The 128448-nt window shown below is 39.0% G+C and overlaps 1 protein-coding gene and 1 non-coding gene across 3 annotated transcripts; one reads left to right on the top strand and one right to left on the bottom strand.

Annotated features, from left to right (window-relative positions):
- Positions 1-10727: 10727 nt before the first annotated feature.
- On the top strand, positions 10728-114810 carry ELP3 (elongator acetyltransferase complex subunit 3). 2 transcript variants are annotated; one of them, XM_047717495.1, is made up of 15 exons: positions 10728-10829; positions 14148-14247; positions 17186-17324; positions 30268-30338; positions 31135-31198; positions 32573-32641; positions 35544-35698; positions 57506-57667; positions 60350-60476; positions 68702-68895; positions 80629-80719; positions 83545-83610; positions 85199-85426; positions 86561-86642; positions 113551-114810. In XM_047717495.1, the coding sequence occupies exons 1-15, from the start codon at positions 10811-10813 to the stop codon at positions 113625-113627; spliced, it is 1644 nt and encodes a 547-aa protein (XP_047573451.1). In that variant the 5' UTR covers positions 10728-10810; the 3' UTR covers positions 113628-114810. The 2 variants fall into 2 exon arrangements, with proteins under 2 accessions (XP_047573451.1, XP_047573452.1); XM_047717496.1 differs by lacking the exon at positions 10728-10829 and adding an exon at positions 13141-13255.
- On the bottom strand, positions 90111-90217 carry LOC125094512 (U6 spliceosomal RNA). Its single transcript, XR_007125539.1, has one exon. It is a non-coding gene; the product is annotated as a U6 spliceosomal RNA (small nuclear RNA).
- Positions 114811-128448: the final 13638 nt, after the last annotated feature.

The raw sequence follows: 128448 nt of genomic DNA, 5'->3' as shown, positions 1-128448 counted from the left end.
GTAGGAACAAAAGAACAAGTATACAAATGGAGCAGCATCAACCACGAAAAGTGTTGGGAATCCTGAACTCAATAAAGGGATGACATGGCAAAGGCAGAAGATATGGACAGGACTTCATAGTTGTCTCCAAATACATGACCTTAGAGTTGCTTATACAAGAGGGATGATACATGTTTTCTGTGATCCCAAGGGAGGACCATGAGGGCTTTTAGTTTCTGTGGAAGGCATATTTAGCTTAACATTCTCTAGTAGTAGAGCTGTCCAAAATACAAGGAGCTCCTTTAGAAAGTAATGAATTTTCTGCCACTAAAGGTATCTAAAGGTATGACCTCATAACAATGGCAGCAGACTAGATGTATTATAAGACCTCTTCAAATCCCAAGATTCTATGTTCTTACTTGAAATGTTCACCAGCAAAGCTAGTTGTAGAAGTCCTCTGAGAGGTCACAAGAATTCACGAGACACACAAGCAGCTTCTGGTTTGTAATGCTGAGTTGGAAGTGCTAAACTACATCAAAACCTAGCTAAGATAGGAAAACAAATGGGTAGATGAGCTCTAATGTGTGCAAGTACATGGCAGTGCCTATCAATGACCCATTTTTTAAAAAGTAGGCTCTATACCCAACATGGGGCTCGAACTCATGACCCAAAGATCAAGAATCATGCTCTACCGACTGAGCTGGCCAGAGGACTCCCCTCATCAATAACTTTAGATACAGAACTAAGAATTACCCTAAGAAAGAAACCGATCTGTTTTTTTCTGAAGACAGTTGCTCAATGAGCCACAGTCACATAAAATGCTAGGCACTGTATCATAGGGAGTGCTGGAAACAAAACAAAATATATGGTCCTAGCAATAGACAAATCCACTGTAGAACCTCTAGAATAACTTGTGTTCTGGTAGCCACAATCCAGGAAGAAATAAGGAAGTCAGATGAAGTCCAAAAAACTAACAATTTGGTAAGCGTTACCACCATACAAATGCTGAGATGAAGGCCCTTCAGTCTGAGAAAGGAGATTTAGAGGAGAAGCAGACATGTTCACCAAATCCTGGGCACTGGTTTTGACTTCCTTTAGGGTCCCAGCAACTTCAGTTCATCTAACTTCATTTATGAAATCAACAGTACACAATGGCCAGCAAGGGCTGTTATCATGTAACTATCTGTGTTTGGGCTGGGTTTAGCTGCTGCATGCAGCAGAGACACCAAACCATTGGTCTCCCAATGCCGGGGCATCTATGGTACCAGTACATGAGTAATTTGTGATCCCTAAATGAAATGTGGAGAAACTGGAAGTGATGTGCGTTATGGTGTGGCGAATCAGGCTTCCAATTCCTTCTGCCAGTGTTCAAAGACTGGCAGGAAGAGATCATTTGATCGGCAAACCAAGACACTGGAAAGTGGGAAGGGATCAGCAAGAAAAAGGCTGAGAAAGTAGAATGAAAGAAACACCGCGCACTTAAAAGGAAAGATTTAAACAAATATATCAATAGGGAGGGTAGTATGCAGCAGACAGTGAGGATCTAGTCACTGAGCTCAACTCCGTGATGGTAGGAAGGGCAGTAAGCTACCAAGCAGATGTGGAACGTACAGCTCTGGTTTTGCTACCAGTGAAAGGAGCTGGTAGCACTTCAGCCAAGTCATTTTATCACCCTGGGTCTTAGTTTCCCCGTCTATGAATTAGAGATTGAACTAGTCCTTCTCGGATTTAGTTGGATGCCAAAAGGATTAAAATTCTTAATATGAAATGTCACCTGCCGTGTAATTAGGGCTCCCGTGTAATCAAAAGTAGCACAACCGAGATTCCTGTAATTTCGGGATCATTTCACTTTCAGGAGCAAACAAGCCACGGGGGACACAGTCCTTCCTCAAACGATGTAGGCATCGACTTTACCCCCAAGAAGAGACAGTGGTGATAGTTGCATTTTGTGAAAGTTTGGCTGCTGCAGAGAAGCAACTGAAAAGAGTTCAAATTGATTGCTCATACAGGCAAGGTTTTCACGTGTGGTTTATTTCACCTGTATTGCAACTAGGCGGTTAGCACTGAAGTTTTGATTTTAGTACTTATTTACATTTATGTGCACTGAGCCTAAGAATAGCATCTTTTAAATGAGACTCTCTGCATATTTAGCTTGATATGGGAAAGCTGCACAGAACACATTTCCTGTTAAACAACTCTGACTTTTGACAGTTCTTGCTTCTCCCACTCTCCCTCTCTTATTTGTGTTTACCTGATGTCTTTTTTTGTTTTTTACATCAAATGCACAAATGCAATAGTTATTCCTTTACTAGAACATCTTCATATAGTGGAAGTAAGTAAAGAATGCTCCTGAGCTCCTTCTTCTGCAGATACGGGCAATGAGGCCCAGAGAGGGTAAGGAACTTGTCCAAGGTCAGAGCAACTCCGAGTTCACTGTTCTCTCCATTCCACCAAGCAGCCTCTCACGGGTACTATATAAATAAAGCCTCTGGAGCTTAAATGCAGGAGAAGAGAGGGAACAGCACTCCCTTCAAATACATGACAAAGGCATTTTGCGAATGAAGGCTATTGTGTAGGACTAAGACAAGCTACTCAATAAAATTGTACTTGGGGCTCAAACTGAAGCTTTTGATTGAACATTCATTCTTCAGTGCCCTCAGAAGTAAAACAAGCCAGTGTGTGTGTGTGTGTGTGTGTGTGTGTGTGTGTGAGAGAGAGAGAGAGAGAGAGAGAGAGAGAGAGAGAGGTGGGCACGAGAGATTGAGTAGAATACTTAAATTGCATTCCGTGTCTGATGCAGAATTGAATGTGTATAAGAATTGCAAAATCCTGTCCTTGTCCCCCTAGCTCTTCTCCTTCAGCCAGAATCTCAGCTCACCCCTCCTTGCTTCACAGCGTTAAACCTTCCTGACATGATTCTTGTTATCCTTGCATTTCTGTCTCCTACCCCCACTCCCACCCCCAAGGAAGCACTAATAGGAAAACATCAAAATGCCTAACTTAATAAACTTCCTTTACAGGGCATTTTGATCATTAACTGGTTTACTTTCTACTTTTGTTGACTGTAGGAAGGGCTTGGTCCATAGTAAGCACTGAATAAATATTTGTTGGAGGAATGAGGTATTATCTTTTAAGTGTGTCTTAGATGGTAAGATTAATAATGGCAGGAATTACATTCATTCATTCCTATAATCAAATATTTGTTGCATGTCCATTACGTGCTAGGCACTGTTCCTAGGTGCTGGGGCTACATTGGGGTAAAAAGGGGGAAGGTGTCTATATACACAGGGCTTACATGCCAAAATGTGAATGGTGTAGTGGAAATTGCTCAGGATTTGGCGTCAGAACGTCTGGATGTGGGGATCATGTTCCAGGACTCCAACATAACACTGAACAAATCACCTGACCTCTGTAAGCCTCAGTTTATCTACATATAAATATGTATCTCAGGTACAAAGAGACCTATTTCAGTTCATCGTGATGAGTAAATGTGATATTGCATGCACGGTTGGTCTGTAGGCACTTAAGCATCTGTAAAAATGTTATTTATTTTTAGAATATTTGATGAAGACAGTTAAATTAGAAATCAGTACAAGGATTCACCAGGGTCAAGTCTATTTAGTTTTGAGAGTACATATGCCACTTTCACTGATAATCTGACTCCATTCTTGTCCACATCGATCAGTCAATCACCTCGAGAGTTCTATCTCATTTTCCTTCAAGAGTCCTTCATGAAATCTTAACCTCCTCCCGCAGAGAGTATGAAGGAGAGTCTTAATAAACTGATGGAATATTGGTGACATTTAGGATTTATTTCCTTTCTTCTTAAGTTTTAAGTACCTTTGGTATTGGCAACATGTCCTAACCACTTTATTAGACGTTGCACTGCTCTTCCAAGCTAGCTATGTGCCAAAAAAGCCATTTAAACACATGAGCTCTGAAGCAAAAGTGAAACAAAGGCCTTTGAATCCCCAAAGGTTAAGAACTACATTTTTAGCATTAACACACAAGCTAGTACTGTAACCTGAGAAGGGAAGCCCACAGAAGTACATACAGAAAAGGAGCTATTAGAATAATGTGATTTAAAAAAAAAAAAAAAAGAATAACGTGATTTTCTCCCCACTTCCCACTCCCACCATGAAGAGGTAAGTAAAATAAGCAGATATTTTCATAACGTGCATTATTAGAGTCTAACAAAATGAATTCCAATCCTCTCACACGGCTCCCCCAAGCTTACCAAAGCTAATGAGGCATAAGATGACATTAATAGGGGCGCCTGGGTGGCTCAGTCGGTTAAGCGGCCGCCTTTGGCTCAGGTTATGATCTCAGGGTCCTGGGATCAAGCCCCGTGTCAGGCTCCCTGCTCAGTGGGAAGTCTGCTTCTTCTGCTCCCTCTGACCCCAACCCCACGTTCATGCTCTCTCTCTCTCAAGTGAATAAATAAATGTGACATTAATACTACCCCTAATGATGACTGAAATTGCTGTGTTTTTTTAGAAGGGAGGAATGATTAGTAACTTGCCTAAAATCACATTCTTATGTAAAATTCAAGCAAAAACCTGATCCTCTGAATTCTAGTTTATTGGTCTTTGGATAACCTTATGATTCAGAAAGTGATACCCACTTTCCTTCATGAAAAAACTACTTTAAGATGATTAAGAGAGGGAGAAGAAACAAGTTTTCCATATAGAAAAATTCCAAATATTTTATGTAGATACTCTACCCTCAAGAAGAGGGAGCATAACCATCTACTCCTTAAGTGTGGGCTTTGCAGAGGGACTCCCTTCCAAAGAGGGCAATACAAAAAGGAGGCAAGAAGAGTAACATTACAGTAAAGAGACCTGGACACACATTGCATCAGCCAGGTGATGAAGGTCAACATGAACATTCATAGATCAAATCATCTGTATGTACCCTTGTCCTGATGTGATGAGAGCAGCCCTTTAACTCTGTGATCTCCCTCCCCTAAACCCATCACTTCAATCTAATCATGAGAAAAACAGTTACATCTCAATAGGGGTTAAGCCTACAGAATATCTGACCAGCACTCCTCAAAACTGTCAAGGTCATTAAAAACAAATTCTGAGAAACTGTCACAGCCAAGAGGAGCCTAAGGAGACAGAACAATTAAATGTAATATGGTGTCTTGGATGGGATCCTACAACACAAAAAGGACAGTAGAAAAAAACAAAACAAAACAAAACAAAACTAAGACAACCTTAATAACTATTAGCTCTTAGTTAACAATAATGCTATAAATATGGGTTTATTTATTGCAGCAAATGTACCATTCTGATGTAAGACAGGAGAGAAACTTGGGTGTGGGTTATATGGGGACCCTTATCTTCTCAATGTTTCTGTAAATCTGAATTGTATATCTTTAAACCAAGCACACATTACAACAAAAATTACACAAGAGAAATGACTTACCAGATGTCACTTTTTCTGCTTTGGCTCTAGGAGTCCACAGAGGGGATGGTGGCAGTTTCTCCACCTTGGTAGAGATATGTGGAACCAGCTGGGGTATATAGCCCTTTGTGGCCACAGTCACAAGCCACATTCACACAAGCAGAAGTGAAACTGACTTGCCATCCGAGGGCTATTTATGATGATCTCCCCCTTCAGAAATTGATTCGTGCTATTTCCCCCTTCTCATTTAAACTTAAATTTTGTGTTAATTGGGGATCTTACATCCTTTTCGGCCTCATTCCTACAAGCAGGCAGGTATTAGTCATTCTTAGTCATTCTTTTCTTTCCAAATAAATTATAGCATCCATTCTGCAGCATCCTTTCTTTGAGGGGGAATTTTACTCTGATGAATCTTCATTTTAAGACTCGTTTTATTTATTTATTTGAGAGAAAAAGAGAGATCACAAGCAAGGGGAAAGGATAGAGGGAAAAGCAGATTCCCCACTGACCAGGAAGCCTGACTCAGACCTCAATCCCAGGACCCTGAGATCATGACCTGAGTGGAAGGCGGATGCTTAACCAACTGAACCACCCAAGTGCCCTATTCTGATGGATCTAACTTACTTGAGCAGATAGGAAAAATACCCCAGTCTGAAGAGAAACAATGCATTTATTCCTGCACCATACCCCAAATACAAGATCACTGCCCAAGATAGACGTAGATGATAAAGATAAACTGACTCTTGGTAACGAAGCCTTGAAACTCACCAAAAAACAAACAGCACTGGATTGTTTGTAGAAATGAGGGTCATAGAGTTTTAAAGATCTCTTTGGAATTTAAATTTTACATCCATATTAAAAAAAACAACAACAACAACAAAAAAAAAAACAGAAAAAGAGAGGTGCCTGAGTGGCTCAGCTGGTTAGACATCCTACTCTTGATTTCAGCTCAGGTCATGAACTCAGGGTCGTGAGATCAAGCCCCAGGTCAGGCTCCATGCTCAGCGGAGTCTGCTTGAGATTGTCTCCCTTCCTCTCCCTCTGCCCCTCCCCCCCATACTTGCCTGCACGCCCTCTCTCTCTCTCTCTCTGCAAAAATCAATCAATCAATCTATCTTTTTTTAAAATCAGAAAAACAAATAGTTTTAGAATGCTGTCCAATGGAGAAGAAGGAGAATCTACTCTACTTTGCTATGTTTGGCCACCTAAATAATCACATCATGTACAGGGAAAAAACGAACTTTTAACCTTCAGCTTCAGGTAGCATTTGACCTTCAAAGGCAGAGTCAATCATTACCAGGATTACTGTCAGTACCTGTAGGTATTTTTTAGTCCAAAGGGGGGATTCAGAAAGCAAAGAGGTTAAAAAGAATTAAAGATAAATATTTAGACTGTGATCTTAAAAGTTGCTTTGAAGCCTTAGCAAGATGGTATGCCTCGTCCATAAGAAAACCATAGAAATGACAGTATAAAGTTCAAAGCAAAGAACATCAACATGAATACCATCGTCAGTGTTGGATCTTCTGTTTCTGGGCAAAATCACACCTTAGTCTTATGTTCACGTCACATATGCTTAGGTCTCCCCCTACCGGCTGTCTCTTTGCTCCAACAGTTAACCGTATTCTAAATCAGAGGTACTACTAAAGTACCTAATAACTAAAATTAATTTTGATCATTTTTAAAGCTGCCTGGGTTATTTATGGTGGTCCTTCGTTCCTGCTATCAGACACTTGAATGCTAGGTCTGTTAAAAGTTTGGGAAATCTACCAGGCTGCATTTTCATTGAATTCAGTGGAAACACTGAAGCAATTGAAATAAAACTTGCTCAGAGTCCCATTACCACACCAACCATCTATCAGAATCTGCACCCATGTGCTCTGCCTTCCAGCCTGTTACTAGAAGAACTATCCATGCACCCATCAAAAGCAAATCCCTTCTCCTGTGCTCCTCTCTCCAAATTCAGGCTAGGAAGAGTAGCTTTCTCTTACAATTCATCAGACTTTCACTCTCCATTGGATTATTCCCATTGGCATAAAAACTGGCTATTATTTATTATTATGTTTTATTTTATTTTGAAAGATTTATTTATTTATTTATTTATTTATTTGAGAGAGAGAGAGAGAGAGAGCATGAGTTGGGAGGAGAGGCAGGGGGAGAGGGACAAGCAGACTCCATGCTGAGCACAGAGCCCAGTGTGGGGCTCTATCCCAGGACTCTGAAGTCATGACCTGAACCAAAGTTAGTAGCTTAACTGACTGACTCACCAAGTGTTTATTTTAATAAACACTTCTTTTGACACCATTTACCCTGGTGCCTACTATCCCAATTCTCTGTACTTCTTGAGGACAAAATCCCTCAATAGTTGTCTAAACTCACTGTCTCAAATTCCTCTCCTCTTGATCTGTCATAAACCTTCTCAAGACAAGCTTTCACATCTACGCTTTCATAAAACTCTTGTTGTCAAAGTCCCCAATGATCTTAGTTTTCAGCAGCAGCATTTGACCCAGTGCATCACTCCATCCTCCTTAACACACTTGCACTTGGCTCCCAGGTAACCACCACTCTCTTAGTTTTCTTCCCACATCCCTGGGGGTACCTCCTCAGCTTCCTTTGCTGATTATTCCTCATCTCCTCAACCTGCTAAGAATCGAATGTCCCCAAAGCTTGATCTTTAGTCCTCTCTTTCTTTTCCACTCTTACTCTGTTTTATAGCTTTAAATTTCACCTATGTACCTGTAACTCTCACTTGGTAGGTCCAGCCTGAACTTTTTCATGGCTTACTGCTCGCTAGGATCCCAAACATGACAAGTATGGATTGATGTCCTCACACACCCCTGCAAAACCCCACTCTGTCTACAAGCTTCTCCATTTCAGCCAATGGCAACTTCATGGTTTCAGTCCCTTTGTCCAAAAGCTTCAGTGTCAGTCTTGATGTTGAGGTCTTTCTTTCTCTTATATCTCACATCTGGTTGATCAGGAAAGCGTGTTGAAATATTCAAAATGATTTCAGGTTCTGAACACTTCTCATCACATCTACAGCCTATAACCCTGACTCAAATTATAATCATTTCTGGGCTCGTTTAGTAGTTCTCAAACTTTGCTTCCCATTGGAATCGCCCAGGGATCTTTAAAACCTGACTGGCTCCCACCCCTTGATATTTTTATTTAATTGGTATGAGATGTGATCCAGGTGATGGGATTTTTCACTGTTCTCTAGGTGATTCCAATGTGCAGCCAACTTTGGGAATCTGCAGCATAGGTAAGATAATAGCCACCTAACTGATCTCTCTGCTTCTGCCCATGCCCACCTCCAAGACTATTCCAAACACAGCAAATAGAGACAACGTTATTTTACTTTTTAAAAAATATTTTATGTATTTATTTGACAGAGAGAGCACAGCGAGAGAGGGAACACAAGCACGGGAATGGGAGAGGGAGAAGCAGGCCTCCTGCAGAGCAGTGAGCCCAGTGTGGGGCTCTATCCCAGGACCCTGGGAACATGACCTGAGCCGAAGGCAGGCACTTAACAACTGAGCAACCCAAGCCACCCAAGTGCCCCACGAGAGATAATTTTAATTTATAAATCAGATCACGTCTCTGCTAAAAAGTCTCCAACAGCTTCCCACATCATTTAGAGTAAAAGGCAAGGGCTTTTGGCCTACGGGGTCTTATATAAACTGCTCTGTCCCCGACCCCACCCCACCCCACCTCATCACCTCTCTATTACACATCCCTCACTCAGTGCTCCATTGATGCTGTTTTCCTTACTTTCCGTGAACATACAAGGCACCTCCTAACCCCAGGACCTTTGCACTAACTATTCCCTTTACCTGAAATATTCTTCCCCTTGATATCTGCATGTCAAACATTAGCTCAAATAGCATATTCTCAATAAGGCCTACCCTAACCATGTTTTAAAATTTACCACTGTACTTCTCACCTCACTTATTCTCTTGTGTGAAGCAAAAGAGTGATAAGGTGAATGACTGTGACTTCAGATAAGGAAGAGTGGGAAACAGGCAGATTTGGAATAAAAATAGAGTTCTGTTGTTTGAGATGCCCAAAATTAGATACCAAGATCTAACCAGAGGTCAAATGGGGAAGCTGGCCTATAAAAGTGGAAGCAGATAGATGGTATTTAAAGCTTTGATACTCTTGGGATCATTTTGGGAAGAGACAAGGATGAGAAGTGAAGACTGTGCTACACTAATATTTTGAGGTGAGGTAGGGGAGGAGTCCACCAAAGAGATGGGAAAAAATAGAAGAAAAACCAAGAGTGTGAAGGGTCCTATCATGAAAGACTTTCAAGGAAGCTAACATGTTCATTGGTACCAGGATGACAATAAGGACAAATACTACTGAATTTGGTTTGATGGGAAGTCACAAAACGGCCAAGACTGTTTCAGCGTCACGGTGGGATCAAAGACCTGGGGTTACCTCAGTTCTAGTGGGAAGAAAGGGACTGGAAGCAGCACCTGTTCCTGTCTTTATGTTAATGAAAGAGTTCTATATTTCTGGCCCATGAACAAAGATCACGGATAGGTTTCAGGAAAGCGTTTTCCCAAGTCCTGTCTCCAAACTCTGCAAAACTTCGTGCGTGTGCTAGTTTTTCTGGAGATATCTTCATTGCTTTCATGATGTTTATCGATAATTTGTGCCATTCATCTGACTAAGGTGATTAACTGGTGTCAAAGCCTGCCCCTCAGACTGATACTCGATTCCTGTATGGTCTCTTCCAGGCTCTGATTTAGTTTCCAACACACTAGGTGGTTACCCTCAGACGATCGATCTCACACTCGCCTTTCAGCCCCGCCTCCTTGGACATGGCGCGCCCAGGGCTCCCTCTTTAGAGACCACCCACATCCACACTCCCATCTAACGCAGCTCCTATTCATAAGCATTGTCCGGCCGCTCTGTTATTCAAGATTTTTTTTTTTTTTTTTTAAATTTGACAGATCACAAGTAGGCAGAGAGGCAGGCAGAGAGAGACAGGAGGAGGAGGCAGGCTCCCCGCTGAGCAGAGAGCCCAATGTGGGGCTTGATCCCAGGACCCTGAGATCATGACCTGAGCCGAAGGCAGAGGCTTTAACCACTGAGCCACCCAGGCACCCCCGCTCCGTTATTCAGGTCGAGCTTTCCAACGCCCAAGCCCCAGCTGTGCTTTACCTTCAGCCCATCCCCTGTACCGCCCTTAAACCCCATCAGAAACCTCCTAGGCGGGCACATTTTCCCCGCCTCCTGCAACTTCGCGAGCCGCCGCTGAGGGGCGGGGCGGGCCTTTGCCGTCTTTGGGAAACAGCTTTACGATACGTTGACCGTCCTTTTACGACAGGCTGGGGTTGCTTTGTGGCTGTCAACTTTCCCCGAGGTCGGAGTTGGTAGCTACCCAGCGTGTGACGGCAAGTACTGCCGCGGCGGAGAAATGAAGCAGAAGCGGAAAGGTACGGAAGGGAGGGAAAGGAAGTGGAGGCAAGCAGGGTGATAGGAAAGGGGCGAACACCTAGGCGGTCAGGTGCTGAACGCTATTTTTCCTGCGGAAATCGTTCGCCTGAGCCAGTCGCCCTGCCTCCCTAGGGTCAGTTCCTGTGTCAGCTCCAGCCCCTTGCCTTCTCGTTTTACCTGTTGCGCCTTTTAAACCAGCCTACCCTTACCCTCTTCCTTTTTGGTAGTCACTTGGTATCTTTTGCACAGGTGGCAGGAAAAGCGCTATTCCAAGGTGTGTCCTCCAAGGAGTTAACGTGGTCGGTGGATTTAACGTGCTCTCGGGTCTCTTAATTTGCTAAAATTTGTTTTACGATACATTTCATGTATTTTTTTTCAGGTTTCTTTTCTTTTTAAAGATCTGGGTTTGAAAAAAAGGAAGAGTCTGAGTTCTTGGTTTATTTTGTGGGACAGCTATGTAGTTTTTTTTTCGTTTATACTACCTCCTCAGTTACCCTGGAGCAGTTCCATCTTTCGTTTTCAACAGGGTGGAGTCAAATTTTCAAGTATTTTCTCACAAGTTCTAAACTTATCTCTGTACACTCATCTGAGCAGTCGGTCTGATCATGATTGGTGGCTGTGATAACAATAGCTACTAGTTATTGAGCCTTTGCTAATAATTTTTGAAGTTGATATCATTTCCACTGTGATGGAAAGTAGAATCTTTCCCGCGGGAGATTCGAAGAGTTAAGTAACTTTCCCATCCCATCCCATCTACATCCCATAGGAAATAGAACTGATGGTCAGGCTGTGTGTGCACACCCAGAAAACCACATTTTTTTCTTTTAAATCTGTCTTTGATCACTATGCCTCTGGGCATCCACTACCATTTCTTGGAACAACAGCTCCAATTGCCCAGGTTACTTTCAATTGTCTTATGGCATCAAATTACATCCCCCCCAGTTAGTCATCTTCTTCCTCTGCCCTGCTCTTCCTCACACTGTCAGGCCAGACAGCTTCACACTCTTCCCTTCATCTATCACTAAGCCCTGCCTCTTGACACAGTTTATTATTCATCATTTCGGCCACCATCCTCCTAAACCACCTTCATCAATAACTAATATTTGAACGTACTTTGGCTTTCCTATGTGTTATTTCATTTGGTTGTTGCAATAGTCTTGTCAAGTGTGTATGTTTTATCCCAATTTGGCAGGCAGGGAAATGGGCGTCCAGAAGTCTTTGATCTTCCCATTATCACACAGCCAGTAGGGGTTGGTTGGGATCTAGGGATGAGAGCCTAATGTCCAAGTTTTTTACTTAAAATCTTGTGGGGTTTTTTTTTACATTGTTGCCTTTCAAGGGCCTTTTATTTAGTATCAAATTATATGTATTCTCTTCACCTTCTGAATTATTTTTATATCATTTTCTTTATTTTATATACTTTTTAAAAACACTACTTTCATCTTTTTACTCCCAAACCTGAGAATATATAATTCTCCACTCCATTTAAATGCCTTTTCCCAGTAGTCAGTGTACCCTGTAATCTGTTTTTTATTGAACCTTATCAGAAAGCCTATATTCTTGTCAAGCAACACTTCTTCACACAAAGATAGGTAATTCCTATACCTGACATTGTTCCTTCTGAATTCCCCTCTGTTTTGCTTGTCCCCTCCTTTCCTTTCTTTAAAGACCCTATGCCATTTCCTCCATGAAGCCTTTTCTTACTAATTTGCTTCTCTAGTTCATTTTTTATATACTCAAGAGCTATACATTGTGGTTTTCAAATCTTTATTTTTATCACCTGAATCCTCTTTTCCTCACTTCAGTATATTAAAGATGCAAAAGCTGAGCTGCTTTGGTTTAATGAAGAAAGAGACCCTCCTTTTTTGTCCTTTCCTCCCTTTCCCTCTTCCGGCACCACCACCAATCCTCTCTCTATTATATTGTTCTTGAAGCGCCTTTTTGGAACTCTGGAGTGCTGAATTACATGGTTTTGAAAGCATTTAGCCTCTGATTATAGATGGACTTTTTTTTCTCTCAACATTGTATGTGTTAACTTTGTTTCATTAAGTAAGAAGCAGCCTAGTATAGTGATAAAAGGGTGGAAGTTGTGGAGAAGAACCTGGATTTGAGTCTTAACTATGCCATTTAAAATGGCATCTTAATTTACTTTAATTTTTAACATCTGTAAAAGGGGATAACAACATCTACCTTACAGTGTTGTGAGGTTTCGAATGAGATAAAGTAAATGAAGGGGCTTCATAACTGCCAGGGCTTTCTCGTCTATACTTCTCTGATGATTCCATCGTCTCTGCGCACTAGCTTTCTCTACAGGCTGGCATTATGTTTGGTGGCAGTTCCCAAGCCATAGTCTCATGGCTTTTATCAATGGTGGGAAACTGGCATTTTTTGTCTTGAGGAAAGAGCTCCGCTTGGCCTGACTTGGGTAGGTGCCCATCCTTGAACCAATCTACTGTAATTGGAATGGGGTCATTTAAGAACATGTCGGCTTCTGCTTGTCACGTCAGCCTCAGTTGCCAGAAGGTCATGATGGTGAATAGACTATATTTTAGAGATGCATTAAGATCCTTAAGCAAGTACAGAACCAACATCCTTTGTATTACAAAGTAGCATTGCATTGCTTTGTAATATTACTTCTGTGGATACCTGGATTTGAGTTTCAGCTTTACCGCTTGGTGGCATTCTTTTTTTTTTTTTTTTTTTTTCCAAGATTTTATTTATTTATTTGACAGACAGAGATCACAAGTAGGCAGAGAGGAAGACAGAGAGAGAGGGGGAGGCAGGCTCCCTGCTGAGCAGAGAGCCCAATGCGGCGCTCTATCCCAGGACCCCCGGATCGTGATGAAGGCAGAGGCATAACCCACTGAGCCACCCAGGCGCCCCCCGCTTGGTGGCATTTTTAATGGAAAAGCAAATATTCCTGTTCTATCTACTGCATTCTGAGAGTTAGGTGAAAGAATGCTCCTAAATGTCATTATAATTCTGGAGATAAAGGGAAGCTATTTTAACCACTTTGGTGCTTTCTTGTGCAATTAGGTTCTTTCTCCTCATGTTTGTCTCTATTCTTCCTATATTTATCATTCTTACAATGTCTGTGCTTCTAAAGTGAGTTCTTCCCATATACAGGCGAAGCATGTTTGTTTTAATTAAAGATACAAAAGATGTGATCAAACTGTAAAGAGTGGAAGTTTGGTGTTTTTTTGTAAACTTGAGCTGTTCATCTGGGATGGTTGGAATTATTTTGGGAGGAAAAAATAAATACAAAAAACTTTACTGGGTAAAATGAATTTTTACATTGTTCAATATTATTTTTCTAGGAGATCTCAGCCCTGCTGAGCTGATGATGCTGACTATAGGAGATGTTATTAAACAACTAATTGAAGCCCACGAACAGGGGAAAGACATCGATCTGAATAAGTAAGTTGATTTATAAAACAAAGAAGGCGATCCTGTTCTTAGGTGGTAGATATTTTTATTGAAATTATAAATACTACTTGTTTTCTTTCTCACGTTTTAAATTTAAATAAGAACTTAGCTTTCTGCTCTGCCCTGTCTCTCATTTATGGCAAAATTCTCTCATAGCCTAATAATACTAATAGCTTCTAATATTTATTGGGCGCTTACTATGTCCCAATCACTGTTAGTAGTTCATTATATTAGTTCAGTTGGTCCTCTAAAAAACTGTGGGTGTTAGGTCCTTATGTCACCATCATTTGACAGTTGGATAATCTGAGACAGAGGAAGATTAAATAATTTGTCTAAGAGTAAAGAACTAGTAATTGGCAGAACTGGGATTTGGAATTAGATCGTCTGTTCTGTCTCAGAGCCCATGTTATCTTCTGTGCTACATCACTTCACATCCTTGTTCCCTTCCTACTATCTCAGAAGAAGCATTAACTCTCTCAGGAAGACCCTGCCTTTGGGATATCCTTGATCTAATACAACCCTTTCCTACTTTATAGCCTCTATGACCTGTTCATCTGTAGTTTTGACTTTGCTACATTCTCAGTTAAGAGTAGTCTTTCATCTCTACATCTTTTGTTTTCATTAGATATTCACTATGTAGATTTGCTATAATGAAAGGGTTTTCTCTCCACTCCCAGGTAGGTCATCAGTGATCTAATCACCACAGCATGGCCTTTTTAAGACTGTTTCCTGTTGTGTGAGATACTGCAGTGTTTTGTCACTTTCTTGGAATATTGCACTTAATAAATTTTTGCTAAAAGAATAAATAAGTTACTTAACTGTCTTTTCTTTTTTTTTTTTTAAAGATTTTATTTATTTATTTGACAGAGAGAGAGACAGCAAGAGGAGGAATACAAGCAGGGGGAGTGGGAGAGGGAGAAGCAGGCTTCCTGCCAAGCAGGGAGCCTGATGCGGGGTTTAGTAGGGTCCTGGGATCCTGACCTGAGCCAAAGGCAGATGCTTAACCCACTGAGCCACCCAGGTGCTTAACTATCCTTTCTTGACTGTGGAGTTAATATTTTACTGATTTTTCTATCCTGTCCTTAGAAGTTGCTTTTCTCTCATTGTTGGCTATACCCCTAATTATACAAAAGTCTTTTATTTCTAGAGAACATTTCTACCTCTTGTATATTTTTGTCAGTCTCTTTAATTTAGCATATCTGTAGTTTATGTTAACATCTTCCTGAAAACCAGCCTCTCTGCAGATGTCCTCTTTGCTTAATTGTGTTAACCTTTACCCAGGCTTGAAACTCTAGTGTCCTCTTCAAATTGTTTTTGTTAGATCCAATTAGTATTTACATTTTGCTTACTCTCTTCTTCTTTATGACTCTCACTTTCATTCCCACTACTAATAATCCATCCCATTTTGAACTTAATTCTGGACTACTGCAGTGGCTTATGCTTTCATCCTCTATCTCTTGCTGGGTTAATTCTTGTCTTTTAACTTTTAACTGTACAGCAGTTTTCAGTATGTCCCCAACATTTATGAAATTAAATGCAAATTCCTCAGCCTATTATGTAAGCCTTCTTGGTCTGGCTTCAACTTACCCTACTTTTTAAACTTCTGTAGCTTTACATTGAAAATGTCCTGCTTTCTATCAAGTCTACCATATATCTTAAAATATGTGCATTCCTGTTTTTGTGTCTTCACATAAACCAGCTTGTTTGCTCTCAGTGGCATCTCCATGTCTTCACTGCCTGTCTAAAGCCAGTTCTTCACCTGTTTTCCATGACTGTCTCCCCAGCACACACTGAGTTCCTCTCTTGAACTCTGGACACATTTATTATTGTATGTGTGTTTTATCACATATATTTTTATCACTTACACATTTAGTTTTGTGAATGCCCATCTGAAAACATGCAAACATACAAACATAGAGCATGAAACAACTATGTCTTATACCTTTTGGCATACCAAGTACTTAGGTACTTTTTACGAATCAGGTACTAAATTAACATCGTTTGAAAATGATGCAAATACTTCACAATATTTTTAGATGGATTAAAATGAGAAATTAGGGTTTGCTGTTAGGGTTTGCTAGCAGCCAAGAAACAAGAAACCAATAAAATAATAGAGAAAAGCAAGGAATTATTGGCTGGGCTGAAGGTTATTTCTAGGAATTAGGGATAAAGTTATAATCAGGAAAAGGTATAGTCTTCTGAAGTGCTGATCATATTCTGTTCCTTGGAGTGTAGTAACACAAGTGTTTGCTTCATAAATGTTAAAGTATGTTTATATGTTTTATGTTCTTTTTAATGTATATATTACTTTATATTAGAAAAAATTCTAAAACACTAAGAATATATATACTTTATTTACTATTCAGTTCTGCTCACCTTTCCTTTAAATTATTTTTTGTTTGTTTGTCTGGTCTAAGACCATGGCTCATAACCAGGCATGATACCCACCCTCCCACCCACCCAGGAGACATTTCACAATGTCAGGAGACATTTTTAGTTGTTAACAATGGAAAGTAGGGTGCTGGTGGATAGAGGCCGATGAAGCTGCTAAACATCCTACAGTGTAATAAACAGTCCCTTACAACAGAATTAATCCCAGATGCTGTAGTGTTGAGGTTGAGGAAAGGATGGAATCCTTGAAAGCCAGAGCACTTTGTTGAATGAGACCTACCTTGTGTCACTGTCCTGCGACCCTTCCCTTTAGTCATCTTGTTTTCTTTCTGGTACTCCAGGCTAAGAGAAGAAGTCGTTGATATGATTTCCTGATTTTCTTCTATTTTTCTGATACTCACAAATGTTAAAGCCACTGTTGTCCATCGCCTAGGGTGACAGGAGTTGATGATGTTATCTGTAGGTCATTCTTTTGGTAGTTTCAAGTTTATGCCTTGAAATATTATGATCTTGATAATGCTAGGTGCTTTACTTCCAGGGTGAAAACCAGGACAGCTGCCAAATATGGCCTTTCAGCACAGCCTCGCCTGGTGGATATCATCGCTGCGGTCCCACCTCAGTATCGAAAGGTCTTAGTCCCCAAATTAAAGGCAAAACCCATCAGAACTGCCAGTGGGGTGAGTAGTTTGGTTCATGAAATATTGATTGCGTATCTCTTCTGCCAGAAATCCTTGCCTCCATGTAACATCCTAGATTCAGTTTAATAAAATCCATGTATTATGATTTGTGCTGCAATAGAGACACGTGCAGAATGTTATGAGATCATGGTGAGGAAAAACACTCATTGTGCTTCAAGGAGTAGATGATATTCTGATGGCCGTAAAGGTATAAATTGAGGCTTGGTGACAATCTCAATATGATAAATATTGTCAGCCATTTTAAGCTCATGGCTTTCGATACAATTGATACTTATAAAAGGTACTTTTATTTTTAAACGATTTTGTTTGTTTAAGAGAGACAGAGAGAGAGCACGTGAGCAAGAGATGAGGTAGAGGGAGAAGGAGAGAATCAGGCAGACTCTGTGCTGCGTGCAGAGCCCGATACTGGGCCCAATCTCACAATCACGACCTGAGCTGAAATCACGAGTAGGACTCTCAACAGACTCAGCCACCCAGTCACCCCTTGTACTTTTGAAAGGTAATTAATGGTACAAAGGCATTTTGTATATGGTATTTGTGAAGTGACTGACATCATGGGAAGCATTATGGAAGTCCAGAGGACAAAGATGTCCCTGAAGTAAAAGAGACTAGGGAAAGCCCAAGAGAAAGCATGGCACTCACTTGACATACAAATGATGCCCATATAAGCAGAGAAGAGTAGGCTTGAAAAATAATGGGACCAAAGGCACAAGGAACTAAGGCATAGAGGTAGAGGTGTTATAAGAGTATGATGTGTGCAGGGAACAGTGAGTATCTCAGACTGACTGGGGTTGATAATTGATTTGAGAAAGCAGTAGAACATTAGGTTAAAGAGTTAGTTTGGGAATGAGCTTGTAAAAGATCTTAAATGTCCTGTAAAGAAGCTGGGTAATAGGAAACTGTTAAAGATATTTGAGGAGAGTGATAAGAACAAAATAGACTTCCAGGAAATTAATTTGGATTCAAGATGTGGAGTAGCTTGCTGCCAAAAAGACCAGTTAGGATACTCTTGGCTTGATCAAGGTGTAAGGTTAAGAGCTAGAATTAGGGTAGGGGCTTTAGGATAAAAAAGATGAGTGTGAAAGATAGGATTTGGACCCTCTTAAAACATGATATCCTGAATTAAATTGTGTGTTTGTGGTATGATCATAGAAATTCAATCTGTTATTTGGATGGGAGTATTATACTTGGTAATAACAGTTTATGTTGACTTGTTTGGTGGTCTTATCTCCTGGATCATATTGCATTTGTAGTTAATTGAACCCTAAAACTTTTATATACAATGTATCACCAATCCTGGTCTCTTCTCCCTGTACGTAAGTGTTTTTGTTTTATTTATTTGTACCTAGTGTAAAGGGTTCTTTAAGAGAAATTAATACCGTTGAACAACATGGGTTTGAACTGCATGGGTCCACTTACAGGCAGATTTTTTTTCCCCATAGGTACAGTACTACAGATGTATTTTCTTTTTTCTTTCTTTCTTTTTTTTTAAAGATTTTATTTATTTGACAGAGAAAGAGATCACAAGTAGGCAGAGAGAGGAAGGGAAGTAGGCTCCCCACTGAGCAGAGAGCCCAATGTGGGGCTCAATCTCAGGACCCTGAGACCATGACCTGAGCCGAAGGCAGAGGCTTATTAACCCACTGAGCCACCCAGGCACCCCTACAGATGTATTTTCTTTATGATTTTTCTGAAACTTCCTTTTTGCATAGCTTACTTTATTGTAAGAATACAGTGTATAATACTATAGCATGCAAAATATGTATTAATTGATGGTTTCCGTTACCAGTAAAGCTTCTGATCAACAGTAAGCTATGAAAGTAATTAAGTTTCTGGGTAGTCAAAATTTACATGTAGATACTCAACTGAGTTGAGTGGTTGTCGTCCCTTAACTCCTGCTTGTTCAAAGGTCAGCTGTATTTTCAAATCCCTTACCTCCCATTTTTCCCCTCAGGGCAAGCACTTTTAACTCTTAGCTGATTTCTTGGCGTCTGCTTCCATATCCCCAAATAACACACTCTGTAGATAAGTCTTGACGTTTCACATTTCAGCATTATGTATGAGCTTGCCACTATGGAAGACAAAAATTTATCAACTTTTCAACCTAATAAGCCTGGCTTCCATGACACCACTCTCTCTCTCCTTTTCCTCCTACCCCTGATTACTTTGCTTTCTTTGAGGTCTATTCTTGTTCTGCTTGCTTCTAAAAATTGTTGTTTTCTGTGGTCCTGGGTCCACTGTTCTTAGTACCATACATGCCTTCTTTGGTGATCTTATCCATTGACATTTCTAAGTATTGTTATATGCTGACTTCCAGCTCTGACCACTCCTCAAGCTTCAGGCATTTGTCGAAGTGCTTATTAAACATCTCTCCTTTGACTGCCTATATACCCTTAAGTATAACATAACCAAAACTAACCTCAAACTTGCTCATGCATCTTTTGTCTCCATCCTAGTCCATGGTGCCTCTATCCACTCAGTTTCCAAAAGATGTGAAATGCATTGTCCATTCCTACCACCAATGGTAGGAATATTTTGGCCTTCATTATTTCTTGTTTAGATTATTTTGGTCTTTTCCTAACTAGTCTACTTTTTTTACCTGCACCAAATCCATCTTTGACAGTGTCACCAGAGTGAATTATTAAAAATATCAGAAGTACAGGGAGAGGTTGGAAGATGGCAGAGTAGGAGGAACCTAGGCTCACCTCATCCCACAAATACAACTAGGTCACTATCAAATCATCCTAAATACTCCAGAAATTGACCTGAAGAATTGCAGAACAAACTACACATCTAAAGGTAGAGAAGAGGCCACATTGAAGAAGGTGGTAAGTGTAGAGATACAGTTTGGGAGAGAAAGAGATCATGCCACTGTGGTTGAGAGTGAGCCACAGTGGCAGAGGAGGGTGAGAGACAGACTAACACTGTCATACCAAGGAGACACAGGGAAAATGAATCCCCATAGCAATTGGCTTGGCAAGTGAGAGGGGCTGAATTTTGGGAGTTCTTGCAACCAGTGGACATAAAGACTGGAATTTTAAAGGTCAGTGGGCTTGGCTAGGATAGAGCCCAGAGGGCATTGCACTGCTTTTATAAGTTAGGCAAACAACCCATGACATATAGTGTATAAACAGTAATCTGAAGAGCACCTGGAACACACAGTGCAGAGGTTATTTGCTCATCTCAAGATCATATCCCAGAGAAGTAGAGTTCAAGGAGAGACCTTTCCACGAACAAGGAACTAACGGGCACCATTTCCCTCCTGCATCCCTCATTATAAGCACATGGCCACCTGTGGGAATCAGTGTAGTGCCCACATTTGCTACCTAACTTGCTTATACCAACCCCACTTCAAGTGCCTTTACTCCTGTGGAACCGCCTTTCTCTGTCGTGCTTGCCTCAGTCCCAACTTGGCCAGTCCCCTCCCCAGAAGACAGACCCAAAGTCCTGCTTACACTGTGTCTCCTGACTCAGAAGTTTTGTGGAGCTCCTGTTCAGATAGCAGTGGTGACAGGTTTCATTCACAAGCTGACCATAGCACACCTAGTTAAAATGTACTACATTCAGGTCTGGGGCCAAGCACTGCTCACAAAAGGCAAAGAGAGCCTTTGAAGATGACTTGCCTAAAGGGTAGAACAGCTGGGATAAAACAGCAAGCATGTGCACCACACATTGGTGACATTCCCAGAAGCACCAGGCCCTGAAGAACTGGGTACAGTACACAGCAGTGCAGTACAGGACTTTTTCATAAGGCCATACCCTCAACAGGAGATATAGCTGACTTTCCTAACACACACAAACAGGCACAGAGACTTAGAAAGAATAGGACAGAAGAGAAAAGAAAAAGATAAGGCCACAGCCAGAGATCTAAGTGAAGCAGATATAAGTAACATGTGTGATGGGGTACTTAAAGCAGTGATCAAAAGGATACTCACTGGACTTGAGAAAAGAGTAGAAGACATGAGTGAAGTACTTAAGACAGAGATAAGGAATAACATAGCAGAGATAAAGAGCTCAATAAATTAAATGAGAAACACACTTGATGGACAGAATACCAGGATGGAAGAAGCAGAGGAGTGAATTAATGACCTATAAGACAAAGTAATGGAAAATAATCAAGCTGAACAAAAGAGAGAAAAAAGAATTATGCAAAATTTGAGTAGAGTTAGGGAACTCAGTGGCTCCATCAAATATAATAACCTTCATATTATATGTGTCCCAGAAGAGGAGGAGAGATCAAGGGGGGGGTGGCAGAGAATTTATTTGAGGAAATAATAGCTGAAAACTTATCTAATTTGAGGAAGGAAACAGATATCCACATCCAGGAGCAATGTGAACACCCAATAAAAGCAACAAAAGCAGATCCACCCCAAGACATAATGTAATTAAAATGGCAAAAAGTAGTGATTAAAAAAAAAACTATATCTTAAAAGGAGCAGAAGATAAGAAGACAGTTCATAAAAGGGGAAACTCCCCATAAGGCTATCAGCGGATTTTTCTGCAGAAGACTTGCCAGGCAGAAGAGAGTGGCATGATATATCTAAAGTGCTGAATGGAAAAAATCTTCAGTCAAGAATACTCTATCCAGCAAGGCTGTCATTCAAAATAAAAGAGGAGATAAAGAGTTTCAAAGATAGGGGTGCCCAGGTGGCTCAGTTGGTTAAGACTGCCTTCGACTCAGGTCATGATCCTGGAGTCTGAGGATCGAGTCCTGCATTGGGCTCCCTGCTCAGCCGGGAGTCTGCTTCTCCCTCCGACCCTTTCTCATACTCTCTCTTACTCTTTCTCAAGTAAATAAAATCTTAGCCAAAAAAAAAAAAAAAAAAAAAAAGAGGACTCTTGGAGTGGAAAGGAAGATCAAAAGTGACAATATGAAGGTAGGAAACACAAAAGCGGTAAAAGTGAATATTTATGTAAAAAATCAGTTAAGGAACTCTCAAAAGGATATAAAATATAACACCATATAGCTAAAAGATAGGGAGGAGAGGAGTAAAGAATGGGTTCAAACTCAGCCATCAACTTAATATAGATGGCTATATGCATATGTTATATACAAACCTAATGGTATCCACAAATCAAAAAATAATAGGTATGCAAAGAATAAAAAGAAAGGAATCCATATATATCACTAAAGAAAACTAGCAAACCATGAAAGAGAAAAAGAGAAGGACCAGGGGCGCCTGGGTGGCTCAGTGGGTTGGGCCGCTGCCTTCGGCTCAGGTCATGATCCCAGGTCCTGGGTTCGAGCCCCGCATCGGGCTTTCTGCTCGGCGGGGAGCCTGCTTCCTCCTCTCTCTCTGCCTGCCTCTCTGCCTACTTGTGATTTCTCTCTGTCAAATAAATAAATAAAATCTTAAAAAAAAAAAAAAAAAGAGAAGGACCAGAAAAAACATCAGAAACAACCACAAAACAAGGAATAAAGTGGCAATAAATATGTATCTATCAATAATGACTTTGAATGTAAATGGACTAAATTCTCCAAAAGACACAGGGTGACAAAATGAGTTAAAAAACAAGACCCACCTATATGCTGCTTACAGGAAACACATTCTAGACCAGTTGACACCTGCAGACTGAAAGTGAGGGGATGGAGGAACATCTCTCATGCAAATGTGTATCAAAAGAAATCCGGAGTAGTGATACTTATATTGGACAAAATAGACTTTAAGGGCGCCTGGGTGGCTCAGTGGGTTAAGCCTCTGCCTTCGGCTCAGGTCATGATCTCAGGGTCCTGGGATCAAGTCCCGAGTCAGGCTCTCTGCTCAGCAGAGAGCCTGCTTCCTCCTCTTTCTCTCTGCCTGCCTCTCTGCCTACTTGTGATCTCTCTGTCAAATAAATAAATAAAATCCTTTAAAAAAAATAGACTTTAAAACAAAGACAGTAATAAGAGACAAAGAAGGACACTATATAATAATAAAGGGGACAATCCAACAGAAGATAAAATAATTGTAAATATTTATACACCCAACATGGGAGCACCCAGATATATTAAACAGTTGATAACAAACATAAATGACAAACCATAGTAATGCAATAATAACACAGGGCTTTTCCAGCCCCCTTAAATTGATGGGCATATCATCCAACTAGAAACAAGGAAATAGTAGCTTTGAATGACACATTGGACTAGATGGGTTTAACAGATACATTCAGAACATTCCATCCTAAAATAGCAGAATACACATTTTCCGAAAAGATGACATATTAGGCTACCAAAAAGCCTCAGCAAATTCAAGAATATCATACCATGCATCTTTCCTGACCATAACACTATGAACCTAGAAGTCAACCACAAGAAAAGATCTGGAAAGGCTACAAATACATGGAGGCTAAATAACATGCTATTGAACAATGAATGGATTAATTAGGAAATAAAAAATTAAAAAATACATGGAGATAAATAAAAATGAAAACACAATATTCCAAAACCTTGGGATGGACCAAAAGCAGTTCTAATGGGGAAGTTTGTAACAATACAGACCTACCTCAGGAAGCAAGAAAAATCTCAAATTAACAACCTACTCTTACTCCCAGAGGAGCTAGAAAAAGAACAAATGAAACCTAAAAGTAGTAGAAGGAAGGAAATAACAAAGATTAGAGCAGAAATAAATGATACAGAAATTAAGCAAATAATAGAACAGATCAATGAAACCAGGAGCTGGTTCTTTGAAAAAAAATCAATAAAATTGATAAGCCTTTAACAAGACTTATCAAGAAGAAAACAAGAGAAAAGACTCAAAATCACAAATCAGAGAGGAGAAATAACAACCAACATCATAGAAATACAAGAAAGTATTATGAAAAACTACATGCCAACAGATTAGACAGCTTACAAGAAATAAATTCCTAGAAACATGTAAACTACCAAAACTGAAACAGGAAGAAATGAAAAATCTGAAGAGACTGATCACCAGCGAAGAAATTGAATCAGTAAACAAAAAAAACTCCCAACAAACAAAAGCCCAGGACTGGATGGCTTCACAGGCAAATTCTACCCAATTTTTTTTTTTAAAGATTTAATTTATTATTTGACAGAGAGAGACACAGTGAGATAGGGAACACAAGCAGGGAGGGTGGGTTAGGGAGAAGCAGACTTCCCGCTGAGCAGGGAGCCTAATCCAGGACTCGGCTCGACCCCAGAATCCTGGGATCACGACCTGAGCCGAAGACAGACGCTTAACCGACTGAGCCACCCAGGTGCTCTGTCTCTGTTGCACTTTTATACACCAATAATGAAACATCAGAAAGCAAAATTAAGGGGTGCCGAGGTGGCTTTCAGTTAAGCATCTGACTCTTGATTTCAGCTCAGGTCATGATCTCAGAGTCATGAAATCAAGCCCCATGTCGGGCTCCATGCTCGGCATGGAATCTGCTTGAGATTTTCTTTCTCCCTCTGTCCCTCCCATACCCTCCCCCTGGCTCCTGTTCACGCTCTCTCTCTCTCTCTAAAAGAAATAAAATCTAAGGAAAATGAAATTAAGAAAATAGTCCCATCTATAATGACACCAAAAATAATAAGATACCTAAGAATAAACCTAACCAAATGGGTGAAAAACCTGAACTGTGAAAACTGTAAAACACTAAAGCAAGAAATTAAAGAGGACACAAAGAAATGTGAAGACATGCCATGCTCATTGATTAGAAGAACAAATATTGTTAAAATCTCCATCCTATCCAAAATCTACACATAATGCAATCCCTATCAAAATGTCAATAGCATTTTTCTTAGTACTGGAACAAACAATCCTAAAATTCATATGGAATCACTAAAGACTCCAAATAGCCAAAACAACCTTGGTTGGGGAGTGGGGAGCAAAGCTGGAGGGATCACCATTCCAGACTTCAAGTTCTATTACAAAGCTGTAGTAATCGAAACAGCATGATACTGGCACAAAAATAGACACAAAGATCAGTGAAACATAATGGAAAGCCCAGAAATAAACTTCCAGCTGTATGGTCAATTAGTGTTTGACAAAGCAGAAAAGAATATCCACTGGGGAAAAGATAGTCTCTTCAACAAACCAGGTATTGGAAAACTGGGTGGCAACAGGCAGCTGAAAGAAAACTGGACCACTTTTTTCCACCATACACAAAAATAAATTCAAAATGAATTAAAAGACCTAAATGTGAGACCTGAAACCATAAAAATCCCAGAAGAAAACACAGGCTGTAACTTCTTTGACATCAGCCATAGCAACTTCTTTCTAGATATATCTTCTATTATGGGGATATTGTGGCTACATCAGAATAAAAAGCTTCTGCACATCAAAGGAAACAAGAAGCTACTGAATGGGAGAAGATATTTGCAAACAACATATAAAGAACTTATACAACTCAATATCCATCCAATTAAAATGGAATAAAAATGGGCAGAAAATGGATAAAAAATGGGCAGAAAACATAAGCAGACATTTCTTCAAAGAAGATATCTAGATGGCCAAAAGACATGAAAAGATGCTCATAATGACTTACCATCAGAGATAGGCAAATCAAAACCACGATGATTTATCTCCTCACATTTGTCAGAATGGCTAAAAGCGGCAACACAAGTTATAGCAGGTGTTGACAAGGATGTGGAGAAAAAGGAACCCTCTTGTACTGCTGGTTGGAATGCAAACTGGTGTAGCCACTGTGGAAAATAGTATGGAGGTTCCTCAAAAATTTAAAAGTAGAACTACGCTACAAACCAGTAATCACACTACCAAATATTTACCCAAAGAATACAAAAACAGTAACTGAGAGGGGAACATGCACCCCTATATTCATTGTGGAATTATTTACAATGGCCAAATTATGGAAGCAGTCCCAGGTATCCATCGATTCATGGATGGATAAAGGAGTTGTGAGATATATAGATATAGATATATGATGGAATATTATTCAGTCATTAAAAATAATGAAATCTTGCCGTTTGCAATGATATAGATGGAGTTGGAGATATGCTAAGTGAAATGAGGCAGTCAGAAGAAGACAAATACCATATGATTCCTCTCATGTGTGGAATTTGAGAAACAAAATAAATGAGCAAAGGGAAAAAAAGAGAAATTAGGAAACTGCCATTAAGTATATAGTACAAACTGAGGGTTACCAGAGGGGAGTGGTTTAGTGGGATGGGTTAAATAGGTAATGAGATTAAGGAATGCATTTGTTGTGATGAGCACCAGGTGATGTATGGAATTGTTCAATCACTGTATTGTACACCTGAAACGTGTAATACAATGCTGAAAGTTAACTAACTGGAATCAAAATAAAAACTTTAAAAAAATTAAAAATACAAAAATATCAGAAGTACATACACAGGTGATTGTTATTCCTTATCTGCTATGATCCTGATCTTCATGCCTTTTTTTTTTTTTTTTAAGATTTTGTTTATGTATTCATGAGAGACAGAGAGAAACAGAGGCAGTGGGAAAAGCAGGCTCCCTGTTGAGGGACTCAATTCGAGGACCTTGGGATCATGACCTGAGCCGAAGGCAGACGTTTAATCCACCAAGTCAGCCAGGCACCCCAGTCTTCGTGTTTTTATTTCTGCTGTTACCCTGGTGGTGCTTTGTTGTTATGTTTTTGTTTTTTTTCCTGTTTTTAACAGAGCAGTTTTAGGTTTACCTAAAAATTGAGCAGAAAGCACACAGGGTTCTGCTATACTTCCTTTCCTTCCTGCCCAGGTTGCCCTTGGCATTGGTTTGGCACATTTGTTAAAATTGATGAACCAATATTGCTACATTATTATTAAGTGAAGCTTATAGATTATATTGGGGTCACTCACAGTAGTGTGTATTGTGGGTTTTTTTTTTTTAAAGATTTTATTTATTTATTTGAGAGAGAGACAGTGAGAGAGAGCATGAGCTAGGAGAAGGTCAGAGGGAGAAGCAGACTCCCCATGGAGCTGGGAGCCCGATGTGGGACTCGATCCCGGGACTCCGGGATCATGACCTGAGCCGAAGGCAGTCGTCCAACCAACTGAGCCACCCAGGCGTCCCGTGGGTTTTTTTTTTTTTTAAGATTTTATTTATTTATTTGACAGAGATCACAAGTAGGCAGAGAGGCAGGCAGAGAGAGAGGAGGAAGCAGGCTCCCCACAGAGCAGAGAGCCCGATGTGGGGCTCAATCCCAGAACCCTGAGATCATGACCTGAGCCGAAGGCAGAGGCTTTAACCCACTGAGCCACCCAGGTGCCCCTGTATTGTGGGTTTTACCAATGCATAATGTCATGTGTCCACCATTTCAGGATCATGAGGATTAGTTTCCCTTCCCTAAAACTCCTCTATTCATCCTTTCCTTTGCTCCAAACTTCTAGCAAACTGATCTATTTACTGTCTCTGTAGTTTTAACCTTTTTCAGAAAGATGTACTTGGAATCAAATAGTATGTAGCCTTTTCAGATTGGCTTCTTTCACTTAGCAATATGCATTTAAGGTTCACCATGTCTTTTTAGTGGCTTGGTGCAGCTCATTTGTTTTTAGAACTGAATAATATTCCATTGTCTGAATGTACCACATAGGTGACTATTGAAGGGCATCTGGGTTGCTTCCAGTTTTTGGCAATTATGAACAGAGCTGCTATAAACATTGTTTGAAGGGTTTTACGTACACCTAAGTTTTCAACTCATTTCAACTCATTTTATGTACACATAAGTTTTCAACTCCTAGGGTAAATACCTAGGAGCATGATTGCTGGATTATATCATAATCCATAAAGCTAAACCTTTGTGAAATTGCCAAACTGTCATCCAGGCGGCTGTGCCATTTTGTATTCTTACCAAAAGTGAGAATTCCTGTTGCTCAACATGCTTGCTAGCATTTGGTATTGTCCATGTTCTGGGTTTTGGCCATTCGGATAGGTGTGTGGTAGTATTTCATTTTAGGTTGCTATTCTAACAGGTAATATCTCATGGTTTTAATGTGCATTTCCCTGATAATTATTGATATTGAACATCTTTTCATGTGTCTGCTGGTCATCTGTATGTCTTCGGGAAAATGTTCAAGTCCTCTGCTCATTATTTAATCATATGTAGTTTTGCTATTGAGCTGAGTTTGTAGTATAGTTTGGATATTAACCCCTTATTGAATATATGATTTACAAATATTTTCTTCCAGTCAGTAGGTTGCTTTTTCCTTTTGTTGATGGTTTACTTTGCTGTGCAGAACCTTTGTAGTTGGATGTAGTCCCACTTACTTGTTTTTGCTTTTGGAGTCCGTTCCAAAACTTCAGCACCCAGACCAATGTCAGGGAACTTCTGCCTGTGTTTTTTTTTCTAGGAGTTTTATGGTTTCAGGTCTTAACATTCAAGTCTTTAATCCATCTTGAGTTAATTTTTTGCGTATTATATAAGATAGTGGTCTAGTTTTGTTCTTTTGCATGTGGGTGTACCGTTTTCTCAGCACCATTTATTGAGAAGACTGTCCTTTCCCCCACTTGTATATTCTTGGTTCCTTTGTTGTAAATTAACTGATCATATATGAGGGGTTTATTTCTGGACTCTCTGTTCTGTTGATTTATTTGTTTTTATGCCAATATCATATTGCATAGTATAGTTTGAAATCAGGGAGCGTGATACCTTCATCTTTATTCTTCTTTCCAATATTGTTCATTTTGAGCAAGGTAGCATCTCCCAGGCTTCTCCTCTGTAAAGTTAATCTTTTCCATTTTGTAATTAAGAAGCTTTGTGCGGTGATGTACTTTGAATTCCTTATCACATTTTCAGTTTACTTATTCATTTATTTGTATGAATGGGTTAATGATTTCCAGTTTGATGGTTATAATCTGTTACTGTCATTATTTATTTTGACTACAGATGATCCTTGATTTGACCAGTGAGAGCCTTCAGGCTGGTTTCTGTTGTCTTTCTAAAATGTCCCCATCATTTTTCGAGCAGTTTCTAGCTTTCTGTCCTAATAAAATGGTCCAGGTTCATCTTGTCCTTTCTTTGCTCCATGTCTGGAATCAGCTGTTTCTCCACAGACCCCTGGTTTTTTTTCAGTGGAGAAGGGTATTTAGAAACCAAGATCTGAGTGCTAATATACTCATTGATATTAGGGTGTTGCTGCTCCTAGCCCATGTCAGTGAACCAAGCTAGGAAATATGTATGTATACATACATACGTATGTGGACACACATATACATAACACATTTACATTTATATTTATTTGTATATGAATATACTTATTGAAAACTGTGAGTTCACAGCAATACCTTCTGTCATATCCAAGTTCTCTCCCTTTTCATATTTATAACTTCCTTCTCCAATACTAAGAAACCTGGCTTGCATTCACCTTAGTCTATACCCTTATTTGGCCAATTCCCCACGTATGTAACCATACTTCTATCTCTGTCATCACCCCCTTTCTGAGGCACATACTGTTCTCAGATCAGGAAGGCTCTGACAGACTCCTCTGAGAATATTTTGCACACACTCTGAAGTATAGCTCCTAGTTTAATACTGTGCTCTAAATATTGTGGTCCAATAGTTCCGTGAGGAGGTTGAGTTAGAAAGATTAGGCCTAGATATAATTTTATATCTTTATTGCATAAAATAATTTTTTCTTGTAGGCTATTTTAGTAAAATAAAGAGAGTGAGAGAATGGGATCACTTTGACTTTGAAAAGTATTAATTCCTTATTTTTCACTTAATTTATAGGTAAAATATAATCCAAGCTAGTATATAAGTGCATTTGTGTATTTTAGAGATTTAAACACTGAAAAGAGGTCACCCTTACACCCACTGCTCAGCTTAAGAAATACAGCATTACAAATACACTGAAGCCCCTTTTGAGCCATTTTCTTTTTTTGTATTTTACCTTATGTACCATTTCCTGATTGCATTCATTTCCCTCCTTCTGTGAGATAACCACTCTCTAGGATTCTATATTCATTATTCCATGGTAGCTTTTTTTATTAATTTTTTTTTTTTTTTTTTTTTGTAGATTGCTGTTGTGGCTGTGATGTGCAAACCCCACAGATGCCCACACATCAGTTTTACAGGAAATATATGTGTGTAAGTGTGGATACTTTTCATAAGTTGTGTGCATGTGTACTTTAAATGAATTAGTTAATCCCCTAGAATCCTAATCAGTGTATGCTGGTTAATATTTGAAACTTTGGTTCAGTAGATTAATAAGTTAGTTCTTTGAAACAAGCAGCCATTGATAGGATGTTTCACTGCTTTAAAAATGAAACATACAAAGATTTTGATATATTGCAATAAACAAAAAATACATAAGTTCTAGAACTCAAGAGTGACATTCTATCAACTTAATAAATGAAACATGGAAATATGAGCCGCCTAAATTCTAAATGTCAGAAATTTAAAATGAGTTTGCATCAGAAAAGTATCATTACAAAGTTATCCCTATAAATAACCTTTAAACATCTTAATTTTAGATAATTGGAAAAATAGCAGAAGAATATGCGTGATTCTGGGTAGGAAGATTAAATGAGAGAAAAGTTTTCCTAAGTGTAGTTACCGAGAGCACTGTGAGTATCATTCCAAACCTAGGAAAACTTAAATCCTCTTACTTGTCCCTAAAAGCATAAACCTCTAAAATAACAGTGACTGCAACATTCTGAAAATGACTACAATAATGTAGACATATAATGTTCCTTATATGTTTCCTGTGTTTACTTGTTCATAGAAAATAAATTAATTGTAGATACTGCAAAGATAGACTCTTCTATTAGGATTTGAAAACAAAGCTTGTTTGCTCTCGGGATTTTATGGAGACTGCAGATACTTGATCTAGACTGTTGGACTGAGTTTTGTATCTGACATCCTTCTTTGGTTGTATTGGCAGATACTGCCCTGGTGGACCTGATTCAGATTTTGAATATTCAACCCAGTCTTATACTGGATATGAGGTAAAGTGATGTGAAGTCGTCCTGAGGAAGTGTAACATTGTACTTTGACCTATAGTATGCTTGTAGAAGTACTGGCTTTCTTAGATTTTTAAATTTTTTTTTTTTCTCCTGAAGGTAGAAGTTGTTCATTCATCAAATATTTGCTGACTATCTACATATACTGCTCTAGTCACTAGAAAAATACTTATATAAGCACTTGTTATATATGTCAACTATTTCAAGTGCTTTACAACTTTAAACCATATAGCAGCATCTTGAAGGTAGATACTGTTACTATCCTGGTTTTATGATTGAGGAAATAGGCTTAGAAGTCCTAAACATCTGGCCCAGAGACACACTGCTATGTGTGACAGAGCCAGGGTTTGAATTCTTTGTTCCTCACCACCACGTTATACTGCCTCTACAGCAGTGAAAAATGGACAAGGTCCGTGATCTTACAGAATTTACATTCTAATGGAGATAGAGAAGAAAGAAGAAAATATCAGGTACTAGTAAATGCTAAGCCAAGAAGTAAAATAGAGTAGAGCTGTAGAAGCTGAGTAGGTACTTTAGCCTTGGTGGCTGGCAAGTGACTGTCTAAGGAGATGATATTTGGACTGAGTCCTGAATGACATGAAGGAGCCATGCAGGAATATCAGGAGAGAATGTTCCCAGTGGAGAGGATAGCTAGAACAAGGAGCTGTAGCAGGAATGACAGTGGGGTATACCAGGACTTATGGGTAAGGGGAAGAATGAGATTGGAAAGACAGATGACATAGGGAGTTTGTAAGCTGCTCATAGAGTTTGGATTTTATTATAGGTGTCAAGAGAAGCCATTGTGGTTGAAGGCAGAGGGATGGTCTGTTCCAGTGTAAGGTTTTAAAAAGATCATTTGATGCTGTGTGGGTAAGGTAGAGTAAGGACAGGGTGCAAGCAGGAGAACAGCAAGCAGGCTTTTGAAGCAGTGAGCCTCTGCAGAAGAGGTCAGCAGCCAGCAAACCACTGGACGTTTTCTTATATATGAGATTTCACTTTTTCCTTGTTTTCCATTGTTCAAATTGTTAAAAATACAAAAGGAATTATTCAGTGAAAAAGCTCCCTCTCATTTCTGTCCCCTAGCCACCCCTTTCTGCTCTAGCAGAAAGTGACCCTGGAGGTTTCATAAGTGTTTACACAAAGATAAATATGATTCAAGGAGATGCCCTGCTGGTCAGATACTTAAGACAGTGGGGTAGGAACTAGCCAGATGCTATTCAGAACATCATTTTGATCCCTAACAAGACTGAAAAAGGAAGGAGCACAAAAGAAGTTTATTTTTAATACAGTCCTTTTGAAACTACTTATTATTTTTATTGAATGTGGGCCCAGCAGGAGATTTTTCTCTTTTTTTCTTAGCCAACCTCCATGCGAGCTATCCGTGCTAGATATGACCCTTATCTACAGACAAGACACCGAATAGAACAGGTAAGTTTTTAAAAAGCATTTTTAAATTCGGTTTTTGTACACTGAAGGTATTATTGTTTGATTTGAGTTGAACCTGAAATAACTAAAAGAGTGTCTTTCCCCTTGGTAAGTTTAAGTATCCATCTGAAGGAGGGAGACTAGTTTGCAATACCCAGCAAAGTCAGAAACGCTACTTCCTTTCGTGACTCTATTATTGCTTTAAGGTTTTATATTCTCTAAATTTCTTTCAACTTGTACAAACTCATTTACCAGACGAAATATACAGATGTAGATGTGTGAAAGTCCTTAGACAGTAGGTGGATGGATTGAATATTTGCTTCCATATGCCACATAAAAAGTATCGTGCCTGGTTTGCCAGGGTGGGAATAGAGAATTGACTGCAGAAGGGTACGAGGAACTTCTGGGAGTTGTGTAATTGTTCTGTATAATGACTGTGGTGGTAATTACATAACTCTAAACACGTAACCAAACTCATGTGGTTGTACACTTAAAAAATAATTGATTTTATTGTATGTAAATTATACTCCAATATAACCAATTAAAAACAAGTCCTGTGTCAACAGCCTTGCTCTGTTTGGGAAATCTAAATGTTAATATAGTTTTTCTCTTTTATAATTCTATTTTGAACTTATCCAACTTAAAAAAGTATGACCATTAATTTTTACAGTGACGTCTGGTAGGGCAACTACAAAATCTCCAATGGAAAGTAGTACATCCATGTCCTTAAGTCATTTCTGTGTTTGTTTAACTAGTATTAGTGAATGCCAGCCAGTTTAGATTTTTCACTTCACTGTCACCCAAGCACGTGTTCATCACGATTGTCAGCTGTAGGAAAGGACCCCTGCCTGGGTGGAACCTACATAGTTTAGAAAAGCATCTTCTAAGATGACCGTTGCTTCAGTTTCTTTTTTAACCGTGGCATTTAATTCATTTAAAATGTTTCAATAGCATATGAAATTTTTATGCTTTCTGGAAAGGGAATGGGTTTTAAAAGATTTGGAAACTACTGTAGAACATAAACAATGAATTTTGGAATACTGGAAAAAAATAAAATTTAATTTAAAAAAAAGGAAAAGAAGCTACTGTAAGCAGTGATTCTTTTCTTAACTGTAAATACACTAGAATCACCTGAGTATCTTTTCCAAAACATATGCCAGCATTTCACCTCTAGAGTTCAGTTAAGTGTAGTTTATGGTTCTGGCAAGATATTTTGAAAAAGCTACCAGAATGATTTTGTCGTGTATCCCTTGTAAACAATCACAGATAGAAAGCTTTCTTTATGTGTGTGTGTGTACACAACTTACACACTCAAATACATATTTGCGTGTGCATGCGTATGTATATGTGAATGTTTACATACATATATTCATATGCATAAATTGTTACTTGCCATTTTCAGAAACAAACATTTTAGAAGGTGCCTTTTTGTCCATATTAAGTGTAGACATCCTTTACACAGTGCATTAATTTGACTTTATAATTTGGTAGTCCCCTTGACCCAGTTTTTCTCAAGCCTAAAATATGGCAAGAAATTTTTTTTTAATTGAAGTGTAGTTGACACACAATATTACATTAGTTTCAGGCATCCAGCCTAGTGGTTCAACATGTCTATTTGTTATGCTGTGCTCACCACAAGTGTAGCTACCATCACTCACCCTACAGTGCTGTTACGGTATCATTGACTATATTTCCTATGCTGTACTTTTTATCCCCATGACTTATTCATTCTGTAACTGGAAGCCTGTATCTCCTACTGCCTTTCAGCCATTTTTTCCATCCCTTCACCCACTTACTCTCTGGCAACCATCAGTGTGTTCTCTACATTTATGGCTCTTTCTGCTTTTTGTTTATCTGTTTTTGCTTTTCAGATTTCACATATAAATGAAATCATATGGCATTTGTTTTTCCTCTATCTGACTTATTCTCCTTAGCACAATACCCTCTAGTTCCCTCCATGTTTTTGTAAATGACAAGAGCTCATTCTTTTTTATGGCTGATTTATATTCCATTGTGTATATATATATACCACATCTTCTTCATCCCTTTGTCTATCAGTGGACTCTTGGATTGCTTTCATCTTGGCTATTGTAAATAATGCTGCAGTAAATAGAGGAGTGCATATATCTTTCCGAATTTGTGTTTTTGTTTTTCTTTGGGTACCAACCTAGTAGTGGGATTACTCATACTGATTTCCTATTTTTAATTTTTTGAGGAACCTAAGAAATTTAAATACCTGTTCTTAAAATTTAGAATCTTGGCTTGTTATGTTTGACAAAATGAAAAATCTGTACTATTCTCTCCACTAGAGAGAGATACTATTTCATATTTTATCAGACTTTTATTTTCCTTTTTTCCTCCAGAGAGCAGTGCCACCTGTGCTCATAATCTTCACAACTGATTTAAAACTTCAAAGTTTTGATTTAAAATTGCCTTCTTAATTTTTCTTTGTAATGTAGTGTTCTTTTTCTTCCATTGGCATCAAGTCTTGATTATGTTGCATATAGTCATCTTTTTTGTCCCCAAGGCTTACTGCAAATTCTGACATAAAAATACATAATCAATAAATATTTATTATATTGCACATTGTATTGTATTATTATATTTGCCCTTCCTGCTTTCTAGTTTATATTCTCCATGTTTTTAAATTCCCACATATGGATTGATGTTAAGCTTCTTTCTGATTCTTTATAATTCTCCCTTTCCCTCCATGAGCTATAATTTTTTTTTCCTTTCAGACTCCAGAGTCTATTTTTTTAATCCACAGAATTTGCTAAATATGTCTAATTGCTTTTCATTTTTAAACTATACTGATGAAGATGCTACAAAATAAAATTAGAAATTCGCAGTGCCTTCTTAGGGTAGTTGACTATGTCTAATGCTGATGAATTTATATGTTTTTCAGTTAAAACAACTTGGTCACAGTGTGGATAAAGTGGAGTTTATTGTGATGGGTGGAACATTTATGGCCCTTCCAGAAGAATACAGAGATTATTTTATTCGAAATTTACATGACGCCTTATCAGGACATACCTCCAACAATATTTACGAGGCAGTCAAGTAAGAAATCCTTATTTTACCATATTCTCCAGAGTGGTTATCAGCTTATCCTCCTAGCCGCAGCCTTTGAGAATTCCTTCTGCTCTACATCTATGTTCCTAGTTCTTTTTTGGTGGTGCGGGGGTGGGGTGGTAGATTTTGTTCATTTCATTTGCATATTTTTGATGGATTATATTTAAAATACATTTTTTCTAATTTATTGAGATATAATTGATGTACAGCATTGTAAAATTTATGGTGTACAGCATAAAGACTTACATATATCGTGAGATGGCCACCACAGTCAACTTAATTAGCATCCATCACCTTACACATTCCTAGTTCCCATAGTTATGTCTATTTGTGGGAAAGGACTCTTTTCATTGAAAAAATTAATTTTTTAAATAAGTGCATATGGTTCACTGACAGTAGTATCCTCTGAGAAAGAACGATCCATAAAATCACTGAAGGTTTTTCAACCATAGGCTGGTCTAAACTACTAAACTAAAACTAAACTAGTTGAGTCTTTAAACCACTCAAAAAGAGCACTAAGGGTACACTTTATGTAAAACATCTGGCTGCCATGAAATCAATGAAACAAGTGATTATTATTTAATAATTTATTAATGACTACTAAATAATTTCTGTTCATGAATGAGATGATTTATTCATTGTAGTTGATAAAGCAAAATAGAATTATACATTCTTTTGATATCTCATCTCAGTTTTTAAGCAAGAAGAATAATAAGTTTTATATATAGTTATTTAAAAAGTAGGTTTTAAAGTAGGTTTTATTTTCACAAGTTTCAGGAAAACCTAGTTAATTACTGTATGCTATTCCCTCTTATTTACTCAGTGTTTATGGAGGGCCCACTAGGTGTTGTGCACTGCTTTCGGCACTAGGAATAAGGATATCCTCACTCTTGAGGTGCTTATTTCTACTAGTTCAACAAATAAACAGGAAAGCTATGGTAGAAATAGACTACTACAATAAAGAACAAGATTATTCTCTGGACAACATGGTCGTATTTAAGCTGAGACCCAATGTATAAGGAATAATTAGGCCAAGAGCAGAAAAAATAAGACAAAAATCACTGAAATGGGGAAGATCTTGGGGTCTTCTAGGAACAGAGAGGAGGCCACTGTGACTAGACTCTAGTGAACAAAGGAGAGAATATCATGAGGTGAGCTTGCAGAGTTAAGTACGTACAGGCCAGAGAATATAATGCTTTGGAGGATCCAAAATTTTATTTGAAGCGCAGTAGAAAGTAGGTGGTTTTAAGCAGGAGAGTGACACATTCAGGTTGATGAGAAGGTCATTCTGTCTATTGTCTGGGTTATGGATTGGAGGATTACAAGAGTAAAAGTGAGAAGCCAGATAGAAGACTATTATGTCCATCATAGCTCACTCGAGGATGGTGGCAGTAATGATGGAGAAGAGAGGATGGATTAGAACTCTGTTTTATTGCTGCAAATGACAGGACTTTGGGTTGGTTTGGGGGTAAGAAAGGAAAGAATCAAGCATGATACCCAACTTTTGGTTATAGGAAATGGTTGATGGGTAGGGCCATATGCTGAGATGAAAAAGACAGAGAGAAGAGCAGGTATGTGGGAGAAAACCAAGAATTTTACTTTGGATATGTTAAGTTTGAAATATCTAAGGTACATTCAAGTGGAGATTTGGGTAGACTATACAAGAGACATCTAGGCTGGCAATGCAAAATTGGTGGTTATCAACCTATACATGGCATTTGTAGCCATGCAAACAGATAAGATCACCTAATATGGTAAAGTTATCAGTCTCTGAGGTATATATACTATGTGAAAAAGCAATTTTTAGAGCCAGTTCTTACAGTATGGATCCCATCAGTTTTGTGTACCTGCACATAAATGTAAATGCAGGGACATGTGTGTAAATGCTTAGAAAATGTAAATGCATGGAAGAGATAGTAGAGTGATGATTGATGGTTATTCCGGGCATTAGAGCTGAGGAGGAAGGGACATGGGAGATGGGGATAAAGGAGGACATATCATGTGCTGGGCATTGTGGTAAATACTCATTTTTTAAAAACTTACAGTAAACCTTTGAATTAAGTATTTATTTGTTTTTAAAGATTTTATTTACCTATTTGAGAGAGAGAGAGCACAAGCAGGGGGCAGGACAGAGGGAGTGGGAGAAGCAGGCTCCCCGCTGAGCAGGGAGCCAGATGCCAGGACCCATGGATCATGACCTGAGCTAAAGGCAGGCACTTACCAACTGAGCCACCCAGGCACCCTGAGTTAAGTATGTAAACTACCCCTGTCTTACAGGTAAGGAAACTAAGGTACAGAGATTAAGCAACTTGTCAAAATTACACAGGTAGTTGGTGGCCAAGTGGGGCTGTGAAACCAGGCAGCTTTGCTTTCAGAGCCTGAGCTTTGCTCTAATGCAAGAAACTGTGCTAGATACAAAAATGTATGAAAGTGTGTGTGTCTATGTGTATATGAGCACACATGTGTGTACATCATTAGAACTTCAAAATATTGGGACGCCTGGGTGGCTCAGTGGGTTAAGCCGCTGCCTTCGGCTCAGGTCATGATCCCAGGGTCCTGGGATCGAGTCCCGCATCGGGCTCCTTGCTCAGCGGGGAGCCTGCCTCTCTCTCCACCTCTGCCTGCCTCTCTGCCTGCTTGTGTGCTTTCTCCCTCTCTCTGACAAATAAATAAATAAAATCTTAAAAAAAAAAAAAAGAACTTCAAAATATTGGAAGAAATAGGATCTCTCTGGAGTTTTTTTAATACTCCTCTTCCTGTGTTCAGGCTTTTTTCTGGCTTCTCTTTTATATTGGGGAGGGAGGGTCACATAGGTAAGGACAAAGTTGTTCAAATAGTGCCCCTCTTAGAGAATTTTTTTGTAGATTAGTAAGTGCAGCCAAAGTTTGAATGAACCTAAGGGTATTATAAATAAAATGGTTCTTGGCACATAGTAGCCATAAGTAAATGTGTGAATACATTTTGAATGAATAATCAGTCTGTAGGTGAAATACTGACAGCTAACGACAGGTAGGGCAACCTCTTAGATTACGGACACTTTTTGTGTTCTTTCTACTTTCCCTGTCCCCTTAACTATCAAGGGTATCTCGAGAGATTTGTATAAAGAGTTCAGCAACTGGGAGAGTGTGTGAGGAACCGACTTTGATTGGTTCTAGAGAATGTGATGGGTTAATTCTATGTCCATGAATCTAGACTTTTAATAACAGCTGGGTGTGATCTCTTCCTCCTACAGGATCTTTAGTAGGAAGATGAGATGATGACCATATTTTTACTGCTTATTTTACTGCTTATTTGAAATCTTGATCATTCATAAATATAAGTCATGCTTAGTAAAACACTGAAATCTTTGAAACTTTAGAGGAATAATGTAGTCCAACCCATTCTTCTTAATACTGAAAATCAGGTGATAGCTTAGAATAAAATGTAATTTGAGAGGAAGCAACATTAATTTGTTCAAAGCCCCATGACATTGAAATGGCAACTGTACTTCAGAATTACTAAAATTCATTTAACTCTGAGAATTCTGTAACAGGATAATCTGTCAAGACCATTGAATTTTTCTACCCACACTTAGATATTACACACTCTTTTCTCAGTGCAGCTCTTCTCGTGTTGAAGACCTTATTTGCTAAGTGGAACTGAGTTGACTGTCTTGGACTTGCCCCACCCTCCTAACCTCCATAAAAGTTTGCCACAAAGCTTTTCATAGTCTATAGTTTGAGTCCCCTGGGTCATATGAGCTAAGCTGACTGAAGATCTGCATAATTAATTTTTAGGATGCAGCTAGTTTGACATTTTTATCAATTGAAACTTTAAAATTTTTGCTTTATTCTTAGTATGAAGTTTTAGCTTTATTTTTGCAGAGAGTTCTAGTGCCTTTCATAAGTTGTCTGTTATTCATGTAAAAATAGAGTATATATTATAACTATCCAGCTTCAGAGCATGATAGGTTTGTAGAAAAAGCCCTTTGGAGAAGGAAGCCTCTTTCTATAATGGACTAGGCCAAGCCAGTGTTGTTTTATTTCTGTTCTTGAATTTGCCTCAAGAGGGCAACAGACACTTTACTTTCAGATGAAAATTTATATATGATTTGAGTCTTCATTGCAACAAATCTCATGAACAGCTCTTGGGAAGTAATAAAAGTACAATCTGGGAGCCATAAAACCATCCATGAATGTTACACCGAATCATGGCAACCTACATTTGACATGTTTTGTTCTTTCTCTTGGTCTCTATACTTTTATGAGATAATCTGGAAAAAGCTGATTTGTGGTACCTTGTTTATTTTGTTGAGGTAAATTTTTTGCTACTACTACATTTTTGCTACCATACTTAAAGATGGCATTAGTTTTTCAGAAAATGTTATATAGTTTAAAGAAATAGCAGTCTGGATTGTGCTATAGAACTAGAGACCTAGAAGACCATTTTCAAATGTTAACATTTTGTGAAATAAAGAGCAGCCCAGAGATGATGTGTTTTGGACATAATGTGTTTTCTTCAAAAATTTTTGGATGAGCTCTTTACCTCTCCGTTTTCTATGTTCTCTTGCACTAAGGGTATTTATGAAGACTGGCTGGGTTACCCAGTGTGGCTGACCTTTCCCAGATGTTAAGTAATGAGTTTCATGTTTATTTTAATGTTTGTTGCTATTAGTTTATTATTGCTGAGTACAAATACGCAATACTGATTTTAATTAGCACAGCAGAGGTTTTAGTTTAAAAACTTAATTTCAAATTAAGTTAAAAATTACATAGTGACAGATGAATCCATAATAATGTTTAAGGTTAAAAGTCTTCATTCAAATTGCAGTTACCTCATGTTACCCTCCTTTGTTATCCAGTGTCTAACCTGATCAAAGTTTAAGCCATGTTTAAGCCTGATCAAAATTTTGTTTTTTACTTAAAAGATTAAAAGTTAAGGTAAGGAAAAGCCCCCCAGAGTGAACCTGGTTTCTATTTACAGCAAATTAGTAGCAAAAAGTATGTTCTATCCTTGCAATAGAAAAATTGGAAAGCTAAGTAAAAGAGTTCAAGGACAAAGCAGGTATGGTTTCTGTCAAGGTGCATTAAATCAAGCAAAGTGATTATCACTCATTTCTATCAGCTAGACTGAAACTCCAGTTGTCTCCAGAGAGCAAAACTCCTGGTGACTGTTGTCCTCTAAAAATCATAGCTTGGAGATGAAAAGGACCGGCAGTAGGATCTGAGTCACCCATTCACTGGAATGCAAATATTGCCAAATAACTCAGAATAACCTTTTAAAATAGTTTTATTCCTTTTTAATCAGTCCTGCCCAGCAGCAGTTTTACATTCAATCTTTAATGCTTTTTGGCTGTTTTTAAAAGATGCAATTTCAAAGGGTGGTTACCCATCAAGAAGTGGGTGAGTCATACCTTCTCCCAGTGGAATTTTTAATTCATTTCCGTTTCTTCCTCTTTTTGCCCCTCATCAATGACTTTAAATCCTCCAGCTGTGTCCTTATGTGTCTTGGAAAAGCTGGTGTGCTAGATAATGCTGGGTAGCAGGCCTAGAAGACAGTTTCGTAGATTTGCAGAAGTTAGGAAGAAAGCAAAAGCAACCTCAGAGGGCTTGAAAGTGATTATTTTCTTCCTTGCTGCCCTGGGCATTATTTCTGGCACACTTCAGACTTCTTGCATTTCTGAGCTTTGGCTTTAATATATTCCTCACCCCTCACTTTATATATTGACCTCTTTTGCTTCCTCCCTTGATCAACCAGATTTTCATGGGTGGTGACCAGGATCCTTAACTTTGGCAGTCCAACCTAAAATACGATCTCAGTCATATTAGCTGCTGTATTTCTTCCAAAATACAGAATTTTTCAGTGAGCACTGCATGCTTGTCACCTGGATTCTGCAGTACTTCCTTTATCACATACTTATCCAGCTATCCATTTTTCTACCCATCCATGGATCCCTCTTTTTTTTTTTATGTATTTCAAAACACGTTGCAGGCTTCAGTACACTTCTTTCCAAATATAGTCCACTGTGTTTTCTTTTGAAGTAAATTTACATACAATGAAGTGCAAAGATCTTAAGTGTATCTTTTGATGAGTTCTAATAAACATATATACCCGTGCATCAAAACGCTGTCATGATATAGAACGTAACCGTCATCCCAAAAAGCTTCCTCGTGCCCCTTCCCAGTAAATTCTCACCTGTATCTCCCAAAGGCAACCATTATTCCCCCTTTTTCCCCCTTCCATACAGCCATATACTGTTTTGTATAAGGCTTCTTTCACTGAGCTTAATATTTGGAGATTCATCAGTGTTGTTGGGTATTTCAGTGGTTGTGCTGAGCAGTATTCCATTGTATGCATGACCACAGCTTATCCATTCTATCAGTGGACACCTGGGCTATTTCCAGTTTGCAGTTATTACGATAAAACTTCAATGAACATACTCATACAAGTCTTACTGTGAATATTGCATTTATTTCTGTTGGGTAAGCCAGAAGTAGAATTGCTACATCTGTGTTTAATTTTTTAAGAAACTGCCAGACATTTTTCCAAAGTAGTTGTACCGTTTGTACTCTGACCGGTGATGTATGAGTATTTGGTTTTTCCACATCCTCACCAACATATGGTGGTGTCAGTCTTTTTAATTTTAGCCATTCTAGTAGGTGTGTAATGGTTTCTCATTGTGGCTTTAATTTGCATTTTCCTGATGACTAATGACAATGAGCACATTATCATGTGCTTATGCTTTCAGTGTATATTTCCTTCGTGAAGTGTCAAAATCTTTTGCCCATTTTTTATTGGACTGTTACAAATCCTGGATACCAGTCCTTTGCTAGATCTGTATTTTACAAATACGAAAACCCAGTCTGTGGCTTGAGTATTCATTATATTAAGATTAACTTTAAGCTGAAGTTTTAATTTTGATGAAGTCTAATTTAGCAGTTTTTTGCTTTAATAGTTACTGCTTTTGTATTGTCTCTTTTAAACCTGGGCTTACTCCCAAGACAAGAAGATACTCTCCTGTGTTTTCTTCTAGTTCTCGTTTTAGGTTTTTATATTTAGCTTGCCTGTTCAGGCTTGTGATCCATCTTGAATTAATTTTTATATGTAATGTGAAGTAAGTCAAAGTTTCTTTTTTCCCTTATAGATAGACATCTAATTGTTTCAACATTACTTCTTTAAAAAATCCCCATTTTTTGTTTCAACATTACTTTTTAAAAAAACTTCCCCATTTCTCCCATAAAAACTTTCCCATTTAGATTATATTGGTGGCTTTGTCAAAAATTGATGGACTATAAATGTGGAACTGGGCTCTGTTCTGTCCCATTGATCCATTTTTTAGTTCTTATGCCAGTAACATACTGTCTGATCATGGTAGCTTCATAGTATATCTTGAAGACAAGTAGTTTGAGTCATCTTTGTCATTGTTTTTCAAGATTGTCTTGCATATTCTAGTTCCTTTGAATTTTTATATAAAGTTTAGAATCAGCTTATCAATTTCTACTAAAAAGTGTATTGGGACTGGGATTGTGTTAAAACCATAAAACAATTTGGAGAAAATTGACAATAATATTGAGTCTTCTAATCAATGAACATAGTCTGTCTCTTCATTTACTTAGATCTTCTTTAATTCCTTGTAGAAGTCTCCAGTGTAGAGATCTTATTAGCCTTTTGTTAAATTTACTCCAAAATATTTTTGTGTCTGTTCATGCTACAGAAATTGAACTTCTTAAAAATTTCATTTTCAGATTGTTTACAGATAGTATATAGATATATCATTGATTTTTGTATATTAACCTAGTATCATATTACCTTAATAAATTCACTACTTAGTTCTAAAAGCTGTTTTTGTAAATTTGCTAAGATTTTCTTCATAAGCAATCACTTAATTTGCAAATACAGTAGGCTTTAATTTTTCTTTTTGGATTTGCATCCTTTATCTTGCTTTGTTGTAATGGCTAGGACATTAAGACAGTGTTAAATTTAAGTGGTGAAAGTGGACTTTGTTTTCTTATCCCCAGTAACCAGGGGAAACATTTAATATTTCAATATTAACTGCAATGTTACTTGAGGGGTTTTTTGTAGGCACTTTTATTAGAATGAAGAAGTTTGCTGAGAGGTTTTATCATTAATTCATTTGTCTGATGACTTCTCTATATCTGTTCAGATGATCACATATTTTTCCTACTTTATTTTTATCAGGTAGATTACTTTTTTTTTTTTTTTTAATTTTAAACTAACCTTGCATTCCTAGGATAAACCCTATTTGATCATAATGTGTTATCCTTTTTGTTATCCTTTTTGTTGATCATAATGTGTTATCATCTTGTTAATACTTTGGAAAGGATTTGTATATATGTTCATGAACAGTGGTGGTTTGTAATCTCCTTTTTTGTAATTTTTTTGTTAGGTTTTGGTGTTAGTGTTATTATGTTCGCCCCATTAAACATGTTAGGAAGTGTGTCCTCCTCTGTTTTCTGAAAGTTCATGTAAAATCAATGTTTTTTCTTCCATAAGTGTTTGTTAAAACTCACCAGTAGAATGATCCAAGGCTGAAGTTTTCCTTATGGAAGGGTTTTAGATGATTAAGTCAATTCCTCACTAAGGCTATTCAGATTTTCTGTTTTATCTGTATGCATTTTGGTAAGTTATGTTTTTCAAGGAATTTGTCTACTTCATCCAGGTTGTTGAACTTTTTTGGCATTAAGTTGTTCATAATATTCCCTTATGCTTTTAATATCTGTGGGATGTTAGTGATCACCCCTCTTTCAATCCTGATACTGATAATCTGTGTTCTCTCTCTTTTTTTTTTTCTTGATTAGTCTAGTTAGGGGTTTATCAATTTTGTTCTTGTCAAAGAACTGACTTTTGACTTTATGTCCTCTACTTCATTGATTTTTGTTTTACTTTTTTGTTGTTGTCTTCTCCTTTCTTTGGCATGCTTCATGGTTCTTTTTCTATGACTTAGTAAGGTATAGAGGCTTGGCCATTATTATAGACCTTTTTTCTTTTCTGATGTAAGTATTTAAACCTTTAAGTTTTCCTCTAAGCACTGCTTTGGCAGAATCCCATAAACTTTGATATGTTGTATTATAATTATTATTCTCTTAAAGTATTTTAAATCCTTTATATTTGGACCCATGGATTACATAGAAATGGGTTGTTTGATTTCCAGATTTCCAAAAACATGGAGTTTTTCTTGATATCTCATTGTTGTCAGTTTCTAATTTAATGCTATTTTGGTCAGAGAGAGACTATTTTGTATAGTTTCAGTTTTTGTTTTTTGGGGAGATTTTTAAAAAAAGATATTTATTTATTTATTTATTTATTTATTTAAGGGGGGGGGCATGGGAGGGGCTGAGGGAGAGGAGAGAGAGAATCTGAAGCAGACTCCACAGTGGATGAGGAGCCTCATGCGGGGCTCAGTCTCACGACCCTGAGATCATGACCTGAGCTGAAATCGGGACTTGGATACTTAACTGTCTGAGCCACCCAGGCGCCCCTTCCTAAATAGGAAATTAACCTTCTTAAGAGAAAAAGTCCCTTATATCTAGCATAATGTTTTACAGATAGAGAGTACTAAGTAAGTGTTATTAAATGAACCCAGTGGAAAGAACTGTGCATGAAGAATCAGAAGACTTAGTTTCCACACTTAATTCTGTGATCATCTTACATTATTACCTGATTTAAGCCAGTTATGTGTTCTGTGCTTTTGTTTACTCATCTATAAAAATGAAGTGGGACTAGATTATCTCTGAAATTACTACTTTCTCCGACATTCTGTAGTTTGAAGATTTCTATTGGAATGAGAATGTTTATCTAAAAGATGTATTTGGAAGTTACTTTTCATCTGGCAGTCACTTTCTGACAATGACTTTTCTATAATGCATTTATAGTCCTTATATGTAGTCCTTAAAGTAGAATGTGAATGCGGTGTTAAAAGAATATGTAATAACTCTTTTTTCTTTTCTATTAATAATGCATTGCTATTGGTTCTTCAGCTGTCTGATAGCATTCTTGTCAGCTGTTGAAAGAATCAAAAACCAAAATGTTATGGGTTGTTTTGTCTATATATATCCTACTGTCTTATACCTTGTCAACTAGCATGATAGGGAGCAAAGGTCCCTTATTAGTCTCTAAACTACAAGGTCACCAGGTTAGTTTTTCATTGGTTGTGCTCATTTAAAAATCAGAATTCTCTTTGTTTCTGTTTCCTTGGTTTGTGTTGGGCAGAACTTTGTTTTATAGACCTCATTGACATAACAACCAATGTCTAGGAAGCAAACTTGACCACTGTCTCAAAAGGGGAAAAGAATTGTTACTTTTAAATCATCAAACACCCAACTCAGTCACTTTTAAGTCTAGAATAATATCACCAGCACAGCATTGTACAGAGCATAAAATTTTATTGAGATATATTTTCCAGATATGACAATAGCAAAAAAAGAATTTGGTCTGTGGTGCTACTCCAGAGAAATTGCATCATTAACCTCAGATGTTATTTGGTGGTTCAAGCAAATTTTTGGCTTTCCAAGAATTTTATAAGTTCTAATTAGCCAATTTTGGTGTTGTAGATATGGAAGAAAGTTTCACATTATGACTAATGAAAATTAACATTTCTTCTGTGTACCATTTTTATTTACTTTGCCATTTGGTTTGAGCAGGTTGAGGTTCTGTAGGATTTTCAGGAATTTGGGCCTTGAGCTCTAGTAAGATTTCACACAGGAGTAGACTAAGACACATTGACTTTATTAATGACAGAGGTTTTAAAAGTTGTTTTTGTTTTTGTTTTTTAAGATTTTATTTATTTCTCAGAGAGAGATACAGCAAAAGAAGGAACATAAGTAGGGGAAGTGAGAGAGGGAGAAAGAGGCTTCCTGCTGAGCAGAGAGCCTGATGTGAGACTTGATCCCAGGACCCTGGGATTATGACCTGAGCTGAAGGTGGACACTTAATGACTGAGCCACCCAGGCATCATTGACAGAGGTTTTAAAAGAGGACTGCAAAAAACTGATAGCAATGAAAAGTGTTCTTTTTTTTTTTTAAGATTTTATTTGTTTATTTGACACAGAGAGAGAGATTACATACAATTAGGCAGAGAGGGAGGCAGAGAGAGAGAGGGAACAGGCTCCCTGCTGAGCAGATGTGGGGCTCGATCCCAGGACACTGAGATCATGACCTGAGCTAAAGGCAGAGGTTTAACCCACTGAGCCACCCGGGCGCCCCGAAAAGTGTTCTTTGATGCTATAATCTTCCTGGAGTGAATCATGTAAACAGTTACCAGAAGATAATAGACTTTAACGTTGGTTTGCTGTCTTCCTTCAGTGTCCCCTTTGTTGGGGCCCTTCAGGCAAGGAGTTAGTAATAATGGATAGCACTTTTATAGTTTACTTTTTTCCTCCTATAAATAGAACCAAGAAATAATATATGTTCATATCTCTGCCCCTTTTAGGTCTTTGTTCTTAACTGGTTCTTGATTTCATCTGTGTCTTTTTCTTGCAGCTAGATTGTTAACATCTCTGGGACAAGAACTAGTGTATTATTCCTTTCTATAGAATCCCTGGTCTAGTTTGAGGCATCCTCTAGGGTTGATTCTTTGCAAGAGGAAAGATAACCAGCAGAATTACCTAGAGGCTGCTGTGGGAAGGTAAAGAAAGACCTGTGTCTTTAGTTATGCTTGATTATTTATTCATTCTTTGTATTTGTATTTTTTTATTCTGAAGTAGAGTTTTGTTTTTTTTTTTTAAAGATTTTATTTATTTATTTGACAGAGAGAAATCACAAGTAAGCAGAGAGGCAGGCAGAGAGAGAGGAGGAAGCAGGCTCCCCGCCGAGCAGTAAGCCCAATGTGGGGCTCGAACCCAGGACCTGGGATCATGACCTGAGCCGAAGGCAGCGGCTTAACCCACTGAGCCACCCAGGCGCCCCTGAAGTAGAGTTTTTAATGCTGAAGACTTTAAGCAGTTACTGCTAAACATATTCGAGCCTACTGCCTTCAAGGTGCCTCCTGTCTAGATGCACAGGCAAACATCCACCAATAACAAGGCAAACCGTATTCATATTAAGGGCAAGGTGGCTCTGGGAATGGGAGCACAAAGTGATGAGAGGTTCTGGGAAGATGTTGTGGGAGGAGAAATATATTTGAGCTATGTTTTGAAGACCAGGTAACATATAGTTTTTGTGTACTTTCAAACTCTGAAGGTATTAAGGTATTGTCCCACCACACTTCCACCCGCCCAACCTTCTTAAAAAAAAAAAAAAACTCAGCGTAAGTTATTGGCTTAAGTTATATTTGGCTTTGCAGGGCATATTAGCTAGCATCTTTTGTAGTTGATGCCACTACTGTGGCATACAGAAACATGTAGGATTCAGTATAGCCCTGCACAGTAGGGTCCAGACTTATTTAAGATGACCCTGTAATAGCACGAAAAGAGCAGTGGAGTCGGAATTAGAAGACCTGGGTATGAGTCCTAACTTGGCCTTTAGAAGTTTATGATCAGGGTTGGAAAATGTGTAGCACATTTCCTGGGTGCCAAAGAACTTAAGAATTTTATGGCCCTCCAGAAGATATGGGAGTTGAACTGGGTACTAACAGAGAGGCATCCTATTGAATGGCTACCTAAAATGATATGAGGGTTATGGCAGGCCCTAAAAATTGCCCCGAAGTTGCTTAAACTAGTTGAAAGCCTTCATGCAAATATTTGCATATTAAAGAACAATCATTAATATCTTTACACTGCTGTTCAATGAAGAGGTAGGTTCCGTGACTGTAGGACTAAATGTAGCATTAACAAAAATCCCAATAAAAATACAGTTACCCTATAGGAAAGATGACCTTAAACTCTGTTCTTTTAGGAAAATACCCCATTAATTTGTCATTCAGATTAAGAGTTTCTGCTTAATTGCTTTCCAAATGAAAATACAATTCTGAAAAGAAGGTAGCGTTAAAAGCTTTTTGTAAATACAAAATGTTAGCTTTTAAAAACTTATTTTTTTTAATTTTTCCATTTCTTACCCTGCAAAAGGTAATGACATTTCCCTTAAGAGGAAAGACATTTTTGAAATGGAGTTAAATTATTGTTTGAGAATAAGGCTTGTCTCTCTCCTTATACTATATTCCAATTACTAAGAAAGAGATCTTACAGTCCTTGCAGCAGCTTCCTCCCTGTGTCTGCATGCCTTTTGTGATCTGGGCAATAGAAAGATTAGCTGGTGATTTTCTCTTTCCTGTGGACAGATTCCCACTTGCACAGTTGCCCGTCCTCTAGTTACTTCCCAGTGATCCAAGGTACTGTTGTGCTGCTGAGCTTTCTTTTAAGAAAAACTGGAGGCTTTGAAACAGTCAGTTAATAGGGAGATATATGGCACAATTTTAGAATGCCTGATTCTATTATGTTCTTCTTTACTTTCTTAAATACACTAATTTAGAGTTTCTTGCTTTCCTTTCTTTTTAAATCAATCTTCATGTGATTTTCTTTCTCCATAATATGAGTATTTTAATTTTTTAAATATGGTTTTCCCCAAACACAATAATTGATATTTAAAGAAAATTATATTTAACCATGGCATTATATACTTCTTTCTGTTAGTGCAGGTCTTAGTACCCACCTATTTGAGAGGCATGGGACTTTCTGATTTATTTCAAAGATGCATAATGATTTATATCCTGTCTTAGGCAAGATTTGAAAAATATCTGAGCACTTTATCTCTCTTATGATTCAGTTTTCAGTAACTTTGGACCACTTATTTACTTTTTAGTTCTGTTGCCTCTGGTAATCCCATATAAAACCTTATAGGTAATAAACAGTGCAAAAGAGTTGGAATATCAAGAATGAAAAATTTCAGAATCAGTGTTCCAGTTCAGTGATTAACTTTGTTAATAACTGTTATTAAAATTAAGTCAGCTTTTATTGACAGTTAATGAAGTGAACCTAAAGGAATAGTTTAAAAATTTTGGAAACTTGATGATTTTTATACTCGAAGAAAGGACTTTGAACTTCTTTGAAAGGAAGAAAATTAAACAGGGGGCGGGGGGGGAGAAAAAGAGGTTTCCCTTACCCTCCCAGGGAATTGAGAAAGTTGTAGAAGGGTGCACCAAAAAGAATCACTGGGTTCTAGGATGTTAGAGAAGTTGAAAAGAGAAATCTGATGTTCCTTGCTGAAATGTCTAAGCAGTGCTATAAAGTGAAATGAAGAATAAGAATTTTGAAGTCAGATGGACCCAATTTCAAATCCTGACTTGGATATTATGAGCTCTGTGTCCTTAGACAAGGTACTTCATCTCTTTGAACCTCAGTTTCTTCTGTGAAATGGAGATAAGAAGATATGCTTCATTGAGCTGATGGAGCATTCCATATATGTACAGAGTATCTAGCATAGCGCTTGGCGCAGTGGCCTCCGGAAATGTTAGGTCCTCTGCTCACATTAGCAGCCCCCTCAGTAGGTCCCTTTTACTTCCCTGGATTCTCAGCCAGCAGTAAAGCCATTAACTCAAGCAGCTTGAATCTAAAGTATTACTCACTACTTTGATACCTAGTGTTAGTGAAAGAGAAGAATGATGCCTAATTTTGTAAATTATTGCTAAGATTAATAGGCTTGGCAGAATGACTTGTGTGTGTATATAGAAGACATTTTATCTAAATTATTCCTATGGAGTCAAGATGGCGGAGAAGTAGCAGGCTGAGACTACTTCGGGTAGCAGGAGATCAGCTAAATAGCTTATCTAAAGATTGCAAACACCTACAAATCCAACGGGAGATTGAAGAGAAGAAGAACAGCAATTCCAGAAACAGAAAATCAACCACTTTCTGCAAGGTAGGACTGGCGGAGAAGTGAATCCAAAGCGACGGGAAGATAGACCGCGGGGGGAGGGGCCGGCTCCCGGCGAGCGGCAGAACAACGGAGCAAAATCAGGACTTTTAAAAGTCTGTTCCGCTGACGGACATCGCTCCAGAGGCTTAACTGGGGTGAAGCCCAGGTGGGGTAAGCGCGGCCTCAGGTCCCGCAGGGTCGCAGAAGGATCGGGGGTGTCTCAGTGTCGCAGAGCTTACCGGTATTAGAACGGGGAAGCCGGCTGCAGAGACAGAGCCGAGGAGTGACTCTCAGCTCAGGGTTGCCTTGAACCGGTCGCAGGCTCGGTCAGCTCGGAGCGCGGCCGGAGGCCAGGGTGATGGGAGTCATTCGGCGCTGTTCTCTGAGGGCGCACTGAGGAGTGGGGCCCCGGGCTCTCGGCTCCTCCGGGCCGGAGACCGGGAGGCCGCCATCTTTATTCCCGACCTCCGGACTCTACGGAAAGCGCTCAGGGAACAAAAGCTCCCGAAAGCGAACCCGAGCGGATGACTCAGCGCGGCCCCGGGTAAGGGCGGTGCAACTCCGCCTGGGGCAAAGACACTTGAGAATCACTACAACGGGCCCCTCCCCCAGAAGATCTACGGGAAACCCAGCCAGGACCAAGTTCACCTACCAAGGAGAACGGCGGAATTCCAGAGGAGAAGAAAGCAAAGCACGGAACTCATGGCTTTCTCCCCATGATTTTTTAGCCTTGAAGTTAATTTAATTTTTTTTTCTTTTTCAATTTTTTTTTTCTTTTTCTCTTCTTCTGCTAAATTTTTTTTAACTTTTACCGTTTTCTTTTTTTAACGTTTTTTAAATAGTTTATCTAATATATATATATTTTTTCCTCTTTTTATATTTTTTCTTTATCAGCTTTCTTTTTTTTAATAGTTTTTTTTTTTCTTTCTTTCTGAACCCCTTTTTATCCCCTTTCTCCCCCCTCACAATTCAGGATCTCTTCTGATTTGGCTAAAGCATATTTTCCTGGGGTTGTTGCCACCCTTTTAGTATTTACTTGCTCCTTCATAAACTCTTATCTGGACAAAATGACAAGGCGGAAAAATTCACAACAAAAAAAAGAACAAGAGGCAATACCAAAGGCTAGGGACCTAATCAATACAGACATTGGTAATATGTCAGATATAGAGTTCAGAATGATGATTCTCAAGGTTCTAGCCGGGCTTGAAAAAGGCATGGAAGATATTAAAGCAACTCTCTCGGGAGATATAAAAGCCCTTTCTGGAGAAATAAAAGAACTAAAATCTAACCAAGTTGAAATCAAAAAAGCTATTAATGAGGTGCAATCAAAAATGGAGGCTCTCACTGCTAGGATAAATGAGGCAGAAGAAAGAATTAGCGATATAGAAGACCAAATGACAGAGAATAAAGAAGCTGAGCAAAAGAGGGACAAACAGCTACTGGACCACGAGGGGAGAATTCGAGAGATAAGTGACACCATAAGACGAAACAACATTAGAATAAATGGGATTCCAGAAGAAGAGGAAACAGAGAGGGGAGCAGAAGGTATATTGGAGAGAATTATTGGAGAGAATTTCCCCAATACGGCAAAGGGAACAAGCATCAAAATCCAGGAGGTTCAGAGAACCCCCCTCAAAATCAATAAGAATAGGTCCACACCCCGTCACCTAATAGTAAAATTGACAAGTCTTAGTGACAAAGAAAAGATCCTGAAAGCAGCCCGGGAAAAGAAGTCTGTAACGTACAATGGTAAAAATATTAGATTGGCAGCAGACTTCTCCACAGAGACCTGGCAGGCCAGAAAGAGCTGGCATGATATATTCAGAGTACTAAATGAGAAAAACATGCAGCCAAGAATACTATATCCAGCTAGGCTATCATTGAAAATAGACGGAGAGATTAAAAGCTTCCAGGACAAACAAAAACTGAAAGAATTTGCAAATACCAAACCAGCTCTACAGGAAATATTGAAAGGGGTCCTCTAAGCAAAGAGAGACCCTCAAAGTAGTAGATCAGAAAGAAACAGAGACAATATACAATAACAGTCACCTTACAGGCAATACAATGGCACTAAATTCATATCTCTCAATACTTACCCTGAATGTTAATGGGCTAAATGCCCCAATCAAAAGACACAGGGTATCAGAATGGATAAAAAAACAAAAACCATCTATATGTTGCCTACAAGAAACTCATCTTACACCCGAAGACACCTCCAGGTTTAAAGTGAGGGGGTGGAAAAGAATTTACCATGCTAATGGACATCAGAAGAAAGCAGGAGTGGCAATCCTTATATCAGATCAATTAGATTTTAAGCCAAAGATTATAATAAGAGATGAGGAAGGACACTATATCATACTCAAAGGATCTGTCCAACAAGAAGATCTAACAATTTTAAATATCTATGCCCCTAACGTGGGAGCAGCCAATTATATAAACCAATTAATAACAAAATCAAAGAAACACATCGACAAGAATACAATAATAGTAGGGGATTTTAACACTCCCCTCACTGAAATGGACAGATCATCCAAGCAAAAGATCAACAAGGAAATCAAGGCCTTAAATGACACACTGGACCAGATGGACATCACAGATATATTCAGAACATTTCACCCCAAAGCAACAGAATACACATTCTTCTCTAGTGCACATGGAACATTCTCCAGAATAGATCACATCCTCGGTCCTAAATCAGGTCTCAACCGGTATCAAAAGATTGGGATCATTCCCTGCATATTTTCAGACCACAATGCTCTAAAGCTAGAACTCAATAACAAGAGGAAATTTGGAAAGAACCCAAATACATGGAGACTAAACAGCATCCTTCTAAAGAATGAATGGGTCAACCAGGAAATCAAAGAAGAATTGAAAAAATTATGGAAACAAATGATAATGAAAACACAACAGTTCAGAATCTGTGGGACACAACAAAGGCAGTCCTGAGAGGAAAATATATAGCGGTACAAGCCTTTCTCAAGAAACAAGAAAGGTCTCAGGTACACAACCTAACCCTACACCTAAAGGAGCTGGAGAAAGAACAAGAAAGAAACCCTAAACCCAGCAGGAGAAGAGAAATCATAAAGATCAGAGCAGAAATCAATGAAATAGAAACCAAAAAAACAATAGAACAAATCAACGAAACTAGGAGCTGGTTCTTTGAAAGAATTAATAAGATTGATAAACCCCTGGCCAGACTTATCAAAAAGAAAAGAGAGAGGACCCAAATTAATAAAATCATGAATGAAAGAGGAGAGATCACAACGAACACCAAAGAAATACAGACAATTATAAGAACATACTATGAGCAACTCTATGCCAACAAATTTGACAATCTGGAAGAAATGGATGCATTCCTAGAGACATATAAACTACCACAACTGAACCAGGAAGAAATAGAAAGCCTGAACAGACCCATAACCAGTAAGGAGATTGAAACAGTCATCAAAAATCTCCAAACAAACAAAAGCCCAGGGCCAGACGGCTTCCCGGGGGAATTCTACCAAACATTTAAAGAAGAACTAATTCCTATTCTCCTGAAACTGTTCCAAAAAATAGCAATAGAAGGAAAACTTCCAAACTCATTTTATGAGGCCAGCATCACCTTGATCCAAAACCAGACAAGGATCCCAACAAAAAAGAGAACTACAGACCAATATCCTTGATGAACACAGATGCAAAAATTCTCGCCAAAATACTAGCCAATAGGATTCAACAGTACGTTAAAAGGATTATTCACCACGACCAAGTGGGATTTATTCCAGGGCTGCAAGGCTGGTTCAACATCCGCAAATCAATCAATGTGATAGAACACATTAATAAAAGAAAGAACAAGAACCATATGATACTCTCCATAGATGCTGAAAAAGCATTTGACAAAGTACAGCATCCCTTCCTGATCAAAACTCTTCAAAGTGTAGGGATAGACGGCACATACCTCAATATTATCAAAGCCATCTATGAAAAACCCACCGCAAATATCATTCTCAATGGAGAAAAACTGAAAGCTTTTCCGCTAAGGTCAGGAACACGGCAGGGATGTCCGTTATCACCACTGCTATTCAACATAGTACTAGAAGTCCTAGCCACAGCAATCAGACAACAAAAGGAAATTAAAGGCATCCAAATCGGCAAAGAAGAAGTCAAACTATCACTCTTCGCAGATGATATGATACTCTATGTGGAAAACCCAAAAGACTCCACTCCAAAACTGCTAGAACTTGTACAGGAATTCAGTAAAGTGTCAGGATATAAAATCAATTCACAGAAATCAGTTGCATTTCTCTACACCACAACAAGACAGAAGAAAGAGAAATTAAGGAGTCCATCCCATTTACAATTGCACCCAAAACTATAAGATACCTAGGAATAAACCTAACCAAAGAGACTAAGAATCTATACTCAGAAAACTATAAAGTACTCATGAAAGAAATTGAGGAAGACACAAAGAAATGGAAAAATGTTCCATGCTCCTGGATTGGAAGAATAAATATTGTGAAAATGTCTATGCTACCTAAAGCAATCTACACATTTAATGCAATTCCTATCAAAGTACCATCCATTTTTTTCAAAGAATGGAACAAATAATCCTAAAATTTATATGGAACCAGAAAAGACCTCGAATAGCCAAAGGAATATTGAAAAAGAAAGCCAAAGTTGGTGGCATCACAATTCCGGACTTCAAGCTCTATTACAAAGCTGTCATCATCAAGACAGCATGGTACTGGCACAAAAACAGACACATAGATCAATGGAACAGAATAGAGAGCCCAGAAATGGACCCTCAACTCTATGGTCAACTCATCTTCGACAAAGCAGGAAAGAATGTCCAATGGAACAAAGACAGCCTCTTCAATAAATGGTGTTGGGAAAATTGGACAGCCACATGCAGAAAAATGAAATTGGATCATTTCCTTACACCACACACGAAAATAAACTCAAAATGGATGAAGGATCTCAATGTGAGAAAGGAATCCATCAAAATCCTCGAGGAGAACACAGGCAGCAACCTCTTTGACGTCAGCCGCAGCAACATCTTCCTAGGAACATCACCAAAGGCAAGGGAAGCAAGGGCAAAAATGAACTTTTGGGATTTTATCAAGATCAAAAGCTTCTGCACAGCAAAGGAAACAGTGAACAAAACCAAAAGACAACTGACAGAATGGGAGAAGATATTTGCAAATGACATATCAGATAAAGGGCTAGTGTCCAAAATCTATAAAGAACTTAGCAAACTCAACACCCAAAGAACAAATAATCCAATCAAGAAATGGGCAGAGGACATGAACAGACATTTCTGCAAAGAAGACATCCAGATGGCCAACAGACACATGAAAAAGTGCTCCATATCACTCGGCATCAGGGAAATACAAATCAAACCACAATGAGATATCACCTCACACCAGTCCGAATGGCTAAAATTAACAAGTCAGGAAATGACAGATGCTGGCGAGGATGCGGAGAAAGGGGAACCCTCCTACACTGTTGGTGGAATGCAAGCTGGTGCAACCACTCTGGAAAACAGCATGGAGGTTCCTCAAAATGTTGAAAATAGAACTACCCTATGACCCTGCAATTGCACTGCTGGGTATTTACCCTAAAGATACAAACATAGTTATCCGAAGGGGCACGTGCACCCGAATGTTTATAGCAGCAATGTCTACAATAGCCAAACTATGGAAAGAACCTAGATGTCCATCTACAGACGAATGGATAAAGAAGATGTGGTATATATACCAATGGAATACTATGCAGCCATCAAAAGAAATGAAATCTTGCCATTTGCGACGACGTGGATGGAACTAGAGGGTATCATGCTTAGCGAAATAAGTCAATCGGAGAAAGACAACTATCATATGATCTCCCTGATAGGAGGGAGAGGAGATGCAACATGGGGGGTCGAGGGGGTAGGAGAAGAGTAAATGGAACAAGATGGGATTGGAGGGAGACAAACCATAAGTGACTCTTAATCTCACAAAACAAACTGAGGGTTGATGGGGGGAGGGGGTTGGGAGAGGGGGTGGGGTTTGGATATCGGGGAGGGTATGTGCTATGGTGAGTGTTGTGAAGTGTGTAAACCTGGCGATTCGCAGACCTGTACCCCTGGGGATAAAAATATATGTTTATAAAGCTGTAAAAAAAAAAAAAAAAAAAGAAAGGATGAATCCCCAAGTTTTGTAGCAACATGGACGGGACTGGAAGAGATTATGCTGAGTGAAATAAGTCAAGCAGAGAGAGTCAATTATCATAGGGTGTCACTTATTTGTGGAGCATAACAAATAGCATGGAGGACAAGGGGAGATGGAGAGGAGAAGGGAGTTGAGGGCAATTGGAAGGGGAGGTGAACCATGAGAGACTATGGACTCTGAAAAACGATCTGAGAATTTTGAAGGGGTGGGGGGTGGGAGGTTGGGGGCACCAGGTGGTGGGTATTGTAGAGGGCACGGATTGCATGAGCACTGGGTGTGGGTGCAAAAATATGAATACTGTTATGCTGAAAAAAATAAAAAAAATTATTAAAGTCAAAAAAAAAATAAATTATTCCTATGATCATTATACATACTTCCTTCCCCCTTTTTTTTTCTTTTATTTAACATGGCATAAAATATGGAGTGGGAAATAAATAAGGCAGATACTTATCACTTATATGAAAAGTGGTTACTAGAGTTTCCACAGTTGCATTCGCTGTTTCAAGAAGATTATGGTTACTAGCATCCTGTAGGAGGATAAGAATGATAATGATGATGGTAACAGTACTGTGTGCTAGTTTAGTCATGTCAGTCCTATGAGGTATGGCTTCTATTAGGCTCATTCTGCACATAATGAAACTGAAGCACAGAGAGGTTAATAACATTCCTGTGCGCATAGTTAAGAAGTAGCAGAGCCAGGATTTGAACTAGGCCATGCTCTTAACCACTGTCTTATAGGACTAAGCGAAAACAGTCGTTCAAATGGGAGCAAATGTCCTAAAGCTGTGGAAGGTTGCTTACTTTTCGATTTGCTCTGCAGGTATTCTGAGAGAAGCCTCACGAAGTGTATTGGAATTACAATTGAGACCAGACCAGATTATTGCATGAAGCGGCATTTAAGTGACATGTTGACCTATGGCTGCACAAGGCTGGAGATTGGGGTGCAGAGTGTCTACGAAGATGTGGCCAGAGATACCAACAGGTAAAATGAGGGCAAATGATTTCACACAAGCCTCCTTCTAACTCCCCCTGATTATATCTATATTTATACTCATCCTCTTCTCCTTCCTACCAATCTCAGAGAAAGAGGTGTAGGTATTCCTTCTTCTCAGAGTCATCCTTCTGTCTCTGCTCTTAATTTCCATCCCCTTTCCATTTTTCTCGTCTTTACTGGCTCTTTTCCAGTAGCTTGTAAATGTGCTCTTTTCTTGTTCTTGTCATAAACAGCCTTTTCCATATGGAAAGGGGAAGGCAGGGCTTCAAGGTCAGTCATCTAAAGCAGAAGAGTAGGCCAGGAGCATGGAAACAAAGAGAAGGGTTTGAACAAGAAGGAAATCAGGGTGCTATTTAAAAGATCGGTTTTTGTGAAGCGGATGCCAATGAATAGAGTAGTGAGAGAAGGGTTGGTGAGCAATGGGTGTAAACTTTGAGAAATTTAGGAAGTTAAGAAAGCATAGAAATAAGAGTTGACAGAGCCATATAAAGTTCTCTTGAAGAACTCTAGAAATAGATCACTGAGTTGAAGAGAAACGTACACGTGAAAGATTAGCTATATAAGGAACTTTATGATTCATTGGTAAATTAGAGAAAAACAAAAGATTTCAGGACTCTATTAGGCAGCAGAGATCATTGATTGAGGATGTAAAGTCAGGTTTCAGGGAGTTGGTATGTGATCAGTTGGACTTTAAAGGCTACTTTACCAGGAGAGGCAGACATGATTGGGGGTTATGGTAGGAGAAGGAAGGCAACTAGGAAGTAAAAGGCATACACTGGTCAGTATCTTAGAAACCACCAGAAGAATGCCAGACTAAGGAGAGAGGAATCTTTCCTTTAGGTACTAGAGGTCTGTTGGATAGTTTTGATCACAGGGAAGAATTACACAGATATCAGGCTTAAGAAAGATTAGCGTGAATAAAATGTACCCTTGTAAGGGGAGTCTTAAACCGGAAACACTGGTTGGCCTGCTGCAGTGATCAAGTGTTGTACCTGTGGAGATGGGAAGAGTCTCTTGAAGGTCAGGGAAGCTTTCTGAAAAGAATGGCATCAGACCTGAGACTTACAGGAAGAGTATGACTCAGATGGGGAAGAGGAAGATTATTTCAGGCAGAAAGAAACATACAAGCAAATGCCTGACGATGAGAGCACATGGCAAATTTAGGGGATTTGGAGCAGGTTAGCTTGGTTAAGAGTGTAGAGCATGAGGTAGGATAGTGGTAAGAGGTGAGGCTGAAAAGGTTAGCTGTGGTGGCCAAATGATGAGGAACCTTAGAAGTCAGCCCAGGGAGTTTCGGCTTTAGTCTGAGGACAGGCTGTAAGCTAAGTTGTGATAGGAGCATATCTGCATTTTAGATTCCTTTGGAAGGATCACAGTTTGCAAGTGGAGAAGGAAGATCAGTTAAGAGGCTGTTGCACTCATTTAAACAAGAAATGATGTCTTAAAAAGAAGCAAATGACAGTGTTTGGTGACTGGATGGACATGGGGGTAGGAGAGAATGGGAAGTAGAGGAGTCGTGGAGGGAAGGTGAGTTTCGTTTTTGGATGTACTCAATTCTAGATACTTGTAGAACAACAAGTTGAGGGTTTGCTTTAGAGCAGAGCTGTCCAGAACATTGTACAGTGATTGAAGTATTCTACATCTGCATTGTCCAATATGATAGTGCAACTGAGGAACTGAATTTTTCATTTTAATTAATTGAAGTATAAACTGAGTAACTAAATGTGCCTAGGGACTGTGGTATTGTACAGTAGAACTTTCGAGTACTGGATATTTGGATGGAGTATCAGGAGAGAGGCCTCACCTAGTCATATAAATCCGGAAGTGGTTAGCAAAAAGAGATTGGAAATGGATTAATGGAAATGGATGGTAATACCCAGAGTGGGACAGAGTCCATGTTTCTAGGATTTTTTTGTGTGTGGTTTTTTTTTTTGTTTATTCGTTTGTTTGTTTGTGGTGGTGGTGGTGGTGAATGGGAATGTCCTGGAGGTGAAAGGATTGGCATAGGGCTTTGGTTGATAGTAGCCCCAAACTGTTATTAGGGCTTGCTTCCTATTAGATGTGGTGCTAGAATGTTAAAATGATTTACCCAGCTGTCCCCAGATGATTCTGCCTTGTCAGTAAATCATTCACTCTTCTCACTTTTTTAAAGACATTGGAGACCACCAGAATGAAATCTATTTTGTATGTAGGTGACATTCTTCCATCTCTCTCTCTCTCGCCAAATAATTTCAGAAGATTTTTAAAGGAAAGAGCATAATAAGAGGCTGCTTCTGCATGGTTTTGAGCTCATTATTTTTGTTTTTAACTTAAATATTTATATTAGTAAGCTTACTTCAGCTGATGATGCTAAATCAAACAATTTTTTTTTATAGTCCAAATAATTTTTGTGTGTATTAACTCTGGTTAACCCAGTCATTTACTGTCACAGCCTTGAGTTATGTACCTGGGGAATTTCTGAGAAATATCTCAGAAGTGAACTGATTTATTTCCAGGCCTTTTCACAGCCAGAAATATAAAAATGATTTTCTGAGATTCTTATTCCCCAGCCATATTATTCTTCATTATAAAACTACCATTACATGTCTCAGAGATTGTTTTCCCTCTGTTCCTTGTGTTAATCTTTTTGCCCATTTATTTGTATAACAGGAATGAATTTTCTTTCCTCAGGGGCCACACTGTGAAGGCAGTATGTGAGTCATTTCACCTGGCCAAGGATTCTGGTTTCAAAGTTGTGGCTCATATGATGCCTGATCTGCCAAATGTGGGACTAGAGAGAGACATTGAACAGTTTACAGTAAGTGTTGCCTTAAACAAGGCTAAGTTCAAGTGCCTCTGCATGTTGCTCTATCTACCCCCTCTGTTCTTTTTGATTATTTACTGCTCATTTCCCCCTCATTGTTTAAGCAATATGTCCTCATTATAGAATAGTAGAAACACTATAGTGAAAGAAAAGTCATTCACAGCCCCAACACCAAATAAAACCCTAACATTTTAATATGTTTCCTTCTAGGAATTTTTTTATGCTTAGGCTTTTTGGAGGGTTGAGGTAGTTTATACATATACACACAGAGACACACATGCTTACATATATGATTAGTAATTTTAATGGCTTTTTCACTTAACATTATGCAAGCATTTATCTGTTAGATAGCCGGTCTCTGTTAAAATGTTAATGTATTTAAATGTGTACTTAATTTCCATGGAATAAATATTCCATACTTTGCTTAATTCCTTCCAAATTTTTTTTAAATTGAAGGTATTGCCAGTTTTTAATATTGTAAGTGGCACTGCAGGTGAATAGTTTTATGCCTATAACTTTTTATAGTTTTTAGGATTATTTCTTTAGGATAAATTCCCTGGGGTAGAATTATAAGGTAAAGGTATAAACACTTCAAGAATCCCACCATATTACTTAGTTGCTTTTCAGAGGTTATAACAGTTTGCAGTCATTTTAGTAGTGTTATCTTTTTCTCCAAATAATTCTCTCCTATTTATGCATTTGCACACATACAGATACAGTGTTTCTCTCTTTGCTGATTTGGGGATAAAAGGCTATTTCAATTTGTATTTTGTAATTATGGTAATATATTTTTTAGTTTTGCATGTAATAATAATTCTTTCATCTTTTTGGAATTGTATGTTTTTGTTCTCTGATCAATTACTCTGTTGGATATATACATTTTTGATGTTAATTTAGATGAACTTTCTAGGTAAGGACATTCTGGATTCATTTGGGTTTTTTGTTTTTTAAAGATTTTATTCATCAGAGAGAGTGAGCACACGCATGAGCAGGAGGGAGGGGCAGGGGAGAAGAAGCAGCAGATTCCCTGCTGAGCCTGGAGGCTGATGTGGGGCTTGACCCCAGAACTCTAAAATCATGGCCTAAGCCAAGGGCAGATGTTTAACCAACTGAGGCACATAGGCATCCCTCATTGATTTTTTTTTTTTTTAATAGTTGTTACAAATATTTTTGCCCACTCTATCTTGGGCTTTTCATTTTTGTATCTGTTGTCAGATCCATCCTTTATGATTTCTTCAGATGCTTCTGAACTTAGAGTTGCTTTTCTCTTCCAGGATTTCATTAAATAGTGAAAGAAAATACTTGGGTTTTTTCTAGGTTTTCTGTTCTTTAAATTTGAATACCTAACTCTGGGTTGGTTGGTTTTGTTTTTTGTTTGGGTTGTTTTTTTTTTTTAAGATTTTATTTATTTATTTGACAGACAGAGATCACAAGTAGGCAGAGAGGCAGGCAGAGATAGAGCAGGCTCTAAGCAGGCTCCCTGCTGAGCAGAGAGACCGATGCGGGGCTTTGATCCCAGAACCCTGGGATCATGACCTGAGCCGAAAGCAGTGGCTCTAACCCACTGAGCCACCCAGGCGCCCCTGTTTTGGGAGTGTTTTTTTGTTACTCTATCACATGTTTGCTTGATCTGTGTTCCTGTTGTCTTGGGAAATGAGATTGATCAGAACTCTTTTTTTTTTTTTTTTCTCCTTCAAATTCTTAGCTAGAGAAAGTGCCTTTGGGATATTCTTTTAGAGAAGAGAGTGAAAGTATTTATCAAATTATTTCATTCACAGAAATACTTAATTTTTCTATTTAGAAAAATGGAATTCACCTGGCCTCATTTGGAACATATTTAATAATTCATTCTTTCCTTGCCAAAAGTTTATCTTTACAATTTTTAAGCCAGTGAATTACAACTGAAGGCCTGTTTATAAAATAGTACTAATTCATAAATGTCCCTATTACTAATTCCCCTGTGTTAGCTGTGTAGATTTTGAGTCTATTGGCCTCTCCTCAGTAGTTAATAGCCAAGTACCTAGACTCCAAGCCTAAAAGACCCCTGAAACACTTTTCTTTAGCACAGCTCCTAGGTGGACCAGAGATATAATCAGAATTCATTACTTTAGGTATCCTTAGAAGAAAATACGGCACGTTTCAAATAATACCAAATAGCTGAGTCTTACTATTCATTTTCCTTAGTATCCTCAGAATAAAGAATAGTTCAGTGATAATATTGCAAAGACATACTTCACGTAAACAGATCTTGTTTGTAATCTTTTCAGAAAAACTCAAAAGGGAATATGAATGGACTGCCTGATTCTTCCGACTGCATCCCAACAAATAAATGAGTGACAGAATGGAGCTAACATTTCTCTCCAGAGCAAAATTAAATTGCCCTAAAATAAAGAATTTCTATAAATCAGTAAGAAAAAAGCAGACAGCCCAGTAGGAAAATGGGCAAAAATACTTGAACAAACACTTCACAAATAGGATATTCAAACAGCCAATAAACATACTTAAAAGTTCTCAAAGTCATTAATCTTCAAAGAAATGAAATTTAAAACTATGATGCATTCCTTCTATTTACATATCAGAAAAGCTAAGAATAGCTAAAATGAAAAAAGACAAAACCAAGTGTTGATAAGAGGATGGAGCAACTGGAATTCTTCATTTCATGCTAGTACATTGGTACATCATGTTTGACATTATCTACTAAGGGTGAATATATATGCATACCCCAAGACCCAGCAGTTGTACTCCTAGATGTATACTCAACAGAAATGCCTACACATATTTACCAAAAGTCACAGTCACAAGTTATTATTGGTAATATCAGAGCAGCAACAAGTGTCCATTAACAATAGAATGCATAAATAAATTGTGATGTACTACAGTGAAATACTATGAAAAATAATAAATTAATTACAACCTCATGAAACAACATGGCTGATTTTTTTCAACATAAAATTGAGCAAAGGAAACCAGATCCAAAAGACTACCTAATATACAATTTTGTTAATATGAAGTCCAAAAACTTTGGGTGGAATTGTAACTGGAAACACGCATGAGGTGGGCTTTTAAGATTTTGATATTCTTTTTCTTAATTTGAGTGTCCGGGTGCTGGTTATGAGATACACACTTAGAGTTTGTGTACTTTTTTCTATCTAAGATACACTCCAGTAAAAGTTTACACAAAAACTTTTATTTATTTTTTTTTCCTAAAGATTTTATTTATTTATTTGACAGAGAGAGATCACAAGCAGGCAGAGAGGCAGGCAGAGAGAGAGGAGGAAGCAGGCTCCCCGCTGAGCAGAGAGCCCGACGCGGGACTCGATCCCAGGACTCCGAGATCATGACCCGAGCCGAAGGCAGCGACCCAACCCACTGAGCCACCCAGGCGCCCCACACAAAAACTTTTAAAACTAATTTTTGTTTTAGGAAATCTTGTTGGGCCTATTTGGAATTCACAAGCTTTCCTGAATTAGTAGGACTAGCAGAGGAAGAGGGAGCAGACTCCCCACTGAGCAGGGAACCCCATGCATGGCCCAATCCCAGGACACTGAGATCATGACCTGCGCCAAAGGCAGACACTGACCTGACAGAGCCACCCAGGCACCCCTGTTTTATACTTCAAAAACTTTTTTCCCTACTTTATTTTACTGTTCCACCATTAGCAACCCACAGGTATTTTTTCCTTAATTAATGTGTTCTGTTCTGCAGGAAGGGTTGCTAAATTGGGAGTCTGCTTATATAATTACAGAAGTGTAGCAAATGTTATCTTTATAGAGGACGTGATAGCCTTGCCTGGCATAGATCCATAAATCTACTACCCAGCCGGCTGGGGTATCACAGCTATATCTTGGGTTGTATGCCTGCAGTGTGCTAGTTATAAATTGGCTTAGATCTCATGCTTTGTTGTTTAGGTCAGCTCTGGGTCACTACTCTTAGTATCTGTTTATGCATTTATTCATGACAAATTCACACTCTTATCTAGTGGTAGGTGCAGAGCTTGTAGCTGTGCGCGATAAATAGCATTTGCTTATATTTTCCAGGAACTCAGAAATGAAGTTTTCTTTTTTTTTTTTAATAAACCTGGAAGTCCTTGTTGTAGTGGAAATTCAGGAATTTATCCTAAAAGCATTAACTTTGCCCTTTCCCACCTATCCTCAGATAGAACTTATTTATTACTCAAAGTAACCTTTAGCTGTTTTGGTGTTTTATTCCTTTAATAATTAGACTGCTCTTGAATATCCAATCTAAGATTGCTGAAAATGCTTGAAGAATATGTTTCTCTTCAGAATCTATCAGTTAGCAGAAGTCTTTCAAAGTCCATTAACATCTGACACAAGTTCTTTTTTTTCCCCACTGAGCCAATCTGATTGAATGACTATGTGGCAGGGATGGCTAGCGGTATTTGTTGTTACTTGTTTTTTTAATATAAAGGCTTGTTACTGAAGATAGTGGCATAGGATACAAGTCACTGTAGCATTCTGTCAGGAAAGACCACCTGATGTAGTCTCTCCAGTTGAGGAAGCGGGCCTGATGAGATTAAGTAAACAGTCAAGTCAGTGTTGAGTCTTGTGGATGTCTTACCTTCCAACTCCAAACTGGCAGTCCTCTGTGCCTGGTTCGCAACTGTCCTCTTGGAGGTCTTCTCTTCACCAATCTCCTGGATTGGATTCTTTGTTTTTCTGAATTCCAAGTTAACCCTTTTTATCTGTTTATTCCTTGACTTTACTAAAATACATTTTCTACCAGGTTCCTTAGGAAAGGCTCCTCATAGAAAGTAAGCCTTTGGTGTGCTCAAAAAATGGTTGTATGCAACCTTCACACTTACAGACTTGTGTAAAGACTTTTTTAAAAGGCATTGCACCATTGCCTTATAGCTTTTAGCATTGTTGTTAAGGAGCATAATGTGTTTTTATTCCTAATCCTATATTCCTTATTCTTTAATCCTGTGATCTGTGTAACCTGGGTGTTTTGTTTTGTTAAGTCTGTTTAAGAAATTGTCTTTATCCCATTTTTGTGAAATTTCACAGTGCTGTATCTTGGCAAGAGTTTTTTAACTAATTGTGCTAGATTTTTGAAGAATCTGTCATCTGGGAAATTTCCTTGTACCACTGGTTAATTTTCCCCTTTCATTTTCTATGTTCTCTTTTTAAAACTCCTCCTAGGCAAATGTTGGTTCTCCCATATTCATCAAATATTTTCATATATTTTTTACCTATTTTTTCCTTTTTTTTTTTCCTGCTTTCTTCTATTCTTATATTTATCTTTCAACTCTTCAGTTAAATGTTTTTATTTTTGTTATAGCTTTGATTTTCAGGAGTTCTTTCTTACCTTCTTGTTGTTTGATTTTTCCCTACCATCCTATTCTTGTATAATGGATGTAATAGATCTTCTCTCTCTGAGGGAATTACAGGGTTTGGTTTTTTTTTTAAGTTTTATTTTCCTTTATGCAATGCATCTTTTCTCCACATTCCTTTTTTTTTTCTTTTTGTTTTGCCCTTTATTTTCTAGGCTTCCTCCAAATTTCTGGTGATCCTTAGCCAGATGATCATACTTTAAAAGTAGGGGGCCAGGGGGGCACCTGGGTGGCTCAGTGGGTTAAAGCCTCTGCCTTCGGCTCAGGTCATGATCTCAAGGTCCTGGGATCGAGCCCCGCATCGGGCTCTCTGCTCAGTGGAGAGCCTGCTTCCTCCTCTCTCTCTCTCTCTCTCTCTGCCTGCCTCTCTGCCTACATGTGATCTCTGTCTGTCAAATAAATAAATAAAATCTTTAAAAAAAAAAAAAAGTAGGGGACCAGGGGGGCCTGGGTAGCTTCGTCAGTTAAGCATCCAACTCTTAATTTCGCCTCAGGGTTGTGAGATTGAGCCCCATGTCAGTCTCCTTGCTGGGTGTGGAGCCTGCTTAAGATTTCTCTCTCTCCCTCTGCTCCATCACCCTCTTTCTCCCTCTCTTAGAAAAAATAAATAAAATTAAAATTTAAAAAGTAAGGGACTGAAAGAACAGATTGCAAGTTCTGGGTGGCCAGCTACTGGTATACCTCATTGAAAGATATTCATGTAATAAGCTTTCCTTTTCTTTTTTTAAGGTTTTATTTTGTTTATATTTTTTAAGATTTTTATTTTTCAGTAATCTTCACCAACATGGGGCCCGAACTCACAGCCCCAAAATCAAGACTCACATGCTCTACTGACTGAGCCAGTCAGGCATGCCCCAGCTCTTCTTTTTTTTAGGGGATTCTTGAATGTCAGTATCTTGAACTCTTATTTAGGGCTATTTGCTTAATCCAGAGATGAACTCTCCAACTTCCTGCTTGGAAGTGGCTGGTATGAGTAGGTCACAAAATTGACTGCTGGCATCCAGGAAGCAAGGCACAAAATTCACCAGTGTGCTGGCTTTCGCTTAATCTCTCTGTTTTCAGCCTTTATCCTCACCTAGGCCTTCCTTTGTACCTGGAATCACAGCATTCAGGAGTTTCTCCAGGAACAAATGGGCAGGGCAGAACAAACGCCTTGTAGGCAGGGCAAAGGAATAAGGGATAAATCCCTCCATCTTCAGACTTTGATCCCATGATTTCTTCCGTTCTGCCTGGTTAATGGTACATTTGACCCATGAGCCTTTCTGGGACTCTCGTGTAACTGAGCTGGACCTTCATTGGTATTCACTTTTGCAGATACTTTGCTTACAGCTCTATTTACCTGCAAAGTCATTTGCCAATCTTCATCCATTTTCTGTCTTCCAAAAATTTATTACTATCACTGGTCCTGTACTCTAACCCCCAACGCACATCTCCTCTGATGTTCTTTTTGTTCTTCTGGGTTTATACTTTTATAAAAGTTCATCTCTTATATTACTATGATTTTGGAGGAAAAGGAAGGGAACACATGTTTTAATTCTTGTTTAACCAGAAGTCCAGAGCCAATTTCATCTATCATCATTCTTATGAGCCCATCTGTCTTCTAAATTTATCATAGAAGCACTTGAACTACTTTTCTGAAATCCTGTATTCCAACATGGATTCAAACTAGGTACAGAATGATTTACATACATGTTCTTTTGGGTGGCTATAGACTACTTATAAAGGCTTAATGAATTGTTAATATATAAATGGTACACAGAAAATTACATGCAATTACAGAAGACTATCCCTAAAACCAAATGATGCACAAAGAATACAGCATTTAAGAATATGACAAAAATTAGTGAGAGAGATTGAAAAATTAGTGAGAGTTACATTTCTTTGAAAAGCAAGTTAAGCAATGGAAAGCTCTGCAAGAATAATGTAGCACGAGATAAAAAGCATTGTTATAGTCACAAGATACAGTACAGCTAGCTCATAGATACTAATGCTGGGGTGGAGTGAGAGGAAACTGAGTCCACCTTCATTCCTCTATTACACAGTGTGCTAAATTAAGAGCAAATGAGCAGTACAAAGTCATGGAAAGTATAATGCCTGGTGTCTCCTTGCTTTATCCCAAATAAAGCCACCTGGGATGATATAGTACAGGAAATGACTGTGTCAAAGTAGATAAATTAGATGTATTTCTCAGTGTCTAGATAACAAATAGTGTGTATCCCAGGTTAGGAATGGTGCCAGTTGGCCTGAAGACAAAATAGGCATATCTGGAGACTGGCATACTCTTCCTGCTAAGGGCTGTATAGTAAACATTTTAGGTTTTGTAGGCAAGTGATGATCTCTGTCACGACTTTTTTAGAAGTTTAAACAACTAAGTATATTCTGTATGAAAGGAGGACACAGTCTAGAGGCAGACATCGAATAGATTATCAGTGTGATATTAAGAAAGCAGTAATATAGAATTCAGTATGAATTTCTTTTAAGGTCAGGAAGGCCTCTCTGAAGAATTGGCATTCATGCCGAGACCTAGAGATTAGCTAGATGAAGTAAAATTGATGTACTCTCCGGACAGAGGAAATTGCCTTTGCAAAAGGCAGAAAGGTAAGGTGGTGAGGGTGGCATGAGAGGAGATTGCAGCAGGAGACCGGCTGGATTAACAAGGGCTTTGTAAACCAGCACACACACATTTTGTTCCAGGGAGGTTGTAAGAACAATGAGTTTCTGTTTAGTCTGCACCCCTCCCTTGAAGGAAAGGAAAGGCAGTCTGAGGACTTGTGCAAGAAGCTGGCCCAGGACTGAAACGTGACCATGGAAAACTTCAACAATCTCTGCATAACTGATGGAGTGGTAATTTTCTGTTCTCCATTCACAGGAATTTTTTGAGAACCCTGCTTTTCGTCCTGATGGTTTGAAACTCTACCCTACCCTGGTGATTCGTGGAACTGGGCTTTATGAGCTCTGGAAATCAGGAAGATATAAGAGTTATTCTCCTAGCGACCTGATTGAATTGGTGGCTCGGATCCTTGCCCTTGTGCCTCCATGGACTCGAGTGTACCGAGTGCAGAGGTAGTGTGTTACCCTTTATGCTGGAAATAATATTAATAATCAATAATAAAAATGAGTCTGTTTAATTTCTAATGAGAACAGTCCGAATTAATATTGAGGAGTTTGAATCTATTTTTTTTTTTAATTAGAAATGAGACCTGAAATTCTGTCTATACATAGAGATGGAGATGAAAGGACAGCATGTCCAAGCCACTTTGCCAGTATCTTATTTATTCATGTGTTCATCTCTCCATTGATTCACGTGCCAGGAGATGAAATTACGATGGTACATATGCATGATGTTGGTTCCAGAATTTCCTTTTCCAGGCCTACTTCAGTCTGGATACAGTAGTGAGTACGGAGGAAGGAAGTGTAGGCATATATCTGTTATCTCTGTTGTAGAGCCTCTAAAGGAAAAAAGAAAGAGTAGCAGTAGCCATTCTTCACAGATATTAATGTAAATATGGAGAAAGAGTGACCTATTCCTGATGACATGAAGGAAATCATTTCAACTGCTTTTTTCCTAGAGGAGAGAAAAAGTAATATGTCATTTGCATTCATGACCTTTACTTATTTATTTATTTTATAAGAAACATAACACTGAAGAAAAATTTTAGGAGCCATAAAGTTACATATCTGCCTACAATCCTGACAGAGCCATGCCTGTATTTGCTGGTGAGAAAGGCACATTTCCACCACCTTGCCAAAAGCTGCCTAGATTCTAGTACAAACAAAAGGTGAAAAGGTGACTAGCAAATGTGTGTACAATCAGTTGTTGTGACTATTACTCCACTGAGCACAAAAATTGTGTTCCTAATAATATAAAACAGTGAGTACTGAAAATAAGCAGAACGATCAACTAAAGGAAAATTATCAAGAATATAAAGTAATGGATTTGCTTAAAAGTTGAAGGATATTTACACTATTGATTTCTTAAATTTTTTTAAATTATTGGCCCAATGTAAGGATATAAATTGCCTGTATGATCTGGTTTTTTTCTTTTAAATACTGAGGAAAACTCAGCTGCCAAAACTGTTTGCGTTGTCCTTCCCCTTCTTTTTCAACCCTTCTCAAACAACTCAGTTCAAAAGACATTAGAAGGTGCTCACAATGCAGTCATTCGCCCAGAAGTAGGGAGCCACAGGGCATGGAGGTCGCTGTTGTGGAGGAGGCAGTGCTATTGTGTGGTCTCTTGGCAGCCTGGATGTGGTAGTGAGGGCATTCTTGGTGAGGTCTGGTCTGGCGCAGGATGTCAGAACTGAGCAGGGTGAGGACACGTCCTAGGGTAGGTGGGGGATGGGGTGCAGAGAAGAGAACAGCAGTGGAAGATTGGTTACTTATAGAAGGTTGATCTAGGAAGTAGATAATATTAAGGATAATGGGAGCTAGGCTTTGTGTTATCTGGAATGGGAATTAGAAATGTGAAAAAGGAGAAAATTGGAATGTACCCCATGGTGTTTTAGAATAGGAGATACTGGTGTGAACTCATGGTTTTCAGCATACAGGTAGATACTGAAATAATTGTAAATAGTATAATAAAAAATAAATATAATGTGTGTGTCTTTTTCACAGTCTTTTTAATGCAATGGTATTTTGCATTTTTTGTGCTATTTGTTGGTCATTTCACTATTTAAAATGACCCTTAAAGGTGGTACTGAAATGTGTACTGTTCCTAAGTGCAAGAAGGCTATGACATGGCTTATGGAGAAATGACATGTGTTATATAAGCTTCATTCGGCCTTGAGTATAGCACTGTTGGCTGGGAGTTCAGTGTTGTATCAACAATTTTATATATATATATGGTGTTCTTAAACACATGTGAAGCACAGTTATATGTTGATTAGTAAATGAAAATGTTGTGACCAGAGGCTCACAGAAACCTAGCCCTGTATTTCCCCTAGGAGCAATGTTTTAATATTCACTAACTCAGCAACTTTGTAGAATATAGTTACTGAGAATAATGCATATTGACTGTACATTGTTTCAGAATCCCTCCCTACAACATGCTTATTAATTACAGAGCAGAAATAAGTAACTTGACTGTGGAGAAGACTGGCAGCTGGTGAAAGTGAATACCATCAGTAATAGTACAAGTCAGTTAATGTGCCACATGATAGTATGACGGTATCACTTCTGTGTTACTCAGCCAAAACTCTATAATCTGAATTTAATTATGAGGAAACAACAGACAGTCCCGAATTGAGAGGTACTCTAAAAAATAGTGTGAAATCTTCAAAATTATAAGAATTAAGGAAAGAGTTTCATTTTGAAGGAGACTAAAAAGTCATGACACCTAAATACAATACAGGGTTCTGACTGGACCCTTTTGCTATAAAGGACATTGTTTAGACACTGGTGAGCCTGCAGTGGAGTCCAGGATTAGACAGTAGTAAAGTACTGTTGTTAATTTTCTGATTTTGGTGGTTGTATTATGGTTGTGTAAGAGAATATCCCTGTTGTAGGAAATACTTTCAGTATTCTGATGGTGTTGGAACATCTTGTTCCCAATTTACCATCAAATAATTTAGGAAAATAGTTATTTGTACTGCACTTGGGACTTTTTCTGTAACTTTGAGATTGTTTCAAAAAATGTAAACTAGGGGCGCCTGGGTGGCTCAGTGGGTTAAGCCTCTGCCTTCGGCTCAGGTCATGATCTCAGGGTCCTGGGATCGAGCCCCGCATCGGGCTCCCTGCTCGGCGGTGAGCCTGCTTCCTCCTCTCTCTGCCTGCCTCTCTGCCTACTTGTGATCTCTCTCTCTCTCTCTGTCAAATGAATAAATAAAATCTTTAAAAAAAAAATGTAAACTAATACAATAGAATACAAAGATGCAATAAGTAGTATTAACAAAAACAAAAGATAAAGATTATTTGCATTTAACTGACTTGAGCAATGAGATAAAAGTGAAGATACTACTTCCCAGTAGCTGAGTATGAAAAAGCAAATCTATTTTGTTGACATCAATTTCATGATGGTGATCTTATCAGCTCTGAGTACCTGAGATACTCACCTGACCCTTATTACTCATAGTGGGCCCCAACACATATTTCCCCCATGGGGGCCAGTGTTGCTGGCCCTTATGCTGCTTATTATAACTGCAAGACACACTTTAGCAAAAACCATCAGGGGACTTTGAGAAACAAGACTCAAGTGTCTTGGAAGGTCCCCAGCAAACCCAATAGGTACACAGTGAACTTGAGGGGGAATGCGGGAAAGGCATGAACCTGGGCCCCTGCCTTTATTAGGATCCAAGGGTAGAGTGTCTAGGATTTTGTGGGTTCATTCATTGGTTAATTTAAAGAATAAAAATGGGAATTAGGGTGTGATAAGGAAGAAAATGGGGCCACTCCGAGGGTCAGTTATGTAGGTTACCAAAGGCTTTCTCAAAGAGAGAACTTCATGGTGGGAAGGGACTGTCTAAATCCTTATCTGGTCGATTTGCTAGTAGCTGTGGCACACAGCTAGCAATATGTTTACTCAGGATAGATGTCTTTTGAAATGGATGCCTCAACAATCAAAAACTTAATGTCAAGCACTCACGCTATAGAAAGCTTAATGTCAGGCACTTACACTGCAGGGCAGCCAGAGAGCTCAGAAGATAATACTTCCCAGCAGCAGAGAATGGCAGCAAATATCACAGAGTAGATTGAAATGTCACAGCCATAGACACCATAGTTTTCTTACCATAAGTAACAAGGCATAGCTCACACAATCAGGTGAAGAATTTGCATTCTCCCCCTTCACTTTCAGTTTTAAATTTCTTACTGCTGTAACCAGTGATTCAAAACCAACAGAGACATTGCTATAACATTAAAAGCTTAAGTTTATAGACTATGAAATATCACCATGGGACATCATCCTGGCCTACCACCAACTAAGAAAATAAAGACTTTGAGAAAATAAGAGCAGCAAAATAATCTCTATAGGAAAATTGTAAGGGCATCATGACCAGAAGAATTAAGAACATGTGTGTTAATACTTCCAAAAGTTGTATGTGAGAAGGGCATAATATTACGGGTAACCAACATGAGGCTGAGGAGAGAAAATCTGTTCTCAGTTCTCCTGTCATGACCCCAGTAGCGCTCTCTCTGGAGAATCTGGCAATAAAAGTGTCCCCCAGCTCTAATTCCAAGAAGCCAAACTGTCAGTTCTATTTCTCTATCAATACATCACTTAAAAGATTTATGCAGGACAAATGGTACAGGTGGATGTAGGCTTGAGATTTTGAAGTGACACTCTTTTTTTACTTTACAGATGTGTGGGTGAATTAAAACTTAACAGAATGCTATAAAACAAGAGGTACAATCTCTTTTAAAACATGGAATTAATAATATCCTCAGACACACTCAATTTATTTCAAAATCATGATGACTCAGTTCCTAACATAGCAATTGCCTTTGGTGGAGAGAGTCATACAAAGTCTACCTGTGATGTCAGATTTGCATGCTTTGGGACTGATAATTTACTTAATTTTGAATGTGATTATTTCTAGGTTTTTTAGAATAAAGATTAAAATCTTTATGATACTTTCTATTTTATTTTTGTATATTTTGTTTCCAGTATAACTATGCTATTGTTAAACAAGTTTCTGTTAGAATTCTTTATTTTTTTTAATGTACCATGCACTGATTTAAAGCATTTGTTTCCGAATAAGCCTGGACAGAATTCCTTCAAATTAGTTTATTTTTTGCGTTGAATATTAGTGAACTATTACTATGGCTGCCTGCATAAGAATTCATTCAGATTTATGTTTTGCTACTTGCTTTTTGCCCATTTTTATTTGCATACTTTCTTTGTGTATACTGCATAAAAAATTATTCAAATTTATTTTATACTGACTTGTTTTTTGTTATCAATAATCACTGAAATTCTAGCCTAGACTTTTATAGTGCTGAGGTAGAGAGTGTTTCTGTGTACCACTGTTCACTGATCACAATGCATTTCTTTTGGATCATGTGATTTTATAATTTTTTTCCAACAGAGTTCGTAGGATATTACTAGCTATCCAGAGCTCGTATTTTCTACTTAAGTTCCAGCCATAAAGCACTGTATTTACATGAACAAAATAACTTCTCTATAAGGCTACTTTAAAAGCACTTTCAAAATATATATTAATAACAGGCTTATTTTATTTTCCCCAAAATTTCCTTGTGTGTTTGGGATGCATCTTTACATAGCAATACATTTTCTACACTGGCAAATATTTTGTTTGCATTTTTGTGTTCCATTTCTCATTAAAGACTTAGAATAATCTTCATAGTTATAATTTTAATGGCAGCCCCGTAGTTTAGCATTTCAATCTATCTCATTTAGTAAACTGTTCCCTGATGTTGGACATTTAGTTTGCTTCTAACTTTTTTTTTTTTTAAATCATTATCCTAACCTTCACGACAACTAAAATCCATGTAGATAGAAAAATCTATTTTTAGTTTTGATGAAGCCGTCTGTTAGAGTAGTATAATCTAGGAGAAGGATCACTCATGATAAAGGAACCAAGTAAGATGGTGATGAATATACTTTATGGAACAAGGGGAGTATAAATGAATTTTGTGGTTACTGCTATGTATAGTGATAAAGTTTTCCAAAGGGATTAGGATAAGCTACCAATTTAGAGTAATAAGTAGTTATTGGTTTAATCACAATCTCTATAAAATCAGATGCTTATATTTTTTATTTATCTAGGGGCTTTAATTTGCATTTCTGTAGTTATTAGTGAAGATTAACACTTTTTTCCTATAACTGATTATTATTTCTGCTTCTTCAGTCAGTTGTCTGTTTATATATAAGTTGCCAGTCATGGAATTTGGGAATAAAGGAGATGGTGCTTTTTATTGAGATAACTCAAAGAAAATCTCAGTTTTACCTTTCAGAGGTTTTTTGAATTATCTTCATTTTTCTAGACAAATACAAAGACTAGGGAGATAAAAAGCCATATTCACATAGTACATTTAACACTTAATAACAGTCTGATAGCTGTTTTCTGGTAAAAAGCTTCATGTCTCAGCTTAATATTTTATATTTTATTCATTTTATATTTGGTTATAGCTCAAATTTGGTATATCTGGACCTCTAGAAGGAAATTTGTATTGATAACTGGAAAGTAAAATTTTGAAATAGAGGTGCTAAAGAAAGTTTTAGTGGGTAACTGAAACATTATATACAGATGTATACAAGAAAAGGCTGGGTCTTTAGAGAGTGTTAAGTAACTGAGAAACCTGATTTGTGCAAAGGGAATCATATGGTTTTGACTCCACAATGTTCCTTCTAGCTTCAGTTTTAAACTTTTAGAGCAACTCTGAGAATGTAGAAAACTGATAACCCTTGGCAAGGGAAAAAAGTCTCCTCCCAGAGTGTTGAATCTAGGTAATTTAATAATTATAGTTTATTTTTGTTTTAAACCATAGTAAAGGCAAATCATGTGTGTCTTTGTGTTCTGTGCATTTAGGATATCTGGCTATTTCTAAGTAGGGTCCGGTAGTGACAACTTCTACCAATTACAGATAATAAACTTAGCATTGACTGGTGAATCTAAAGATACAGGGAGATTTTAGGAATTGTTTTTCAGATAGGTGTTAGAAGGGGAGAGAGGAAAGAAAGTAGGAGAGAAGGTGTTTCAAGTGAAAATACAAGGTTTTATACTTGGCCTTTTTTTTAATGCTGTATTTTACTAATAGATTACTTGGTATTTTTAATTAGACATTTCCCCCACCTTTTCTTTTCTTAACTGATTTATAATTTACACTTTTAATTTTATGACACTTGAATCAGTAACATCTTACTTATTTTTATGAAGCAGTATTCTAATAGATGATTCTCTGTTGTGCCCCTGAAGGATGCAGTGAATGATTGAATGTAAAATTCTGTCCAGACACATGATGGAGCCACATTAAAGTGCTGCTGCCTGCGGGCTCTTTGACAGCTGTCTGCCTCAGTGTGGTATTTAAGTCACTGTGAACCATTAGAATAGGAATACCAATTTGCAAACAAAACATGCTTCTGAAGCTTGAGAACCTTCAGACCAAAAAAGCTCTAGACATCACTTTGAAAGGTTTTTGATGAGCAAATTGCAAATATTAGCACCTTTAAGCTTAAAATGTTACCTACTGAAATAGGAAAGGGAATAAATATTCTTGAGTATAATCTCTTTTCAAGTCAAGAAAGTGAAACTAGATTGAAACAAATTGAGAAAACTTAAAAATAATTTTAACTCCTACCTAGATGGAATTCAGATGGTCAGTAATCTCACCTGGGCTTTGAACTCCTAGAAAACTGTAACAGTATTTGCCTCTTTTTATATATTCCAGATTGCTTAATACACTCCTTTGCACATAAAAGGTGCTCAGGATACATAGAATTCTGTCCCTTTGTTTTCATTGAAAGAGACCTTTGCTTTCGTTGAAAGAGACACTTTTGCTAGAAGTGGAGAGTGCCACATTTCTATTCCTTAATGAGGAAGAACTCATATCTGATACACTCCAAACACATCACTGCCAAAGACTACTAAAACCATGTTGCAGGGCTTCTGGGTGGCTCAGTCAGTTAAATATCTGCCTTCCTCTCAGATCATGATCTCAGGATTGCCCCACATTGTCGGGATTCCCTGTTCAGCAGGGAGTCTGCTTCTCCCACTCCCTCTGCCCTTCCCCCCAGCCCATGCTCACTTGTGTGTGCATTCTTTCTCTCTCTCAAATGAATAAATAAAATCTTTTTTATTTACTTATTTGATAGAGATTACATGCAGGCAGAGAGGCAGAGGGGTGAGGGGGAAGCAGGCTCCCCAGTGAGCAGAGAGCCTGATGCGGGGCTCGATCCCAGGACCCTGGGATCATGACCTGAGCCGAAGGCAGAGGCTTTAACCCACTGAGCCACCCAGGCACCCCTAAATAAAATCTTTAAAAAGAAAAATGTTGCATTTTTATATTGATAGACATAAATTTAAGGATATTTATGAATTGTTCAGATCATTAAAAAGCTCTCTATTACTAGGTCCTCTCTGGTTTGTGCTTCGTGGTAATCAGAGCTAGCTTCTGGGACATGTAAGCTGTGTAGTCTCATAGCCCCTTGAACTTGGCTTAATGCTTTGCTTTCACCATCTTGAAATTATTAATAATTTCTTAACAAGAGGCTATTGTCATTGTACTAGGCCCCACAAATTATTAGCCAGCTCTCTTGGTAATTATTTCTGTCATATAATTCTGCTTAATGACACTATATGATAAAACCAATCCCTTAGAGAGTTTACTTCCTTTGAAAATTTTAGTGTCTTTTAAAAGTACTGGTTCATTATTAAAATATTTATAGAGAGCTCATCTTTCTTTCCCTTCCCATCTCTCCATCCCATCATCTATGGAGGCAATGCCATGAAGGCATTTACCACTCATATCTGTCATCTGAAGAAATGGAGAGTAAGAGTAGAGAGTGCAGTGGTGGCAGCTTGAGCAGTTAGGAGATTAGCAGATAAACTATTTGACTTAGCAAATAAGTCAATATACTAAAGATAAGAGAGCCAGATTTCTCATCGTCTGATTTGAAAGGTGGAAAGTTGAACACTGGACTAGAATTGTAATTATCACTATGAACTCATGGGCTTTTTAAATTTACATATAGAAATAGTTATAAATGTACATTTATGTATATGCATATATGGATGCCTATATGCACATACAAGTATGTATGTATATTCATAAATTTCTTAGTTATTTACACTGAGTTTGGAGGCAATGATACCTCAGTAGTAATGAGCACAGTGAATGCTTAGATCTTGATTTTTTTTTTTTTAAGATTTATTTATTTATTTGACAGACAGAAATCACAAGGAGGCAGAGAGGCAGGCAGAGAGAGAGGAGGAAGCAGGCTCCCCACCGAGCAGAGAGCCCGATGCGGGGCTCTATCCCAGGACCCTGGGATCATGACCCGAGCCGAAGGCAGAGGCTTTAACCCACTGAGCCACTCAGGTGCCCCTAGATCTTGATTTCTAAATACCATTCCCTACTAAAAGGAATCAGGGCCGCTTGGAACATTGGCCAATTACAGGGTTGGAGCAGCAAACATGCAAAATAAACCTGGAACATATTGTTGTTCCAGAAAGTAAGGAAATATTCAAAGAAGGTGAACGTGTCAAAAGGACCCAGAAACCAGCCTGAATACATACCCACAGGCCAAATCTAATTTAAGCAACAAAATAAATAACATTAGCATCAGGTTACAACTCTTTGAATAAAAAAGGAATCCATGAGTTCATAAATGAATAAATAAATGGAGAAAAGAAAGCTCTTCCTTGCAATACAAGCCCAACTAATAAATGTAGAAGGGATGATAGATAATCACCAGTTTGACAGTCATAATAGGGATGGTGAAACAGGAGTCATCGGTGCATGTTAGACTAGTGTTTGGAGGGTTGTTGAGGAACAAGATACTGTTCTGATACTGTGTAAACAGGTGTCCTTTTCACAATCTTACTAAACCATTTTTCACATTTTTGTGCTTTGTGTTGATTTTTGCATTTTAAAAGGGCCCCAAGCATAGTGCTGAATTGCTGTCTAGCATTCCTAAGCACAAGCTATAATAAACCTTCTGAAGAAAATAAATATTAGATGAGCTTCATTAAGGCATAAATTAAACTGCTGCTAGCCACAAGTGTTAGGTTAATGAGTCAGATATATGTTAAATAAAGTATCTTTACATAGAAATAAAATAAAAGAGGGTTATGTATCGATCAGTTGAAGAAAATATAACTGAGGCTCACAGAAACCTAACCCTGTGTTTTCTGTAGGAACAGTGTTTGAGTAATTGCGAATACAGTACTCATGGCCCTATATAGAATTTATGCCTAGTGAATAACAAGAATCAAATGTATCTGCCATTCAATGAGTACTAATAGTGATTGCCAGTGATTTTATCAGATTAATGTCATGTATAACAGGATTTTAAATTTTACCAGTAAGACATGGAAGTACATGTATTTCTGAGTTGTTTATAAAATGTTTCAGGGTAAATGGGGCGCCTGGGTGGCTCGGTTGGTTAAGCATCTGACTTCAGCTCAGGTCATGATCTCAGGGTTCTGAGTTCGAACTCCAGAGTCCCACATTAGGCTCTGCACTGAGTGGGGAATTTGCTCCCTTTCCCTCTGCCCCTCCTCCCGCTTGTGCATGTGCACATGCGCGTGCATGCTCAAATAAATAAAACCTTTAAAAATGTCTCAGGGTGAAAAAGGGCATTTAGAAGACTTGATCTTTGGCTTATATAATATGAAACAGTAAAATATTTAAAACCGTATATTTGCACATTCCTGGCCCAAATAAATCTTTTTTTTTTTTTTTTTTTTTTGGAGACAGAGCACATGACAGTGAGGGGCAGAGCGAAAGGGAGAGAAGGTCACAATCAGACTGCTTGCTGAGCACAAAGCCCCATCCATGCAGGGCTCAATCTCAACCCTGAGATCATGACCTGAGCTGAAACCAAGAGACAGCCACTTAATTGGCTATACCACCCAGCACCCCTGCAACTGATTTAAAATGTACTTGATTTTAAGAAATTATAGTTCCAAAGATAGAAAGTTAATTTTTTTTTGCTAAGAATTGTAAGTAAACCATATATATTAACTAATCCCTCTAAAATATATTCTTTAATATCACTCTCACACTGAACTCACTGATGTGTCATTGTCTTAAAGAATTTTGGCTTATCATTGCTTTATGTAATGTTTCATGGAAACTCTACTGGCTTCCAGAGCCTAATAGATTTACTGTGTATAGCTTTTAATGATAATTGATTGGCTGTTGATATTTTTGAGTGAGTGAGAAATATCTTATTAGAATCAAATGGGTGAATTAGCTAATTGTATATATTTAACATTTGGAGGGATAAGTAAAAAGAGAAGAAAAAATTCAAGTTGATTCAAAAGCAAATGAGAAGAAAAGATATATTCTTAAAATCTTTCTTCTAATGAACCAAATATTAGACAAAACAAATTGAGGACTTGCCTTTGAATAGGAAGTAAATGTGCTAGGCATATTCTTCAGATTTTTTTTTTTAAACTTTTATCGTCAGATGCTGATTTTTGTCTAGAAGAGGATGTTGGGGCTACTAAAATAGAGCTTATAACTTCAGCTTTTGATTGAAATCTCCTTTATGCCTGGCACTTTATGCTGTATTGATGCCAGGAAATAAAATTTATCTCCTCTTATCTTTAGGCAAGCTGTTAATCTTCTAATGCAGAGTCACTTCTAATTTAGACTTCTAGGAAACAGGGAGACTTGAGGGGAGTATTCTTTGAGTCTAGTTGTTGGCTGAGATTGGCTTTTGAGCTTCCTGGTTGTCATTCAGCAACTGTATAGGCAAGTGTTTTTAAGCTATTAATAAAGAAGTGCATTAATAATTGCTATTTCTCCTCTTTAAACAAATTGGATTTTACTTAAAAAGACAGTTGTATTTCTTGTTTTGCTTAGTGCAAATTTATCTCTTCAGCCAAAAATTATTACTGATGGCTATCAGACATTTATTTTATACTTTGTAATCTTATAAAGTGATTTTCATTGGGTGTTTCCTCACAAAAACCCTGAGTGGTAGGTGAAAATCATGATTTCATGGATGGGAAAACAAACAGAGAAGCCCTGAACCTTGCTTCCTGTTTAGAATAATTCTGTTTTTCTGATCTGCTTTGTAGGTTTTTGTTTGTTTCCTTTTTTAAATATCCCTGCCTTACTGCTGTAGTGAATGATTTGTATTTTACAACAGCTGACATCTTTCTTTTGCAGAGATATTCCAATGCCCTTAGTCAGTTCAGGGGTAGAGCATGGTAATTTGAGAGAGCTGGCATTTGCAAGAATGAAAGACCTTGGAATACAGGTAAGAGTTTGACTAGAACTGTTGAGATCAAAGTAATCTGAAACACAAAACACTTTGATACATACTTACAGACTCACAAGTTTGGTCAAAAAGTTTCACATACTGAAGGTATTGTACTCTGTAACATGAAGTTGAAACTAGTGGTTACAAAGGCTGCATCTTGTCCCTTACACCCATCTGCTTTCTTCTAAAAGGGCTGGTTTGATTTAAGGGTTGCTTTTTCACCTACTCAGAAGCCAACTATGTGTGCTCAACTCTCCTTTTTAAATTTTTAAGTATTTCTTTTTTTTCTTTCTTTTAGAGTATTGGGTGTTCAATTCTTGACTAGCGATGGTAGACAATATGCGTATACATTTGAAGAAATAAGGATTACATGTGTGAAATGATTACCAAACAGTGTCGTTGCCCACATATTCCAGTGTCCCTTGCCCCATTCCACCCCTGTGTCTGTTTAGGTACTTATTTCTGCAGATATTTACTAAACATCTTTCTTCTGACCCTAGAAGTACCAAAGAGCCCAGGAATCTGTGACAGTCTCTGCAGATGACTCTTAAATACAGTAAGATGATTATGACATAAATTCACAGTCCCCTAGAAACTCCTTAATAGATCTGCTAAAGGAAAAAAGCCAGGAGTGGGATCAAGGGGTGAGCATTAGTTCCTGGGCTCCTCTTTCAGCATTTGATTTCAGCAGGTTTGGGACAGAGTCATGGGATGTTCTCATGCACAATCCAGATATGGACCACACTTTGAGAGACACCGTTTTAAGGACTGCATATCATGTTTGTGGACTTGCCCAAGACATTTTCTTCTTTCAGTCCATTGTTTGTCCAAAGAGGAATTTGTGAACATGATTGGCTTATTCTTTTTAAAAAACAAAAACAATTTTAAGTTCTAGAAAAAGGGCAAATTTATTATCTATAGTGATTCATAGTGCCAAATGAAACTATGTGCCTGTTCTGTTTCCTAGTTTCCAGCTTTCCTTCTTCCAACCCCTCTCCCCTCTGAGAATACCACAGCCAAAGTGACGGACCTGGCCTGGTTAGCCTGATAATCTCATCATCTAGCTATCTTCTTTAACCTAGTATCCCTTTTAAACCCTAATAGCCTCTCTTAAACTGGAAAGACTAAAATTCAGTGAAAGCCCAAAGACACCTAGTTCACATAGGCAATGTCTTTGCCAGAAAATAAGTACACACCAATCTCTGCTTTTTAAAAAGCTTTCTTTGGGCAGCTGGGTGGCTCAGTCAGTTAGGCTTCTGATCTTGATTTTGGCTTGGCCTGTTATCTCAGGGTTTTGGGGTTGGGTCTCACACCAGGCTTGTATGCTGGGCATGGAGCCAGCTTGGGATTCTCTCTCACTCTCTCCCTCTGCCCCACCCCCCCAAGCATTATCTCATAGCCCCCCTCCTGGAGGAATGCAGGTGTTCATTAAGAGCATACAACTGTGGTGCGTTCACATGCAAACTACTATATAGATCTGCTGTAGTTAAAAGACAACATCTAAATTTAAAAGATTTCTAATTACAGAGACTTGTGATCCTTGTTGGCTATATAATTTTTGAGTTCATAGAAACCACATTAACAAAGCATTATTATCTGGGGCTAGTTCCTGGGACATGGAAATAGGTTTGCTTTTACAGAACTGAATAATGAGATCTTATTTTTCTCATGGAATTCTATACATATATAACAGTACTTCATAAATATGCTATTTTAGTAATATAGCTTGCATGACATCATCACGTTTCCTAGGATGATCTTTTCTCACTGGTAGAAAATGTTAGAATCCTCGGGGCGCCTGGGTGGCTCAGTGGGTTAAAGCCTCTGCCTTCGGCTCAGGTCATGATCCCAGAATCCTGGGATCGAGCCCCGCATCAGGCTCTCTGCTCAGCAGGGAGCCTGCTTCCCTTCCTCTCTCTCTCTGCCTGCCTCTCTGCCTACTTGTGATCTCTGTCTGTCAAATAAATAAAATCTTTAAAAAAAAGAAAATGTTAAAAAAAAAAAAAAGAAAATGTTAGAGTCCTGACAATAATTTTTATAATTTATTCTGAAGGGGAAAAATACTATATTACATATAATGCAATACTGTAAGGATTTTGTAATTATAAATATCCGGCTATGTAGTGTACACACTGGGTTGTGGAATAAAAGTGAGAGTTGCATCACATGAGCTTGGACTTGGAGAGACCAGGCATTGCATGTGTATCATGTGCAGGCAGCTCTGTGCCTCCTAGTGATGATCTCATGACTATGGTTTGGACTGTATAATAAATAGCTCTGGGTTCCTTCTTTTCTTCCTTTTTCCCCCTTTCCTTTCTCCCAACCTTTCTTCCACAATGCAAAAAACAAAAACAAAACATGGCAGTCTTCCAGCATCCTTCTTTTTGACATTTGTAAAATGATAGAAACATGGTGATGCTAAAAATATTAACTGCCATAAAATGGTGAAGGTTTTAAAAAATGAGGAATTTTCTTCTTATTCTTGTATATACATAGTTTTGGATTATACTTTCAGGTATAGTTATATCCCCTGGGTAAAACTGTTGTCAGATTTTAGAACATACATTATTTACTTTGAGTATTACATATTGCTCTCAGAATTCTAAGCTTGTTTTTAAAGCACTACCATTTCCCCCTATCCTCAGACTTAGTAAAGATGGTTTTATTTTGAAATTTAGTTCTTTTTAATCTCTTTGTAAATTGTGTCCAAACTTAATTTTGAGCCCAGGATTTGATGGAAAGGTGTGAATAAAAATTTAGTTACCAGTTTTATACTTGCCCCTCTCCTCCACCTTTTTTAAATTTTTAATTTTTTTTGGCAGTGTCGAGATGTAAGAACCAGAGAGGTTGGAATCCAAGAAATTCATCACAAAGTACGGCCATACCAGGTTAGTTTCTTCATTTTATAGAGAGAGTGGGCCCTGATCATAAATCTTTGGCAAGCCTGGATCCATACTTTCTAACCAACAGGACTGATCCCTAGAAGTTAATAAGTAAACTAAGCAAAGTAATTGAGGATCAGATAGAGATGACAAGACGGGAGAGGCAAATATGAGTGTGGGTGAATTGTAGAAGAGTCAGGCTAGGAAATACAAGCCTGAGCTTCATTCTGGATCAGCACAATCCACCAGAACTTTCTGCAGGGTTGAAAATGTTCTATAATTTGCACCATCCAGTATGGTGTCAGCCACCTGTTACATGTGACATGTGACTAGTGCAGCTGAGGAACTGAGTTTTTAATTTTATTTGTTTTAATTCAAATATAAATAGCACATGCAGCTAGTGGCTACCTTCAGGAAGAGCTAAATGAGATGTTTATTTCTGTGTGTACAGCTATTAAATTCTACTGTATTGGTGGTAATCAAATGAATAGATAGGCCTTTATCAACAGGGATTCCACAAAACTTAAGCCTAATGCCCAAAAATATTCATTGTTTATAACGAGTTAACTTCTCTCCTATTTACCTATAATGCCTAGCTATGTGCCATATTTCCTGTGAGTTAACTCTCTTGTAGAACCCCATTTGAGAAAGATTAGATGATACCTACATTGATATTTTTAACATTTGGGACCTCTTGAGGAAAAAAGTCAACCCAAACAAAGTTAATCATTTTTCCACATTCCTTTGCAATCCAGTTAGTTAGCAAACATTAAGTTTGAGAAGAAAGAAACATAACCATCATTCTGAATTGTTCACCTCACTGCAGTTATAATCCACCCATTGTTGGAAAGTGTCTGGATGTGACCTTGTCCGCATACGTAGGTTTTTCTGTGCATACTGTTATATATTGCTTATATAAATGCAAAGTTCAAGGGGCACTTGAACAATGAGTTGAAGAGTCAAAAGCCTATGTAGATTGCTACAACAAGAGCTTCTCCCAAAAGCTACTTTCCGGTGCTTGAATTTCTTTGATGTTCTAATCTTATCACTAACTAGGTATAATATTTTAAAGGGCTTATCCCTTTAAAGGGATGCCATACTTTCTTAAAATCCCATCAAGAAACAAGTGACCAATAACACATTTTTCCCCCAAAAGCAGGTTTTCATAGAAGAGATAAAGGCTAGGAAATGAAACTGTTGAGCCACCTGACTGCTATGGGGCTCAGTGGTGCTCCCAAGAGCTACACATGTGATATATAATTTTATTAGAGACTCTTCTTGGAGAATCAAAAGATATAAATACATAGAAGCCTTTACTGAGCCAGATTTCTGCAAGAATTTCAAGGTTAATGAAGTTCAAATATGTTTTCCTTTTATAATGTTCCGTGAACAAGGCATGAACTCTTACTTAATCAATGATATGTGAGAATAGACTAGTAAGAAGGAACATAATTCATGATTATTCATTCTTTATCCTTAATTGGGTATATTAGCCTAAATAAGTAAATACTTATAAAAATGAATTCTGTTCGCTGATTAAGGGTTTGTTTGGTTTTTGTCTAACTTAAAAGAAGTTTTTATTTTTATTAAACAGGTTGAATTGGTAAGAAGAGATTATGTTGCAAATGGTGGCTGGGAAACATTCTTATCATATGAAGACCCAGATCAAGACATATTGATTGGCCTCCTGAGATTACGAAAGTGTTCAGAAGAAACGTTCCGTTTTGAATTGGTTGGAGGTGTTTCCATAGTTCGAGAGCTGCATGTGTATGGAAGTGTCGTCCCTGTGAGCAGTCGAGATCCTACTAAATTTCAGCATCAGGTATCCTGTATTCCCTTTCTCTTTGACTATAATTAAGAAATTGCCCAGGGGCACCTGGGTGGCTCAGTCAGTTAAGCGTCTGACTCTTGATTTTGGTTCAGGTCATGATCTCAGAGTCATGAGATCAAGCCCAGCTTTGGGTTCTGTGCTGATCTTGGAGCTTTGTAAGATTCTCTCTCTCAAAAATAGGTTAGGAAGGAAGGAAAGGAAGGAACAAAGGAAGGAGAAAGAAATTGCCCAAGGGAGGAAAAGTGAAAAAGAGTGGGTAGTGGGGGGGCTGGAGGAAGAGACAGTGAAAGAGGGAGGAAGGAGGGGGAAAGGCAAATACAGAAATGGAGGAACTAATATTTTATGTTCAGGGATGTTTTCTCTCCAACTTGTACCCTTTTGGGTATGAGAGGGAAGGAGCGAGTGACAAATTTGAGAGTCAGTCAAGTAGGATATAGTATTAGGTTAAACCATATGAAATTTTCTATTTTTGAAAGTCAGAAATGGTTTAATACCAGCAATTTCTTATGGTTCAACTATGTACTATGAAATCAAAGCAGATGATAATGTAAAAGCACTTGTGAAATATTAAAGCTCTTCATAGACGCAAGCTGTATCTGATATATAGTGGAATGCTCTTCCACTCCCCATGAACAACCTAAATAAATAACTCACTTTTTCAGATTTCCACAAAATAGCTTAAAACCACTAATGGCGGATATAGCATAAACCCCAGACTTGGTGATTTAAGAATATTGCCTGGTTTCAAAACCTTTTAGAAATTGGAGGGGTGACTAATAGATAAAAGATTAGATGCCCCAGACTTCATCACCTGGAGATTGCCTAGAGCTTATTTAAAAAGAGACAGAAGTTGAGAGGCAATCATCATCTTTGATGAGATTACATCATCCATAGATTACCTTTTGATGGCTTTTGTTGCAAAATTATTGCCTTTTTTACTAGTCTGCTATAGTGTATTTTTGGTATAATTGAATGGTTTCTGTTTTCTTATCCCCATAATTTTTTTTGGTCACTCTTATTTTAGCAGATTTTAGCAACTACTGAATATTACCCTTTTTGTTTTACATATCCTCTTAATGACTTCCTTCCTTCTTAATTCCCTAACCCCTCTTTTGCTCTTTCCAGGGATTTGGCATGCTGCTGATGGAGGAGGCAGAAAGAATAGCTAGAGAAGAACATGGATCTGGGAAAATAGCTGTTATATCAGGTAACTGGAGGAAGACAGAGTTCATGATTCATTCACGTTTTTAACTTGTTATCACAATTAAAATGATCTCAGGCCTCTCTTGTCCCCATTTATGATTATTCACAATTGGGCAGAATATAATAGTGAAAAACTTATGGTCAGACACAGAATTACTGCAAACAGTTGGGTGGCATAGTTTCAGAAGCACTCCATCTCTGAGTGGCAAGACCAGTAATCTGGATCCTGCCTTCCTTGCTGTCTGTCACAACAGTCATCTGTCTGTTCCACTAGTTGTCATGGTCATTTCCTCTCTTGTGCTTTGTGCCCAGTGACTCTGTCTGGGAAGATGAAATTTGGTGATAAAGATCCAAGAAAAAGTAAACCAGTGTGGCCATTATCAATATTGTTGTTAAGAAACAAAATGGACCTCAGGTGCCAGTACAAGATGTTTAAAGGTAGAGTTTTTTGCTCCTTAAATATTGCCCTCAGTGACTTTGCTTCTGGGAAATAGCTTTCCCTTGTTTGGAAGTTTCCCCGTACTTTGTCTAGGTAATTGAGGAAGTGGGCACGAAAAGGAAATTCTAGTATGAATGGAGCATAAAACAACCTTATGTATACCCTTTCATTCCTACACTTTAGTACTATATCCTTACAAAAATTGCTGTTCCCAGTAAGAAGCTTGCATGGGGGAAAGCTATGATCAGAATATAGGTTGTTTTTCCATTAGAAAATATTTTCTCTTAGAGGCAGGTTATTTTCTTTTAAGATCTTTTAAATAATCTTTTCTGAAAGGTTTTTTAATCAATAAGTTGCTGCTAATCAATAAATCAATACCCTTACCTAGGTTTTAACAATTACAATTATGAAAATATAATGACACAGGCTTACTTAATCACTTAGTTTGGTTTTGGTATTTTTGGCATTATCCAGACAGATAAGTAAAACATTTCTCAACATGGCTAGCTTTATATATTTTCCTCTGTTATCTTTAATTTCACTAAAGAGGGACTTAATGAGGCTCATCTGATTGATACTGATATTTGTAATAAGAAATGTTTACCTTTCAACTGTTTAAACTGTGGTGGTTCAGAAGTTAACCTTTCCCAGTACCAGGAAAGGGCCGCCTGACTCAGGACTCTTTCTACACACATCTGTGGAGGATTGAAAGCACCTGAAATTTCAGTGGTCCCTTTTGCTAAACATTGTCAGTGTTTTCAGCACAGTACTTCTCAAGCTTTAAATGTCCTTCACCTGGAGATCTTGTTAGAATGAAGATTGTTTCATTCAGTCTGGGATGGGGCTTGAGAACCTGCAGTTCTAACCAGCTCTTAGTGATACCTCTGCCGAGGTGATACCTTCAGACCACACTTTGAGTAGCAAGGTTCTCATATTCTCTTCCAAATCATTAAGGTCTGGATACTTTCCGTGACCCTGGCAGTGCCTACACTCCCACAGTCTGCTGTGCAATCACATGGTTTTCTCGTATCTGTGGGAACGTCATCAATTTTAAAACGGAAGAACATTGGTAATCTATCACTTCTCCACATTATTTCATTAGCCTTCCTAATATCTTTCTTTTTAGAAATGTTACATGCACAGAGGGCCCCTGACTTGCCTGAGGTTCTATTCAGTTGCACATAAGAGCCTCAGTTACTGTTTTTTATGAGCAGGGTGTCTAAGTGGAAATCAGCATCTGTCCTTTTTCTGGCTTTTTATCATAATCTAAAAGCTCAATTTCAGATCATCTGCCTGTAGGATTTTTAAAATAATAAGAAGAGACTTATGAAAATAGCAGGGAAGAACCTTTCTGCTTATCAGCACTACAATAGGACCACTAGATTTCTTTTTTTTTTTTTTAAGATTTTATTTATTTATTTGACAGACAGAAATCACAAGTAGGCAGAGAGGCAGGCAGAGAGAGAGGAAGGGAAGCAGGCTCCCTGTTGATCAGAGAGCCCGACGTGGGGCTCGATCCCAGGACCCTGGAATCATGACCTGAGCTGAAGGCAGAGGCTTTAACCCACTTGAGCCACCCAGGTGCCCTGGACCACTAGATTTCTGTATAGGAGATTTCTTTCGGCCAGTGGGTTTCAGTAGTCCTGGATTGTCTTTTTGAAACCAGAGTTCTGTGGGAGGAAGGAAGCATTACTTCCGGTCACTCTAGTCTATATACTGGACCATTGCTTTCTACTGAGGAAAGCACACAAGGCCTCGACTTTCTCTTTAACTCAGCATCTGATCAAAAAGACAAAAACATTTGCTCTTTGTATGCATTTATTGCTCTAATTTAGAAATATATTACTGTTTCAGTGAAGCTTGTGAATCAGATACCTGAGATGTCCATTATTCAGAACTTTGAGCAGTGCAGATTTAATGTGTTATCATCACCTTTTATGTTGCTTTTGTCCTTCCATGTTTGTTCATTCTTTACTTTGGTCTTTCTGCTTTGAGTACAATGTGTGTGTGTGTGTGTGTGTGTGTGTGTGTGTGTGTGTGTTTTATTAACATATAATGTATTATTTGTTTTAGGGGTACAGGTCTGTGATTCATCAGTCTTAAACAATTCACAGTAATCACCATAGCATATATCGTCCCCAGTGTCCATCACCCAGCAACCCTATCCCTCCCCCTGACCCCCAGCAACCCTCAGTTTGTTCCCTGAGATTAAGAGTCTTCTTATGGTTTTTCTCCCTCTCTGGTTTCTGGTTTCATCTTGTTTCATTTTTCTCTTCCTTCCCCTATGATCCTGTCTTGTTTCTCAAATTCCTCATATCAATGAGATCATATGGTAATTGTCTTTCTCTGATTGACTTATTTTGCTCAATTCTAGTTCTCTTATTACCCTCTTGTTCCAGCCATGTTGTTGCAAATGGCAAGATTTCATTTCTTTTTTTTTTTTTTTTAAAGATTTTATTTATTTTTTTGACAGAGAGAGATCACAAGTAGGCAGAGAGGCAGGCAGAGAGAGAGGGGGAAGCAGGCTCCCCGCCGAGCAGAAAGCCTGATGTGGGGCTCGATCCCAGGACCTTGAGATCATAACCTGAGCCGAAGGCATAGGGTTAACCCACTGAGCCACCCAGGCGCCCCAAGATTTCATTTCTTTTGATGGCTGCATAGTATTCCATTGTGTATGTGTACACACACACACACGTCTTCTTTATCCTTTCATCCATTGATGGACATCTAGGCTCTTTCCATAGTTGGGCTATTGTGGACATTGCTGCTATAAACATTGGGGTGCATGTGCCTCTTCAGATCACTACATTTGTTATCTTTAGGGTAAATACCCAGTAGTGTGATTGCTGGGTCATAAAGGTAGTTCTATTTTCAACTTTTTGAGGAACCTCCATACTGTTTTCCAGAGTGGCTGCACCAGCTTGCATTCCCACCAATAGAGTAGGAGGTTCCCCTTTCTCCACATCCTCACCAACACCTAGCTGGTTAATTTTAGCCATTCTGACTGGTGTAGGTGGTATCTCACTGTGGTTTAAAAATATGGAATGCTTCACGAATTTGCATGTCATCTTTGTACAGGGGCCATGCTAATCTTCTCTGTATCATTCCAATTTTAGTCTATGTGCTGCTGATGCGAGTACATATGTGTGTGTTTTAATTTGTTTTTGTAAAAAGTCAGACAGTTGTTCTCCATAAATCAATCCTTAGAATGAAAAACTCTGTGATCACATTGGTGTTTGTGCACTGTGCTTTTTCACAGTGTGTCATTAGTTGGGCTGTATAGGAGGAGACGTTTGGGGGGTGGTTGGATTCCATTCCTGTGTTGACTGTAGCACTCCTTGTGATCTTGGAGAATTTTACTTGATCGCCATGGACCTTTCTTTCCTTACTAAAAACAATGGAGATAGGTTATCTTTTACAGTTATAGAGTCTAGAACTCAGCCCTTCAGTGTCTTAATCTGTTGTAGTGCTCAGAGTAACCAATTATGTTTTACTGATTACATCTAAAGTGGATTCTTTTCTGAAACCATGTTAGGAAGCCCTTCGTTTTCATTAGTATTTGAGTTCCATCTCCTTGTACATTGGGTATTTGATGGTGAAAATTGCACAGTTTCCCATAGGTAGGTTATCCTATCCATGATTTGTGGATGCATATTGACTTCAGTTACAATTTGGTGATACTTTTTTTTCTGACCTTGTCCTTGATTTATAAATCCATCCTTGTTCTGGTCTGTAGGCTTTTGTACACAGTGGTGGCCTAGATATTCTGTTCTGCCATAAGTAGTAGCTTGAGCAAGGAAGAGACAGGTCATTTATCATTCTGGTTACTGTGATATAAGAGTAATGCACTTATGTAGAGGTTTTTTTTAATTACATTCTGATTCATTATTACTTCCCCTCAACTTGCCAGCTGATTTTTGGTTACTTGGATTTATGATCTTTGATTCTGTCTCTAGACAATATGATTAACTGCACAGTAGATCTGATTTGAAACGCTAGTCAGAAGGATTCCATGTGCTTTATTTTTCTCTATTAAAAACAAATCGGTTTTTATCTTTGTTACCTTAATATATTTTGTTTCTAGAGGGTATATACTGAATATTTTACAGCTGATTGATCCTTTTTTTAAAAGATTAACTTTATAGCTACATGAGAAAATTATAAATTTTCTGGTTTATTAGAGTCAAATGAAGCACTTTCTTAGACTTTTAAAAATAATTCATTCTATTTTTTAAAGCACATATATTTGTCTTGGGAAGTAAACTGTGTTTCTAAATTAACCATTAACTCCAAATGTGAATATTAAAGCAAAAATGAAATGTTTGGCTTCATCAACATCAAAATCTCCCAAGTTCAAGGAACCAGCACTGACCGGGCAGGGGAGTACAGCGTGCTGCCCTGTGTCTGCGGGATGCTCCTGTTAGCCGCACAGCTAACTCAGTCCTCACCACACGGATTACCCTTAACTGCAGAAGAACATAGATTTTTCTCTCTACTTATATTACATCTCAATTCATGACTAATTGCCTCAGAATAGGAAAATAATCTTTTTCTGCATACAAAAATGAGTAAATCAATAGGATAAGAACAACCAATTTACAAAATAATGTGTAGGCAGTTAATTACTGCTAAATATCTAATTATTTAGATTAATTAATTAGTCCCCATTATATCCAAGTGCTTTAGTATCTCTCCCCAACTTACTCATGTAGGTTCTGTCAACATACATCTGTTTAAGATTAACAAATTCTATTTACTTGAAAAGCTGTGATGTTTAAGTGGATGAGAAACATTCTTTAATGTGTTAAGATGAAGCAGTTTTTTCTCTGCCCTGTCTTATGGTGTAAAGTGCAAGTGATTATACTGTATAATCTAACTACAACATTTGAAATGCCATCACTAATAATCACCATGGAAACTGGAGATCTCTGATGTTATACTGCCCATACCCTTTCCAAAAGGGCAAATATAACTGTTGATAGCTACTATTTAAAAAGCCACTTAATACCCCCAACAGAATGATTTTTTTTTCCCCTTTTGGCAATTTTGGCTAGGTATCAGATCCAGTCATGTTACCGTTTCTGTTTGCCAGGCTAATTGCTATGCATCAAGACGAATAGCTATTCCCCAAGCTCCCCCTAGTACCTTCGTCATAAGCAGTATTCTATTTGTGTTCTTTCAAGTAGAAAATTAATATGGCCATTGGCCAAGAATTGTACCAGGCTGATAGATCACACAGTGGTGGTGAGAAATGAGGAAAATGTCTGAATGGTTGATGACAGAAATCACTGAAGTCAGAGACTGTTAGCCATTTTGCTTAAACCCATTAAACAGGCACAGAAGAGGGAAGGGGAGAAGGTAAATATACAGGGTGAATAAAACTTAAACCTTAAATGTAGAATGAGTAAACAAGTCCCTGTGGAGATGAGATCATTCTAAATCATGATGCTCAGAATATGATTCTAAAACTACATCTACAACTCCTACCAGTGAAAAAACATCAACATGCCTGTGCCTTACGTAACCCAGTATGGTTTCCTAGGACCGAAATTAATGGTCTGGTACACCAGAGCCAGTGTTTAATGATATGTGGGCAGAAAATAACAGTCATTTGGTTTCATTAAACTACAAATGGCTTAGGTTTACTTATGGGACCCCAGAAACTTCACCTGTATTCCAGGCAGCAACCCATCTCCCTTAATTTAAGATGAAGGTAGCTTTATTCTTTGCATGATAATCTAGGTGAAAAGAAGCATGTATTTGTAACTGGTTCGTCTGGTAGTGGAATCATAATCCTAACAAAAATGCCTAGAAAAGCTTTCATTGTTTTGGTTTGTTTGCTGATGGGCACAGGAAGCCTGCCAAAGGCAAACCGGTCTGTGCTGCACGTGCGCATGTGCCTAGCACTTCTCAGTAAGGAAGGGAGGAGATGGTTAGCTCTTCTTTCTGTCTCATCCCTTTCATAATTTCTCTTTTAATAAATTATCCTCTAATGAAATGCACACTGTTAGGGTTCTGTGTATTCCTCTATTTCTCCCACTTTGGTGTTCTAACAATTATACATACTTCTTTTTTGTTTCATGTTCCCAGAGGATTTTATCATGATGGTGGCTAGTATCTTCCTTTTTAAAGACAATAGATAGAACATAAAATACTGCTGTGCAACCAGGATTTTCTTAATTTTAGCATCATTATTTTTTTTTAAAGATTTTATTTATTTATTTGACAGAGAGAAATCACAAGTCAGCAGAGAGGCAGGCAGAGAGAGGAGGAAGCAGGCTCCCTGCTGAGCAGAAAGCCCGATGTGGGGCTCGAACCCAGGACCTGGGATCATGACCTGAGCCGAAGGCAGCGGCTTAACCCACTGAGCCACCCAGGCGCCCCAATTTTAGCATCATTATTAACTAGCATTGGTGATATACTACTTTGCTGGATAAGAAATTAGCTAAATGTTTGCTAATTGGTGTCTGTATTGCCACTGGACTGTGGAGGTACTGTTGCCCAGCTCCTCTCAGGGCCATTATTCCTGACTTGACATTTATTCATTTGTAGATGAACCAGGTACCAGATTGTAGTACTTTGCATATCAAGTGCGTTATACTCCTCCCTCTCTTGGTATCTCATGACTATATTAATTAAGGCATGTTTTTCAAGTATTCCTGAATAAGCCACTAGTGAGTTTCCACTGTTTGGATCTTGTCGGCAACTGAATTTATGATGAGATTTCCTAAGCTGAAGCTAGTGATTGGGTAGGTAGTAGCTTGTTGGCTCTTGAGGAACAGCCTCTGGCAAGTGCTGTTGCTCTTCCCAGGTCCTTGCTAGCAAGTCTCCTTGAATCTCAGAAATGTGCACATGAGCATCCCAGAGGACAGCCTTGCTAATGTTGACACACATTTGCATACTTTTTCTCCCCATTCTTATTCCTCTTAGTTTTGGGGTATTGGGAATTACGACTGTGTGCATCTGCTTGGGAGGAGGAATAGTGTTATGTCACGTGGCCTCTAATAATATTCCTGAGAGGTCTGGGAGCTTGGATAGAAATGACTGCTTTTATTGTAAAGTTAGACACTTCACAGGCTTTTTTCTGAGGAAGAAGGCCTTCTCCAAAGTGGTCTAGTCTAGACTACTCATCATATGCTGTCTGTCACAAAGTCTGTTTTTAGTTTGTTACCATGTTAACTCCTTATCAGTGTAACTTTCATATAATTAGTATGGTTCTTTTCTGTAAATATATGACATTGCTATAATCCACTCAGTTTGATAAAACTTGCCTCTTTCAGATCTGTTAGAGGCAAGGATTTGGCGGTTTCTTGCCTTTTGGGTGAGCAGATCACTCAATAGTGCTGGAAGACGTTTGCTGCCTTCTTTAACAACTGAGATACTGCTTTTATGGAGTCTTTTAGTTTAAACATTCCTCATTCCAACAGGATATAATACAGGGGACTTTCTATTCTTTGGTCAGCCTGGCTTAAACTGTTGTCTCTAATAGCTCACGTTTCCAAGACATTAACTGGTAGATTTAGGGTTTTAGATAGTAGCCATGGGATAGGTTTCCTTATATCCCTCCCCCCCCCACCACCACCACCATTTTCTCCCACTCTGATCATCCAGTTGTTCAGTTTTTCCACTATTTATGAATGAATCATGGATGTTTGGTGTATCTGTGCAGAAGCCTCAGATCTAGAGCCTGTGTGCTCTCTAACCTCTTACTGCAAATCCTACTAATTAGTGATTGTTTTGGTTACTTTTTATTGTCTAACACACCACACCAAAATTTGGTGGCTTAACAGAACAAGCATTTCATTTTCTTAGTGATTCTGTAGGTCAAAAATTCAGCAGGGAATAGAAAGGATGGCTCATTTCTGTTTCATGATGTCTAGAGCTTTAGCTGGGGTGGCTTAAATGGCTGTTAGCTGACTAGGTTGGCTTGTCTGGAGTCTCAGTTCTAGCCGGTAGCAGGTGCTCAGTGGAGGCTATCAACATGAGCACCTTGGTTCCTTTCCAGATGACTTGCATGTCCCATGGCTTGAAAGGCTGGGCTCGAAGAGGAAGGAAACAAAGACTTGGGCTTAGAAGTCCCAGAAATCTTATATTCATATCTGTTTCTGTGTAATAAATACCCACAAAACTTAGTGGCTGAAAACAAGCAGTTACCACACAGTTTCTGTAGGTCAGAAATCTAGAAGTGACTTAGCTGGGTACCTCTGGCCCACAGTGTCTCACAAAGCTGCAGTTAAGGTATCAGCTGGGGATGTAATCATTTCAGGATTCAATTAGTGTTGAAAGATGTACTGCCAGTTTTACTGTGTGGTTTTGGCAGGCTTCAGTTCCCCACAGTCTGTTGGTCTAGGGCCACAGTTCCTCACCATGCCACACAGGCCTCTCTGTAGGGCTGCTCATCACATGTCAGCTTGCTTCCCCCACTAGAGTGATCACAGAGACAGAGAGCCCCTCAAGATGGAAGCCATAGTCCTTATACCTGGTCTTAGAAAAGAGTCAAGTCCAGCCCACCCTCAAGGGGAAGGGATCATATAAGACTGAATACCAGTAGACAGGGACTCTGGAAGTCGTCTTAGACACTGCCTGCCTTAGGCCCCATTCTGTTGCTTACCAGCATCACTGGGCCAGCGTGGATTTAAAGGGTGAGAGAATACATCCACTTATAAAGAGAGGATCTGGTGACAGCTCTTTTTTGCCTACTAAGTTTAAATATGTTTTCATTAACTTGAGATTAACAGGCATACAGTCCCTTTCTACAGGAAACTTCATTTAGCCTTCTCCCAGGATGGACTCTCTCTGGGCCAACGCAGGTTCAAGGGTTCTTATCCCAAACCCAATATCAAATTTTCATAGAAACAGTTATGGCAGCACAGTTATACCTAACACTGTCCTAAGCAGATTTTGGCGGGCCTTCCTCACAAATTGCCCCTGCATCTGACCTTTTGTCTGTCCTCTTTCTTCCATGAGGACATGTCTGTATTTCCCTTTACAAGCCTATCTAAATCCTGTCTGGTCCTTTAGATCTATGATATTGGCCATTTATATCTTTCTTCTAGGTTATGGAATATAGAAGATTATCTTTGGGCTGAGGGTACATGGTTTCTCTTTAGAGATATCCCACTCTTTTTAAAGATTTTTTTTTTTAATTTATTTATTTGACAGACAGAGATCACAAGTAGGCAGAGAGGCAGGCAGAGAGAGAGAGAGGGAGAAGCAGGCCTCCTGCTGAGCAGAGAGCCCAATGCAGGGCTCGATCCCAGGACCCCGGGATCACGACCTGAGCCGAAGGCAGAGGCTTTAACCTACTGAACCACCCAGGCGCCCCAAGAGATATCCCACTCTTATCCATACCCCTTCCCCCCACAAATACCTGAAAATAGCTAATGAACCTTTAAAGTCTTTTTTTTTATTTGGGGAGGTAGTAAATTGTATATGACAAAATTTACCATTATAACCATTTTTTTTAAAGATTTTTATTTATTTATTTGACAGACAGAGATCACAAGTAGGCAGAGAGTCAGGCAGAGAGAGAGGAAGGGAAGCAGGCTCCCCACTGAGCAGAGATCCCAATGCGGGGCTCCATCCCAGGACCCTGGCATCATGACCTGAGCCGAAGGCAGAGGCTTTAACCCACTGAGCCACCCAGGTGCCCCCCATTATAACCATTTTTAAGTATATAGTTCAATGGCATTAGTTACAGTCATAATGTTGTACAACCATCACCCCTGTGTCCAAAATATTTTCATTATGCAAGACAGAAACTCTGTACTCATTAAGTAGTAATCTCAACTCTCCCATCTCCCCAGTCCCTAGTAACCTCTACTCTACTTTCTGTCTCTGTAAAGTAGATTCATACAGTATGTGGCCTTTTGTCTCTGGCTTTCTTCACTTAGCATAATGTCTTCAAGGTTTATCCATGCTATATACATTAAAGGATTTTGCTTCCTTTATTAAGACTGAATAATATTCCATGTGTGTGGTATATGTTAGTGTGTACATAAATTCATATATATACATGTAGTTTGGATTGTTTCCATCTTTTGGCTATTTTGAATAATGGTACTATGACATTGGTGTAAAAATATCTATTCGAGTCCCTGCCTTCAGTTACTTAGTGTAAATACTCAGAAGTAGAGTTACTGGGGGGCATCTGGATGGCTCAGTCAGTTAAGTGTCTACCTTGGGCTCAGGTCGTGATCCCAGGGTCCTAGAATCGAGCCCCATATCGGGCTCCCTGCTCAGAAGAGAGTCTGTTTTTCCCTCTCCCTCTCTCCTCCCCCACCCCCCCCCCCCGACTCATGCATGCTCGCTCGCTCTCCCTCTATCTCAGATAAATAAGTCTTTAAAAAAAAAAAAAAAAAAGAGTTGCTGGATCAAACTCTTTTTAACTTTTTCAGGAATCACCAAACTTTTCTACTATGGCCACATCACTCATTTTATGTTCCCTATCAGCAATGCATGAGTTCCGATTTTTCCGCATCCTTGCCAACACTTGTTTTCCTTTTTTTCTTTTTTTAAATAACCATCCTAGTAGGTGTGGAGTGTTGTTTTATTGGGGTTTTAACTTTGATTTCCTTAATGTCTTTTTTGTGCTTGTCATTTGTGTATCTATTTTAGAAACACATCTGTTCAAGTCCTTTGCTTATTACTTAATTGGGTTCTCTTTCTGTTGAATTTTAGGGATTCTTCATATTTTCTGGATACTGTTATAAGATCTGTGATTTGCAAGTGTTTTCTTCCATATACATTCATAAAGTTAGAGGTTTGTAGTTTTCTTTGTATTGTCTTTGTATGGCTTCATTATCAAGGTATTGCTAGCCACATATGCTGAGTTAGGAAGTGTCCCTCCTTTTAAGTTTTTTGGAAATGTTTGAAGATTGGTGTTAATTCTATAAACATTTTAATAGAAATCACCAGTAAAGCCATCTAGTCCTAGGTTTTCCTTTGTTTGGAGGATTTTGATTCCCTGACTTGTTATAGGACTATATAGACCTTTTCGTTCTTCTTGAGTCAGTCTTTGTAGTTTGTGTTTCTGGGATTTGTCCATTTTAACCAGCTTATCCAGTATATTGGTGTACGCACACGTCCAAGTTGTTGTTCATAGTATTCTTATAATTCTTTTTATTTCTATAAAGTCAGTAATATCTCTTTCATTTCTAATTTTAGTGATTTCAGTTTTTTCTTTATACTTTTTTTCATACTTTGTAAGATTTCAGTCTTATTAAATTTATTAGGATTTGTTTTATGACCTGATAATATGATCCAAGTTGGAGAACCCTTCATGTCCACTGTGGAAAATGTATATTCTGCTGTGGTTGAGTGATGTGTTCTATGTGTGTCTGGTAGGTCTAATTGGTTTAAAGGGTTTTTCAAGTCCTCTATTTCCTTACTGATCTTCTGTCTTATTTTTCAAGAAATTATTAAAAATGTGCATTGAAGTCTCCAGTTCTTAATGTAGACCTATTTATTTCTCCCTTCAGTTCTGTCCATTTTTGCTTCATGTATTTTGGGGCTCTGTTGTTAGGTATAAATATGTTTATAATTGTTAAACCTTGATGAATTGGAACTTTTTGTCAATACATAACATTCTTCTTCACCTCCTATAAATTTTTTTGGCTTAAAATATCTTTTCTTTGGGGGAACTGGGTGGCTCACTTGGTTAAGCCTCTGCCTTCAGCTCAGGTCATGATCCCAGGGTCCTGGGATCGAGCCCCGCATTTGGATTTCCTGCTCAGTGGGAAGCCTGCTTTTCCTTCTCCTTCTGCCTGCTGCTCCACCTGCTTTGTAGTATCTTTCTCTCTGTAAATGAATGGATAAAATCTTAAAAAAAAAAAAAAAAAAAGAAAAGAAAAAAAGAAAAGAACTAGCTTTCTTAAAAAATTAAAAATAAAAAAAATAAAATATCTTTTCTTTGGTAGTATATCCACCCCAGCTCTCTTTTGGTTACTAGTTATTTTCTTAGTGATAACCTGAGGGATTACAATTAACATCTTAAACTTACAGCAACCTAGTTTGAATAATATGAATTTAGTTTTCATAGTACACAAACACTCTGCTCCATACATATCGGTTTCTGTTTTGCCTTGTTCCTGTCATAAATTATATATATATAATATCTTTATACCTATAAGTCTCTTAACAAATTTATAATTATTGTTTTATGAATTTGTATTTTAAATTATATAGGGGAAAAAAGGAGTTACAAACCAGTACAATAATATTGGCTTTTGTATTTACCTATGTAGTTAACCTTTAGCAGTGTTCATTCATTCTTCGTTCTTCTTCCCTCCTTCCTTCCTTCACATGGTTTTGAGTTACTGTCTAATGTCCTTCTGTTTTGATCTGAAGGATTCTTGCAGGATAGGTCTAGTGGTACAACCTTTCCTAGCTTTGGTTTATTTGGAAATATCTTACTTTCTTCCTTATCCATGAGAGATAATTTTGCTGTATATAAAATTCTTAGTTGACAGATTTGTTTTTTGCTTTCTTTACTTTAAATGTGTCAGTTCATGCCTTCTGACCTCCATGGTTTCTGAGATTAGCTGTTGATGCTATTGAGGATCCCTTGTATTTGATGAGTCACTCCTCCCCGCTCTCAAGATTCTTTGGCTTTTGATGATTTGGCTGTAATGTGCTTTGATGGATCTTTTTGAGTTTATCCTGCTTGAAACTTGTTGAGCTTCTTAGGAGTGTAGTTTCATATCTTTCATCAAATTTGGGAAATTTTGGCCATTTTTTTTCTTAAATATTTTTTTTCTACCCTTTATCTGTCTCATCTCCCTCTGAGACTTCCATTATGTGTATGTTAGTATGCTTCATGGTGTCTCGCAGGTCTCTTGGGTTCCTTGTTCTTTTTTCTTTCTGCTCCTTAGACTGGATAAATTCAATCACATTATCTTTAAGTTCACTGATTCTGTTTTCTGTCTGCTCAGATCTGCAATTGAACTCCTCTAGTAAATTTTAAATATTTTTGCCACTGTACTTTTCAGCTCCAATATTTCTGTTCAGTTTCTTTTTATAATTTCTCTTTATTGACATTCCTCCTTCATTCATACAGTGATTTCCTTTAGTTCTTTTTTTGAAGTATATATAACATTGTATAAATTTAAAGCATACAATATGTTGATTTGATAAATTTATGTATTCTAATATGATTCACATTATGGCATTATTAACACCTCTAACATATCACATTATTATCATTTCTTTTTTGTGGTAGGATTAAGATCTAATCTTTTAGCAAGTTTGATGTTTATAATACTGCTGTCTATAATCACTATGCTGTGCATTAGATCTTCAAGAATTATTTATCTACAAGTTGCAAGTTTGTACCCTGGTACAATATCTCTCCTATTCCTCCACCCTCCCAGCCCCTGGCAACTAACATTCTACTGTTTTTATGAATTTGGCTTTTTTTTTAGATTCTATATATAAGTGATATCATACACTATTTGTCTTTGTCTGATTTATATCACCTAGCATAATGTCCTTAAGGTCCATCCATGTTGCAAATGGCAAGATTTTTTTCTTTCTCATGGCTGAATAATACTCTGTTGCATGTACTGTATACCATACACCACAGTTTCTTAATCCATTCACCCATTGACAGACACAAAAGTTGTTTCCATATTTTGGCTATTGTGAATAATGGTGCAGTGAACATGGAGTGGATATATCTGTTCAATGTCTTGTTTTCATGACTTTTGGATGTTTATACCCAGAAGAAGAATTACTGGATCATGTGATAATTCCTTTTTTTTTTTTTTTTTTTTTTTTTTTTGGTAATTCTGTTTTTAATTTTCTGAGGACTCTCCATACTGTTTTCCAGAGGAGCAGCACCTATTTATATTCCCACCAGCATGCACAAGGGCTCCCTTTTCTCCACAGTCTTGCCAACACTTGTTCTTTTGTCTTCTTGCTGGTGGCCATACTAACATGTGCGAGGTCATATCATTGTGGTTTTGATTTCCATTTCCCTGATGAATAGTGATGTTGAACACCTTTTCATGTACCTGTTGGCTGCGTGGATATTTTCTTTGGAGAAATGTCAGTTTAGTTTCTCTGCCCATTTATAATCATTGTTTTTTGTTACTGAGTTGTATGAGTTAAGTATTATAGATATTAACCCCTTATCCAGTATATGAATTGCATATATTTTTTCCCATTCTGTAGGTTTTTTTCATTTTGTTAATTATTTCTTTTTCTATACAGAAGCTTTTTAATTGGTGCAGTCCCCCTTATTTTTGCTTTTGTTGTTTGTGCTCCTTTATTTAGTTCTTTGTCCATGGTTTCCTTCAGCTTCTGAGCATATTTAATACAGTTGATTTTGCCTGGTAATGCCAGTGTCTAGGCTTAAGCATAGCTTTTGTCAAATTCTTTTTTCCCTGGGTTTTCTATTGTTGTTAAGATCTGCACATTTGAATATTATAAAAGTCAGACTGTCCCCCTCTATAGGGTTGCTTTTAAGGGCTGCAGTCGTCCATTTGCGTAGTGACTTTTCCAAACTGTTTTTGTAAAGTTGACTCTTCATTGCATGTGGCCCCTGAAGTTTCTGTTCTCTCTGCAGTCAGCTTGTGACCCAACAGGGATTTTCTTAAATGTCTAGATCTTTAAAAGCGGGGGAGGGTAGTGTATGTCTCTTCAAATCTTACAATAAATACCCCAGGGAAGCCACAGCAAGGAGGGAACAGAACAAAAACACTAGTCCCCCAAGAGCCTCCAAACCAAACAAAACATACAGCCTCACATTCTTAGAGAAAAGGGCTTATTGCCCACCATGGCTGCAGCCAGCTACATAGAAATCAGGGATAGTAGGTGCTTTGCATCTGCTGCTTTCCTGTCATAGTTGAGCAGCCCCTTCCTCAAGCACCCCCCTGGATGCTATAAAGTGTCGTATTAAGTTCCATTGTCCCAAAATAGTTGGTTCTGTTTTTTTCCAGTTTAGTAGTAGATTCAGTGGAGCGAGTGATCTCTGGAGTTTCCTACTCCACCATTTGCTTTTTTAAAGTCTAAAAAAAATAAATAAATAAAATAAAAGACTATAAATAGAAGGGATCCCACTTCCTATACCAGGTTACCGATGGCACAATCTTTAACTACTATAGAGACACACTAATGATTTGGGACATGAACAAAGTAGTGAGAATTATCTGTGACATACACATATTCTGCACCGATATGAACAGAGCCACTCCATTTCTGAATTAGAAGATTGTGGGTTCTCCTATATCAAACACCCTATGAAGGAAAAAAAAAACAAAAACACCTAAGAGCTATAGGATAACCAACCACGATCAGCCTACCCTAAGTTAACATAGTAGCTTTTAGCTTTTATTTAGATTCTCTGTGTCTGCTTTATAAGTTACCTACTTTTATTTTTTGTTCAATTTGTCTTTGTTCTTATCTTAGTATAGCCATTTCAGAATGGATAGAGGAACTTTCAGGCCACCTGGTAGCAGGTTGGGTCTTAGAGCTCTACTCAGGAAGTCTCTGTATCTTCCAAGATCATGGAGAATAAGGTACTAATGTGCTGTAGTTTTGACTTGCAATAATCAACTGCTTTGAAGAACTAAGATTATCTGTGGGTAATTTTGTAAGATTTTTTTTTTTTTTTTTTTTTTTTTTAGAATAAGGGAAGAAAACCTCTTTCAAAGATTTCAGGTCATTGAGTTTATTGGTTCATTTTCAAACGTTCGGAATAAAAGCCTTTCCCCAACTCTCATATGTGTGCATTGTTGAAGAGTGAAATATTGCCATCCAACTAAGGGATCAATGAGATGTAATAAAGTCTCATTTCAATAGCAAATGAATTAAACTAATGAATACATTTGCCTTGTATTAATGCTGCTAGGCACATATCAAGTACTCAATAGTTGATTAATTGAACCCAAAACTAATTAAAACAGTTTCTTTTTTATTCCACTGATTTTTTTAAAATGATCATGAATCATCATCTCAGTCTTTTGCGCCTAGTTGGAAAAATCAGATTTAAGTTTCAAAAGATAGATTTAGCATATTTTCTCTTTTCATGTTTGGCTCTAGGAATGTGATGTAGGCTGAATTTTAATTCAGTCCAGCACCTGACTAGCAATGAAGGGGACAGCCTTGTGTCTTAGCTGAGGTAGTGTCAAAGAACTGGAATGCTCCAGATTTCAAATTCATTGTCCTACTTCAGACATGAAAGCTTCTAAATTATTAGGTCAGAATTTTTCTTTCCTTGAAGAATTCTAGCAGATAAAACTTAATTTCTAGCTCCTAGTACATACTCAATAATTACATGATATTAAATATTTTTTCCTGTATTAAATCACATTAGTAATTTCATGTGCTTCCTTTGTCCAGTTGGAATCACTAAACCCAAGTTTTTTTGATATTCCACATACATGAGGAATATACTTCCTTATTTAATAAACAAGCGTTCACATAGTTAAAATTACTAAATCTTAACTAATCTGTCATTTTTAAAAGTTGACAGTAAACTGTAACAAATAGGAAAGTTCATTAACTGCTAAACAATAAGTTGTTTAACCAATGCCTATGTCGTCCTTACTTAGGTCAAGAACATAGGCAGCATCCAAGAAGTACCCCCTCTTGACCCCTCCCATCATCCTCTCCTCCCACCTCCTTGCCTTCTTCCTTCTAGCAGCAGCCCAGCTTTTTTGGTATTCTTCCATGTATTCTTTTTATACTCCCATTACCTAACTATGAATCCCTTAACTGTAGTGTAGTTTTGTTGTTAGTTTTAGATAAATGAAATCATTTTAGTAAATTTGTTGTTCTGGCTGCTTGTGTGCAATATAATGAGATGAAGTCACGTTGTGTGTGGCTGTGTTCATTTTCACTCATTTTCATTGATATATAGGATTCCATTATGCAAATATCTCACAGTTTGTTTGATTCTTGCTGGATATTTGTATAGCTTCCAGTTTGGGCTCATGAATATTCTTATATATATATATCGTAGGGCCCATGTGCAGACACGTTTGTGGGCAGTGCACTAGGAGTGGCTTGTTGGATTACAGGGAGTTACAGGTGTTTATAAGAATCTACAAAGTGGTTTACTATACTGCTACCAATTTTTACTCCCACGAGGAATATATAAGAGTTGTTCAGTATGTATGTGGTGGTATTTTCTGTAGTTTTAATTTATATTTCCAGATGACTGATGTAGTTGACTGCCTTTTCATATGTTTATGGTCATTTAGATATTTTTTGAACTTTCTCCATGTGTGATACTTTTTAAAAAATCCATAAGACATTATTACTAATATTATTGTTATATACATTTAATATTCATTTGGACTTACTGTTATATTTCTTTCTTTGCTCTTTATTTTCATTGATATGTAGGATCCTATGATATGAATATATCACAGTTTATCTGTTTTATTATTGATGGGTAATCAGGTAATTTGCAAATGCTATTTTCTTTATGCCTAAAGAATTTACTTTAGTGATCTACTGGTAGCAAACTATTCAAGTTTTGATTATATGACGTGTCATTATCTTATTCTGTTCTTGAATGCAGTTTTCACTAAGAATTCTGGGTTTGTATTTTTTGGCTTTCAGCACCTTGAGACTCTTTCCACTGTCTTTGGCTTTTAATGATGCAGTTAAGAACTCTCGGGTCTGTCTTCAGGATATCTCTCTGGCTGCTTTTATGATTTTGTTTTTTAATACTGTCTGGTTTAGAGTGTGTTTTCTCTAGTTTTACTATGGTGTTCCTGGGTATGGGTTTTCTATGCTTGGGTTTCTTTCATTGGGGAGTTGATTTTTTTCTTTTTTAAATGAGTAATTTTCAGCCTCTATCCCATATTGTCTCTATCCTATTTTCTCCCTGCTTCCTGGAACTGCTGGTAAACCTATGTTAGACCTACTCATTATATCCATTGTGTCTCATACCCTCTTTCCCTACCCCCATTGCTTTGTTTCTCCATGTGTCATCGTTGATAGTTTCTTCTAATTCGGTATAACCTACTGCTAAACTCATTCACTGATGCCTTAGTCCTCATTTTTCAGTTCTCTGATTCTAGTATCTTTTTCAACCGTTCTATCATGTTTTAGTTTTTTGTTGCTTTTAAATAGTCTTAAATTCAGCCTCTATCTCAGTGAACTGTAGGAAGCATAGTTCTTCTATAGTCTGCATCAGAGGACCTCAGATCTGGAATACCTGCAGCCTTTTGTTACCCTGTTGTCTTGTTTTAAAGTATATCTCATCACTTCTTGTTTGCAGAACATTTTATGAGAGAATTTGCTTTCAAGAATACTTGAAAACCTAGATGATGTTCGCTTCGTCCAAGTAGGATCTTTGTTTCCTTTAGCCAGGGCATCTAAGAGCACTAGTTGTGCAAGAACCAGGCTTGAGGTTTATCTAGGTCGTGTGAATGACCCCCCTCCTCCCTAGCAGTCCCTCTCTCCGCTTCAAAGTTGAACCTTTCAGAGACAATCCAGAAAAGGAATTGTTACTCTGGAGTCTGTGCCTTTACCAGGCTCTGGATTCAGAGTCCTTTCTGTTCCTTCATCTTCTTGAGTCTTAGAAGCAACTCTGGCTTTCAGTTACTCCCACAGTGCAGAGCACCTTTCATGGAGAGGAGTGACAGGAGCAGTATTATAGCTAGTTCTCTGCTTCTGGCGGCCACATGACTCCTGCCCAGTCCCACTTTTCTCCCTCTGGTCTCTCAAGATCTCAGCTGCCCTTCCTGGATCGGCGACCACCACCAAGGTAGAACAGTCTACTCCCTTCTTAAAGCTCACCTTTTCTCCTTATTCTCTGCCTGATAATAACTATTAGACCTTTGGTGTTTGTTTTTTAGTGGAAGCATTTTGAATTTGTCTAAATTTTTAGACTGTTCTCAGCTGGCAAGTTGATCTTAATCATTTAGTGTGCCACAGTCCAGCCTGAAGTCACCTTGTTTTCTATAAGTGTCATACTCCTCCTGACTTGACTGCCCTTCCTCTGGGATCTCGGTTCCATCATTGTTCCATCTTTGTTGCTTTTTTTTTTTTTTTTTTTGCTTTTTCCCTCCAAACTCCATATGGTATTTTTCTTCATTTTAGAAAGGGGGACAATTTATCAAGTAGTTACTGAAAAGTAACAGTAGGTCTCACACTTGTAAGCTATATCTGCTTACAAAGTTTGTTATTGCCTATGTTATCAGACCGTTTTATGTAACTTTTCTTACTGAGCCCTATTAGTGAGGTGAAAATAAGGTCACTGTGTTTATTTCATCTAGTGATTTATCAAAAATGATACTGACAAACTAGACACAGGTATGAAAGGTAAGTTGATGAAGACAAGCCAGTTAGTTGTCCATTCTGTACTGCTATTAGAGCAGACTTGATGTTTAAAGCCAGAGTTGGGGAGGTGGCTGGGGCACTTATCTACAACACCCAGTGCCACCCCAGCTATAGCTTAGCAGAAATACTGGAGCTGTGGGGACAAAGGACCTGGGTCTGAATTATGGTTCTGTTTCCTAACACCGTGACCTTTTGTTAGCACCCTTTCTGAAACTCACATTCCTCATAAGATAGTAATTCCAATCTTGTTAGGTTTTTAGTCTGTGTGTGTTGGCGGGGGTGGGGTAGTCTGTTGTTTAAGATTTTATTTATTTTAGAGGAGAGCATGCTGGGGAGCCGGGGAGGGGTAAAAGGAGAGGGAGAAATCTCAATCGGATTCTGTGCTGAGCATAGAACCTGATGTGAGGCTCGATCCCAGGATCCTGACTTCATGACCTGAGCTGAAACCAAGAGTCAGATGCTTAACCACCTGAGCCATTCAGGTGCCCCTTTGTTAGGTGTTTGAGTTGGTAGGTCAGATATCTAGATGCAATGCCTGGCATTTCTAAATGCCTGAGAAAGTTCTTCCTCCTCCCGCTTTATACTTTGTACTCAATCAGCTGTAACGTTGTTGGCTTCCTTTGTTTTGAAATGGAGTTAGGTGGGGTGTAGGCTCATCTCCTGCTCCTGACTTACTCTCTCTCTTAAAGGGAATTATGTTTTCAGTTTTCTCAGCCTCTACTTTGGTGGAGGATTTGTCCTTTTAGAAGGAAAGGGCTGCGGTAATACGAAGAAGCAAAGAGCTACTTTGTACCCAATTCAGGCACCACACTGACTAGTTTACTCCTTTTGCTTACTTCTTCACCCCGCCTTTGTTTCCTAAAATAGAATTAGAGTGGAATTTAACAGATTTGTTCCATTTTCCTCTTTTATTAATCTTAAGGTTTTGTGATTTTTATTCCCCCCCTTGTACTAAAGATCATTAAACATCCATAATTAAGCTACTCCTGTAGTCAGTGGCTGAGGCAGTGGCATGTAGGTACAGACTTCGTGATTCCTTTCTTTCCTCAATATTAAGAGTATGCAAAACTTAAGCTAAATGGTATGCATCTTTCAAAGAAAGAGAGGAGAGGGGGGTCAGAAAGCGGAGGCATTTTCACCCACTGTGAGGGGTTTGAGGCTTGAGGGTATTGGGTACAGAAAAAGCATCAGAGAACTACTCTCTATCCCCTGGTTTCCCCTAAGTGATAGGGTCCTAGGAGGTGGGCAGCTCATGGCAGCCAGCCTTGGAGCAATCAGCTGGAGATCATAGTTGGGTAAGGAGTACTTCCACATAGTGCTGACCGGCTCTCCCTGTCACCCCATCAGAGTGCATGGCATCCCAGGTCTTTACCTCCGTCCTGGGGCTGTGTTCTGCGTAAAGCTCCTGCACGCAAGTAACCAGGTTTGTGTGCTCCTCCAAAAGAGCTACAGGTCCTGGGGCACAGGTGGAAGCCAGGAGGGTAACTACAGAGGCTGGTCGCTGAAACCAAATCACAGAGTATCACTCCAACACAGAGTATCACTCCAACACAGAGTATCACTCCAACACATTGCAAGATACTCTTCTTTCACCATATCTCATTTCATCATCAGAGCCTGCAAAGTGGTGAAGATAGAACATTTATCCAGCCTCTGAGAGTAGGAAAAAAGCCCCCAAGATCTACGTAACTTCTGGTTGTGGGTTACAGAACTTGGAGGATGAAAGGAAGCAGGCATTTGGCCCACCCCCACTCCTTCCCATCCTGACTGCTCTGCTGACAACTGGCCATAGGGCACCCTTGAGGGCTGCTATGTGTCTGTGCAAGTCCTGCTCCTTCCCCTGCCCAGGGCTTTGCAGACTCAAGAACTCAGTTACATGCACAGCCCACTGCATCTCTCCTCAAGGGCAGGAGCAGCTTAATGCGAGGCCTGTGACACAGCCTGCCGACATCAGTCTGGGAGGCTGGCTGACGTCAGTTGTGACACGTAATTGCTTGTTGTTGGCCGAATAACAAGAGGAAAGTTACTGTGACAGGACTGTTTAGAGCCCTACTCAGCACAGAATGGGGATGGGAGCAGGGTGTGACCTGCACCCAGTCTGGGTGATGGTGTGTTCTCCTTCAAGCTGGCTAAGAGCACTAATGCTTTTGCCAGTTCTGTTCTGCAGATTGTAGAAACAGCGGGGGGGGGGGGGGGGGGGGCACATAGAAATACAATATGGGGAGTATTTTGCTTAGTTGGTTAATACCCAGTGGAGGTCAGACTTCTCTCCCCCAAATTCTTAAAAGTTCTCAGAGCCTCCAGAAGTAGATTTTCCATCTCAGTGCTACTACATGTTACTGAAAACAAGGAAAGGAGCTTGAAAGTATACCTTTCCTTCAAAAAAGCACAAAGCCTAAATGTGTATTCTCAAGCTGTAATGGTTTCTAGGGCATGTGCCCTGTATACAGGCAGAAAGGGAGAGTTCAGGGAGCCTGTATGCTCACTGGGAGTCACGACTGAGGAAGGCGTCGTTGTGCCCCTGTAAACCTGTTCTCAGCAACATGCTTAGGAAATCTGGACACACTCAAGGTGAGGAACTTTTGCAGTTATCCGAGGCCTGGCTAGTCCTGTCTCGGGAGCGGCTTATGTGTCACCTCTGCAGCTGGTTGTGGTGGATAGATACGGGTTGTAGCATGTCTCAGGAAGTAAAGTCCACTGATCAACAGGATATCTTCAGTCTGGAAATTGATGGTGAAGAAGATACTATCATCTTTATTTCAAAGAAGGCAATAAACTATGTCTCCAGTGACTAAGCTGAGCAGAACCGGAAGGAAACAGATGTATCCTGTGACTTCCTCTGAGTAGAAAGCTGGAAGCATTAGCAGTCTGGCAGATGAACTGATAATTGTTGAAGGAGCTGGGTAATGGGTATGTGGAGGTTCAATATGCTATCATCTTTACTTTTATATATCTGAAATTCTTCATAGTGGATTAAGTCCATGGAAAATGGCATCTGCTTTAAATTAGAATATATAAAAAAATATTTCTTTAAAAATTGGGGGCAGTTTTATTAGATATAATAGTATAAATTGAAAAGCAGACTCTTAATCTTTAACATAACAAGGTGGAAAATTTGTAACTTGATGAAGAAGTCCTGCCCTTAATGCCTTTTACATTGAGTCATTCCCACTGACTGGCACCTAACAACACAGTGGCAATTTTTTTTCTTTTTTTAAGGACATCACCCAGAAGCACAGTTCTCTTTATGTATATCACATAATAACTGAATACAGTACAGTATATCTGCAAGCATTCATTGCATGTTCATGATATGCCAGGTGCTTATTAAGCCCTAATGATGGAAGTCATCGACTTTAAAGAGCTTACATTCTGGGAGGGGAGCTAGACATGCAAGTAAAATAAAGCACAGCATGATTACCAAAACAACGGGGCAGTAAGGAAGGGATGCAGCTAGCATAGAAATAGGGGCTATGATTTCTTGCTTCTTTGTGGATAGTGGACATATGTGCAAGAGTCTCCTGGTGGTTTGTCCAAGTGGGCGGTTCAGTGTGAAGTGGGCCACTCATCCTATTCCTTCTACCTTATTTTACTGAATTCTCTGGACAAATTGATCTCTCAAAATACATTGAAACATCTATTAAATGGAGTGTCCCTCTGGAGCTTTATTTTTTTTTTTTTTTAATTTTTTTATTTTTTTTTCAGCATAACTGTATTCATTATTTTTGCACCACACCCAGTGCTCCATGCAATCCGTGCCCTCTACAATACCCACCACCTGGTGCCCCCCAACCTCCCACCCCCCACCCCTTCAAAATTCTCAGATCGTTTTTCAGAGTCCATAGTCTCTCATGGTTCACCTCCCCTTCCAATTTCCCTCAACTCCCTTCTCCTCTCCATCTCCCCTTGTCCTCCATGCTATTTGTTATTGGAGCTTTATTTTTTTTAATTGAGATACGTGTACGTGTTAAGCACACCACTTAATTTTTTAAATTTTTTATTTTTTATGAACATATAATGTATTATTAGCCCCAGGGGTACAGGTCTGTGAATCGCCAGGTTTACACACTTCACGGCACTCACCATAGCACATACCCTCCCCAATGTCCATAACCCCACCACTCTCTCCCTACTGCCCTCCCCCTGGTAACCCGCAGTTTGTTTTGTGAGATTAAGAGTCTCTTATGGTTTGTCTCCCTCCCGATCCCATCTTGTTTCATTTATTCTTTCCTACCCTCCAAATCCCCCACATTGCATCTCCACTTCCTCATATCAGGGAGATCATATGATAGTTGTCTTTCTCTGATTGACTTATTTCGCTAAGCATAATACCCTCTAGTTCCATCCATGTCGTCACAAATGGCAAGATTTCATTTCTTTTGATGGCTGCATAGTATTCCATTGTGTGTGTGTGTGTATGTGTATCACCTCTTCTTTATCCATTCATCTGTTGATGGACATCTAGGTTCTTTCCATAGTTTGGCTATTGTGGACATTGCTTCTATAAACATTCAGGTGCACGTGCCCCTTTGGATCACTACATTTGTATCTTTAGGGTAAACACCCAGTAGTGCAATTTCTGGGTTGTAAGGTAGCTCTATTTTCAGCTTTTTGAGGAACCTCCATGCTGTTTTCCAGACTGGTTGCACCAGCTTGCACTCCCACCAACAGTGTAGGAGGGTTCCCCTTTTTCCATATCCTCACCAGCATCTGTCATTTCCTGACTTGTTAATTGCTTAGCCATTCTGACTGGAAGCACACCACTTAATTTTTGCATGTAAATTATGTTCCCATAATTTACATTTAGCTACATGTTCCCATGTAGCTACTAGATTTAGAACATTTTCAGCACTCCAGAAGACTTTCTTCTTCTCTTTTTCAGTCCATACTGTCTTCCATATGAAACCAGTACTCTGACTTCTAGGACGATAAAAATTAGTTTTGCCCTGTCTGAACAGAACATTGTGTTAACAGGTGAACTTGTGTTAACCTTTTATATCTGGTTTCTTTTATATACGTTAGGTCTGTGAGGTTCATCCATGTTCTTACAGAGAAAGTTCCTTTTTCATTGCTGTGTAGTATTCTATTATGTGAAAATACAGTTTATCCATTCTGTTGGTAGATATTTGGGATATTTCCTGTTTGGATATTATAAATTATGTCTTTTGTTGGATGTAAGCATTCATTTCTCTTTTCACTCAGGAGTAGAATTACTAGGTTATAGGATATGCTTACAGATACAGAACTTTAGAAGAGGTTGTGTACCTCTGGGAGTCTGAGCTGCCACCTGGCCTGTGCAGTGTTTTTGTTTTCCCCTTGCTCTACCCTAAGCCACAGTGTTGAACAGAAGAAATGATTAGAACAGAGACACGGTGCAGTTGTGCGAGATGGAGTATCAGTAATCCTTGATTTCAAAGGGAAAGTCTCCATTGACCTGTCCTCACCGGTCAGTTTTGTGACTTTTGTCATGCCAGCTTTAGTTCCATTTTCTAAACACTTGAAAAATTTTGAAGGGGATGGGAAACAAAACATGGTGGGAAGGCCTATTCCTAAATAGCGAATGTTTGAACTAAAGAACTAAGCTAGACTTGAAAGAGCTAACAATTACTTGATTCCAGGCACAGTCCTCTGCACTAGGAATACACTTGATCAACAAGGTAAATAGAACTTCCACCACACAGGGAGGCAAGCAGCACATAGCTGTGGGGGGCAAAGCACCGTAAAGACACATGTTGTTGTTTTCACTCACATTGCACACAGTGCTCTGTGAATACTTACACTACCGACACCAGACGCAGCGGTTTTCCACACATCAAGCAATTCTGCATACCAGCTGTAATTTAACTCCATTCCAACACTGTCTCCCTGGAGTTAGCATCAGATCCCACGGGTTAAGGACTCAAGCCCGCAAGAATGTCTTTACTTCAGATGCCCATTGCAAGTCCAGCTTGTTACCTGTGTGTCTGACCTATAAATGGAAGTTTCCACTACCCCCTCAGGTTCAACTAATTTGGTAGGGGGAACAGCATGAGCAAAGAGACCTGGAAGCAAGAGAAAGAGCCAGACATGCAGAGAGCCTGGAAAAAATTTTAGATTCACCAAGGCTGAAGCACAATGTTAGGGAGAGAGTTGTAGCAAGAGATGAAACTAGAAATATAAGCAGGTTCCAGTTCATAAAAAACTTTTAAAAGAGTAACAACAGCTGCCAGTGTTTCTGAGGAATCGGCCTTTTTCAGACTCTGAACTAATCACATTTCATAGGACTGTCTCTTTTAATACTTGACACCCTTAAAACTTAAGTATGTTATTACAGACGATCAAATAATGGGGAAGTTAAGTAAGTGGCCCAGGCCACAGACCTATACAATGACAGGTCTAGGTCTCAGACCCATAGCAGACTGATCCAAAGCCCATCCTCTTAACCACTCCTAGAGATACTGCCTGAGAATGCTGTGCTCTATCCTCTTAGGAGCTCAGCGTCTTACGTGTTAAGACTGTTTTTACTTTAGGAACACCACTTAGGATAGTGTTTCTCTAAAGAAAGTAAGTTCCTGGATCTTTAGTACTGACTTAACATCAGCTACATTGTTTAAATGCGTGCAAACTTAAAACTGGTATGAACTCCTCGTACTTAAACTGCTCATACATGAAAGTAAATATGCCAGTTAAGACGAACAAAAATTTAGTAAAGTGCAAATTGAGTAGCATTGATTTAATGTGACCAATATTTTGCTGAAATTGTCACTCGCGCTGTGGAGGCTGGCGTGGACACTAAAGCGCAGCTCTTCCTTGCGGGCCCTTTTCCTCCTGGCGCTCCGTGCAGAGCCCGTTTCCCACGCCTCTTCTCACAGCTTCCCGGAAACAGTACTGCTGTTTGGCTCCATTGAGAGTGTGCACATTTCTCACACAGATCCACCTCCTCTCACAGGGAGGTATCCGCAGGATTGCAACACGCGAGGCTCTGAAATACAGTTTCTGTGTTTTAATACAGCTTGAATTCAAAATAATAAAAATGTTCCGAACTTGTTAAGGTGAGATTCAGTCTGGACTGGAATTTGTTCTGTGAATGAGTGGAAGAGGGCAGCTGTGAGGAGGGTGTTTGCTGGCTTTTGAGGGTTTTACGAAAGTTAGACTTCGTAGAGATTTTTCTTAACTTCGGTTTTCTGCTGCTTCACAGGGGTCGGCACCAGGAATTATTACAGAAAGATTGGCTACAGATTACAAGGTCCATACATGGTAAAGACACTAAAGTAATGGCTGCACCAGCTCACCTTGCTGCAGTCTCCTCCCCGGCAGAAAATAAAAATTCAAGATATTTTGAATACTCAACAGAGAGGCTGAGCTAAACAAATGGACCCAGCCTGTCTCCCTGGCAAGGAGCTTCTCCCTCATCCTATAGCTGCGGAGACTGGAATCTGCTCTCAGGGCCAGGCTGGATGTCTGCTGACCAAGCCCACCAAGCTTCTGGTGCTCAGAGCTCCCACTCGCCCTCCTCTGCATCTTCTCAAGTCACATATCCAGTTCCTAAAGTCTGCATGAAGCCTGCAGTTGACCTACTTTGACTTATGCACAGTGACGAAAGCAAAGTAACTCATTTGGACACCATCATTCGTGAAATAAAACTAGCTATTGTCATTTGAGGAATAAACTTAGGAGTAGGTTATCTATGTACTGTAGGGACAAAAGGATTGGAACATGGGAAAACTGTTAGACTTTGATCTCTGTTCTTTTATTTGATATAAATTCTGGCACAAGGAAATGAGCTTTTCTTTTAATGGAAATCACTCTGATTCCTGTGCTGATGTTTGAAAGAACAGCGTGATGGGGAGAGAGGAATTGAAGTTGTCGGTTGGTGTTTCCAGCCTGAAACCAGCCTAACTCACTTGGGAGTCTGCCATCTGCGATGGGCCGTTATAGACCACCTTTATTTCACAATTAGTCTTGTCTGTACTCTCTTGACCCCTACAAAGCAGCAAGGGCACCACTTCTCCCCAGAAGTGTTTGGCTTCCCCTGTTGTCTGTCCTGAGCAGGGAGAGTCTGAGCCGCCCTGCCTGGGCAGGTGTGGCCTTGAGTCCAGATGTGCTTCCACAGAAGCCATTTCCTGCACCATAATTCTTTAAGATGGGTTTCGGTTTACTTTAACAGAAGAAAGGTGAGAGTTCAACGCCTATGAACGCAAAAAAGTGGGAAACAAGCCCAAATCTAAAAATAGGGAAAAGACTGGCTTTTTCAAAGGTTCATATTCTAGAACTGCCTCTTTGTAACTTCCAGGTGATCTTCGAGGGAGACTCTGCCTGGAGATGGCCAGTTCTTCAGAGCATGGCTTACCCCTCTGCCCCCTGGCTTCTGTGGCATTTTACAAATGTTTAGTAAATGGAATTGATTCCCCTGAAAGGTTCGAAAAATAAAATCTTCAGCCTACAGAGAAGAATCATACAAGGTGTTTCTCCATTCCCTGTTACACACATAGTGACATTTGCTCTGAATCCGTGACGCCGCTGACTTCCTCTGGGTGCCGCATACTGTTTCGTTTGGCGGCCACACGGCACTTAGCCTGGGTGTTCTCAGGGGCGCACTGTGTAATCTAGCTACTTCTCACTTTTGCTTGTTTTTCCTCCAAAATTGAAATTGTTAAACTCATGGTACGTACACTGCACTAGCTGTTAGTACACATAACGGGAGGCAAGGGAATGGAGAGCACGCTGGCCCAGCCTTGCCTCTGCCTGCAGTGTGGCCACAGCTTCCACAAGAGCTTCTGTGCCTCCAGTTGCTCATCCTCAGTGTCCTGCTGCCCTAAAGGGATCCACACGTGTAATGTACAAACTGGTCCCTTGTAAAATTGTAAAAAGGCTTTTTTAAATTTTTTAAATTTTTTTAATATTTTATTTATTCATTTGAGAGAGAGAGACCACAAGTAGGCAGAGCAACAGACAGAGAGAGGGGGAAGCAGGCTCCCTGCCAAGCAGAAAGCCCGATGTGGGGCTCTATCCCAGGACCCTGGGATCATGACCTGAGCCGAAGGCAGAGGCTTAACCCACTGAGCCACCGAGGCACCCCAAAAAGGCTTATTTTAAAATAATAACTTAGAGCAAGATTTTAAGAAAATTGCCTAAGAACGTACCCATTTCTGGTGGCTGTCAGCCAGTGTCCCATCTGGATTTTCATCTCAGGCACAGGAAAATAGCTTTCTTTTCTAACTCATCCTCAGCCTTCCTTGGCGTGAGTCTCCTGAGCTTGTGTAAAAACTGCAGAACTTGTAAAGCTACGAGGGATAGAGGGAGAGCAGGCAGAACTCTTGCGGCCTCTCCTGCCAGGAGAGGCTTCAGCTGCTCTTCTGACTGCCCAAGGCTTTTCCTGGCGAGTGTGGTGCTCGGTGCCTCCACAGCCTGGCCGGCCTGGCCCTCTCAAAAAACGTGCCCCTCGGTCCCATGGGCTGCTTCTTGAGAAGGGTCAGCTGGGCAGGACCTGCCAGCCTCAGCACAGTAGCTTTAAAGCTTGTGTTTCTGATCCATATTGAACATATCTTAGTAACCACCTCAAGCCTAGTCAAATAGCTCTACTTTTAGTTCACCTTGTTAACTCCCCTGGAGAGTTGGGGTTTCTTTTGTTTGTTTTGGTTAAGCCATATCAAAAACAGACTGAAATCTGAGTAGAAAATAGATTATCACCAAGTGAAGGAGCCTAGTAAAGATACGGTTTTGTTTTGTTTTTTTCCTTCAAAAGATATTTTATTGCTTAGGATTATGTAACAAAAGTTGTACTTTCATAAATTTTTTTTCTTAAATTTTCCCTTTTATTTTTTTAAATTTTTTTTAATTTTTATTTTATAAATTTTTTTTAAACATATATTTTTATCCCCAGGGGTACAGGTCTGTGAATCGCCAGGTTTACACATTTCACAGCACTCATCATAGCACATACCCTCCCCAATGTCCATAACCCACCCCCCCGAACCCCCCTCCCCCCAGCAACCCTCAGTTTGTTTTGTGAGATTAAGAGTCACTTATGGTTTGTCTCCCTCCCGATCCCATCTTGTTTCATTTACTCTTCTCCTACCCCCTTAACCCCCCATGTTGCATCTCCTCTCCCTCATATCAGGGAGATCATATGATAGTTGTCTTCTCGATTGACTTATTTCGCTAAGCATGATACCCTCTAGTTCCATCCATGTCGTCACAAATGGCAAGATTTCATCTTTTGATGGCTGCATAGTATTCCATTGTGTATATATACCACATCTTCTTTTTTAAGATACGGTTTCTTAAAGTTGGGAATGGATCAGGTCCCTTTAATGGAAAGATTTCTACAGACCCAAAGGAAAAACCTAAAGTACAACTTAAGAACTAAAACCTGTTCTAGGAAAATAGCTTCAGATTGCAAGTTTCTATTTCCAAAGGTATGTGGGTGTACCTGTTTTAGAGATTATCATCTAATCGAAAGCACAATTTGTTCATAAAGAACTTACAAACCTGAGTTTAAGAAAGAGCTCAAGACCTTGGTTCTGAAAACCCTGAGGCTCCGGGGGTGCCCCCTTCACCTTTTGAGCTGCATTTAAAGATTTACTTACTTGAGAGAGAGAGTGTGTTGGGGGCAGGGGAGAGAGAGAACAAGTTTTAAGCAGACCCTGTGCCAAGCACAGAGCCCAGTGTGGGGCTCGATCTCATGACACTGAGATCACAACCTGAGCCGAAATCAAGAGTCAATCACTTAACTGAGCCAGCCAGGCACCCCTACGATCCCCGTTCTAATGGGAGATAAACACCCAGCTCCTAGGGCAAGTGCGAGGATCAGATATGGTCATACCGGAGAGACAACGCATAACCATGACATTCTCATATATAAACAGTTGTTACTCTAGTGAACGGACTTCTCGACAGGAGTGTGACCTCAGGCACGTAAACTTCCTCTGCTTCTCAGCAAGTGCCTGAAGATGACAGTCACTCCATAGTCACACAATCCATAGTTGTGCGGATTAAATAAGCTCATGTATGTGAGGCTCTTAGTACACGGTCTGTTCAACATAAAACACTGCTGGCACTAGCCGTTATTACATCTAACAAAGTGTAGTCTTTGGCCCATTTTAAAAAGGGAGTTTCGTATCTGTTGGCAATAAAATGTGGCTTTTTGTTAGAATCTCTAAATTTTGCTAGAAGCCAGTCAGGAAAATAATACCTTTGGTGCTCTGAGACCTTTTGTCCCATCCTCTAGTTGGGCCTTCTAGCTCATTCATCTAAGTCTAGGGTTGTAAACTCTCAGATCCATGCCTGGAGGGACAAGAGACTAGCTGAGACTGGAGCAGCAAAAAGCATTTTAAAATAGCACTGTAGGAACGCCTGGGGAGTTAAGCCAGTGGGTTAAGCCTCTGCTTTCCGCTCAGGTCCTGATCTCTGGGTCCTGGGATCGAGCCCCACATCTGGTTCCCTGCTCGGCAGGACACTGCTTCTCCCCTCCCTCTGTCCCTCTACTCTGCTCTTGCTCTCTCACACTCTCTCTCAAATAAGTAAATAAAAATATAAAATTAAAATATCACTGTAATTCTGAGAGCTTCCCAGGACATTGTCCAGTACCAGTATGGCCTCCAGTCCCCCGTGTGTGCTGGGGGCTGTGTGTTCAGGGAGACCATCCGAGGGAGTTGGGGAGCGGCATAGTGCCACATTTCCGTGTATGCCAGCAATGCACTTGTGTTTCATTCTGGGCAGCCTGTTTCAAGAACTAAGTTTACAGACTCTTCAAAGAAACTGATTTTAACATCGACTATCAAATTCATGACCGTTAGAAATAACAAACTGGCTGCTTTTTTATGTCCGAACACGTATGATTGCACTTGCATCTCTTCACAAGCCTAGAATACCCTGGTGGTCCACCTGGAAAACTCCCTCAAGGGAAGGAGCTGGGATCTGCTGAGCCCCACAGGGCTGCGCCCCGCCTTGGGCCCTTCCCACGCCTGATGAGTGCCAGTTGTGAAAACTACACATAGTGGAAGTCAATGAGGTCATCAAGAAAGAATGCAAAGCAAAGAGGCTTTTTAAGTGAACATAGTTTGTGGTTCTAAAAATTATATATGTCCACTGTAACTAACTGAAACAGAAAAGCCCAAAGTCCCCTGAGATCCCACCATCAGAGACAACCACGGTAAACACTGACAGCCTCCACCCGTCTCCCGCACACACATGAGCAGCCCCACATAAAATGTTCACGCTGTGCACATCACTTTGTAATGTGACAAAAGTAAACCTCTTTCCGTGTCGCTACACATAGATCCTCTGAATCACACTTTTTAATAACTACCTATAATTAATATACCTACAACTTCTATTCTGTTGTCACAGATGCCACAGTTTAAGCCAGTTTTTCGTATCTTATACTGTCTTACATGTCTTACATTCTCATTGTCCCAAGAGTTAGAATCCTGAATTAAGCATGGGAGCGGCACGCGTAGTGGATTCAACACTGAGATTTGCTTCTTTATGCCTTTTCTCTACAAGCATTCACTCATCCACCCATGGCAGGTCTCTTCCCTGTCTGCCCCCAAGTCCTTCAGTCCCTCATTCACAACCATCTGACAGGAGCAGGGGGAAGGAGCAAACCTGTCTCGCACTCGCCCTTTTTCATTCAGAAAGCAGCAGCACAGTTGATTGTGAGCAAGCCCCATGATGAGAAATGTCAAGAGGCCGGTTCACAGAAAGACACTGGAGCGTGAACATCCTCTCATGGAGATTAGAGGTGTCCGAACCTTATCTTTTCTCCCCGGATGGAAATTACTGTTTTGAGTCAGAGCTTTTGCCAGCTAAAGCCCTGCGGTGAAGGTTATCCTCTTGTCTCAGGGCTGATCTTATCTGTGAGGCTAGCAGCTACAAGAGGAGGGAGATGATAGTTCCTGCACTCCCCGCCAGGGCAGGTGGAGAAGGGCTCCGCACCTGAACCTCTAGGAAAAGCCAGTCCGGCTTTGGGATGCCTGGGATCAAGGCTTGTTTCCACCTGTTGTCAAGGTTTCCAAGAACCGGGGTCTCAAACCGCCACGTATTTGGGGTGCTAAGGCAGCAGGCAAAGGATGGTTTATGTCCATCTGAGAAAAAGGAAAGGAAGGTTGGGAAAGCAGGTGGGGGGGGGGGTGGATGGAAAAGAAAGGGAAGTAGTACCTGTTGAAGAGACAGTCCTGGTATTGCCTCTCCCAACAATCTTCTGAGGAATGATGGCCTCCATTTTACAAACTAGAAACCAAGGTCCCAAACAATGAAGTGAGTTAACCAAGGCCACAAAACTAGGAAGTGAAGAGCTGAACATAAAGGCAACAGTTTGGCATTCACACACCAGCAAAGATCTAAGGACTCTAAAACCTAGGAGCAGTGGTAGCTCTAGAAGTTCTAAAACAAAGGGCTTCAGGGGTGCCTGGCTGGCTCAGTTTGTTGAGCTTCCGACTCTTGATTTCAGCTCAGGTTGTGATCTCAGGGTCATGAGACTGAGGCCAGCATCAGGATCCATGATTGAGCCTGCTTGAGATTCTCTCTCTTCCTCTGCCCCTCCTCCACCCCCCATGCTTGCTTACTCTCTCTCTCTAAAATAAATAAATAAATCTTTAGAAAGGGGGGTGGGCTTCAGGCTGGCAATTGGGTTAGAAAAGGATTTTTTTTAAAGCTACTTTTGCCTAGCAGACACTGTCTGCCTTCACCCCACCTACCTCAAGCTACCTCTTGGCACAACTGCCAGTAAACTCTTCCTTAAAAGACAACTTGATGAAGAAATGCAGCCAAAAAGTACATTCAAACAAAAAACTTCGGACAAGGAGCAATATGGAAAGAAAGAACCGGCAGTAAGTAATCAATCTATTTAATTAGAGAACTGAAACTAACTCTGAAAGCTACTGCTACAGAAAAGAATGGACTCTTCTGGGTTAAAATGGAAGACTGAGCACACAGATCTAGTTTGGTTCCCACCAAAGCTCACAAACACAGACTAAAGGGGATTTTTAAAAATCCATACCACAAGAAGAGCAGAAAAGACAAAAGTGGTAGGATTTTGGAAGATAGATAGTAGTAACTCACTTAGCAGTTGAAACTGAGCAATGGAGAAAGTTCACAGTCAATATAGCTCACACCACAGAAACCAAAAGCCACAAGAATGGACAGTAGCAAACACTGGAGAGGCAGGGAAGAGGCCAAATAAGGAGGACTGATAATGGGAGTCATTTGACAGCAAGTAGGTCCTTGGGTCCCTATACCAGCTCCCTCCATTCAGCAGATGCTCTGTTCCCACCTCAGCAATAGCCTGGGGGTTTATTTTCTTAAGAGGGTCAAACAGAGGATCTTTGAAAGAGAACCGTAGACAAAATTGAAGGTTGGGGTAATATAATTGAAAACAGGATGATTAAGGGAACCCACGCACACCAAATAGTGAGTACTAAAAGTTCCAGTCATCTTCCCCAAGTCAATTTTCAGAATTTTGGCAGCTAAAACTTTTCCCTGCAGGCCAGAAATTGAAAGGCTCTTCCAGAGACTCTAACAAACCCCAGAGGAAAGACCAAAAAGGCTGTCATTTGGAGTTCCTCAAAAAAACAACCCAGAGAGCAAGATCAGTAAGCCCCAGAGCCACATACTGAATGTTTGTATCCCTCCCTGCAAATTCATGTATTGAAGCCTCAAATCCCAATGTAACCATATTTGGAGATAAAACTTGTAAGGAGGTAATAAAGGCAAAGTGAGGTCCCAAGGGTGGAACCTTGACCTAGTGGTATTAGTGTCCTTATAAAGAGAAAACAGGGGAGAGTGACATCAACAAGATGGTGATATAGGTTGTTCTGACTTGCTCCCCCTCACAAGGAGAACAGCTGACAATTATTCATAGGCAAGACACCACTGAGAATTCTAGACCATGGGGAAGAGGCTGAAGCATCCCCCCGAACCACAAGAGACCAAGACAGACAGCACTAGAAGGGTGAAGGGAGTGGCCCATGTGGATTGTACTGCCCCTCACCCAGGCTGGAACAGCACTGCACCAAGAGGTCTGCCCTGAGATTATGGTAACTCCAGTGAGAAAAGAAAGCCTATGGTGGACATCCAGTTCCCCCAGCAATGTGGGTGGCTTCCTGGGAGCCCTACGGGGATTACAGAGGAAAGTGAGGGGTTCAACCACTAAGAATCAGATTGTGATGGAGAAGGGGGAGGAGCTCACAACAACTAGCAATAGGATCCTGACCCAGTTCCTATTGCAGTACCCTAGTAGTAGTACCAATGCTGTAGCTGCTTTGTTCATTTGCAGAGCCAAGATGGCACAGTCTGGCCAGAGAACTTGGCACATTCTAGGTCTACCTAATTCGGGTCCTCAAACAAAGAGTTTTGCTGGGCTTGGAGCCTGGTCTGCCTCCCAGACAGGGAAGCTGAGTTATAGCCCAATCCATTGCTGAGTGTAGCTCCTAGACCCTACTGACCAGAAAGTCAGATCAGGAACACTGGGAAGATGCATGGCCCAACATGCTGAAGCTGAGCAGAGAGAATGGAAGGCAGAGCTGATCTGCAGAGCAAAGCCAGTGACACCATTTGGCCAGAGAACTTAGGGGAGCGGGTTGGCTGGAGTCGAGACCACAAAGAGTCTTGCCAGGCTTGGAGGGTTCCTCAGCTTTGTCCAGGCAGGAAAGCTGAGTCATAGCCCAGCTCACTGCTGAGTATAGCTTCTGGGCCCTCCTGACCAGAAAGCCTGACAAGAACACCAAGAAGCTGTGTATCCCAGCAACACTCTAGCAGAGAGTGTAACACGCAGAACTGATCATCTGCAGAGCAAAGCCAGTGACACCATTTGGCCAGGACACTTGGGGCATAGGTTGGTATGAGCCAGTACCACAGACAAAGAGCCTTGTTGGTCTTGGAGCTGATTTGCCCACTCTGCCTGCACAGGGAAACTAATTTGTATCTCCACATATTGTTAGGTGCAGCCTTGAGCCCACTTTATCAAGATCCTAACCAGAGCATCTGGGAAGCTGCATTGCCCACTAATGGCCCTGCTGGGAGAGACACTTCAACAAAGTACTCTATGGCTTTCCCCATTTGCAAAAACAAAACCAGTGGCCGCAGCTGGCCAGGAAATTCGGGACATAGTCTTGCTACACAGTGAGCCATGTGGGCCCTGGGGCCTATCTCTGCTTCACTGCCAGGGCAAGGAAGCAAATTCATAGTTCTACTTACTTCTGACTATAGTACCCAATCTGAACCATCTAGTGAGCCTTACTACAGAACCCAGGCAGCCACAGATCTCATCCTACAGTACTACTTGAGCAGGGAACCAAGCCAGCAGTCCTATCCAAATGTTCTAAGCTAGTGATACATCCCCCAACTTCAGAGGTTAGGCATTGGCCTCACCCCAAAAAATAGAACCCTGTTGAGCAAGCTCCACCTGCCCAAGAAAGTTACCAGCACACACATCCAGAAACCCAAACTGAGCTAACTGGTAAGTAACCATCTCTGCCAAAGGGAACCTGTAAAGTCTGGAAAAGACCACTTACCCAAATGTATAGACACCAATGTAAGTAAACAAGAATTATTTAAAAACAAGAAAACATAACACCGCCAAAGGAAACTAGTAAATCTCCAATAACTGACCCTAAGAAAAAGGAGATCTATGAACTGTCAAAGAATTCAGAATAATTCTCTTAAGCTTATTGACTACCAGAAGACACAACTAAATTTGGGAGCAATGCATTAAAAATAAGTTCAACAGGGGACACCTGGGTGGTTCCATTGGTTAAGTGATTTCAGCTCAGGTTGTGATCCCAGAATCCTGGGACCAAGAGCCAAATTGGGCTCCCTGCTCAGCAGGGGAGTCTGCCTCTCCCCTTCTCCCACTCATGCGCTCTCTCACTCACTCACTCTCTCTCGCTTGCTCACTCTCTTTCAAATAAATAATTTTTCTTTAAAAAAGTTCAACCAAGAAGTAGAAACCATCAAAAAAAATTTTTTTTTAATCTAGAGCTAAAAATACAACTAAAGTGAAGAATTCAATTCAATAGACAGCTTCAAAAGTAGATTTGACCATGCAGAAGAAAGAATCAGTGACCTGGAACACAGGACATTTGAAATTATCCAGACAGAGGAGAAAAAGGAAAAAAGAATGGAAAAAGAGTGAAGAAAACCTATGGGATTTACGGGACACAATCAAAAGAAAGAGACAAAGCATATTGAAAGCAATAATGGCCAAAAACTTCCCAAACCTGGAGAGAGAAATGGACATCAAATCCATGAAACTCAAAAGACCCCAAACAGGTTGAACCTGAATAGGGCTACAACAATAACTACTACAGTTGACTGTCAAAAGTCAAACACACAGATTTCTTAAAACAGCAAGAGGAAAGAGAGAAGCTATGTATAACAGAAGCCCTCCAAGATTATTGGTAGAATTCTTAATAGAAACTATTCAGGCCAGTAAGAGAATAGGATGAGATACTCAAAATATTGAAAGACAAAAACTGCTAGCTAAGAATTCAACACCTGACAAAACCGTTCTTCAGAAATGAAGAGGACATAAAGACTTTCCCAAACAAAACCTGAGGGAGTTCACCACCTCTAGTCTTGCCTTATAATAAAAGCTAAAGGGAGGTCTCTAACTTGAAGTAAAAGGATGTTAATAACATCGTAAAAACATTAAATGGTAGCATAAAACTCACTGGTAATGGTAAATATAAGTTAGATTCTATAATATGCTAATGGTGGTGCATAATTCACTTATAAATAGTTTAAAAGTTAAAAAAAAACAAATGTGAAAATAACCACAACTATAATAATCTGTTATTGGTTACACAATATAAGGATATATAAACTGTAACATCAATAATATAAAATGTGAAGGGGAGGAGAAAATTATAAGGTTTGGGAATACTGTCGAAGTTTGTAGTCTGTTCAAAATAGGCTGTTATAATTTCAAAATATTTTATGTAAGCCTCATGGTAACCACAAAGGAAAAACCTGTAGTAATTACATATAAGAATATGATAAAGAAGTAAAAGCAGATTAATACCAAAAGACATCAAAACATACACACACACACACACACACACACAAAAACACAGCAGGATTAGAAAGAAGGAACAAGTCTACCAAACATCCAGTACACAATAAAAAGACAATAGTGAATCCTTATCTATCAATAATTACTTTAAATGTAAATGGATTAAATTCTCCAATAAAAAGACATAAAAGAGCTAAAGGATTTTAAAAAACAATATCCAGTGGTATGCTCCACAGAAGAGCCTCAGTCTAGCCTCAAAGACACACATAGAATGAAGGGACTGAAAAAGATTTATCAAGCAAATATGTATATAAATGTATATATTTCACACATACATATAAATTTATATTTATACAAAATAAAAACTAACAAAGCTAAAGGAGAAATAAAGAATGTAATAATAGTTGAGGACATTTATACCCACTCTCAGCAATTATCCAAACAATAAACAACAAAACAGATTTGAACAACACTATAGATCTGACATATACCGAACATTCTGACAACAGCAGAATACACATTCTTCTTAAGTACACATGGAACATTTTCTGGGATAGACCATAAGTTAGGACACGAAGAAGTCTTAGCAAATTTAGGAAGACTGAAATCATGCCAAATATCTTCTCTCACGAAAATGGTATGGGACTAGAAATCAATACCAGGAGGAAAACTGGAAAGCAAACATGAATGATAAAAATTAGAAAATTTTCTAAACAAAAATGGATCAAATAGAGAATTAAAGAGGAAATTAAAAAGTACTTTGAGACAAACAAAAATGGAAACACACCATACCAAAATGTATGAGATGCAGCAAAAGCAGTTCTAAGAGGGAAACTTCTACTAAAAAACACATTAAGAAATGAGAAGGATGGAGAGGAAGGTGGAAGCAGGGTAGGAGGACCCTAGGCTCACCTCATTCCACAAATACAACTAGATAACCATCAAATCTTCCTAAATACCCCAAAAACAAACCTTAAGACTGGCAGAACAAACTCCACAGCTAAAGATAGAGAAGAGGTGGCCTTGAAGAAGGTATGAAGTATGGAGATGCAGTTTGGGAGAGAAATGGATTATAGCTGCTGCATTGGGGAGAGAGTCACAGTCCTAGAGAAGGGTGAGAGACAAACTAGTATACAGGGAAAACAAATCCCATAGCAATTGGCTTGAAAAGCAAGAGAGGGTGAATTTCAGGAGTACTTGCAACCAGCAGGTCTTAAAGCATGAAGTCTTAAAGATCAGCAGAGATGGCTTGGATAGAGCCAGGGGAGCATTAGAGCTTCTCTCTCTTTTTTTTTTTTTAATTTTTAAAATTTATTTTCAGCGTAACAATATTCATTGTTTTTGCACCACACCTAGTGCTCCATGCAATCCGTGCCCTCTCCAATACCCACCACATGGTTCCCCCAACCTCCCACCCCCCCGCCTCTTCAAAACTCTGATTGTTTTTCAGAGTCCATAGTCTGTCATGGTTCACCTCCCCTTCCAATTTCCCTCAACTCCCCTTGTCCTCCATGCTATTTGTTATGCTCCACAAATAAGTGAAACCATATGATAATTGACTCTCTCTGCTTGACTTATTTCACTCAGCATAATCTCTTCCAGTCCCATCCATGTTGCTACAAAAGTTGGGTATTCATCCTTTCTGATGGAGGCATAATACTCCATAGTATATATGGACCACATCTTCCTTATCCATTCATCCGTTGAAGGGCATCTTGGTTCTTTCCACAGTTTGGCGACCATGGCCATTGCTGCTATAAACACTGGGGTACAGATGGCCCTTCTTTTCACTACATCTGTATCTTTGGGGGATTCTCTTAAAGAGAAGGCTGGGCAAATAGTCCCTGGACAATCAGCATGAAGACATCAATCTGAAGGTCACCTGGGGCACACAGTGGGAGGTTATTTTTTCATCTCAGAGAGGCCAGCATTCATAGAGAAATCCCAGTAGGAACAAAGGAACTGACCAAAGTCATTTCCCCTCCCACCATGTCCCTCAGCATAAGCACAGGGCCACCTTCAGGAACCAGCACAGTGCCCACACTTGCTACCTCATTTGCTTACACCAAGCCCTGCCCCCCTGCATTCCAGTGAAACTGCCATTCCCAGTCCCACTTGCTTCAGTCTTGGCTCCATCCCAGAAGACCAGCTCAAAACCCTGCAAACACCATTTTTCCTGACCCAGGAATAGTGGGGATCCTCGGTTCTGGTAGTGGTGGTGACAGGTCTCATTTCATAAGCAGATCAGAGCTCCTAGTTACCTAGATCAGAGACCTAGTTAAAACATGCCACAATGAGGCCAGGGATGACAACGCTGCCCACAACAAAGAGGCCTACAGACCTCTTACCTGAAGGATTGAGTGGCCAGAACACAACAGTAGAGCACACAAAGAACATACTGAAGACACTGACAGAAGTGTCAGGCCCTGGTGAATAGGGGATACTAAACTGTAGGGCACTGCAGGAACTCTTCTTCATAAGGCCATTACCATCAGGAACAAGAAACATAGCTGACTTTCCTAACACAGAGAAACAGGCACACAGACTTAGAGAAAATAAGAAGGCAAAGAAATTTATTCCAAATGAAAGAACAGGACAAGATCACAGCCAGATATCCCAGCAAAACAGTCATAAGTAACAAGCCTAATGGAGTATTTAAAGCAATGGTCATAAGGATATTCACTGGACTTGAGAAAAGAGTGGAAGACATCATGAAACCCTTAACATAGAGATAAAAGAGAACCATTCAGAAACAAAGAGTATAATTAGAAACATCCCTGATGCAAAGAACAGCAGGCAAAAAGAAGCAGAGGAACAAATTAATGACCTAGAATATAGAGTAATGGAAAATAATCAAGCTGAACAAAACAGAGAAAACAGGATTATGCAAAACTGGAATAGGGAACACCGTGACTCTATCAAACATAATGACATTATTATTATAGGAATCCCAGAAGAAGAAAGACAAAGGGGGCAGAAAAATTATTTGAAGAGACACTAGCTGAAAACTTCCTTAATCTGGGTAAGGAAATGGATATCCAGATCCAGGAAGTACAGAGAACTCCCAACAAAATCAAAAGTAGAGTCACACCAAGACACACTGTAATTCAACTGGCAAAATATAGTGATAAAGAAAAAATATTAAAAGCAACCAGACAACAGAGGACAGTAAAATATGTCAGTAACCCCAAAAGACTATCGGCAGGTTTTTCAGCAGAAACTTTCAAGCCAGAAGAGAACGGCATGATATATTCAAAGTGCTGAATGGGAAAAATCTGCAGTCAAGATTATTCTATCTAGTAGGCTTACCATTCAGAATAGAAGGGAAGAGAGAGAAAACATTTCTCAGACAGACAAAAACTAAAAGAGTTTGTGACCACTAAACCAGCCCTGCAAGAAATATTAGAGGGGACTTTTTGAGTGGAAAGGAAAGAACAAGAGTGACAGTATGAAAACAGGAAACACAAAAGCAGTTAAGAATGAATATTTTTGTATTAAAAAAATCAGGTAATCCACAAGTAATCCACAAAATAAAAGGAGGCAAAAAAATGACACCATATACCTAAAATATGGGGAAGAAAGGAGAAAAGAATGAGTTGAAACTTACATGACTATTAAGTTAATATAGACTGCTATATGAGGAAGATGTTATATACAAACATAATGGTAACCACAAATCAAAAACCACTAATTTGCAAAGAATAAAGAGAAAGGAATCCCAATATATCACAAAAGAAAACCAGCAAACCATGAAAGAAGACAAGAAAGCATCAGAGAAAAACTTCAGAAACAACCACAAAAGGAATAAAATGGCAATAAATATGTATCTATAAATAATGACTTTGAATGTAAATGGACTAACTGTTCCAATCACAAGGCATGGGGTGACGGAATGGATAAAAAAATAAAATAAACAACAACAACAAAAAACCAAGACCCACCTATATACCGCCTACAAGAGACTGATTTTAGATCTAAAGACACCTGGAGATTGAAAGTGAGGAGATAAAGAAACATCTATCATACAAATGGGTATCAAAAGAAAGTCTAATCTGTGTAGCAATATTTCTATTGGACAAAATA

This window comes from Lutra lutra, chromosome 2 (assembly GCF_902655055.1).
Source record: "Lutra lutra chromosome 2, mLutLut1.2, whole genome shotgun sequence".
Lineage (NCBI taxonomy): Eukaryota > Metazoa > Chordata > Mammalia > Carnivora > Mustelidae > Lutra > Lutra lutra.
This window is presented reverse-complemented; position numbering and strand designations above follow the sequence as displayed.

Bases quoted from the DNA above. Each gene is read 5' to 3' on its own strand.
- ELP3 (XM_047717495.1), top strand. The intron at 57,668-60,349 runs GTAAAATGAGGG...TTCTTTCCTCAG, and splicing joins GTGGCCAGAGATACCAACAG to GGGCCACACTGTGAAGGCAG. The intron at 86,643-113,550 runs GTAACTGGAGGA...GCTGCTTCACAG, and splicing joins GAAAATAGCTGTTATATCAG to GGGTCGGCACCAGGAATTAT.